Raw genomic sequence first — 139,614 nt, forward strand, 5'->3', positions numbered from 1 at the left:
GGCTAAATTTGGGCAGAGCAGCAGGAGAAAAGGAGCTACGCTTGTTCATGGTCAACCCAAATGGAGGGAAGAGGCACAGCTGTTTGCTGGAGTCATCCCAGCCTTGGGGGCAGGAGGGTAAGAGTATGGTGAGGTCAGGCCAGATGGGTCAGCAGGGATGGGACAAGAGCCAAATTCCCCTGAACAGCTGTCCGTACCACCGTCCAGCTCTGTGGTTTGTGCAAAAGCCCTTGATCCTCACATGGAGGCAGCTCTGCACTGGTTCATAAACCCACCCATTCAGACTGGTCCTGGAGCAAAACCATTTGCTGCCACGGTGTCATCCCAGCAGAGAACTTGGTCCAGTGATTTCAGCAGAGCAGCCAGGTGAGACCCAAAGACTGGCCTCCAGAACCACCTCCAGGGTATCACAGACCCTGTCTCTGTTTCCCATTCCCTTAAAAGACTCCGTTGCAGGAGATGACCTGGAGGCAGGCACAAGCACAAGGGGTGCTGTGTGTTTGGAGGGTCCATTCTGCTGGACCTACACAGTCAAGGTGCCCAGCTGCCTCTGCCCCTGACTGGGGTCCTCTTCTGCCATTCCTGCAGGCTGTACTCACGCAGGGTCCTCTCCCGTGCAAGAGGCTTTTCTGTACTGGGAAAGCAAGGTAGGGCTTTGAGGTGGCACAATGCATGCCCAGGTCTTGTTCCTACATGGACGATAGGATTTAGCTAGGACGTATTTCTGGTTCTGGGAACTAGGAAGACCTTGGCTTCCTCAACCCAGGCACCACCTCTGGTCCCATGAGCTGGTGATGGTGAAATAAGGTCTATGACTGGAAATGCATCAAGTATTTATCTGACACCCTGACTCTGCCCGGAGCATTTCCTCCACTCCCAGTCCCTCTGGGTAGCAGGCAGACAGAACAGCTCAGCAGCTACTCATTCTTGTCATGAAAATAGGTGTAATCTGCAGTCAACATGCCAAGCCAATTCAGTGCAAACCTGCACAATTGCCCTGAGCTGAATCAATAGCCCCCCAGCTTCATCGCTGGAACAGGTCACCCGCTTATCAAGGGAGAGCTGAAATCATTCATAGGACGCTTGTGGCTTCACCGTCCTTGTGATGGCTTTCCTGAACTCTGTCCAAAGCAGAGACATGTCATTTAGATTCTATTAAAACAAAAGTGCACGTCCACACACACGGGAGGAGAAGGAGGGAAGAGAAAAGAAAGAGGGAGCTGGGTGTCCTTGAGGTCATGTAATCTAACAAATCACGGAGAAGCCATTAGCACCATGAAATGACAGGAGGCAAAACAAGGCAGAACGTTAAGTGCCCGGCGCTACCAAATCCATCAGCTGCCCCTGTTATTCTGATGGTATGTCGGTGCAGCGTATAATCATCAAAATTGGTATTCTGCTGCAAACCATCCGTCTCGTGCTTTCACTCCAGGCTGAGTTTTGCTGGTCATTAGGGATCAAGGAGAAAGTACAGAGTCCACCTCGCATCAGTTCTTGCACAAAGTCTGCTCGGCCCTTCTTCATCGGCAGGGCAAGCAAGCAGGGTCCTAAATGCAATTAACTCCCGTTGTGTGCTTGTAAGGAGGGGAAATAACTGGGACAGAAGCTTAATCAGCCCTGGAGTCATGAAGACTTCGTGTGATGTTATTCTGGAGGTGGGTGGTGGCAAAGCTAGTAATGTGTTAGATTTTCAAGGCCTTGGGGCTGGGTCAGCGTTTGGCTGAGTCCTTGTGTTGTTTGCAGACCTGTGATGGTAAAAAAGTGAATCGCCACCATCGGAGCCAGAACAACCCGACCGTAGCAGACGGTGTAACCCACACACATGCACATATAGCTGTCGCTCAGGGGGCAGCGGCTGAAAGGGGCCCTGAGGAGTCTTACAAGGAGGGACTGGCTCTTACTCAGCATGGGACAAGGTTTTATAAGACTCCTTTGTTGAAGCTGGCAGGGATGTTAGAACTGACCAGACACTAATTGCCATCACCACCAGCCTTCTCCTGGAATGAAAAAGAGGAAAGGCTTTGAGCAGACACTCCAGACGTCTGACGGAGGTCCTTTCCAACTAGCACCTCTGCAATTCTTGGGAATGGATGAAATTCACATTCTGCAAACCGAGAGAGTGCCTTGTCTTATCCAGAGGGTCACAGAGCTTTGCAGCACCAGGACATCCCCGTAAGAGGCAGGATTTGCCCTGGGGTGGTTGCCAGCAACCCCATGGTCATTCCCTGGCTCTCAAGGAAAGACCAGCATTGCAAGCTCTACTGGAGAGATGTCCAAGGACCTCTGCTTTCTGCAGGTTAGCAAGGTCTGGGTAGCAGACTTCAAACCAGCTGTGAAGCTACCAAGGCCATTTCACAGAAAAAAGGGCCAGCAGGTCTCAAAGCTCTTTTTACACCAAGCTTTTGTCTTAATAGTGTTGGAGATCTAGCACATGGACATTCAAAAGGGCAGTCATGCCACTTTTACCTGTGCTCTTCCATCCTCCAGCCCTGCCACAGGACATTCCCAGTGTGCTGCAGGGCATCATCTGGATGTTTGGGATGGCCCACTCTCAGCTCTGCAAGTCCTGGAGAAGATCCTGACCTCCTGCTGAAAATACAGCAGAGCTCAATTTAAATATACTCCAGGGCCTGTTGTCTAACAAGACAGAGCAGGAAAGAAGAGCAGCCATTTCCCATCCCAGAAAACATTGTGGGTTTTGAAGTTCAATGGAGAAAGTTCTCCAGCCAGTTGTCTGGTGGGTTTTTTTTAAAGTATTGTGCATGTCACTCAGTGCCAAGGATTTCAAAGTGTGTCATTGTTGATTTTCTTTTGTCATTAACTGCCAGGTTTGGGGGGTGGTTCAGAGCTGAGCCGGAGGAAGATCGGAGGCAAAGCTGACTTGATTAAGGCTGTGTTTTGAAACCTTTCTGCATCTTGTTTAAATTGATTTTCTTCTGCTTCTGCTCTAAAAGGGGAAAAAAAAAAAAAAAAAACCAAAGAGATCCATCCAAGGGAACATCAAAGGGAACTGTGCTATTTTCACTGCTGATATAAAAACGAAAAACATGCAAAGACCAAACTGCACGACTGATGCTAATAAAGTGCCTGAGAACAGAGCCCTGTAGACACAAGGCACAGAAATGGACGATAATACCTTGACTCAGTCCCGAGATGCTTGCAACACAAGAGCTTCACACGTGCAAAACCCTCCTGGGAAAGACAGTGTTGCGGAGACTGTGTGGTGAAAAAATCATGCCAGGAATGATTTGAAACTCAGAGAATGACTAAACTTTGTCTTGCAGTCATGGTTTTTCTTTCTGGAAAGTGCAAGCAGGGGGAGAAAACCCAACAAAATTAAGCAGAAGAAAAAATAGTTGAAAAAGCCACCTATATTTTTATGCCCAGGAGAAAATTAGGTTGTTTCTCCAAACTGTGGCTCATTTTGGATTCACTAAGCAATGCCAGCAGGATGGCTTGGCAGGTGGGACTCTGGCCTTTGGTATCCTCAAGTCCAATGGAGACCAGGTACCTCTTGTCACATGTTCCCTGGGTGACACCTCTAACTCTGTCCTGCGTGTTTGACCTGATGTGTACACTGAACTCAGGTCCTGCCCCAACACATATATCTATGGCTGAAGACCTTTGCACAGCAAGTCTCGATGGGGCCACCAAGTGAGAGCAGGTCTCAGGCTCTGGAGACCCTCTGTTTCAGTCCTACCATGGTAGGTCCTGTCCTGCAGCTGTAAGCTCTGCCTTGCCCTTCCCCTTGTGCTTTCTGCCCTTCTTCAGGTTAGCAGAATCTTGCTGCGAATCCAAAAGGGTAAATTCACACTTTGCTAGAAAATTAGTCCAAAAGCTGTATCAAGCTGATCCAGCTGGGAATGGTGAGGTGACTGTTCATAAATGGAAGGGGCCTTGCAGGGGTGCTAACATTTTTTATTCCTCATATACATCACTGACCACAGGAATAACTGGCTTCTCATAATGACAGTGGATGTTGGCACCAGGGACTCCTCATCTAGACATTTAGAGGTACCTCTTAGATCAGTCTTTTGCACTAATATTGTCTAAGATGTCTCACAGACTCTTCTTTTGTCTTCACCCATTCTCTACCAACCACAGCCAGAAGCAGGTGGGCCAAAAATGGACCATCCTTGGTTGAGGAGAGCCACAGAGATGAAATATATTCCTTCTCAGCCTAGTCCCAAAAGCTGTGTCTGTACTCGTGAACTGAACAGTGCACTGAACTCAAGCTGCTGAATTGTTAGTCCTTCCTGACGCACGTTTGGCCTTAGCACAAAGCACTATATGATTCTTGCATGGGTCAGCCACTTAGGTGGCCCATGAATCATCCCAGCAGACAGTTTGCTGATGGCCACTTTGTTTTGAAGGTAGGAGAATTTAGTAACACAGATGAAGACTGCTCTGTGCCATTGGCCTCAGGACCCCCAAAACATTCCCAAGCACATTTTAATCTACATGACATGACTGAAGCTCCTTGTTCTACAAGCCTAGAGACCACAAAGTGCATGAAGTCCCTCAGTCACAGGAGGCTACGTTGGACTGAAACAGCTTCTTTATTTATTTTTATGCGAATCCAATGAAGATAAAATGATCTCTTTATGAAGGAAATTTCAGCCTATACCTATTTCTTTAAAGCACCTTTGGGTACCAAAGAAGTGGCAGTAGTAGCAGTAAACAGCCCTCTGTCCCTGGGCGAGCATCCCACCAGCTTTCCCTGCCTGTAAGAGACTGAATTGTTATCTTGAACCATTTGCCTCAAAGATTGTTAGGTGTGAGGGACTGGACTGTCATCTCAAGGAACTGTGAACTGCTTATCTCGAGCCCTTTGTCTCTAAGATGGCCTGTTTAAGCAGGACACTCCTCTGTCCATAAGGACGATTACCAGGCCATTGAGGCATCCAGGGGAGTAAACGGGCTGGAGCTGATAAGATACTGGTTTCTGGTGTCGATCACGCGAAGGTCGTGTGATAGACGAAACCTACAGCGCATGACATCATCGAAATATGCCCTATAAAAACCCGTAGAGACAAGCTGTGGGGGCCTTCTTCATCACCAAAGAATTGAAGATTGAGGACCGACGGGACGCCGCTGGATCCGTCCTTGCAACTCCCACCACTGACTCCTTGCCTGGGGATCAACAGGACGCCGCTGGATCCGTGGCGGTGACTGTCCTAGCAATCCTATCCCGACTGCTTGCTTGATTTCTACCTTTTCTTCCATTCTATCCTATCGCCACCATTTTCCACTTTTGATACTTTTGATAATAAAAGCTCTTTCGACTATACGGCATTTGACCTCGTTTGTGTCTTAATCTCGCTCTTGGGATCATATCGAAACCTTCCCCGACATTGGATCGGGACACTGCCCAAGTAGGAAGGCTGGTGAGCAACACCCTGACCTTCAGCACTTTGCTGTAGGTGTGGGCTGGGAAGGTGACAGCAAACTCAGCCGTTCTCCTGGGCACTGTCAGCCCCATTCCGTCCCTGGCTAGTCATGACTGTCCTCTGCAAACATCTCATAGTATATCACCAGTGGCCACTGTGTAAAGGAGGCCAGGAAAGAGGTTTGAGATGTGCTTCTCAAGGCAGTAATTCAGTTTGTCTTTGCTAATTAGGCCAGAACAGCTCCTCCTTCATTTACATATCTCATCCGCTGACAAGAGCTGGACACCTGGGTCTCATGCAGTGCGTTTGAAGCCACACTGTGGTGTTTCCACCCCCATTTCTACATTCTCCAACTTCCTAATTTTACTTCTTTGGAATGGTTTGGTTTGATTATCTCAGCTGAGCACCTGGGACCCAAGCAGGCATGTTGCACGTGCTCTCTGATATCCAGATACAGCCCTGCCTCCACTCACCGATGGTCTTCAAACCATGGTGGACGGCAGAAGCAGTGTCTTTGCATGAAGATGCCACATCACCATGAAGCCACAGGGGAGGCCTTCTCCTCAGCTCCAAACGTTGTCCAAATTTGCACTGTTTTCTTCATTTGTTTCTCCGAGCAAGGATTTAAAACAGAAAGGAAAGTTGGAGAGGGAGAGCTGCAGCGCATCTTGCTTTGTCACTGCTGACACAAAAGTGCTCCATCTCCAAGCTCACTTTGTACTTCATAGCACTGGGACTTGAAAGACGCTCACTTCTTTAAGAAATACTTGGAAATTAGAGAGATAAGACATCAGCTTTAGGCAACACTTCAGTGACAGCACTCAACAGGACCTCAGTCTTTAGCATGTGTGTGTATAATATTATAAATTTATTTCTCTCCTTCTCTCCATATATATAGAAATGTTGATGCAGTGAATTAAAATCAAGCTGTGCTTTATACTTTCATTTTTAATGGGACCATTCTTGGCTCCAAGGAGAGAGCTATCAGCCCCTGAACGGCAGGAATGGGTGGAGAGAGCAATCGTCTTCTGCCAAAGACAAATAAAGTAAAAGGAAAGAAAACGCACCGCAATATGATGAATTGTTCAACTTCCTTGGCTGCAGGAGCCTCTTCATTAACCGCTTCACTGCCTTTTTTTTTTTTTCCTTTTTTCTTTGGTTTTCTTTTTTTTTCCTTTGGCTCTGTGCATGCATCTGTCTGCCTGCAGCTCGGTGTATGGCCGTGAGCGTGTTGCCTGCCTGCGGCTGTGTTCTCCCAGTTCAGGTGTCCATCCCCCTCATCTCTCCCACCCCAGGATGCAGCATTAAATCAGAAACATAAAAAGAAGTTGGTTTTACATTTTACGCTAGCAATGCCACCTCGTGCTGCATCCCAGGGGACAGACCCTGCCTCATGCCAGGACACCCACAGCAAACTCAGTGCAAACTTGGTGCACCTCAAAATTCAGGCTCCGGGGAGCCAAGGAGGACACTTCTTGTCCCAAGGTGACTTCTCCAGTGTGCTCAAGAAAAGCTCCCCAATTTCTGAAGCTCACTGGAAGCCACTCAATTGCTGGGGACTCTCCCCTGTCCCCTCCATTTCTTGGCCCTTCCTCTACATCCCCCTTCATCCCTTGGAAACCCCTGCAGAGCCCAAGCAGGTCAGAAGCCCATGGACCTGCTGTGGGGCAGGATCTGGCCCCTCGCTCTGGCTCCAGCACCCCAGGGTGACTGGGCAGGACAGGGCATGGGTGGGACAGATGAAGGACTGATGGCTCCATTTCAGAAACTGAGGGCAACCGAGGCATGGAGACAGAGGCAACGACTTGCCCAAGGGCAAGAAGATCTTGCCAGCTTCATCACAAGTGTGGTGGGCGACGGTGAACCTCTGAAATGGCCAAGGAGGTACAGTCCTGAGTCCCTCTGCAAGCTGAGCTTGCTTCTGTTCCATAGGGAAAAGCAGCCAGTCCCAATGAGCCCATTAACGTGCTGGGGCAGCTATTCTGCGGCCGGACATCCAGAGAGCCATGGTGTCCTCCTCCCAGCAAGCTACATCAGTCCTGCATCAAATGCAGGACCTAACCCAGGCCCAGTGTCCTGGCCAGGTCTGCCTGTGACCAATAGCTCAGTCTCAGGGTGGAGTTGCCAGCATGGAGATGAAGATGGCTGTAGCCTCCCTTCCACTGTCACTCAGTGGTTTCCCTACAGTGTCACATCTCCTTGGCCACCTCCAGGACCAGAATGGGACCAAATGAGCCCTCAGCTCAGCAGGACCTTTCTCCTGGGTTCATGCTGTGCCTGTCATATCACCTGGCTGTTTAATTCAAAGGAGGCCACCATGTTAAAAGGAAGCCTAGGAGATGTTGAAACACACCCCCCCCCACGCACACTCCTACACCCCCTTATCAGCCCTGGTAAGAGTGAAAGCATCCAAAAAGCCCAGAGGCCCCTACTAATTTCATCCTAGGCTGGATCGCGAGCTCTCAGTTTTGCTGTTTGCAAAGTACCTGGTGTGCAGGGACCTCAGAAGTCTTGGCAAGAATGCTGATGGCGATGAGACACAATAAGAGAAGAGCAGCTGTGCAGAAAAAGAGACACCGATGGAGATGACTCACCCAAGTTACCCCAACTTAACTTCTCCCCTATTTCATTTGCACAGGACCTGGAACATATCAGTGCAGGAGGAAGACGGAGACTAGTAAATCAGACCAAAGCTGAAGAAAACGTTTGTACCATGGGGAGAAAGGCACAGGAGGATGCTCCCTGGAGGGGTGTGGGCTCTCCGTCACTGCAGGGTTGAAGAACATAAGGGCAATTATACCAGGACAGAGCAAAGAGCTGGCACCAGGCTCCATCAGGGATCAGGTTAAAATATGAAAGGAGCTGGGCTTTGCTCCACCCGTCTTCTGAAATGTCTGGATCTTGTTGCTGTTGGAAATTGGATATCGGACTAGATGGACCAAGGGGATGGGCCCATCCTGTCTTCCCAGATGTTACTGGGAATTAAGAAAACGGTTGCTCCCTCCAGCGGGTACAATCTAAAGCTATTTAATTTGATATAGATGCTTTCTCCTGAGCTAGCCAGGTTTTTTTCTTACTCATTTCAATCTTACAAACTCTGCCAAATGGTAAGTACAAGTACCACTGGATAAATGAGAAATGTGCATGCAAAGGGACTGCTCAAACCACCAGTGAAGCATGAGCTTGAGCCTCTCAGCTTCAGCCCTTGCTCAAGACCTCACTGGAGGTGGAGAGTTTCAGCACACGTCTCTGTAATCACGGTCCCAGGTTCTCCCTTACCTGACCGGAGGGGAAATGGTGATGCCCAACTTCCCAGCAGATGCAGCATTTTGTGGATAATTTTGTCGCAAGAGACATCCAGGCCAATGCCAAAAAATGCAGATGGGCTAAAGCAGGTTACAGCACTCTGTGTACTCGCTCTGGTGCTGGTCTCCACCTCAAAGCGCATACACAGACAGACGTGGTATATGAGTTGGCCTGTACAGCAGCAAAGCTGGGACAAGCACCCAGAAATGCCATTTTCAGCTCTCCTACTGTTGTTTTCCAAAGGTACCCAAACTGGCAGCAGACCCCTTTATAAAGTTGAAAGCTCCATTTGGACAGACTGCAAGCTCAACGAGTCATCAGAAGCACTCGGCAGCTTTCATGTCCAGCTCACGCTTTTAATGGATTTGCAGGTGATGGGGCAGGGGAGAAAGAGCAAGGAGAAAAGCTGCACTTGAGGAGCTGGTCCCTGCAAATCCCAGCAACAATTCAGAGATGAGGCTGAGCAGAGGATTTCATGGTCATCTGCTGCCATCTAGTGTCATCTGGACACCCAAAATCCCTGCGTGGCTCCATGAATTTCTCTAACCAGTCCTCAAGTCCTGCCCATCCCATGGACCACAGGCCACGTCTAACTTTTGTGGATGCATCAGGGTGGACATCACCCATCTGCACTCCCTGTGACCATCTCAGGTTAGACAAAGCCAGCAAACAGACCATCGTGCATCACCCCTAAATTACGATCTTCTCATACCTCCGCTCCAGCTTGCAGCTCAAGGGCAGAGGAGCTGGATTGGTCTGGGAATGTGGACCGGGAGGGCTGGTCTCAGCACTGCTGCTCTGCCTGGGGATGTGATGGGTCATTCTGCACCGCGGCACAGCCAATCTGCCTCAAGAAAAATCTGCTGGTGCATGCAAGGACATCTCCCAGGCAGAGAAAGGGTCTCTGAGAAGGGTGAGAATATCTTTTGAGTACTTACTGTGCTGCATGAGCAGAGCCCTAGACCAGTACGTCTTTGCAGAATCCCTGAAATCACAAAGGGGGGTTTCTATCAATTCCTTTCTAGCCTGAATATCTCAAATTTAGACCCCCAATGTGCATGTCCTCGCTCTGCAATGTTGGTGAAGTTTGGATAGCTGTAGAGGGTGAACTCCCCATCTCTCCCCACTGGCAACAGGAGGAGATGAAAGGGAGTGTGATGCCCAGACAGGTGACATTAATGGGCAAGAATCCAAGCCCAGGGACATTGCATCAGCTTGATGTGATCATTCAATTGCTGGTCCCACAGTAAGGTGGTTTTCTAAATGCAGCACTGCCGTCCCTCACTGTCATTAAGCTAAATCATCCGACTCATCGAGAAAAGTTTTTTCCAACCAACTCCATCATTGCAGCTACTTCTCCAAACCCCCTCCAACTGTTTAACCCTCTACTAACACCTATACCGGACAGTAGAAGGGAGGCCATTCACAGGCAGGGAGCAGGGTTTCCCCTCTCCAGGAGCTCCATAGGCTCCTCCTCAAATCTGACCATGTCAGAAGTTCTCAGGAGATCGCTAAAAACAATTGGACCTTGGGAAGGTTTAGGGACCAGTTCATTTATCCTGTCCTCAGAAGGTCATCCGAGGATGATCTCAAGAGATCCCTTTCAACATAAATGACTCTGTGATTTCATGACTTGTTATCAGGGTAAGAGGAGATGCTGGATCCTAGAAGCCACCTGGATATCCACCAACCAAGAAACATACAGAGGTACCAGAGATGCTTCAGGGAAGGCCCACGTGCATGACCAAAGACTACAAAACAAAGCCTGATCATAAGAGAGTAAGGACAGCTTAGGTTAAGGTGGCCTTGACCACAACCTGCAATTAGCAGCCCATTTTGTAACACTGGGGATAATGAAACACCAGAACAGTTTCCTGAGGGTTGTTCCTGAGCCTACATCATAGATAACCTTTACGTTGGTTGGACACAGCTCAAAAAGATTTGTCCTAGGTCAGGTGGGATCTACCCCAGGGTAGTTGACATGTCACACACAGTTGGACTGAATGATCCCAGGTTTAAGGGCTAACAGAAGGGGCTCCAGGGATCTGTTTGCACCACTGTGGTAGGAGACCTGGAGACCTTGGTGTCTAAAGGGTCAGGGAACTGCTGCGCAAGAAAAGAGCCGAAAGAGCCAGGGGACTGTACAAAGCCTTTGTTCTCATTTCAGACCCTGACAGAGCCGCATGTCAAGTCATAGGAAAGTGGCACGGTATAATACTGTGCAGGGCAACAGCACCTTTCATCTGAGGATTGTAAAGCCCTTTCAAGACATCAGTTTGTTAAACCTCACAACACCCCTGTGAGGTAGGTATTACCCCCCCCCCCCATTTTACAGGTGGGGGGAACTGAGGCACAGAGAAATGCAATGGCTTGGCCAAGGCCTTTGGGCAAGCCAATGACACGGGCAGGAGGTCTTCCTGCTCTTGTTCCTGGCTTGTGGCTCCTTCCCCCTTTGGACAGCAGAGTGTTAGCAGCTCACAGAGCCACTGCTGGGCTTGCCCCATGAGCAAGGAACATGCAATGTCTATGGAGGGCTCCTGAGCCCCTTGAAAGCACCCTGGTAACCAGCTGCCACCAGCACTTCAGACATTAAACCGTTTCCCAGACAGCTTCTCCTTCCAGGTACGACCCCAGAATTGTCACTGTTTTTTCTTGTGCAATCAGGCAGGAGGCCAGGAGGAGCCTGAGAACTTGGATCCTTCACGGAAATGTCCCAGCACCGTATGGCACAGTCCAAACTGGAAACCACTTTTCTCTCGTGGCAAATGTCTCCCCGGAGACAATGCCCAGCATTGAACTCTGGTGGCAATGGGTGGCGGGGGGCTCTCACCAGGCCTGGAGGAGAAGGAGGAGGTAGCTAGAAGGATATTACACGGCTTTCGCTGCCACTGTCGTCAGCATCTTAAGTCAGTGCTGGATGTTCTCTTGACCCCAAGTCACCCCAGCCCAGCCCATGTGCAATGTCAAGAAGAAACTAAAGCTGGGGGGATAAATTGGCAAGGAGGCAATGCCAGGAGCTGCGGTGGAGTCTCCATTGTGGTAACCCCACCACCAGCCCACCCCAACCCTTAGTTATGTCACGGTACCAATTTCCCCTCTCCTCCCCCCACCGCTACAGTTTTTGTGCTGAATACATATTCTGTCTTATAAAAATAGTCCTCTGGTATCAAAAGACAAATAAAACAAGAGAGGAATAAAGGACCCCTGTCGCCAGCAGCAGTGCAAATCAGGAGAGCCAGCTCAGGAAGGATGGACTTAAGGTGTCCTTGGTTTGTCACTTCTTCAAGGGGAAGGAGGTTGACTGGAATTTGATGGCTGGGACTGGCCTAAAGGGAGGAGAAAGAGAAAGGAGGTAACTCATTCAAGTGCAGAGACCAAGCATCCACCACCTCCACCACAACCAACCTTCCACAGCTCAGGGAAGACAGACCAGCTGCTGCCCCTGAGACCAGAGGGGACCTGGGACTGTCATGGTCACCCATGTCCTCTCTCAGAAATACAACCCCAAATTGTATCACTTTGGCATACCCTCAAAACCATGATGGGACGCAAAGTCCACCAAAGCATGTGGTGACACCGAGCAGCAACCAGCGGTGAGAACTGTGAGCCCACCAACTGTGGGAACCATGTCCCTGAAGGGTTACTGCTCTCAGCTTCCCAAAAACAGCCAAGGTAGATCGTGCACTATCAAGAGATGTCACCAAAACAACCAATCCGATATGGATCCTATAGTCCATCCCGGGAATTATGAAATTTCTTACCTCATCCATCTAGGAAAGAGAACAGTTCCCCGGTCCTCTCTTACCATGTTGGTTACGTCAAGTAATGAATCCAGACCAGGACATGGGCACGTCCTGCTCGCTGGCACAAGTCTGGCCCTGCCAGTCAACATTTTTTTACAGGGGCACCATTTCAAGAGAGGATGGCCAGGGACTGTTCCCGGTGGGCAGCAAGGACGAAACTACACCATCTGGGGAGGGACCCGAGTTTGGCTGCCAGGATGTGCCAAATCTTTCTCTTTCGGGACCACAGAACAGGTCTGTTTTATCTACTAGAAGAGATGACCCATAGGGATTGAGTTACACCGAGAAATTTGGGGGCATATTCAGCCTCCTTGTGGTGGCAGCTACAAAGACATAGGAACCTAAAATGGTCCAAGAGCGTCAAAGCAGTAATCATCAAAGCAGACCGTCTGGGGATGAGGGCCAACTTCAGTCCAGCATGGTGCCTTCTCTCCATGGCTGGATACGGCCCACAAGCCTGGCTAGCAGAAACGGATGGAAGTGCAATCCCCTGAGGCTCCACTGACCTATTTCCAGAGGATTTAGCAACATAGCAAGAGCTGAAAGTCATAGCGATGTCGTAAAGGACTTGGACTGAATCTCCCAGCTCCAAACTGGAAAGCCTGTGTCCTCCATTCCCTTAGACACAGGTGCCCAAGCCCTACTATTATTTGGATACCCAGAGGGGCTACATCCTGCTCACTTAAGAGCCTCTGGGAAGGGCGACGTTTAATCCCCAGTCTCTTGAGTGCCAGCCCAGTGCTTAACCAAAGGCCATCCCCCCACAAGCAGCAAAGACCATCCCCCATGGTCCTGCACAGTGTCTGTGACTCACCTTTGAGGTGGCATCGGTCTGTAGGGAGGAAAGATGAAAGAGAGCATCAGTGTCCATCCCTTCACTCCACTGTCCCCCAGCAGCTCACCAACAGCCCCCTCCATGCTCTGGGACAAGGGGCCATATGCACCCACCAAAGGATGGCATCTCCCTTAACCCATCAGGACCCTGTAAGACCCAAAGTCCCAACCTTGGTCACCACTGGCCAACTTTGGTCAAACTCTCTGGGTTCCTGACAGGTGAAGGCATGGCTGCAGACCCCAGACACCCACAGGTACCTTGCTCGGGTGGGCAGGCTCCCGCAGCATGCAAGAGGGAGCATGGGCACAAGGGGTTTTATGTACGTAGGGTCCCCACATGGACAAATGCTTTGGTTGTGGTTGCTCCCCAGGTAGCAGGATTTGGGACATCTTCTGATTTCCTTTCTGCCTGTTGCTGCTGCCCCCAGATGCCCCGTACCAAAGATCCCCAATGCCCTACAGGCCAGTTACTTCAAAGCTGGTGGGCTTCAAACTCCTCTGTAGCTACAGCAGCGGGTACAGACCCGCACAGCCCACAGCACAGAGCATTTCTCCTGCTCCTCAGCAGCCTGACCTGTACACGCCAGCCATATCGGGGAGGAGCAGGAGAAACCCAGGTCACGGTGAAGACACCACGAGGGGCAGACCAGAGCGCACCACAGTGACATTTGGAACGTCCCACCCAGATGTGACCCACAAGACCCCCCACTGTGTCCACCTGCAGGACCCCAGCAGTGGTGGGAGATAGCTCAACTCCTCTCTCAACTTACTTTAATGGCCTCGTGGGGTGGCTCATGGCACTTGTACCCGACACCTTGAAGTTGGTAGGAGGGACCATGACCAGCAGGGTCTGTCCATGTGCAGGAGGCAACTCTTTGGCCAGAAGAGGACTTCCAGGCAGCGGCCGACGAGGGGGCTGGTGCTTTGGGATGACCTGGGATCACAAAGTGTATGGGGAGAGACAACATCCTCAGAGGAGCATCCAACGACCTCCTACAAACCTCTCTCCCCTGCTGCAGAGCTAAGATGCTTCAAAGCATGTAACACCACCCAAACTACCTTAAAATATTCTCATTATCTAATGAGCTTTCTTCACCATTGCAACGGATTCGTCTCTTAGGGCGGTGTGACAGCTCCTTAATAGTGCCCAACCCAAAAGAGCCACAGGCAGCCAAAAACCAGGGAATTTCTATGAGTCTGGAAGAAAAGCACAGCCAACCAGCAAAGCTCACCAGTGGGGTCCTCACGGGGCTGCAGGGAAGAGGTTTCTTCGGAGGCGGCAGCTTAGCCTGGGAGACAACCGTCTTGGTGGGGACCATGGGGGATTTGCTGACTGGTGGAGGTGGCCTGGCAGGCTTGGGGTCTCTTGGACGCGAAGGGATGGAGTGGGGAGCTGGGCGAAGAGGGTGGACAACGTTGACAGGCTGGGAGCCAGGCTGGTGAGCGTTGGGTTTAGGGGGGAATGCAGCTCGCGTTGCCTGCAGGGATGAGAAAAGCAGAAGTATGGAGGAAAATCTTAGGTTTTCCTGGGTGCTGAAAAGCAGATGTCCCCTCAAGGTCTGGGTGCTAGAGAGTTGCAGGAGGAGCACTGGGTATTTATTCCACTTTCTGGGACCGCCACTTTTACCATCCTGCCCAAAAGCTGAACACGTTTGCTCCTTACTAACCATATGAGAGCACACAGGGATGAGAAAGGTGTTGGGGTGAGGAGATCTGGACCAGGGTCAGCTCTGGTGAATCCATACCAGATTTCCACCAGACTGAATTACGGAGATGGGAGACATCATCCATTCTGCCCTGCTCTCAGCCACTGTGGCTGTGCTCAAAAAACCTAAATTCTTCCTAAATTCAGTCCCGGGCTTACCCATCCCAAGGTCACCAGAGCTGACACAACCAGCAGCAGAAGCATCTGCCTCCTCAGAGACCCAGCACAAAGTCATCAGCAGGATTGCAGAGCCCCTGTAAAGCTTTGCCACGGTGATGGGCAATTTCCCAGCGGAGGCTCCTGGCAATCACCGGTGTCTTTTTGAGCAGGCAGAGCTCAACAGGCTCACTTTTAGGAGGCACGTGTACTACTGACCAAGGGCTCACAGCGTAGACACAATGCAAAACCAGCACGGAGTACCAGTTGCTTGCCCAGTTGCTAGAGGTAGATGTGATCACCCACAAGTACCAAGTCCCGGGGAGGGAAAGCAAACCTGGGAGGCGAGTTATTACTTACTTTATTAGTGTGGCTGGAGGTGGAAATGTTCCGCAAGGTGAAAGCAGCTTTGGGATGGCCACCATTTGACTTTCGACTGATGGTTTTGTTCCTGCCCAGGATCACAAACAAATCACAGATGGCAAAATAAAGCAACCATTTTTGCAACAGCTGCCTCCCAAAATGCTACACGTCAGCGAGATCCTGTCTCCGTTAACAGATTGTTAACAGACAGTCTTGCAGTGCTGGGTGAGCAGGGATGACAAGTCTGTCTTGAGATAATGAGGGTAATGAAGAAGGTTGTTTGGTTCTGGGCTTTTTTCTCAAATTATTGCAGCGGCTCTGAGGTATGTGTGTGTCTGTACCTGTACTGGGAGGGGAAATAATGAGAATATCTAAATTCAGCACCTCTTTAGAGCCCCTCCAGCTCTTGCAGCCTGCTAGGAGCAGATGGCAAGAAAGCTCCTCAGTACCAGGCCACCTTCGTCATCATGCTCTAGGGTTGTCCTGTCCAACTGATCATCCCTGTCCTCTGCTCAGGGGAGAGCTGAGAGCCTCCAATTGTCCCAGGAGAGAGCTCTTCATATCTCAACCAGGTCTCATAGCACTTTGAAACGGGCCCTGTGCACCACCAGCTCCCCAACAACTGTTCCTACCAGGCTGGACGCTGCCAGCAGCAAGAAAACAAGGTTTTGGGGTCTCACTGGGTCCTCAAGAGAGAAGGGATTTAGGACGCATCACCCACCTATATGTCTCCTGGGTCCTCCTCCTCATCTCCTTTATCCATTTATTCAGGAGCGAGTTCTCCCGTCGGTACCAAAAGTAGATGCTCATCATCAGGGCCGGGAGGAAGAGCAGGAAGATGAGCAGGAGGGTTATTAAGATGGCTTCATGATCTGGCAGGGAAAGCACAAAGATGAGCGGGGGGCTGGGAGAGCCAGCAGCCTCTGGCTCCACTCAATGCAAATGTCGGTCCCGTCTGCCCATTCCCAGCCACCCAAGCTAGAGACATCGCTGCTGATCACACCCCCAAAAATGGAGCAGTACCATCTGGTGGCCTCTGATAAAAATGGGTGGCCACCGAGCAACCAGAGCTGGGCACAGGCTGTGAGTCTGCCTGAACGGACCCAACCCAGCACGTTTGGGAGCAGAGCTGTCAGCAGCTTTATCGCCCCATTTCCCCCTCTCGTGGCATCGCGACATCACCACCAGCGTCACAAGATGCCAGACAAGAAGTTGGGACTCACTGTCGCGCTGGACAGGGCCACTGTCCACGCTGCCACCCAAGCCCGGCTTCTCACAGTAGGGGGGAGCCCAGCCAGCATCGCAGTGGCAGTTCTTGTTGCTGTTGCAGACCTGCAGAGAGAGAAGGAGGGTTGGAGACCACAAGGGATGTATGGAAATGATGGTCTGTATGGTGGAGATGACAGCAGACGGCCAATGGCAGGAGTCTGGGCTGAAGGAGCTTAACCCCTGCCAATATTCACCCCTTGAACATCACTTGGATCATGTCTGTGTTGCCCTCAAATCTGTGATTGCAATGTAGAGAGATACTTTTATTTCCCTGCTCTTTGCAGAAACCTTGAAGACAGGTATCTTACACCCTCAGTTTTCACACCAGTTGACTACACAAGCCTGATGCCCTTAATGCTTTGCATTAGGCTAGAAGTTTGTTAAACATCTTCCCCTTGGGATCTTCCCATTAAACCACAGCGTTGTTGTTGCCTTATCTGACAAAGCCGTGCGTTCTGCAGAGGTCAAATCTTTGTAGCCTTTAAGTTTTGGACAAAGGTGGCTCTTTCTATTCGCTGAACCACTGCCCTGCCTTTTTGCAGTCCCAGTTGTGTTTCTGACTCTTGCTTTGCTTTCAGAGGGAACAGGCACCTGCTCTGAGCTCTAAACACTCTCCAGTTCAAACTGGACCCTCATCCAAATTTTGCAGATGGTCCTTACATCACGAATGATCTTCTTCCTCTAACTTGGACACGGGTAAGCAAAGATCTCAGCTCAGTTGCACCCATAGCTGATGCATGAGAGAGTTATGAGAAGCAGATGCCCACTGCGTTGCAAGGCTCATCCCCGGGGGAGACACTTGGTTTTGCTTAAGAATCTGTGCTCTTCTCAGGAGCCTGCTGTAGGTCTCAGGCAATAACTCACCCCATGGCCGTTGCACCGGGAAACACACTTTTCCAGCTCAAAAAGGGAGGCATTCTGGCACCGGCGATCTTTGCAAACCTGAGAGAGAGCCAAGAAGCTGAGCTTAGAGAAAGACCTAGGAGAGGGGGGACAGTGATATTCTGGCTTCACACATGGGAGTCCTCTGGAAGGATGTTGTCTGTTGGAAAACACAGGTTCATTAAATCGTCTTGTTCCAGACCAACACATTTCACTCCAATTTTCAGCACAGCCCAGGAAACCTCTGCCATTCCCCTATCCAGGATGGCTCAACAGAGACCAGGGACCAACACTCCCACCCCCCTTCCCTGACAACCCACCTGGCAGCTCCTGGAGAAGGCATTTCCGATCTGGCTCTAAAACACAGGCTCCAGCCAAAAAAACTGACACTGGATTTCAAAACCAGCCATCCTTTCTCATGAAAATGTCAACATTTTGGCCTTCCATCCCAAACTGGGATGAAGATTTCACAATTAAAATGCCAAACAGCAAAGGCCATGTCTCCGCAGCCAACTCTGTCTGGCATGCATCCCTGCTACCGTGTTGTCTACCAGGCTTCTCTCCTTCCTCAGCTGAACTGACCCTCTGTAAAGTACTAGGAGATGCGGGGGCTTTAAAAGAGACTATTACTAGGTTAGCAGCATCTGTTTGGATCTGTTGTCTTGATTCCTAACACAGCTTTCCCTTGGGAAACAATGTATTCATAGGAGGAAGCCTCTTCCATCAAGTCCTGGGGCATGCAATTCTTGTTGGGGTTGCTCCACTACGCATTAAATCAGTAAAGAAGCATAGAGAGAAGAATTTGGTGGCCTACACGCAAGCATCTGGTGATGTCTAGAAGCACCCTGGGTGAAATGTCATCAAAGCAATGTCTGCAAGCATCGGGGGGAACCATGTCCCACGGCCCGGCTGTAACACAGAGAAGAGCCAACGTCCACATTGGAGCTGGGATAACAGCCAAGGAGATGATCTCCTGTAGGAGACCCCAGCCCTAGGAAGAGGTACTCACCATCCCATCTCCACATTTCGTCCCCGTCATCACCAGCCCGGGGTCGGAGAGGTCTTCCTCATCGTCCTTCGCAGTGTACATGTAGGTGCCTCGGCATTTCACCTCCCGCCCATTGAAGCGGATGGTGGTGTCGATGGAGACAGTGTTGGTCCCCTGGGGCTTCTTAGCTGAGCTCTGGCACTGGATCTTGCCACACATAGCATCCCTAGAAGTGGGGCACAGTGGAGGTGAGGGCCATATGTATGTGGCTACCGGCCACCTCACCCCCCCTGCCCCATCACCCCCTATCCCAGTGCCTGCTGGCTCATCTCCCTCTGAATTTACGGCCATGGTAGGTCATGATGGAAGAGGCTCAGTGGGTTCAGAAAGGACTTATCTAAGTCCTGGACAGCACAGAGAAATGCTGGAGGGAACAGGCAGGAGGGGTCTCTCTAACATCCCTGGTCTAACTGGGAATACTGGCGAGCACATGCTCCCTAAATGGCATCTCCTGCTGATGTTGTCTTTGATTTTCCCTTCAGGCTGGGCTGGGAGGTGACGTACGGTGGGACAACCTCCCAGCAGTGATGGGGACTGAGCCCAGGAAGGACCTGGTGTCTTCCTCAGGTCCAAAATGAAGCTGGCCCCAAGGGTGATGCCAGCAGGTTGGGGTAGGACCCCGCCAGTTCCTTCACAGGGGTGGGCGGCAGGGGGCTGTGGGTGCAGGAGGAGGAGATGTGGCACCCACGGGTGCCAGCGCTGCACCCACCTCTTGTCACATTTCACGTAGCGCCCTTGGCTGTCTTTGCCGCAATTGCCATAGGTGTTGCCGGCCATGTTCACGTCCTGGAAACAGGCGTCCGGGGCTGGCCAGGCACCTGCAGGGAAGGAAGAAAAGTCCCGCGTGGGATGGGGACATCAGCCAGCAGGGAGAAATACTGAAACTGGGAGCAGCAGCCGGATGCTTATGGAGAAAACACCATGGAAAAGTCTCCCGGAGAGCTGCTGCTGCAGGTGCCGGCCCAAGAACAGCACAAGAGGAGCGAAATTCCCTTTTCTCTGGGGTCTTGCAGAGGATTTCAGTCCTGGGGGAGGATTCCACGCTGTGCTTGCTGCAGCTTTCCTGGGAGCACCCAGAGGTGCTGGCTCTGCGTGCCCTGTACAGGGTGGGAGCAGCGGGGGTGTACCTAGGTGCGAGTGGGGTTTGGAGTGGGGGTATGGGGGCTGCAGCGTGCACAGGGGCAGGGTGCTGCACGTGGCTGCGCGTGGCCATATGTAGTGTGGGGACCCTATGCAAGATGGGGTCATACGCAGCAGATGATTGCCATATGGAGGATATGAGCTATGGGCCGTATGCACTTGCAGCATATGGAGTCACGTGCAGCATGGGGGCCATATGCAGCATGGGGGCTCTATGTAACGTATGGGCTGTATGCAGCGTGGGAGCCATAGGCGGCGGGTGGATGGGCACAGAAGAGGACCACGCACCTGTAAGTGTGCGTGCACAGCACCCTCAGCCCTCCACGCCAGCCCCACGGACGCAGACCCCCAACCCTGGATGGAGACAGCACAACCCCTCCATCCACTACCCTCCAGCCCCACGGGCAGGGACCACGGGGACCCCACGGGCAGACACAGCGCTGAGACCCGACGCGGCTCCTGCTCCGGAGAGGGGTGGCAAGAAGGCTGATGGGACTTACCTGGTCCCCAGAGCTGGACGCATTGCTGGTGGTGGGTCATGCACATGCCGTTGTTGCAGTAAGCCTCGCCGTAGGCGCAGGACGAGCCGTCCAGCAGGTACACGTTGGCCGGGCAGTAGGGTGAGGCACCCGTGCAATATTCGGGGAGGTCGCAGGATCCCGCTGCTTCCCTGCAGATCGTCCCAGCCACCTTTAGCTGCCGCAGGAGGAGAGAGAAACATCAGCACTGAGTGGCAGCGAAGGGGCCAAGCCGGGATTGCCGCCGTCTCCTGGCACAGCTTGGGGCCATAAACCATCTATAATGTCCCCCTGTGGGACTATATGGGGCTGTCAAGGTATAAAGCCAAATTCCTGAGCTGGACCCCAGCCACAAAGCAGCCAGCAAAGACTCTCCTGCAGACACAAGTTAACGCATAACCCTCCTCATTTGGCGCCGGTGGGGGGGTTGACCTTACGGACATGCAGCGCAAGTCCCAAGGGAATGGTGGGGGCCGTATCTCCCTGCTCAGGCAGTGGGTGGGTGGGTGGGTGGGCACGGTGGGGGGGCTTACCTTGCAGCTCTGGCAGCAGTCGCCGTGGGCACACTGGGCCCCCTCCTTCAGCGTGCAGTTGTGCGCGTTGCAGCACGGGTTGGTGCACTCCTGCGTGGGGAGAAGAAGAAGACACCATCACGGTCAGTGATTCCATCCCTTCCCCATTGCTGCCACCAGCCCCTTCTCCACCCATCACAGCGTTCCTCTTCTCATTTTGCTAATGGGGAAACTGAGGCACAGAGCGGGATGAGGAAGACCTGAGCACTCTAGGGTGAAGTCAAGAAGAAAGCCAGGACCAGGTTAAATGGATTTAGGAAGGTAGGACTGGGAAGAGCCCTCGGGATGGAGTCCCTGTGGTGACCAGCACACCTCTTTCCCTTGGAAATACCTCTCTCCACATGGTCCACGCTCTGCCACCCAGCAGCTGAGCTGAGCTGCAAAAGCCTCTGTGGGAAAGCGATGCAGCACCCAGCACCGTACCTCCACCTCCCCGCAGTCGCAGTCTTCTCCTTCCTCCAGAAAGCCGTTGCCACATTTCCGTCCCACTACCAGGTCCTTGGTGTCGGGCAGGTTGAAGAGACACATGCCACCTCCCTTCTGGAAGTAGTTCTCCAGCTGCCTCTTGCTGCAGGAGCTGAACACGCGAGGGAAGGGGTGTCTGCGCAGGGGACAGATGGGGAGGGATGGGAACCGGGGCGATCGGGACCAGGAGAAGGTGGAAAACCACAGTCAGAGCTGGGAAATAAGGACATGGGCAAACTGGCACAAACTCTTCCAAGAGCAGAAGCCACCATCGGTCAGATGCATCAAGACCGCTAACAACTCCCGCGCCAGCTCGCACGGCTGAGCACCAGACTAACAACCAGTGGACACTGCACCGAGCCCAAATATTTTCCAGAATGGGATGGGGTGGACAAGTAGAGTGGCTATACGCCATCCACAAGAGCATCAGCCCTCCAGCAAGAAACCTCTTGGAGATTGAAGACCCCCATGGTCTGAACCTCAAAGCTCAGCGAGCACCCACGCCTGCAGGCTCTGCCAGCTCGATGCTGGTGTAGGTGTCACCTCCGTGCTTCGGTCCTCTGCACCTGGGACACCGCAGACCCCCCCGTCCTAACCGCAAGGCGGGTCTTCATATCTGCAGTGACAATCTGCTCAGGATGTCTGCTAAATATGTGCCTGCTACCACTGAACCGCTGACGGGAAAAACCCGGTTGGGGCTATTTAAATACCTCTGAGGCTGAGATGGAGAAAAATCCTCTAAAAAATTAAAGAAAAATGGAAAAGAAACACAAAAAAACCCCATATTAAGTCATTCACAAGGCCTGAGCAGAAAAAAATAAAAATCAGAGCCTACAATGTATAAGGTCATTTCTTAATAGCTCAGCTGGCCTTTCCTGTAAGGAGCTGGAGAGAAACGGTGATCTTCTAGAGAAGTTCTGAGCATGGTTCTTCCGTAATTTTGCACAAGTTTGTGGGGTTTTTTGTGTGATGTACTAAGAAGAAGGAAGCAGATAATCAGAACTGTGCACCGTTCTCTGCTTCAGTGCTGGTTTCATTTCCTCCTATAGCTGAAAAAAGTTTTATATCATATTAGGACATCTCATTTCTGAGATGACACAGAGGGCTTTTTCTAAAAGTATTTTTGAAGTCTGGGCGAAATCTCTTGAGCTGCAGGGAAAGCTGTAAGTCCATGCAAGTTATGGGAGGGTGAGCAAGTAAATATAGCCATAAGATGGTACAAGAACGTGCAAATAGGGACAGGTTGCAGACAGTCAAAAATGTGTTTCTTCCTCATGTGGGGAAAAAAAATATTTCAGCAAAAATAAGAAGGAAGAAATGTCACAGCTTGGAGAGCTTTGCCTGCGGAGGTGAGCAGGGGCACAGCTGAGCTACAGCATCTGCTACTGCTTTGCACCACTGCATCCAGCTCCGGTGGGTGGGGGCAGGATAATTAATTAGTAAGATAACTAAACAAACAAGTTCACAACTGTCTCGTCCTGGAAAGCCAGTGCTTTTCCCCACCACAATCCAAATCCACCTAGGCAGAGACTAAACCCCATGGGCTCAATGCCGCAGTCTGACGGCCCTGAGAGCCACAGGAAAACAGCCTGGAAACACCCTGACACCACATTGTGGTTTTGGACTGTTTCTTATTAATTGGAAGAGTGGGTGGGTTCAAATAACAGGGAATAAACAGCTGCTTTTCTTCAGTGCAGGGAAATCTGGGATGACTGTATTGTCGGGAGCCGGAAAACCCAACGGGAGAAGGACTTTGGCAGAGAAAGTGGCACCAACCAGCTGAATTTCGTACAGCTTTGGGCCAAATTAAAGGGTAAATGCAAAGGAAAACAAACCCTGGAAGAATGCCAGAGAGCATGAAAGCTAATGACTGCCACTCCGGAGCATCCCACATCCAGATTTAGTGAGGGTGGGGTGAGCGATGTGAGCTCACCCCACCGCAGCCCTGCGATGCCATGAGTCCCCGCCGGTGGCATGACCGGAGACTGGGCAGCCCTTGGCCCTCTGGTCTTACAATAAAGAATTTCATCGTGCTGAAGTGTGGGTTAGCACAGGAAAATGCCTTCGATTCCTGTAACGCATCTACTGGATAATATCCATTTGCTTCCATCCCTGGCTCTTTTGGGATAGGGCTGCTACCCCTCTGCTACCCCTCAGAGACCACCAGCCCTGCCTGCTCCCGGGCTCCGGGATGTGCTCACTCCAGGGAATTGGGATGTGCGGGGCAAACTGGGAGGAGGACAACCAGCCGGGTCCCCCTTTGCAATGGGGCACTGCACCCACAATGGTGCCTTGCAGGACAGGACCCCCCTCCCCATTCCCCAGCCCACCCCACTGCAAACAGCATCCACAACCTGCTGGGGGGCTTAGGGGCTGTGTCCCGTCCCCACCGCCACTTACCCGGTGGCTGCTGCCATGACGCAGCCGCCTTGCTCTGGGGTGGCCTCCACACAGCAGCCCATGCTGTCGTGGCTCATGCCGAAATTGTGGCCGATTTCATGGGCCATAGTGGCGGCTGCTCCGATGGGCTGCTCCGAGTGGTCCTGGGTAGGGATGGGGGATGCGTCAGCACAGCAGCCAGGAGCGATGAAGAAGGGTGATGCCGCAGCAGGGAACGGGGTTGGGGGGGATGGAGGGACCACAACATCCCTGGGATTGCCACTGGGTCCCGTGGGAGGGACAGAAAGAGGGATGGAGGAAGATTCGTGGCAGAAGTGGGGTTTGGTGTCCTAAAAGTCCCGCATGGGACTGTTGGGAAGCTCTTTTGCTGGAGCCAACGGCTGAAAACCCAGGGTCTTGGAAGGAGCATCCCAAAAACGAGAAACCTCACTGCCCCCACTCCACCACCCTGCCTAGGAACCACAGGTCACCATCACCCCATCAGGAGGAAGATAAGAGTTGTCTGGGGCAGAGCTGACCCTACAAAACCAGAGAGCACAAGCAGGGGACAAGCAGGGGTTATTCAATATGAGGGGCAGAAGCAACACAGGAGATCCCAGCTGCAAGCTGGGGGTGTACATGGTGCAGGCAACATTTAAACCAGCCCTTTCCCACCCTCCTTAGTTCTTGGCCAACATCTGAGAGGGGCAAGGAGCTACCGGCATCATCGTTCGTTCTCAGGCTGCATCCCAGGACCAACCCCGGATGGCTGGTCCTCCAAGCCCGTGAAGAACCCCAGCAAGATGGGGTGGCGATGGGGTCCCCCAGCCTGGGAGAAGCAGCGGGGACCCCCACGCCCCTCTTACCATGCTGACGCCTCCGGAGTTATCCACGCTGCACATCCCCTCCAGAGGGGCCATGCCGATGGTTGTCCCCCTGAACGTCTTCCCCCTGCCCAGAAAGAAGAACGGAGGGGCAGTTAGCAGCCCAGGGGTGGTTCAGAGACCCCGGTCGGAGCTGGGACCCCCCTGCCCCAACGTCCCCGGGTCCGTAAGTGTGCTCACGTCAGCAGCTGGGCATTGTCGTGCTTCTTGCGTGACCTCAGCGCCTTCTTCCACTGCAGGAAGGACCACAGCGTGGCGTTGGCGTCGCTGGTCACAGCGCACTGGTCCCGCTCCGTCCACACCTCCAGGCCGATCAGGGCCACCTTGATATTCAACGACCTGTAAAACTGCAGGGAGGGGACAGGGATGGAGGAGACGGGGACATCCTCCATCCCTGCCACCGCATTTCAGCTGGTGGGTCTCTGTGCTTTCCCTCCAAGTGGGTGACTCAGGGACACACTTGTCCCAAATCCACCTGCAAGCATGAGCTCTACAGGCACAGGCGTGGGCACAGGAGCCAGGTTGCCACGATGCCATCCATCAGCTGACAACACCTAAATGCATCCCTCCTTGCGTCAAGGATGCCAGCATTGATCCCCATCACCACAGCAGGGCAAGAGCCAGAGCACGCTTCGCTGCTGCAGCTCAGCTGATGGGTGGCAAAGCATTTTCCACCGCCTGCTCACATCTGCCAGCTAAACTCCCAGCCCTAGTGACATGGGGACAGTCCCTGAGGGCCACCACCAAGCTGGCCGCAAGCTCAGGTGCTTTCACATGCACTGGGAACGATGGAGGTGGTCACGAGGGACCAGCAGGTCCCTCTCGCCAGCCGTTACCTTGTCCACGTAGTTTGCGATCTCCACGATGCGTTGCTTGGTGTGGCCCAGGTTGAGGTTCTGGTTCCTGTACTGCAGAGAGACGGGGATGGGGAAGGGTCACCAGAGGAAGAGCGAGGAGGGAGACAGAGAGGGGTCCCAGCTTTTTGGCAGGGGACCGGGTTTCTGCCCGCCCCTCCCAGCACTCACCAGTGTGTGATCCGCAACGATGAAGAGCTCCATGTATTTCATGGTCCTCCAGGCATCTCTCTTCGCCTGCAAGAGAGATAGCGAGGCTCAGAGGAGCGAAGGAGCGGCAGCCCATGGCTCTGGGCATCTCAGGCTTCCCAGACACCACAGAGCTGCTCAGGAAGGACAGCTGAGAGGGGAAACTGAGGCACGAGGCGACAAGGAAAATCCTGAGTGGCTACAGCGCAATTCCCAATGTCGCCTCATATCATGTCCCGCACTGTACGACGCAGCACCGGTCCCCAACCCACATGTCCTCCCTTTGAGATCTCCTGCCCAAACTCAAACCAGGTAAGCTGCCCACGCAGACCCCTCACATCCCATCCTCCTGCACAACCCTGCCCAGATGCCGGAGTGACGGGCACCCGGCCACAAGCTGCAGGTATTTAGCCGGGGGACAGCCAGCCCCGCTCCCAGCCCTCTGCCCCTCCATGAGCAAAGGACCCCAGGATGGATTTACCCGGTGGTGCATCGGCTGGAAGAGCCGGGCAACGTCAGCGATGCTGCTTCCGAAATCGTCGCCGTGGCCGCAGGTCCCACCTCGGATGGGCAAGTGTTCTGCTCGGTGGATGACGTGGTGGCCTGGCTCGGGGGTCCCCAGGGGTTTCAGGTAGTAGCTGGCATTGCTGCTTAGCACTATCAAGCCCCTGGAAAAGGAAAGCAGCCCCTGATGGCTCCTGTGGTGCTTTCACTCCTGCTCCCCCAGCCCCTGCTGAGGACCCACAAACTCACTGCACCTCAGCTTGGTCCATACCCAGGGTGGGGGCAGACACGAGAAATGGGTGTCTCTGTCAATACGGCCCTATCATCTAATACATCCTTAGCGTTAAAACCTCCGTGCTGGTCAGACCACGGGAACGCGGGATGGCGGTTTGTGGTTGCAACGGAGCGAAGCTCAGTTCTGGGGTACCTGCTGCGGGGCGCGGGATCTGGCCTCCTCCAGGGACAAATTTCCTTGAAGGCAGCTCGTGCTGCCAAAAAAACAGCCTTCCCCCCCCGCCGCTGCCTGCCCCTGGGGTCGGATGAAGGATGGGAGACGGGGAGCGATGGAAACATCAGCCCCGTGAAGCACCTAGAGCTGGGCTTGCAGGACCATCGGTGCTGCTCCGGGGGGTCCCAGAGGGGGTCCCTGCAGAGAGGAAGGGGGCAGCTGGATCCATCCCCCTCTTCATCAGCCCCACAAGCCCCCCCCGCCCTGCACGTCTCCATACCGTATTCCCGAGCAGGTGCTGAGGACGACCCAGGAGCTGCCGTAGCCCTGGACGTGCCCATGGTAGTGGCAGTGGTCCTGGAGAGAGGCGATGGAAACCTCCGTTAGAAACCACCACGCAGGGCTGGGCAGCAACAAACCCCATGTGCTCGTCCCAAAAAAACCACCCGTTTTGCATTTCCCGGCCAGGCGAGCGGTGTCCCTTCGCACCGGGGAAGGGATGGAGCCAGGAGGTTGTTGGCTCTGGCAGTTCAGCCCAGGACACAGACAGTCCCGCAACCCGGCTCGTTGGAAGGGTGACAAACGGCCGGTGGGGAGACGTCGGGAAGAGCGAGGGCTGCTTGAGTCCGGCGCTGCCTGTGTTTATTTCCCAAGGTGCTGTATCGCGGCCAAGAGATACAGGAGCCACGTGTTGCTGCATTCCTCCCGCGACAGGCGCCGGGGATGCTGCCAGCGAAAACACCGCGCCTCGTCCCGGTGGGGTTTTGGCTTCATCCCAAGTGCCAAGGCACCCCGAAAAAATGGTGATGAGCTACGTCCCGTCCCCCCGGCACCCACCGTGTGGTTGGGGGCCACCGTCACGGGCTGCCCATCCGCAGTGTAGTGCGTCTCGGTGTAGCCCGGTGCTAGCAGCCTGCGGAGAGAGGAGAGGGGAGAAGGGTGAAGACCCTCGAGCTGCGCTGGGTGTCCTGGCTCGGGGATGTGCCAAGCCTCCGTGGCCAGCCCTGGGTTGAGCCGTCTGCATGGTCCCTCTTCACAGCCCCCCTTTTGCAAAGCTTTGGGCTTTTTTGCGGTTCTCCTCCTGACCCGACGCCCCAGCAACAGGGCAAGGGGTGCCCAAAAAAAAAGATCTGATTGTGAGAAAGCTCAGGCTGCTTTTAGCAAAGCCTGCACCCCCCCATCTTCACCCGGCGTGCCTCGACTTCCCCCCAGCTGCTGGCCATCTCCCACCGAGGCCGGTGCCGGGGCCACTCGTGACGCAGCCCCGTCCCACACCGACAAATTGGTTCCTGCCGCGGGGAAGAGCCAGAGCTGAGCTTGCAACCAGCAAGCGCGTGGGGCTGGGGGTCCTGGGGAGCAGAGGGTGGGTGGATTTAGATTGAAACGACCCCACGGGTGGTGGGAGAGAAGAGAAAGGGATGAGGGTTTCCCACGCTGCCAAAGGTTGCGTGACCCTGCCCAGGTGCCAGGGTGATGGGTGCCCCACCACGAGCTTGCAGCCACCACGGGGACAGCACGTCCCCCGAGGGACAGCGTGCGTGCAGGGGTCTCGGCCACCCAAAGCAGGGCTGGGTTTACCCCTGCTAACAGTTTGGCCCTTGATTCGTGGGGTTTGGCCCCGTTCCAGGGGTTTTAATCTGCAGCAGAAGAAAATAAACCAAGCGGCCGGCCCCAGAATAGCCCTCCCGCCTCTTGGTTTCTATTTTGCAACCAGTTTAACCCCAAAAATGTCGCTGTGGGCATGTTCCCGCCTTCCTAGCCTGCCTGCAAGTGGGTGTCTGGCACTGGTAACTCCAGTTACAGCAGAAAAAGGAGACAGGAGCTCAGCCTGGGTCCTGGAAAGGGACCTGTGGGCAGCCTGGCAAGACAAGTGCCTGGCCAGCGTGGAGGCGGATGGGCAGCTGCCCGTGCAGGATGGGGACAGGGATGGGACAGGTCGGCTGAGGACAGCAGAGAGGCAAAAGCCTCCATGCCATGCCTGGGGAATAGGGGGAATTGGGAGGGTTGAGCCAATCCCCCAATGGGAGGACGGGCAAGTCCCAGCATGGCTTAGAGCACTGGGATGTCCTCTCCAGGGCAGGCCAAGAACCAGGAGCCCCGGAGAAAGAAGGGCAAGGAGATGTCTATTTTCCTCCAGCACAAGGAGGAAAACATCACAAAGGATGGTTTTGGCAGCCGGCCACGTCTCCCAGTGCCAGAAGAAAGAAGATTTGAGGTCTAGCATAGCCTGAGTGGCCCATGAACTAGCAGTGCCAAGGTAGCCCTGTTAGCTGGCACAAGACGGCAGTGTAGATGGCCAGGGCTGCACTGGTCTCCACAAGCCAGTCTTGGGTGCTGTGGACTCTCCTGGGTGCTATGGATGGTCCTCATTGCCATAGATGCTCTTGGGTGCTATGGACTGCCTTGGATGCCACGGATGGTCCTGGGTACCATGGAAGTTCTTGGGTGCCATGTCTTGAGTGCCATGGACTGTCCTGGGTGCCACGGATTCTGTTGGATGCCACGTACCATCCTGGGTGCCATGGGCGATCTTCAGCGCCATGGACTATCATGAATGCCATGAACTGTCTTGGGTGCCATGGATGGTCCTGTGTGCTATGGGTGCTCTCTGATGTCATGGAAAGTCCTGGGTACCACAGACGGTCCTGAGTGTCACAAATGCTTTTGGGTGCCATGAATGATCCCGGGTACCGTGAATGGTCCTGGGTGCTATGGACTGTCCTGGGTGCTCAGCTCCCTTTTGCTGCCACCACCCCCCTCATCTGTTCCACTGTGCCCTTATCCGGAGCACGGCATCTTGCAATGCCCCACGCTCCTCCAGTCCTGCCAGAGGCACCACTGCCACCAGGGATGCTCTTCACCCCTCCTGGCCACACTCATCCCTTCAGCACGGCAAAGCAATACAAAGTCAGGATTAGGGTCATGAGAAGACACACAAGCATCTCCAGGCGTGGTGCACCAGCTAGAAACAAGGCTAAGCTCTGCACATGAGCTTTGAACCCCACTGCCAACCCCCCCGTTGCCCACAGTCCTAAAACACAACGTGCATGGGAACCCCTCAATTCTCCTTCCCGCACACCAAAAGCTCCTCTGCAGGTCGCTGGGACCTGCTGCCCGGCAGGGTGGTTTGGGGGACACCGTGGTGGCTGCTTTTGTACCCAAACAGCAGCAGGAAAAGGGTTCTGCCAGGCACGAGCCTCCCATAGCTGCTGGTGAGAAGCAGAAGTGGAAGCAGAAGCTCGTCCTGCGGAGATCATCTTCCTGCCCTTCCCCACCACGGGGCCGTCTTGAACCAGGAGGCACCCGAACCCACAAAGGGACAAAAGCCACGAGGTCTCAGGGAGAGGGCCAAGGAGAGCAGGGCAGGAGATGGAGAGATTTGTCTCCTTGCTCCAGCCCCGGCACGAAGGGATGCCAGGCTGGGTGAGGGTCGCAGGGGACAGATGCTGCTGGCACCTGCATCCAAGCTGAACCGAAGAAGGAGCCCAGAAAGAGCAGAGAGAGACTACATGGCAAGGTCACCCAGGAACGGTACCAGGTTGCCAACCCCAAGAACGGACCAGCAGAAGAGCACCAGAGGTTTCCAAATCTCTGCCAGCAGTCAGCATTGCCCACCACGCGATACCTCCAAAGACCTCACAGCATCAGCCCTACCAGGCAGGATAGCAGCCCAAGAACTCCCCCCATCCCGCTGAGCCTTTACCTGGCACGTCTCCATCCCCTAAGCACCCCACACCGCCTTCACCTGTGCCGGGTCCTGCACTGCGGCATCGAGCCAAGGCTGTTTCTTGCCCAACACGGGTGCGGGCAGTGGAAAAAAAAGAGCATTTCAGCCCAAACTGCCACATCAGCTGCAGCTGGCAGGAAGCCACACCTGGTTGTCCCTTCCCTTGTGGGCAGCAAAGCCGGGACAGGGCAGCCAGGACACTACCGCTCCACCTGGGACCATGCCAGGGACACCCAGTGCCCCTTTCCCCACATCCAGCCCCGACACTTACTGGTTCCTCTCCAGCACCAGGATGAGCTCTCTGCCCTCGGCCATCACGGCCACCTTTGCCCGGGCAGGCACCGGCACCTACGGAGGAATCAAAGGAGGGACGGGGTTAGAAAAGACTCAGCCCAGGACGCTGCCAGCCTGTATTATCGTAGGACCTACTGCTCCGTTAGCAACACAGAGGGCAGCAGGTGCAATGGATTTTGAGCACCATTCCTGTTTGGGAAAGCAGGAGCTGCTTTTCCAGTTGCAAAATTGCAGCGGGAGTAGGGAGAGCACGTGTGCCCCAGGGCAGGGGCAGGCATGAGTGGGGACAGGAGGTCCCTGAGCAACCCCAGCCACTCTGCAAGGGACAACCCACACCGATCCACACCACCTCCCACCTCCCAAAACTTCAGTCCCTCGATTCAAGCTGGCAGTGGACCACCGGCCACCAGCTCCTCTGTCCATCCCTGTCCCCAGCACCTTCCTCTGCTCCCCAGCTCAGGGCACATCCCAGCCCTTCCTCTGTGGATCTGCTCCACCTATTCCATCCCCTGCTGCAAGCCCGTGGAAGGTGAGAAATAAACCCTCCTGCTTGATTTCCCATGAATTCCCAGCCTAGCAGGGTATAAAAGATTCACGCTGAGATTCACACCGCAAGGATGGGGGTGAGACAGCAAATCCCAACTCCGCTGGCAGCTTCCCCAGGGAAAAGCAGCAAGGGAGAACTGATATGAGATACGGGATGGGGAGCATCGCCACAAGCATCCTGAGCGGGGTCTCTGTGTGCTCCATCCCACCAGGGATCCTGAGCCAGGGTAAATGGTCTCATCCCCTGCAGAGGCTCGTCCCTGGGTGGGTCAGCACCTACGTGCACCCCTGCGGGGTAAGGAAATAAATAGCAACCGCCCGGGCACCGGATAACTGCACCGTTAAAAATACTGCAGGGCAGCAAGAGGAAACGATTGACTCAGCTTCCCCAGGATGCCGTCGGTTTTACTCACTCCCTCACTTCGGAGGGCGTTAAATGGGAACCCTACACAGGGATCCACACCAGCACGGCTCATCTCCACGTGACAGGATGGGCTGGAGCCCAAAATCGCTGCCCTCCTCCGATGTCCCCACATCCCTTCCCCGGCTCCAGCGCTGGGAACACTAAAAGCATCGCCCTATCTCTTGTTTATGGCCTGGCCAGCGTGGCTGGCTCCGTCTCCCTCGCTCGGTCCCTCCCCATCCATGACGGATGCAGGGAGCCCGGCGGGCTGCCAGCACTCGGCCCCACGCTCAGGGAACTGCCGCAGGGTCCCAGCACCCTGGCCGTGAGCTGGCGAGGTTTTCCCAGCTCTGGAGGGAAAGGGAAAAAGAAGGAGCCGTCCCTGCAACGCTCTGACTTGGGTCACTCTTAGCATCACGGGGTTTTGCAGCCGGTCACTGGGAATGCAGCGGGGTGGGGGTAAAGTTGGGTGATTCCTAGCTTGGGCTATAACAGAGGTCAAATCCTGCTGTCCCCTCTCATCCCGAGGGAGATGGCTGGCAAGGCTTTGCTCCTTGTGCAACCCAGTCCCCACCTCATAGGTACTGGGGAGATTGGGGGACCTCCAGCCCGGCAGCCCCAGGGCCACACTCCTGGGGTTCATCGTGTCTATAAGGGGCAGCATCAGGGGTCAAAGCGTTTTTGGGGTGCAGGACAGCCGTGTGCGACCGCTGCTGCACCTCGGGACACGGATTTTGTGCTCCCAGGATGGGTGTTCCTGCAGGTCCCCCCCAAATTGAGCTCTAGGGATGGAGGCACCCCATTAAGCTGCTCCAATTGGCCATGGGGATGCTTCTGGGCCCAAGGAGACCCACGGGTCTGAGTCCTTATGGCCCCATTTCCCAAGGACAGGGAGATGCCAGTCACCCCAGCCTGCGGCAGCGTGGGGACGCGGTGACGGAGTCAGGCTGGCCGAGCCCCCCCTCCGCCTCCAACACCGTCTTCCCAGCTCCAAAAAAGGAGACCAGACACAGTATTTTTTTTTTTTCTTAAAAAAAAAAAAAAAAACAAAACACCAAAAAAAACCCAAAAGCAAAGCAAACCGAGGCCGAGGCCCTGCTGCTTCCCGGCGAGCCCCTTCGGCACAGCCATGGTCCCCCGCTCCCGGCGAGGGGCCCTGGGTGATGCAGGGAGGAGGAAGCCGGGGCAGAGGGCTCCCCTCCTTCGGCAATGGTGGGAACAGGCTGTATTTTTAGAACATGATCTTATACAAACATCACTCCCTGGCCAAACATGGTCTGTACATTTTTCTTGCTGTTTCCCTTCTTTCCTCCCTCTCGCCCTCCCTTTTTTTCAAGCCTGGTTCTCCCCAGCTCTGATCTCCCTAACACCCACTCCCCACAGCCCATCTCCTCCTCCTCCTCCCCAAGTCCTTCCCGGCGTTGAATTCCCCAGCAATTACGCCCTGCCTCAACTTAAGGGCCTTTACTGGCAAAATGCTCGTTCCTAGCTGCCGTCTTAAAGGGACACGTGTTTGTACAGGGTTATCCCGGCAATCACAGCTCCCTGTGCAAGCACCATCCCATCTCCCAGGCTGCCAAAGGCTGGAAAAGAAACCGCTGCTAATGGGATCCATGTCCGACCCCTGTGAGGTGATACAGTGCAAGCTCTTGCCTTCCCCGTGCCTCAGTTTCCCCTGAGAGCACATGGAGAGGCAGTGGGAGCGGGAGACTGATCGTGGCTTCAGCTGGGATGGGCTGAAACCAGGTCAGCCCCTGGAGAAATAAATAGCAATAAAAAGAGGGAGAAGGAGGGTGTGAGCACCGCTCGTGCCAAGCAGGAGTCAAATAACCCAACTCTAAGGCCAGGAAAGGTTATTGCATTAATTACACACTCATAATTTTGCCTTGAGCCTAACTAGCAGGCAGTTGGGTCCCCAAGAGCTGCCTGCCAAGACATTGTGCACCAGGAATGAGCAGGGATCAGCATCATCTTGGCTCCAGCATCCTCCCAGGCTCCAGCATCATCCCAAAATCCAGCACCTTCCTCCCCCACCCAAAAGCTGCCACCTCCTTTCTCCAGCAGTCACAAAAAGGATGCACCGGTCCCCACCACAGGCTGCAGGAACCACCTTCTCTTGGCCCTGGCTGGATGTGGAGGTGGTGGCCCGTCTCCAGGACACCCCAGCAAAGCCAGTCCCAACCAGGGGCTGGGAGAGGCAAAGAGGAGCTGGGATGAATCTGACCTGGCCAGGACCCAGCCTGCGAGCAGCCCAGAAGACCCACTGGGCCAAGCTCGAGTCTATTTTTCTTTTTTAATCCGCTGATCAGAAAAACCACAGCTATGTTTGCGGAGGAGCTGATGCCAAGGGGTTTGCGTTGCTCTTCGAGGGGAAAGACGATCTTTGTTTCCCCACGGCTCCCGGCCATCCTCCTCGCCCAGGCTCCTTCCTCCACCCTTGCTGGAAAGCCGCTGCCCTGCAGGAGAGCGGCTCTCCCAGGAGTGGGCTCAGAGAGCACTGAGCTCCTTGGGAAATCACTAGTTAAGCCAAAATCCAAAAGCCACGTTCAAACCACAGCCCGGCCATCTGCTCGGGCAGGTCCCATAAGCCCTGATTTCCTATGTGAGCACAGGCAAGCCTGGATGTAAGAAGGAAGACGGGGATCGGAGTTACCGGGAGATGCTCCGTAGGGGATTTGGTGATGGGTTTTGCAGCTGGAGCATCACGGCTGAGCCAGGTCCTCCCCAGGCAGCTGGTTCCAAGCAGCAGGAGTTAGAGTTTGAAGAACACAGCTCGGGGACTTCATCCCCTTGTCCTAAATGCCCACTGGAATCGGGATCCGAGACCTCAAGGACAAGCCTCTCGCTCCAGCTGCTCACTGGAAAAGCATCCTGGGGCCAGCCAGCTCCGGGGGAGTCAGGGGGGAACCAGGGAAATCCAGACCCTGGAGGCAGAGGCAGGATTTTGGTTGTTTTGAAGCAAACTTGGCTCGGGGACCACATCAGGGTTTGCTCAGTCCTGCCACACCTCGCAAAGGGAAAAGGGCTTCCCTGCAGGAAACAGATTGCAGGAGCGCGTGTCCTCGGCACCTGCAGCCCACCCCAAACCACGGGCGGTCCTCTCCTCCCTTCCTTCTCCGGAGCAGGGCTGTGACCCCACGGGTACGTGATGCTCCCCGGAGAGGGGCCCGTGCCACAGGGCTGGAGGATGCACGGGGTATCACACCCCAACCACGACCGGAGGGGATGCTCCAAGCCTTCATCAGTGAGGATGAAGGGGACGGACATGTCCCATCCCCAGGACGGGGAGACACTGGCTGCTCCAGGGACCCAGCGGACAGCTGGCAGTGTGAGGGGAAGCGGCGGGTGGAAGGATGCTCCATCGGTGCCGAGGTGCGTTCCCATACAGGGATGGGGTACCAGGAGAGACCCGGCGGGAGGTTGAGGGGCTCTTCTGCCTGGGTGCTCCTCAGCCCTCGTGATTTATAGAATCACGGAATGGTTCGGGTTAGAGGGGACCTTCAAAGATCATCTAGTTCCAACCCCCCTGCACGGGCAGGGACACCTTCCACTAGTCCAGGTTGCTCAAAGCCCCATCCAACTTGGCCTTGAACACTTCCAGGGATGGGGCATCCACAACTTCTTGGGGCAACCTGGTCCAGCATCTCACCACCCTCATCGTAAAACATTTCTTCCTTACGTCCAGCCTAAACCTACCCTCTTTCAGTTTAAAACCATTGCAGCGAGAAACCATGCTTGGGAAAAAAGCAATTACAAAGGGAAAGAAACAAGACAGGGAACACCACAGGCAGCACGACAGGCTGGGTGAGTCCCCAGGGTGGGCACAGGGGACTCCCGTGCCTCGGGGCTCGATCCTGGTGGGATGAAGGGCTGGAAAAACCCATGGTCAGCTCTGGCAGCCTTCGCTCCGTGCCCTGAGCTGGGAGGAAGAAGCAGGAGGAGGAGGATGCCAGCAGCAGCGGGGCAGGATCCCACCCCAAGCCGGTGGTGACAAGGGAGCTGTTTGCAATCAGGGTCCCCACGACCTCCTCCCCAGCCTCTCCAAAATCATTTCCATGTGTGCCGGGAGCCGTCGAGCCCGCGGGGAGTTCAGCCCCGAACAATAGGAGAGAGGAGGGTGTAAAGGGGGGAAGGCAGGGTTCGGCCCACCCAGCGCCGTGCCAGCCCGCACACGATGGGACTGCGGGGCCACCACCATCTCCTCCTCCTCCTCCTTTTCCCGCTGGCTCGACCTCGCTCCCCTGGGAGGAGGGAAAGGAGATGTGGTCATGTCCCCCAGGACCGTGACACGGGCCACCCCGCAGCATCCCGCCTGCTGCGCAGAGGAGCAGCCCCCAGGGAAGGGATGGAGGAGCCTCGGAGCGGTCACCACGCTTGAACCCATCATTTCACACACTCGGATGTTGTCTCCTTGCAGACTCCCGCCCCGAAAGCCAGCCGTGCCCGGACAAACAGAGCAGGCTGGCGGCAATCACACGGTCACATTTATTTCCAGGATCTTTGCTGGAGGGCAGAAGGAGACGGGGTGGGGACGGGATGGACTAAATTGATCCTAAAAATACACACACCAGCAGTACCGGGGCTGGTACTGGGCTGGTTTGGGGCTCTGTCTGCAAGCGGGGAGCCCGCTCACCCGTACCCCATCCGTTGTTTGGTTGCCACCGTCCTTTCCCCACGAAGCCTCCCTGCTCCCGGCTGCGACCACCCTCCCTCTCCCCTCCTTCCCCCTGCTCCGAGGAACAGGAGCCTCCTTGTTTCGGGCTGGCTGGAGCCAGCGGAGGCAAAACAGATGCCAGGAAACATGCCGGGACCTGCACAGCTACCTTGGTCCTGACCACTGGCCGTCCCATCCCACCGACCCTGGAGTCCCCCATCAAATCCCAAAATCGCCCCATGTGCCTGTGATTTGCACCCACCCAGCACAATTTCGGGCAGCGGGGTGTTAGCAAGAGTATAAATAAACCTCCCGCTGCCGCGCATTCCCCATCTTGAGCGCCCTTCAACCTAAATATAGACCAGTCCGGGGCTGCTAGGAAGGGAGGGGACATTTCTACAGGCTGACCGCAGCATCCCCAACGCGATGGGCTATTTCAGCTACCGGAGAAGCACGATTCCCAGCGGCCAGCACCGATGGGAGCGACGCTCCCAATTCCCCCGGGAAAAGGCATCGTCCAGGCCCTCGGAGAAGGCAGGGCAGTGCAAAGCCCCTCTCCGGTTTCACTGCCGGGAAGCAGGGCTGACCCCTTCCCTTGCCTGGAGCAAGGACGTCTCACGCGGTGGCATCTCAGGTGGCTTCAAAGCTGCATCCTCAGCCCCTGCTCCAGGGAGATGCCACCAGAGAACGTCCCTTCCCAGCGCTGAGTCTTCTCAGCAGCGAATCTGCTCAGCCCCAAAACAAAACGGTTTTCCACAACCATCGTGCTGGGAAGCTCGTCGTGCTGGGAAGCGATTTGATCTGCCCCGAAGGAGACCACCAGCCCCCGAGACCCTCCCAGCTGCTGGGTACAAGGACCAGCTGCCACGGCCGATGGGCAGCTGCGGAGCTGGTTGACCCCAGAGCCGGGCAAGGCGCCAAACCCAGGCGAGGGTCACCGCAAGCATCTCATAAAGTGGATTTGGAGACGCTGGGGGCGGCGGGGAGGGTGCAAGAGCCAGCAGAGCAGTCCTGGGAAGAGATATCCTCTCCTCCCCACAGCCCGTGCCTGGCTTCTCCACAGTTTTCCCAAGGACATCGCTCTTAAATCCTGCAGCACTTTCCCTTTAGCTAATACTGCTAGTCTGTCTATCCCGGCCAAACCATCAGTCTGATGAATTACCTCCATCTCCTCTCTCCAAACTGCCCAGCTCCTTTCCGCTCACCCTATAGCTCTTGGCCATCCTTCCTAGTGCCCAATAGTTAAGACCACGTTTAATTAACTCGCTGTTGCATCCTCTGCTTTCCCTGTTCATCACCTGAACAGGGCGATGGGTCCTATAAACTCGACATCCCGCTCATAGGACCCGCAAACTCGACATCTCCATCCAAGTCCCACCACGAAGACCTCCGGGTGCAGGACCCGACCGCACAGTGCAGGGGAGAGGAACCATCTCTGCCCTTACCTTTTCGTCGAGGCTGACGGCTCGTCTGGTACGGCCCCTGAGGAGCCAGTGTGGGGTGACCCTCTCTCCATGGGACGGTGGCCCTGGGAAAGAAAAGACCTGGTGAGCACGCAAACAGACCTTGCGAGCCCCTGAGAGCAGGAGCTCCTCCGCAGCCACGTCAAGACAGAAATCGGGGGGGAAGGAACAGAGCTGAGGACTCTGGCCAACATCCAGGGCCACCTCTTAGGTGTTTCTGGGGGATGGACACCAGCATGAAGCCAAAGCTTCGCCCCCTCCCCAAGCCAGCACCTTCACCGCTGACCCAGCCTTGCTCCTGGAAGCCTCCAAGGAGCATTGCTGCCCACCCAGGTCCCAAACTGGTGGCCTAAATCCCCTGAAACCCACCCTGGACCCGCTCGCATCCCAGCCGTCACCAACCAGCCCAGGCAAACCCCACCGAGCACCCCCAGAGCACCCCAACCCCGGGCGAGGGCAGGGGCTGCGCGGGCAGCACGGCAGCAGGGCATCCTCCCGCTCGCTCCATCTCTGAATCACACAGCTTTTTGGTTTTTTGGCTTTACACTTTTACATCGTCATTTACAAGACGGGAAAGCATGGTTCAATCACCCAGAAATCGAGCCATCATCTTTCCAGCCAAAGCCAGGCTCGAGCAGGGAGCAGAAGGGCTAAAATAGCTGCAGCACATTACGGGTTTCTCTGAGCCATCCCAAATCCCCCAGGCAGAGCAGTACAAGCAATTCCTTGGCTCGATTAGAGACGGGCAGACTTTCTAAGATTTTTTTTTTTTTTTTTTTTTTTTGTTCCTAAACAATGTGGCTGTATTTGATTGCAGCAGAGCAAGCAGCTACTGATGACTTAAGCCTGGACAACAACAGAAAAAAAAAAAAAACAAAAAAACCCAAAAACTGAAGATGCTTCAGAGAGGGGATAAGGTCTAGCAAAAATGTCAAGGGCTGGACCACCTTGCCAAGCCAAATGTTGTCAGTGAAAGCTTGGATCTAATAACCTTCCCCAGCAAAGGGCAAAGTTATTTACTAAGGGAGTGGAATAACAGGGCTTATGGCTTTATAATTTTATATGCTTGTTTTGGTTCCCTATGCAACGATCTGGGGGGATTTGGCTTGAGCAAAGATGAAGTTACTGAAAAGTAAAAAGAAAAAGAGATGGAGTTATTGGTTGGGAATTGCAGACTGAGTGTTTAACGTGATCGAGCTACCCAGCCTGGCCACGTCTGTCCCACCAGGCCCCAGGACGCGCCCGGCGCTATCGCACAGTGGCATTTAATCAGCTTTCATTATATATAGCATATAATCAGATTCCAGGAATAACTGCAGATAAGGTAGTGGCATGATCCCAGTTTCCTTCTCCTCACCTCCTCCAAAAGAGTTAGCGAGGCCCTCCAATCCCCCAGCCATGTATAAGCCTCATTTTCTGATGGGGAAACCGAGGCACGGCCACGATGCGACTTGTGTTCAGCCACAAAGGGTGGGCAGCCCTGGCAGGGTTTGCTGCCTTCCCATTCCAGAGAAAAGGGGGAAAAAATCTTATTTTTTCTTCACTGGCTGCCGCAGAGGGAGAAGGGCAGGGAGACGCTGCCTCTCCCGGCTTGCTGCAAAGCCCGTCTTTCTCCCACGCTGTCTGGGGAGAGGACGGGACACGAGGGGCAGCCGTTCTGCAGGGATTACTGGGCTGGGCTTCGGGCCACATTGTAAAAACCTCTTGGTTAATATATTAAGCTTCTCGCTGTTTTGACTATAGCTTTTGCTGGGAATCTGAGAGACTCAGAGCATGAGATAGGGCCTTAAAAATCTAAGTCAAATAAACCCAAATGTAGTGCAGAGGGGGTTTCCCACCCCCTCCCCTTCTCTTTTTTTTTTTTCCTGGAAAACATGTTCATTCCCAACCCTTTCTGGGAATGCTGCATCAGGAAGAGCATTGCTTTGGCGTTTGGGATGTTTGCACCAGTTTGGCCAGGCAGCCCCCCATTTGGGGGATGCCCGAGCCCGAAAATGAGCCCCGCAGCACCCAGGCTCCAGCCGAAGCGAGCAGCTTTCCCATCTGCTTCTCCTCTCCTCTATAATCCAAACAGAGGTTTCTGGCTCCCACCACCCTCCCCGTTCCTCTCCCAGCTGCACAGCTCGCCCGGGTCTCTCTTGGAGTTGCTGGAAAACTTATTTTCAGCAGCAGCAGAGAACCCAGCAAAGCTCGAAAGTAAAAATATAACAGTAAAAAAACGTGCTTTGCTTGGAGAAGCATCAGCCCCAGCTTCTCAGTGGGGTTGTGGAAGGAATTAAGGGATGGAGAAGAGAGATTACAGAAGGCTGAACCCAACCTGGCAACCTCCTCCCTCCTATTTGAAAAGCGATAGGAACCTCTGGGGAAAATAATGTACTTCCTCAACAACAGAAAAAGCCAAGTTTCACCCCAAAACATGCATCAGCAGCACAAGCCATTGCCAGCTCCCTTTCAAGGTGCCACCACCCGGAGCTGGGATGGTTGCAGGGACCCAAGGGAGGAGCGGGATGGGGAGACGAGGGGTGTCTCTGCCGTTCAGGGGGTGCTGGGGGAGCTGGGGGGTGGGGGGGAGAAGCCGAATCCGTCCCCTCTTTTGGGGGGGGGGGGGGGGGGGGCTGGCTGGTCCCAGCCCTCCCATCCCAACCAGACCATATAGAGTCATAGCGCAGAGTCCAACCGCCCCAGCGCTGGGATGGGACATGGGGGACCCGCCGAGAGGGGAGATTTGGGGATGGGTGGGGGGGCACATCCCCAGCAAGGCGATGAAGCCAAAGGGAGAGCGAGCTGCCCCCCCACTCCCACCCCGATCCACAGCCATTTTTCCCCTGCAAACCCCAGGGTACCCCCACCCGCACCCCCCTCCCCACGGGCTGAACCTGGGGTTCGCCCCCCCCCCCCCCCCCCCCCCGCCCCTTCTTACCTCGCCATCCAGAAGCATCCCCCAGCCCGGGAAGCAGCAACAAGACCCCCAAGAAAAAAAGACGACACCCCTTAAAACCAACCGAGCCCCCAGGGCTGTAGGGTTTGCGGGGGGGCCGCCCGGCCATGCCGGCTCTCCCCGGGGCTTGTCACCGCCTCTGTTCGCCGTCACCGGTCCTGCCTTCCCTTTTTATGTTCTCGGGTCCCCTCCCCTCCCACCGGTTCCCCCCCCCCCAAAAAAAAAAAAAACAAACCCATTCACTCGCCCCGGCCGGCCCCCCGCTCGCCGGTGGCCGGAGCCCCCCGTTCCCAGGCACCCGGCTGGGCGCCGGGAGGAGGTGGGAGGGATTGGGGGGGGACTGGAGGGAGGGGGCCGGCATTGTTCGCTTTTATTTATTGCTGTGTTTCTTGGCCCAGCCCGGCCGTTTAATGAAAACCAGACCGGCGGTGGAGGCTGCTCCCAGGCTCCCTCCGCCGGGGCAGCCCGCTGCAGCCGCCGAACCCCCCCCGGTCCCGGTCCCGGTCCCGGTCCCGGTCCCGGTCCTCCCCGGGCTCCCCACCGCTCCTTCAGCCCCTTTCCCCGGGAGGAGAAGCGAGGGGGTACCGACAGGCTGCCTGCACCAGCAGAGGGGGGTGGGAAAAAAGGCAATTAAATAAGCCCATCCATCCCACCGAGGCGAGAGGGAGCAGAGACGCCTCTGCGACCCTCAATAAAATCCCTAGTTGTTATTATTATTAATGGTTTTTTTTTTTTTTCCTAACAGGAGATGGGTGCCGGCATCCAGCCCCATCAAAAGGGGGGGTGGCAGAGCTCACCGCCCCACATAACAAGCGTGGGGGACACGGTGCTGCTCGCTTTCCTTCTTACACATACCCAGAGCCTTCCCTGCTCTGCTTCAGCCCTTTTGGGTCCTTTCCTGGGGTCAGCCAACTCTCCTCATTCATCAGTCAGGATTCATCAATAGTTAGCAAAGCCCTAATAATAATACTGATTAACACTAGTAATTGTGAATGATTTTACTTTAAAAAAGGGGGACAGCTGCAAGACACCCTTACCCGAAATGCTCTGGGGACCTCTGCGCATGCCTGCCCAAGGTGACATTTTGGAAGAGGAAGGGACAGGGGACTGTTCTGGGGTTTCCCAGCACAAAAGGCAAATCTAAATAGCCCAGCCCTGGCAGCAGCACTCAAACGCGTGTCAAGGTCCTGTTAACGGGGCCGTCGGATGCAACGGGCAGATGCAAACATCTGGACAGTGTTAGCGAGTCTTCCCCAGCTTAGCAGCACCTTCAAGCCCCCATAAGCCTCGGTCGCAGTGTTTCTCAGGTGGCTTAATGCCATTTAGCAATACCTTGTTCTCACAAGCTCTCCCATGCATCTTCTGCCCTTTTGGGGTCAAGTTCTGCAGAGGACCAGGAAGGATTCCTGAAGCTTGAAGATGGTGACCTGCTACAGCTCACCACGGTGGGGCTGTGCAGGTCCCACCAATTCCACGAGAGGACAAATGCTGCAGAAAAATAAAGGCACTCCAAAGAATAAGCCTGTGGAATTGTGGCGAGAAACAGAGGGCACTGCCATCCCTTCTCACATCCAGGCAGCTGGGTGGAGAAGTTCAGCAGAGCAGCTGTAAATCAGCAGCCTGGCACACAACTAGGAGAGATTCAAATGCCTGACAGGGCTTTCAGCCATCAGGAAACCATCATCAGCAACATCCAGAGGGACGAGGCTCTGCAGAGCGCTGCGAACGTCTTTCCAGGAAAGGGCAGGTGGTGGCCAGGACTGCCGCAGAGGGGTGAGCCAGGCGCTGGGATGGAGTAGGGACCGTAAGCCAGAGGAAACCCCGGGCAGCCGACAGGCTCCGGTCTTCCCCCAGCAGCCCATCAATCCCAGCATATCTTCACCATTACTACACGTTACATGACACGTTTCCTCATTCCTCCACTTTCTCAGCCAGTGCAAACTACTCAAAGTAGCGCAGTCTCGGCGCGAGGTGAAGGCAGAAGTCTCTCTGCTTCCCACCGGCACAGGGACCCTGAGCGTAGCCGTTGGCCACAGAGAAAGATACGGGGATAGCAACGGCTGGTGGTTATCCAGAGCAGCTTATAAAAGGCCTTTTTGTGCAAAGGAACAGGCGTCCTTCCTCCTGCCTACAGCCTTGATCACTTGATATCTCTGCTGACAAAAGCCCACAGAAGCTGTGGCACCCGACCACGGTCTGCAGCTGGGTCACGCAGCCTGACAGCTGAGCCCGAGATCGGGGATTTCTGCATCCCGGCGTAAGCCAAGAGCAGCACGTGTGAAGCAGGGGCGGGGGATCACTCACAACCATGGAATGAAGGACAGGGAGAGACCCTTGGTATCTATTTTAAGGGTGCTCCTGTCCTCCCAGTCATTCGTTCTTCATAGTCATGAAGGAGGCAACCAGCACATCCAGTACGCAAGTATAGGAGGTGTGCGCAGGAAGATCCTGGGCACCCGCACTTCAGATCTTCCACCACTGCTTCATCAGCACAAACGCCACGGTTCTTAGCCTGATACGGGTCCTTCTGCAAAGGACAAGGACAGTTGTAATGTAGTAAAACAGCTCTATGCCGTTCATAAAAACTTGTGCTCTGATAGGCCAAAATAAATGTCTCCTTCGGCCAAATTTCGCATCATCTCCTATTAAAATGACTATTCAATCTGCACACAATGCCACAGGAACTCAACTCCTCATGCACAGGCGTTCAGGAGGTCACGGCACGTAGCTGGCGTGCTACCTCCTCCAGATCCAACCGGAGAGTCCAAGAGGCTTACTTACCCCTCTCTGGAGGAAGGCCAGGGCCAGCTACTCAGCAGATGACTCAACGAGACTTGGCAGAGGCCAGCAGCAAGCCCCCTACGGCAGAGTGATTCATGGGATGTACCGAATCGAACTCGGGTAGAGGAGCCAACACAGCTTTGGGAAAATGAGCTGGAGTCTCTCCTTTCTTTTGCATCATGAAGACAAGTTTGAAGTAGCTTCTGATAAAGCTAGAAAGCGACAGGGCTGCAGCACAGGGGTACATGAATAAAATTAGATTGTATTAAAAAAAACCCTTTCTCTATCAAGACCTCTTACAACTGTCCTCATCACCGTGGAATTTGAGTGCCTTCCAGTGTGTTAATCAACATGGCTTTCATTTGTCATGCGGAGGTCATTCACCCTCCCGCAGGGTCTAATTTGGCCTGGAGAATTCAGTTTATCTGCTGATGTAGGGAGACAAATATTAATAAAACTTTGACTTTCAAACCTTGCTTGTGTGAAAGAATCGTGCCTTTTCCATTTACAGCAGTTCAGCTGAATTCCTTCCCCAAGCCTACAACGAGCATGTCCAATGACTTCATGTTACACTTTTAAGCTTTACAGAAGTACAGCCGCCCAGCTGGCCAACTAATAAATGCAACATAAAGGAAGCAATATATTAAGATCTACATTACTGGATTAAAGTTTGATCTGGACTAATAAACAGCCAGCCAGGAAGTAATTTCTTCATTAGGGTATCGTTTCAGGAAAATTGAATTATAAACCAGGATGCTCTCATGGATAAGTAGAAGTGATTAGCTTACCTGCTTTTGCATGGGGCAAATCTCTTTCTTCAGTCTCCTCCTCTTCAAAGTCATTCAGTTGTGCTCTTCTACAGGCATAACCATGAACAAATTTACCACGACAGAGGCAGACAGCAGAAGTCCTTCTGAGCAGCAGTCCTCCAGGAGTCAACCACTCTGGACCAGGCCTTGTCTAGACAGATGTACGGTAACACGACTATTTTTACATCATCCTTGCTGTTCATTTCCATGGCGATCTTTCCAGTTACCAGCAATGAGAGAACGTGTCCCAAACATCCACTCAAGCTCCATCACTGCCTGATGTGGCAGACCTCCAACTTGAGAATGGTTCTCCATAGAAAGGACTCCAAAAACATCCACCAAGAACCAGAGCACTTACCACGTTTTTATAAAAAGTCCATCCGGATGGAATTTACAGCACAAAAGGTAGAACTAGTGGAAACGGTCAGGAAAGAGGAAATGGAAGGTGCTTCTGGAGGGCAAACAAGCCTCTTATTTTAAAATAAGGAACCTTTCAAAACATAAGGTGGCTTTTTTACACCCCTTTTCTCTGCCCTTTCCTTGCCTTGTCCACCTCACCCACACATCCATCACGCTTCCCACCTCAAGTTCAGTTTGTAGACGGCACATCTACAGGCAAACCAAAGCCAAAGACCAGTCATTATATTTACTTGATGATGAACAAGGTACAAATGGGCAATGATCAAAGCTGCTTTCAGTTTTGAGAGACAACAGACAACCGTACTGCCCTTTCCATTTTTGAGGTAGCAGCTACAATAGCTGGCTTTTTGGTGAGACTCAAACATGCATTTGGCATCTACACAATCGTCATTGTGCAGGGTGGGCACGGCAAATGCTGATCAAGGAACATTTCTGGTTAACTGATAACAAAAGCCTGCTCCTGTAGGGTTATCTTAAAAAAAAAAAAAAAAAATTGCCCTCTTTAAACTTCCAAAGATTTGCAGAACTTACCCTAAAAGTCTTTGTGTAGCAGTGGATTAAGAAGAGATGACTCCACTCTGGAAGGAACACAAGACAAGCATAATTTCCTGAGTTTTTGAAAAGAATTTTTGCATGTTGGAACCAACAACTCCAAATGTCAACAGCCTCCTTCCATAGAACTATAAACTCTGGATGCTTTTCACCCAGCACAAGCTTTATCTGACCTGATGACAACAAGGAATGGTAGTGGAGTGGCTGTGAGTCAGCTTCACTAGCATCCCTCACAAAGAAATCAAGAGAAGGATGGATGATAACACTGTTGGGAGTACTGAGGAGGAGACCTGCCTCCTTTAAACCTGGCCACATGGGACCTCCTTTTCAGAGGTTCTGAGAAGTTGCAGCTCCTCCTGATTTCATCTGGAATTGTGGATGCTCCCTCCTCTGGGGAGAAAAGTTAAACAATCTCATACTGTTCCTCTACAAAACTTCCTTTCTGCCCCCTCTGTGTGCAAAGAGAACATTTTTCTTTACAGTATTCCAGAAAGCAGAGTGTAAACTTTGTGCAGCCCGAGACCAGCGTAAAACATCCAAGCACAATCTTCAGATCACATTTTCTGATATATTAAAGCATACCCAAACAGAAAATTTGTAACAGAAGCAAACACTTCTCCCTTCACAAAGGAAAAACGCTACAATATTATTACCAAATGAGGAATTAGAGCTACTTGCTGCTAAATCTCTCAAGCTGCAACTCTAGCAACTCACATTAGACTGTTAGATTACTTTGGTAGTTAGTGAACATTTTTAAGCGAGGTAAACCATAAAAAAAAAAAATTGCAGCAGTTCTTCGTTTTGAAAGGTTTTACAATGTGTAGTTCTCTACTTAGACGAGGATGGGTACTTCAACCAGTTGAAATGGACTGACTCTACCTTTCTTTGATTCACAAGGTGCTTGATTATTGACCTCTATGCTTTTGTTAGGGAGCAACACACAGGCACACTATGGACATTTAAATAAAAACAACCCTGGGCTGTGTTATCTCACTGTAAGAAAACTTCCAAGCATCCCCTGAGGCATCAGCAGGGCCCTTACGCTCTCTCATTTTTTCATCAGTTGAAAGCTTAAAAGCATATTTAAAAAGCTAACTGGCTTTAAATGAGCACTCAGTGAGGCAAGATCTTGTCATGACTCCAATACAACTGACTTTCTTGTCAAAAGGAGAGTGTCTATTCATATGTGTATCAGAATCGCATGAGAAATCTCAGTACCAGCAAGTTTTAGCACCTTCTGCTTCTACAACATACAAAGCTGCTTTCTAGCCCCAAAGAGCACTTCGAAAGGCAAAGCAGCAACTTGCATCCAAACTGATCCCAAGGACAAGATACTGGAAGGAGCAAATAGGTAAAAAACAGATTTTGAAAAGTGGAAAGGTCTAAAGAGATAAGCCATTTTCTGAGCTGATTTATCACAGCCATGTGATACTGTATTATTTTTAATCTGCACTTTTAACTTCAGATTTCTGAGGCCAGATATGGCCTTCTGACATATTAGATCACGGTTTTGTGGTGGTTGGTTTTTTTTGCATGCTCCAGATAAAGTATAAATCTTACACCTGGATGTATTCTCACACTTGACTCTGGGGTAGGCTATAACAGCTGCTTTAACAGCATGTGGTACCACCAGCACAGGACACAGTTTGAAAAATAGTACGCCAAATCTTTGTCTAGTGTAATTTAGTGTAGTTCTACTGACCTTCAATTATTTCCCATAATTTGAAGATCTGATTCATTACATCTCAACATGAATTCCAGGGGTAACTGGCAGAGCTGTACCGTAGCCACCGCTGGATGGCTTAGCCAAGGGGTGAAACAAAAAGTTCCATGAAATTCTTAGTGAACACGAGAGGTCAAAATCTCCGAGTTGTGCCTCACCCTCTGCAGAAATGGGTGTACCGTTACAGCTGTTCCTTGAACTAAGTTGCTATGAACATCTTATGCACGGAAAATATGAAACCACTGTTCACACCCACTTAGTTTTCCTCAGATATCTTTTCCTGTTTATTCATTATATGAACTTAATTGTGATAAGAAAATGAAACTGAGACTTCAGGCTTCTATCATCAAAAACCACAATCTTTGTATTTCATCTTTTGTCACTGTGGTGCTGGTTAAGCGTACAACCAAGTATCCTGTCAGAGTGCATCTAACGAAGTGAAGGGAACTCTCTCCCAGGCAAGGCTTAAAAATTCCCAACATCATAAAAAGTTTCGCTAATTAGACTCTCCTGGTCATACGGAAAGATAGCAAACCAAGTGAAAGGTCAGTGAAGTCACAACCCCTCCGCTCTTTCGGTGCTAATAATGTCCAGTTTAAACAGCCATTACAGTTACCTTGTAAGTTCTTAAGTTCTGTGCAGGGTAGAGTAAGAGGCAATTATGGCCCAGTTTCTTTAGATATTGCCCATGCAGAGAGCGAAGATGCATTTCATGATTGCTGCAATAGTTACTACAAACTGATCTGATGTTATTTATTTAAGGGTTTTTTGCAGCACAATACATACATTACAAGTAAGTTTTCTACATCGAGATAGGAAATAAAAAAATCATTGTTAAAAACAATTTAAAATAAATATATAAAACAATCAGGTAATTACAAATGTATTATGAACCAAGTACTTCCAAAGCGTGTTTACTTCGGAAGTACCTTAACACCACTACAAAAAACAGCCATTTATTTATATATCAAATGATCGATTCTCAAATATGGCAAGATTATGTTAGTACAAAAGTGACAAAACTGAATACCCCAAAACATACACTGCACAAGTATTTACTGCATTATCTTCTTTGCATCACAATCTCCTTTATGCTGCAAGTTTACTAGGTACGGTACACCTTCGTTTGAACAGGAGATCTTTATCAGTTCCAAGGCACCTTCCTCCCTAAGACACGGTTGGTGATTTTCTGAGAGAAAAACAAAGCGACAGAGATGAGTATTATTCCTCTAAAAATCAAAAACCCTAAGCATGAAGACAGTGGAAGACACAGAAAGTGTTTTCTACAATAAACAGCTGAATAAATTAGGACTCTTCACAGCCTTCACTAGCCATGACTGAACGGGAAGAGATGAAAGTCTATACAATCCTGAGTAGCCTGAAGTAGGTGAAAAGGGAATGTTATTTGCAGACTGCTCTGGAAAAAAAACAAACCAAACCAAACCAAAAAAAAAAAACCCCAACCAACCCCCCCCCCCCCCCAAAAAAAAACCACCCCACATCGGGGGAGGCAGCATAGAAAATAACTGGTAATAGATTAAAACAAAACAAAACACTGTGTGTAGAGCCAGTCTTGTGCAGTTAAACTGCAGAACTCTGCCCTGCAGTGCTGTGAACACCAGATGTTTACACTTCACAAAGCAGGTGGAAAAAGTATGAAAGAAAAAAAAAAAGCCACCACCAATCAGAAGATGGATTCAAAGCCCCTTGGATGCAAATCACACCAGACTGTTAGAGCATCTTTGAGAAGTACTGCTAATGTTGGCTCTGTTATGGCATTCTTCCCCAGGCACCTGCTAGTGTGACCCGTTCTTATGGCAACAGGCAATCCAGATAATGAAACACCACATCATTCTGCTAGCTGAGCTGGCAGATCACTGACGTTTTGAAGTATGGAATACATATTACGTGGCTTTAGAGAAGTGTAGGATAAAGTAAGAGCTTTGGGTAACTCGTGTATTACTAACAGCAGTGGCAATGATACAGCCATTACCTGACGAGACCTTTTGCATCACACAGATGAACGCAATGCACAGCTCAGCTCTTTATACACCCACACAGAGTATGCAGTATATACTATATACACATAACTATATATAGTGTATATACCAATACAGAATGTACTCTGCTTACATACATACATATAAAAAGCAGCAACGCTGCTGACGTGAATCTCAGTGTGGAATCCGTCCCCAGTACTTCACGAAGCCTCAGAAGGGCTCAAAACGCCTCACACCACAAAAACCTCTGACCAGTCCTTACAGCTCACAAGCCCTTCTGCAATCTAATAAGCAAAGCCAGACAGCAATTAGATGCTATCTCCCCTCTTTGCTCCACTTCCAGGAATTGACTATAAACCAAAAACCCCTAACGTGTTGCTGACATGAGGGAAAATGTAGCCAAGGGGATGGAAAATAAACGTTAAAAAAAAAAAAAGCTTACTGTAAAGCAGCAAGCAAAGTGCAATTCAGTTTAACACCTCTAGAAGCATGTGCTTTTTCCTTTGGGGTAGTGACACCTTGTGGCCCCTATCTATCTTGCATAGGCTCTAAAGGACACATCCCATCCATAAACAAAAGTGTTTAGTGTTCCTGAACGCTAATATCTTTTTTCTTTTTTAAGGGGTAGAGGGAAGTACATAAATTAACAACTTTGCTATCTCCTTATAGATGTTTCTCCCATGCTCCCTATTTACAAAAATTACAAACTTACTACATCTAATGGAAAAGCCTCAGTAATGGAACAAATTTATGTCTGATAAAACTCATAAAATTCGTTTTCACTTCACTGGGCTTGAAAGTTCTGATTTATGCTGCCATCAGATCAGAAATCTGTCTCAACTGTACAGTTTTCAGAATTAAGGGGCGTGCACCATTCCCTTATCTGACTAGTGTAATTTAATGCTCTATTTGAAATTAGAAGTACAAAAGCAAAGGGATACTGGGACAGAACATCAGTCCAGACCCATGTGCATCCTGTGATAAAAATAACTTCGCTATCTTAATAAAGGTAACTATTTAACAATTTGAAAAATTAAGAATACCTTTGCAACTCTCAGTCGCTTTCTAACACAGGAATTTTGATAAGTTTCCAGTTACATATGAGCCCATACTGTTTCCTCCCGAGGATCTCATCCTCACTCAGTGCTAACAAAACTGTTATTTCATTCTGTCTTCAATTCCCACTGCATTGCCCCACAGTCCCACTGTAGCACATAAATGCCTTAAAGAACCACTGACAGCCCTTACTTCTCAGGTGTCCCGTGTGAGTATTTTTACTTGTACTTTACAAAAGGTAAGTGAACTTTGTTCATACATACTCACTAATTTGGGGCCCTATTTTGAGCAAAATAAACTCGGTTTCATCTCATCCCTCAACCTGGACACTAATTTTAGATCATTATCCTTGGTTCCCTACAGCTAACAAAGAATCACACACTGCCTCCAGAGAGCAGCATGTCCCACATAGTAGCAGTTATTGCTCACACTGGAAACATACAATTTTGTTTGGTTGGTTACTCCTCAGGATACATTTTTAGAAGCTGGTGTTCATTTTTTTTCTGAAGCATTGACCCATAAATTATATCAACATACAGTTATACCTAACATACCTTTAAATTCTGGTGTGAGGATTTCACTTGTAAGTGATACTTCAGCAAACACTTGTCCGTGTTGATATACATACAGGTATGAGTGTATGTACATGTTTAATTCATTGTTTCCTTTCCTTCCCAAACATGAATCACCCCTAACCTGTGAGCCCTCAACACCCTATAGAAATGGCATGCACACCATACTGCTAGCTAATCCCATCCTCAGAGCCAGCTGTACTGCTATTAGTGAGGCTGACGCCTAGTTTTACTTTTACATGTCCACTCTTTTGATATCAGTGACAGAAACAGAAGCAACCAGCATCCCAGCGCTATATTACATCATGGCTGATATGTAATAAACTTAGGATATAAGCACACTTCACTATTACAACAAAGTGTTCAGTTACAGGTGCTGGGAGAGAAGAATAAGTGCCAACTGGTCTGGCAGTTTAAGACATCCTCACCTGCCCAGCTGTTTCATTAATGCTCCTCTACCAGGTATTAACGTTTGCACGGCAGAAAGTCAGCCAAGAAAAGACATGCGTAAGCCTCAGACACTGCAGAACAGGATGCCTCAGCACACACTTTCACCAGCAGTTTAAGCTACGAGGCTGCACTCTGGAGTGGCTGGGGCATGAGTACATCCCTTCCCCACTAAGATGACCAGTGCTAGCCTGTCAAAATCCAAAGTGTGAAGGACAAAGAAGTTTCATTACGGACAGGTCATGCCACTAAGCACTGACCTGGGAGTCAGAGAATATGAGTACTATGCCCAGCTCCACCATTGACCCCACAGAAACTTGAGCAGGGCACTCGACTCTCTCTGCCTGCCTCTCTTTTCCCAAGGATATGTCTGGATACATGCGAAATGATCTTGGAAGGAACTGTCCCCTACTAGGTTTGTGTAAGGCACAACAGGACTCCTCCAGGTGACTGCAATTAAAATAAGAGTCAGATCTATTCCAGAGTGCTGCTCTGCTGTTCTACATCAGCAGTTCACAAACTTGCCACTATGAGAGATACTCAGACCACAGTTTGGGTACAGTGCTACAGATCATTTAAATGATACAACCCTAGATTACATACATTTTCAGTCTAGCTTTTGTACCAGCCATTTTCTTCTCCTAATACCCTGTGTCATCTTTGGAGTCATTCCACAAAATCTGTGTTTCTTTTTTTCATGCATAATCAGATCCGCTTAGAAACTGATGCTCTCAGCAACACATTAGCCAAATTCTAAACAAACCATTCACTGTATTTACAGCTACTTACTGCAGCTATTCTGCATCATCAAGGAAGACAAAAAGATTACAATATTTACTGCAATGAATCATCATCCCTCTTCCAATCAAAACCACACTTGTATAGAAAACTTCTGATCCGATTCCCTCTCTGCTTCCAGCTGACAACTGCCAGCATTCATTAACTCTTAAGACCTTACTGTACCAGCATCTGAGATTCTCAGACGAGTGAAAAAAAAAAATGTGTCCTGAATATACCCTGCAAAAGTATAGCATCAAATTCAAGTAATTCTCGTGGTAAATACCCACAATCAGATTAGGAAGGTATTCTGGATAATACATTGCATTACAAGCCCTGACTTTTAAAATCCAATTATTGCTGTTACCAACAAATAACTAACCCTATTATTCCAGCTCTGGTAGGACAACTCAGCCAGGAAAGAGTTGCAATGCTAAAACTGAAGTGCAAGTTTAAGATCCAGATGAAAAAAAAAAATCAGTTTAAATTTTTAATGCATGTCCTTAAGCCACTGAGGCTTATAATACAGTTTATTGCCTGCTGCCAGAGTTCTCCTGAAGGCTACGTTTTATGGTATATGGGTTAGTTAAAGAGTGAGAAGGTAAGAACCTCACTGTTTGTTGCAAACTGTTGTTTCTCATCTTTTAGTTCTTATTAAGTCTTAAGAGAAAGCTTAAGCATATGGATGCCTACAACAGCTCAAAAAGTGATACACTGGTCAGTTTTGGAGATGCACTTCTCAGAGGGGACAAATGGGCCTCCTCTGTTTTATGAGGACATTTATCAAATTACTGTGTATAAACTGATACCGCTTGTTACACAGAAATACTAGATAATTAGATGTGTGCTCATGGGAGGGCATAGGGACAGAAGACTCTCTTCCTTGTTACTTATTGTGCTTAAACACAGGCGAGTCTCTAGCACAGGGTTCTTCAATCTTTCTATCATTAATTAAACCTCTGTTTAACAGACAGACGCAAAGCACATGTTGCACAACTTGGACAGCCATGGAGAAAGAGTAGCAGTTGTTAGCTGGGACAGAAGCAGCTCCCTGCAGGGATCTCACTGCTTCATGGCAGAATGAGGCAGGATTCAGCAGTCTTAGAATAACCCAGCAAAATGGGTCCCGCTGTTTCCTTCTCCTGCTGACCAAAATCCTGGAGTCCTCACCCCACCTTTGCTCTGCTGCTGGTTGTGTGGTGAGGCCCCAGCATAGAAACTGTTCTTGAACTGCTGGATAAGTGTGGTTCAAAGTTAGTAATACCCACACTTAGGGATACTGGTTTGTCCTACAGCTTGCCAGACAGAGGAGATCCTTGGCTGATCAGTGCCAGTGCGGTAAGACCACACTATCAGCTGAACAAACACTTAATGGTGAAATCCACAGCCCCCAAAGTTAACAAATTACCAGCAGGACTGTCAATTCTCCACTGGAGCAAAATTAAGAATGATGACTCCATGCTTTGTTAACCATGGTTGCAAAGTGAGCTGTGAACTGTGTAAGCTAAATCCATTTACAGCAAGGGTACACGAGAGCAAAACCAGCAGCCTTCAAGTCAAAGAGCCTGTCCATGAAATATCTTCTTTAAATACGCTCCACAATCCCTCCGTTCTGCCCTCAAGACTGCGCAAGACTTTTTTTGTATGCTTTAATCAGGACCATGCTTCCTTGTCTTTTTTCCATACAGCATGTGTAGGCACTGGAAGGATTTCAGGTTAGGTAGGGGGATTTTTTTGTTCCACATTTTGCTAGGCTTGACTGCTTTGACCCTAATTAAATGTTAATATATCCTAACCACCTAGAAGTTGCAAAAGAATACCACAGAATGAACATTTAGCAAATATTACTATAATGCTTGTGACCTCAAGAAAAAAAAAAATTCTAAAATGTTCCAGTATAAATATTTGACCAGAAGACCTACCGCTTTGTAAAGCTGTGCTTTCAGACGGTACGAGTTGTATTCCATTTTTCTCTTCTCTTCCTCTCGCTTCTTCTGCACCTCTGGCAGCTGCTCATAGATCCTTAAGTGTAAATACAAAAAGTCAAAAACAGTGACTTTGAAGGAAGGAACTTACTGACATTAAAAAAACCCCATCCTCTGCTTTATCTTCACATTCTGTTAAAGGCTACTGGCCAACCACATCATAGAAACATTTATTTGGGGGTTTACTAGTGTCACACAGGGAAAACGTGGAATACATAGCAGTTGTGATACCAGAAATTCCCACATCCCATAATGCCTTTCTCTTACAAGCAGCACCTCCTAAAAGCAATATTTATAACATTAAAATGACCATACAGCTGATATGATTACCGAGCTGCAAAAGGTAGAGCTTCAGTATCTTCAGTACAGAATAGCCCCATTGCTTTGAGAGTATGCTGATTCTGAGTAACATGTTTATCCACCAACAGCAATATTTTTATCCCAAGAATAACCTGAGTTAAGCTATTTAGGCATCTTTTCAATATTTCAATATTTTCGACATTCAAGATTGTTGCCCTGTTTAGGTGAATGCTTTGTCTTCTCCAGTGCTGAACTTCTCCCATACCAGAGCCAAACAGCAAGGGATGCTTTGAAGTGAACAGAAGGTGACTGGTGCTCAGTACAGTCAGTGCGCTATTCTAATCTGTTTTACATGCTACCATCTCAAGGAGGGACCTGAGAGCTAGGATGACAGTGTATTGCTCACACTGACATCCCCAAGTCTTCCTTTAAGATCATAAAGCTTTACTAATTTCATGACAGTGGTTGCCAAGAAATATGCAGCTTCAAAAACATTGTCGTTTATGGGAGGTGGAAATGAATGATGTCCAAAAATTTCAGTCCTGTAATACTTAAAGCAAGACAGAACTTTTAGAGACTGTTTTATTCTTACGTCAGTATAGTATCTTTGCATAATTACTGTTGGCACTTCAAATATTTTTAAACACATCTATGCCTTCAACTTGTATTATCTGAAATGACTTCAGCACACTCCATTTTGAACATTGCAAATCAATACTGCCCACCAGCCAGGACGGGCATCTTTGACAGTTGTCTTGGTACTAATTCCAGCAGGAAAATAAGTAAGACTTCAGACTGGCAAGAGAAGCAAGGGAGGCAAATGTGTATCAGTTTGCACCCATTTGCTATTTAGTCAGTACAAGTTAGGTGTCACTTGTATGTTTCAAAGGACAAAAGGACAAGAAGTTAGCTGGAAAACAAAGTAATAGGAAGCTGTATGATAACACATAACTAAGAAGGCAAAATCAAGAAAGCAAGGAATCAAATCCAAATCTCAATTAGTCCTGAATTTTACCTCCTGTCTACTTCACCAGCATCAGCTAGGGAAAGCCATACACATTTGTAGCTTCTACAGTCCCCCACACAAATGTGTTTACCAGTCCATCAGACTTCACAGTGGAATTGATAAGCAAGCAAATACACATCCAACACCAAAAAAACCAAGAAAACACAAAAAAGCAACTGCACTCCTTCCAGTAACCTACCTTCCTGTGTATCCCTATTTTCCTACTCTGTCTGCAGCTGTTCTTAGGAGGTCATCTTTTCTAAAAATGTCACTACCCACATTACCACTATAGAAAACAAGAAATAAATCACATTTTTATGTTTATTTTACTCCTCTTATGCTTTGCTGGAAGGCAGCAGAGGGTGCTAGGTCTCTGCATGTGTTACTGGATGGTAGGGAGGGATACCTCCAAGATTTGGGGTTTTGTTTTACTACCATCTCACCATTGTCTAAAGGCTTTTGCCATTCTAGGGTTCCACTCAAGGAAAGATCAAGATTTACACCTGACAAATCATCCCACCATAAAGATGTTTAGAGCAAGAAGTGGGCAATGCAGAATTATAGGTAAATTAATTGAAAATTGTTTTCATTACCTCTAGCTAATTTGCCATGAGAAATTCCATTTATACCCTCACAGAGAAAAAGAAAAAGCTTCTGCACTCATTAGAGGTGTGGATTTCAAAAGAATGGTACAGAATAAATTACTTCGCAGCTCCAGCTGAGAGCTGGAGTATGACAGCAGCAAGAACAAAAAAAAGAAAATCACCAAGCGTGACTGCCTGAATCAGTCTCCATAGAAGTCCTGCTGACTTTGGTTATTATGAAATCAGAGTTTCTGAAAGTATATGAGTTCAGATACATCGATGGCCAAGTCCAAGTGACCTGAACCCAAATCCTTCTACTTCGGCTCAAACATGTGGACATGCATTCCTTGGGGAACTGGTGTATTTACTGTATTTACCACTTCTGCCACCTCTCTATTAACGCCCTAAAAACACTTTTAAATGCCAAAGGCTACTGAAATAAAACATTATTTTTTGACTCTCCCAGCATATATATCAAGGGTTTTATTTTATATATTGTGTATTCCAGTAGATATTTTGTAGAATCAGTGTAACTGAGGTTGGAAGAGACCTCTGGAGGTCACCTAGTCCAACCTCCTGCTCAAAGCAGGGCTAACTTCAAGGCTGGAACGGGCTACTCAGCCCCCATCCTCTCAACTTGTGACTATTTCCAAGGATGCAGGCTCTGCCACCTCTGCGCAGCCCTGCTCCACCACTTCACCACCCTCCTCGTGAAAAACTGATTTCCTGGTCTCCAGTTAGAATTTCTCCTTACCGTAACACATCGCCACTGCTGCTTGTCCTTTCACCATACGCCTCCAAGAAGACTCTTCCTCTGCCTTCTCTAAACCCTCCTTCTGGCAGGGAAACGCTACTGCCAGTTCCTCACCTTCAGCCTCCTCCTCCCCAGGCCAAACAATCCCAGCCTCCACAGCTTCTCCTCATGCACCAAGTGCTCCAGCCCCCTGACTGTCCTGGTGGCCTCCACCAGACTCAGGACACTTCGCTGACCTCTCTCTTGTGCTGGCAGCCCAGAACAGGAGACAGGATCCAGCTGTGGCCCCATGAGCGCCAAGCAGAGGGAATATCCACTTCCCTCCACCTGCATGAAACGCAGTGTGTAGCTGGCCTTCATCCCTGCAAGAGCATGCTGCCGACTCGTGTTCAATTTGCTGTCCACCAGCTGTCAGGCCCCCAAGACCCCTTCCAGAAGGGCCACTCCACAGGCAGTCTGTCCTCAGACACTGCCAAGGGGGGTGTCCGTGGTTGGCAGGGGGCGGTTCTGTCCCAAGGAGAGACTTGGTATTTGTTGTTGTTGAACTTCATGAGATTCCTCTTGGCCCCTTCCTCCAGCCTGCAGAGATCTCTAGAAACTGCAGACCTACTCTCTGGCATACAGACTGGTCCTCCCAGTTCAGCATCACCTGCAAACCTGCTGAGGCGCGCTCCATCCTATTGCAACTACCAACAAAGATGCTGTGGAACAGTCCTGGCCCACAGCACTGTCCCTTTCACATTGCACAAACCCTCCCAGCACGTAGCATGGACGTTCCAAGACTTCAATGCAACAAAGCACTTGCATATACGCTGAAAACCCAAATACTTAGAAGTATCCCTTGCCTCAAGGTACACTCTTGACCTTTGTTTTGTTTTGATTCTAAATAACTTACAGTATTATTATATCTTTATGTAACTTTACAAGTTAGAGACGACTTCATAAGTCTCTAATTTACTCTTAAGTATTTATGCTGTTTCTCAACTGGTACTCTTCCAAACCACCTCCTCTTGACTCAGCTACCATTTCAGAATCTAGCTGCAATAAACTCCATTTTTTATTATACCTTCACCTCACCTGGTCTCTCTGTAGCATAGATATTCCAAGTGTTTAATACATTGTTAGAGTGCTGTGCACTTTATATATAAATCTCTTGAGTCAAAAATAAGGCAAAATCTATCATAAGGTCCTTTTTTTCAAAGGGTAAAAGCCTCTGTATTCCTTCGAGGGTAGTTATTTCTTATCTAAAGCTACTTTCATTTGGTGAAATGATACGTCACTTTCTGTGCCAATTACCTAGTTTGTTAATGTTTAAAACTATACAGACGCTCTAGCAGCCCACACCCTACGTTTCCTCTCCTTTCGGGATCCAGCACTTGCACAGTTTGCTGTAGTACTTGGATTGCAGATACTGCAGTAGAATACTCAGGTTTAGTTACAGAAATAATTTTTCCAAAATTATCTCATTTCTCGGATTTTCTAGATAGATGCTTTGTCCCTCTGATAAGGTGCCTACACCTTGCCCTGAAAAAGCTGAGTTACCCCCAACGCCCAATTCTTTGACTGCAGATACAATTCATCCACCTTTCCAACCCATTTACTCGGGTCACCCATCTACCTGAAACAGTTTTCTTAACCTTACCGTTTAGATCTTTGAACCATTTCACTCTTTGGAATTGTTCTTCTCTTTTCTCTGATCAGAAAACCTAAATGGAAAATTTTGAGATAAGAGAACAGTGAACAAGTCTACTTTTCACAAAGAATACTATTGCAACAATCTGACTCCTTTATAAGTTATGGATTCTTATAGACAATACCCACACCCCTAAGCATAATGTGGAAATTCATTAATTCCTACAGAACATAAAGAGCAGAACCATAAAGGTACCTCTGTCAGACAGCATGTGACTTGCATTCCTGTAGCCCTTTCTTTTCTCTGGAGGATTAAACAGCTCTTCTCGTTCAGACTGCAGTACACTCTGTATCCTCCTTTCCTCCATTACAAGCTTCAGATGCTTCACACGCTCTCCAGAGCGGGAGATGAAATCAGGGCGATGCACTGCAAGAGCCTCCTAAGATGGGATGACACAAAACAAAGTTTAAAGTGGCCAGACTGTCTCCCTACAGCTGGATGGGAATAATCCAAATATCTAACACCATTACCAAAGCATGGAAAAAATCCCATCAAAGTAGTATGTGGTATAACATACAAAATCTTGTATCCTTAATGCTGGGTAGATCCTCAGAGACCTTGTTTAACAAATTACTTGTCAACAACCAGAAAATTAACTGGCCAGAAAGAAATAACATGGCTAAAATAATTAGCAAAAGGGACATAAAATTCTTCTCAAAAAAGTTAACAAAAAGTTGAGCCCATAGAATAGAAGATTCTGTAACTTTTTACAGTCTTCCTTTTTATAAATCAGCAGGCACATCAACATTAGCAATTTATTTAGGATCAGTAGAGGAATTTTGAAAGTGATCTCCTGATATCTCTGTTTGCCACACTTCAATTTCCATCACAGGGCAGTCTCTGAGCACATGAACAGATGCAACTGAACTCAAGGAAACTTCAGAAGTGCACCTTAGTTAGCACTTCTTAATTTACATTTCACTTGCTGTGGACAATCTCTTTTAAAAATATTTCTGTACACTAACTCTGTATTTTTCCACAGATACTTAGAGCAATCACACCTATCTGAAGTGTACGCCATATATGCATGTGTGTGTATGTACACACACATACACTGTTTGCACTGTATGAATTAAAAGTTCATTTTAATCACGTACTATGTACATCACACAGTATTATCGCTGCATGGAGGCAAGTATGACTTGACATTATGTCAGCTACATTCCCTCTAGTTCCTGAAGCCAAAATTTAAGCCCTGAAATATTAGATCAATTCAAATAGTCTGTTGTGGAAAGCCAGATTACCATAAGAAAATGGACTAGTGAATTTGTTGGTTTTCCTGGGTTTTGTTACATTTGTTTTGTGTTTGTTTTTTGTTTTTAAGCAGAAGCAGTCTGTAACGTGGTTGACTTCCAATGATTATAAAGGTGAAATAATAAAAAGAAGGAACAAAAAGTGTTTCCACAAGATTCAGCATAACTCTTGAAATCCTACCGAGATCTCAGCAGCCTTATAGTGCAGCATGCCTTTACCTGTAGTGTAAGCTTCACAAACGGCCGCAAGGACCTGTTCTCAGCATCTCTTTCTGGAACTGCTGGCTGAATCATGTTGCTGTGCTGATGCTCTTCTTGCCAGTTCTTCTCTCGGAGAGGCTCTCTCCAAGGCTTTGTGCTGGTCAATGGTTCAAACCAAGATGGACCAGGACCAGAAAAGGAATTGGAATGGTTTTCTTTCCTAGATTCAGATTTCAAGTCTTCTGCTTGGACAAACCATGAAATCCCTATTAAAAGGCCACAGAAGAGAATAAAGATTTGTAGACAATACATGTGCCTATTTTCCATCCCCACCTATGGCCCTTTATGCCTGTGCTGGTTTTGGCTGGGATACAGTTAATTTTCCTCAGAGTAGCTAGTATGGGGCTATGTTTTGGATTTGTGCTGAAAGCAGTATTGATAATACAGGGATGTTTTTGCTATTGCTAAGCACTGCTTACACAGAGTCAAGGACTTTTCTGCTCCTCGCACCACCTCACCAGCAAGTAGGCTAGAGGTGTACAAGAAGTTGGGAGGGGACACAGCCATGACCAAAGGGATATTCCAGACCATATGACGTCATGCTCAGCAATAAAAAGCTGGGGGAAGGAGGAGGAAGGGGGGAGGTGTTCGCAGTTATGGCATTTTGTCTTCCCAAGTCACCGTTACGTGTGATGGAGCCCTGCTTTCCTGGAGATGGCTGAACACCTGCCTGCCCATGGGAAGTGGTGAATGAATTATTTGTTTTGCTTTGCTTGGGTGAGCAGCTTTTGCTTTACCTATTAAACTGTCTTTACCTCAACCCACGAGTTTTCTCGCTTTTACCCTTCCAATTCTCTCCCCCATCCCACCCAGGGGGAGTGAGTGAGCAGCTGTGTGGGGCTTAGTTGCTGGCTGGGTTTAAACCATGACAATGCCCAAGGTCTTAGCTAAATCAAATCAGTGGCCTAACACTGCAATAAATACTCACTTCAGTTTAATAACAGTGCGACTCTGTAGCACACATCTGTGGCACTTTCAAAGGAATTCCTTTGCCAAGTGTCAGAAAACCAGCAAGTCTTTATCAAACAACACTTTTGAAAAAGCACAAAATGGCTTAGTTTGCAAGTTTCTCTCTATAGAAAGAACAGTTATTTATCAGCAATTGCACATTTTTAAGGCGCCTCTCTGCTGTCCTAAGCCCTATGGCTTTTTATAGATATTTTTGAAGATCAAATGCATCACATCTTCCAAATGTTAAACATGTATACAAGAATTAGATTACTCACAGTTTACATACATAATGGGATTTAAATACATCAGCTAGTACTCTGAGCAGATATTCTAAATTTTCTAAATTAAACCGGTATGAGAGAGAATGATTTGTCCCTACAGCAACAACAATGATGACTAAGGAAAACATTTTTAAACATTTAATTATCACATTGTGAAGACTGACAGGGAATTGGGGGGGGGGGGGGTGGTAAGGAGGCTACACCATCAGCCCAAAAATGCAACTCTAGCTAAAAGAGGGAGAGGAGTCTAGTTCTTCTGGTACCTACTCCTGAAAGAATGTGTGTTCTTCGAAGCCTCAGTACCTGAAACAGTAAGTACAACTTACAGTGACCAGTTACTCAGAGCTTAACAAAACCTTTTATCCCGTGCAAATGAAAATTAAGTATCTGTACGATTCCCATCTCATTCATCTTTCCTTGCCTTATTCTTTGCTTCCTGTTTACTACCTTTACTGGCTAGGTTGCATCTAACAGCTTGATTGAAAATGCCATCATAATAGAGCACTAGAGAGTTCACTTGACATAGTGGTTTTGTTTAAAATTCATTGATTAAAAACAGAGTAAGAACTGACTGTACTAGTGACAGACTACTCTATGTCCTAGCTAATCCTCCTCACATATTATGCCAGTTGCTGTCAAGATGTACAGCTTTTCTGGTCTGCGGAGAAAGTGTATTTTGGACTGACCTTGTGGTAAATGCAGCTTGCTCCTTTTCGTCCTTTTCTCCATGAAAAAATTGCCTGGCTGTCCCTTCTGCTTACTCTTGCTTCCTGCTGCCTGATGATCTGTGACCATACCATCTGACTCTCCAAAATTACCATCAACACAATGCCAAGGTTCCTGTGGCCATTGATTTGGCTGGCTAGATCTTGGGGTAGGAAAAGTCACACCAACATCTCGAGTATTTTTCTTAGTTCCACTGTTCACAATCTCCAAGTCTCCTGTAGTTGAAAACGAAGCAGTAACATCTTATTCCAGAGCAGCTGGAAGTACTTCAACATCAGCACGAGTGACATGCATAGTTCAGGGGATGACCCTCATTTTTTACTTTGAAGCTGAAGGAGCACTTTCTTTACCCCTCCTTCAAAAGGCAAAATCTTTTATATTCCCACTTCCAATTCAAGGAGAGCTTGCAGGATTGTTACTACATGATAATCTGAGTAAAATTAAAGCGGTGTAAACCAAGTACCCCAAGCAAAACAAGCGTGTGCGTATATATATACGCACACTGGGGGGAGGTGGGGGTGGTGGAATTAAATTTGAACCAACTATGCCCCTGGCTGGGGACTTGAATTGACTTTTGGAAGAGTCAACTTCAAATCTGCTGCTGAAAGACACAATGGCAGGTCAACATGCAGCTTTACATTTTGGACAAGGGAACTGCAGGTTTTTCTGGACCTGTTAGTTTACCCAGTGTGTCCCATCCAAAACTGTGTTTTAGGTGTAAAAGATGGGTTTGCCCACAGCACTACAAATATTTAACAGAAACATATGAAGCATAAGGTGTCAACTAACATTCAAAAAGTCATAACACAATCTTGAAACCCAAGCCATGAAAATACTCTTCTGATTCAATCCACTTGCACATGAAAACAAAGCAGTAATAAATAAGTGGTATGTCTGATGAATGAAACAAAGCCATTACTCAATGTGATGATGCTAAGCTGGCCTGTAAATGAAAGCAATGAAGAAACTGATAACTGCCACCAGAAAAACCCAAATGCAGAACTGCACCAGTCCAGGATCAGCCCATGTTTTAAATAGAATATAACATCCAAAATATTACCAAGGTGAATATGAAACACTGCAATTGCCTTCTGAAATAGCATATGCCTACAAAATACATTCTGTGAGTAACAGATGTCTTGCAGAGAAAACAATATATAAAAAAATACAGTTAGTCCACCTTTGCTATTGAAATGGATCAGAAGCTTAGGTCAATAAACTTATAAGTGAGTGAGAACACTGGTTACTAAAGCAGACCAAGAAAGGAAAGGAAATGGCTTACTTCAATTAGAACATAACATCTTTCTCTTCAAATGCTTTTAATGAATTTGAAGAATGCTGCTTGTACATACCCATCACCAGAAACATGCACCAGACTCTGGAGAAAGGTTTCCAAACAGATGAAAGGCAGAAGCAAATACAGAAAAGACAAGTCTGGAATTCAACAACTCACCTGCTTGGATACCTTTGTTTAGCATCCGTGTCCGTCGCTTGTTAGTAAGAGCAGAGCTTGGCCCCCAAGAACTGCTGCTTGCAGAAGTTGATCCCGATGAGATTGCATTCTAGAAAAAAAAAACACACAAGAGAATAGAAATTCCTGAAATACTAACAGAAATAAACAGAAAGCGGGTTTTAAACAGCAAAAAAGTTATAGTTGTCACTCTTTTACTTGTTGTGCCTTGACTCTATTATTATTTAGATGTTTATCACAGGCTGATCAGCGTCTCTTATTGCTACGCCACACAACAGCCAGCCTTGACTTTATCCTCATGCACCAATGCGCTTTCAGCATCCCATTATAGTAAGAAAAGCACATTATTTCCGTAGGCAAGAGCTTGCCTGTGATCAGATTCTGTACGGTGCTGAGCATCCTCCAATTCATTTGTCCAAAGTTCATGGGACAATGCGGCCTGTCAATACAAACTTACAAAGAACCTTTGCTATGGCAAGATCATTTGTTGGCTGTACTTTCATGAGAAACTGCAAAGTGTGAAATATTTCTGCTTTGGAAAGAGGGAGAATAAACATCTAGACTGAATCCTATATTCCCACCCTCTCAAACCAAAAGCCTTTAAAGGCTTTTGCTGGAGGGACAAACTGTCTTGAAAGATTAACATGTTGCTTTGTAAATTCATAACGAACTCCAATTCTGTACCATTGGCATGAAAGAGCAGAGTCATTTCAAAACACAGGAAGTTCTATCACCCTGTGATCCTCGTTACACAGAATTCTCCAGGTGGAGAAAGTTAACAAAAACAAGAAATAGAAGACAAATGCTAAGAGCATGGTTTAGGCAAAACACTAGTTTCACATCACCACCACTCACACAAACAGAAGTTCCAGCTGCAAGGATGTAAGCAGCACAACTTTGTTATAGTAAATTAATTTAAATTTTATGACATGTTATAACTTTACCACCATTTAAAAAGGAGTATACTCTGTAAGTGTAAGGCATCCAGTCCACAAGCTTTTTGGTTATATAAAATACAGAGAAGGTTAGTGCTTTATTAACAGCAATTAACCGACAGTGCTTCCCCAGGCTTCAAATCCAACAGTGCGGCACAGACCAATCTCTGCAACTCCATTGAATTTAATTTTTAATTATGAAACAGATTTTTTTTTCCTTGATCATAGCAATTAGTATCCTGTTAGTAACTCATAATGCTAGCCACGATGGAAATGAACAGAGGCTTTTTTTATTACCTTTTTATTGAACCTCTGCTATCACCACTTCAATGCTAAACAATTTCATTTCAACATTAAAAGGTGGCAATTTTTACTCATGCATACTGGCAAGAACTCTTTTTTTAGTTTCATAAAACTATTACAGCTCTAGTAGAGTGCACTAGACAGATGTAGCAGATATGCATCTTCTTTCAGAGAACAGAAGCAAATTTGAATATGTGCTCAGCAATAGGGAAGAGTATAAAGCAAGGAAAAAAACCAAGATAACCCATTTACACACACGAGCATATCAGCCCACAGAAATAAATATAAGCAGCTATTCAATACTGAATATTGACATGCATATTCCTATTTGGACTAGAATATTCAGTGCAGTGCTTTCAAAGCCCTTCAGCAGCTGAATAGCGTAACCTTTAGCTTTGTACCTGCTACCAGATGGCAGCTTGAAGAGTGCTTTAGAAATAACAGAAACTGGAATAGATAAAAACCTTCTGGGATGGGTTCAGCATCTATAAATAAAAAAAAAGCTGTAACCAAGTTTTCTGGAAGCAGAGCTGACAATAGGCTGTCATAAAAAAAAAAAAAAAAAAGAGCTACAAAATGCAGCACTTGCCTGAAAGATTCATACAGTAGCCTCTCGAGGAGTAGAGCTCCTCCTATAAACAAATATCTGTCTCTGAACCGCTGATATTTGCAACAAACAAACAAACAATCTTGATTTCTGTTCAGCCAAGCACCACAGACAGTACCAAAATTTGGATTTTAAATTTAGCTTGCCATTTTGCCATCAATTTTCTCTCACTCCTTATCTGAGGTGGGTCATGTGTCCCTTTATATGTATTTTTAAAAGGAACACTACACCAGCAGATAAAAGATACTACTTTCTAAAGCCATATGGGCTCAATCCAACATCAAGCACTGGGAACAGTGAGCCTTTACTCCCATATAAGTATCACTGCAATCAGTTACCTCATGGGTGATTTTAACAGGCAAAAGACTACATGTTGTTTTTAAGGTCCAAACAGACCTTGAAAGATTAGTCTTATGAATGGAATATGGAATAAAATCATCTCTGAAATACTACAACCATGCAAGACATGTTGGATCTTTTCATTGTTAGATGGTCAGTGTTCTGATTAATGCTCCTAATGTTGCAAAGTTTATGACAATTTTATTTTACCTTTAAATAAATATTATGAATAAAAATATTAATAAAAATATTTTTAAACCATTCTTAGTCTTGAAAAAGACTGTTTCTCCCCCAGACATGCATTCATTAGCTTATGTGACACACAGACTGAGTTTGAGTTCTTTCTATTAAAAAAAACTAACTCATTTTAATGAAATCTATTAGTAATGATTACAATACCACTTTCTTCCAGTAATATGAAAAACAAATTATTTCTCACTTGTTCCTATACTTTTCAGCATTAATTAATATTACAGAACACCAAAATTCTGTAATTTCTTACGATAATCACCAAACTCATGCCAAGGCCCCCTTTCAGGAAATTAATTTTCATTTCTCCTCCAAAGGGCAATGGCCAAATTCAACTGAAGTAATCCGCTTAACTCCAGACTTTTCAGCTAGAATCCTTAGGGACGAGACTTGGTATTTTAACATGCCTAAACTACCAAATACAAAAATTGAAGAAGCTTACAACCAACACTCAAGCAAGACAAAATTCCAACATTTAAAATAGACAAACAGTAAGAAAATTCAAATAATAATTCCAATTTTTATGAAATTGTATTTATCGTTGCCTAGATATATTCAGGTAGCAATAGGCAGTCAAAATCTACAGCCTCAACTTACCACCACTGTCTTCAGGATTGCTAAAGCACAGAACCTGCAGGTAACTAGAAATCAGATACAGCAGGATCTTGCTTCCCAAGACAAATAAAGGAAGAGAAAAAAGACAAATAAGAACAAAGGGAAAGAAAGCACAATTGATGTTTTAAGAGATTTTGAGCTCGTCCTTATTCCTGGAAAAGCAGAGAGAGTTGTTTGAGCTACTTAGATCAAAGACAGAAGCCTATGATATAAACAACACTCTCCGGGAAATTTTAAATTATTCTCCAAATAACAAACTCTGCTACTGTACAGCAGTTTAAGAGTTTCTGTAACAATTAGTTAAAATTGTCTTTTGGTCTAACTGACTACATACCTGGATCTCTTTCCTTTTCCTGTGTCTCTCAGAAGTAACCTTTGGATATTCTACACCCACTGCTTTGCCACTTCCCTTGTCCCACTTTTCAGAGCGACTTTTCTGGTGGTTGATGGTACAATAAAGCTGGGAGAGTCTTGGTGACACCCGCACTCTTTCATGCCCAAAAGCCCTGATCAGCCTGGCAGTATCAATGGTGGAAATGGAACTGCTCACCTCAGTCTGAGTAGCAGTTTCCACCTCTGTTTGGGTCACCACATCAGATTCTGAGGTGGTAGAACTGATCGTGGTGCCATGATCTGTACTGAGCCTTGCCTCTGAGGAAGTGTCACTAGGAGTTTCCCAGTACTGCTGATGCTCCGAAATTTTATTCATGTGGCAGATAATTTTTTCTCCTGACCTATTTTTCCCAAGCTCAACAAGGTTATTTTTATCATGGGTGATACGTGGTCTTTCTTCAACATGGGTTGCATTAGGCTTTAAGGTACTTTCAGACCTGCTCTTCTCTGGCAGTCTTATTCTCTTCTGTTCTCTTCCCTTTATTTTCTTTTCAGATTTTGTTGGTATTAGTGTATGCCTAATGGGATTCTGAAGGACCCTGGCCAATCGATCAAGGCGTTCAACAAGTGACAGCTCACCGTTACTCCTAAAATCATGGTGCTGGTGTCTCTTCTGGCGCTCCAAAAACTTAATCCAGAGTTCATCTAAGCTACTACTGGACTGGGTTCTCTGTCTCGGTGGTAGGTCTTTCTCCACATTCTCATTTGGGCGAGTTGTTTGGCTACATGGCAAAGGATAATTTCTAGCTGCCTTTTGTTCTTGTTCTCTTCTGCCACGTTGAAGTAGCTCCTTCCCTGATGTTTCATTCCCCAGAGACGCGCTAACATTTAGATCCTCATTCTTGCTGTAATCTTCTTCTGCAGTGAGTGGAAAGAATTCATTTTCACCATCTTTTTTATGACGAACAGAGAAAATACATTGATGATGATGTGCTTTTTTCCGATTCTGCAAGACAACACTTGAGGAAGGTCTAGCATGTCCAATACCAGAACCGTCTTCTGACAGCTCGCTGTTAGACAGGAAGTAGCTCTCACACACGGGCATTGGATGATGAAGGTAGAACCGTGCAGATTTGAAGACTGAATGAGTGGTTTTTACGGACTTCGAATGATCTGGGTGTTCTAGAAGAGAAGAAAACACTTTAATTTTTTGTTTCTTTACAGGGAAGCAAGTAGCAAACAGCAAATCTTGAACAGGATAATTTTCATCCTAACACTTTCCAATCATTTCAAAGGATTAAAAGCAGGGATCAGTGTACCCATTCCCAAAATGCAACAAACTTAGAAATGAAGTTTCAGCATTATTAAAAGTACATAAATAATATTTTCTATCATTTGCAACACGGAATCCAAGAGAATATTACATCCAACGGAATCTGAAGGAGGAATCTAGTTACACCACAGGTAACTACTCTGACCAAAATTTGGACTGAGTCTTTATTTATATTTATGAAAACTCATGGCAGGCAGCTGCAATTCATTTTGCCTCTTTTCAGACAAATGCCCAGGGAGTACAAGTGTTGCCTAAGGCTATGCCTGAACATTATCTCTCAACTAACTCAGAACAGCACTATATAAGACAACCAATACCACTTCCTGTACAGCTCCTAGAACCATCTCTGATAGCATACGAAGATCTAGTCCTGCTTTGCTTTCAAGCTCAGATGACACATTTTAGTTCAAAGCAGTAGTGAAATCCCCCCAGAATATGCTACTATCTGAAATTACAAAGGACTATATGCAGAAACCCAATTATAAACTCATTTGCAAGAGACATACATTAAGTATGCATGCGCTAGCAGGAATATATTCCAAAATAATTTTAAAGCCATTTGTAATATACTGCGGGAAAAAAAAAATCAAATTTAAAAAAGTAAAAATGTGTTTCATGCTATGTTCTTTGTACAATGGACTGAATTATATAATGATCCATGACGGCAGAAAGTAGGAATTATAGATGCTAGAGCCAGAAGGATTTCCCAAGTCCCTATGCTTACTGCAAGATATTTCATGACATTTTAGCCAAGTATGTCATTTAAAGATGCCTTATAGAATAGTAATAGCTTTAACATAAATAAAAAAGTCAATACAAAAAAAGAACAGTCCATTTACTAATGCTAACACCAGTGACTAGGTAATGGGGAGCTGTCAGCAAATGCATATCAAGCGCCATTAATGACAGGAATCTCACTCCTACTGGTTTTTCTCTAGCTCTCTGACATTCCTCCCAAGTTCGTTTTTTTGTTTGTATTTTTGTTGTTTTGTTTTAAGCAGTCTTGTTTCCGTGATTGTGACCTACTGATGAAAACAGAACTGGAAACCAGCTCTTCCTTTCTTCGTCTGAGCAAGCTTTGCTGCCGTTTCAGCAAAAGGATGGCAAGTCCCACAATCAAGCCTCTCCCTACCCCAGGAGGAAAATACCTACCTACCTCATCAAGAATCACAAGCTATGTAAAACCCCAATTCCACATAGGAAAAAGTGATGCAAGATAAGCTCAGGAAGGGTTACGATTGCATGAATTCGTACTGTTAACACTGCCTCATAAACCTTACTTTTATTTAGTCACTTGTTTTCCTTACATTTCATACACCTTTTCCCAATACAGAGACACTTCAGTGTAATGTCATGGTCATGAATAGCATAACCAGACCCAGTCCCACTAACTCTGAAATTGGACGAATTTGTCCTTCCATACAAGGTCAATGTTTATATACTCATGTAAGAGGATTCCTCCACATACTCCTGACAAATGAGATCAGGCTTGGGAATACTATGCAGAATTTGTGCTATTTCTGTATTTTTAAAAAGTTACCAACAAAATGGAAGGAATGCAAACAGGCAAATAATAAAAATAAGTTTACATAGAGAAACTTTTTAAAAAAAAATACATAACTTGCATAATTTTAAGCTCTAGACAAGCTCTGTGGGTAGAGGTAATCTTTTATTAGACCATCTAAAAATACAGTTGAAGAAGTCAGAGAAGATTTTAGACATGCATGTCTCTTCAGAAGGCTTGCTTAAATTTCCAACTGTACTGGCTGGTTTAACAAAAGATTATTTCTATTTACAGTTCTTTTCTTGCCTGTGTCTTTAGGCCAACACAGCTAGACAAAAATATTATTAGATAATTTTATATTAACACTTGTGTTCCCCTTTCATTTTTATCCAGGCTATTCAGAGAGGTATCCATCACTCTCTGCTCCAACATGGTATTTTGTTTGTTACTGCAGATTCTTGTTCAGAGAGCTCACTTCTATACCCGCACTCTTTCTTCAGTTCTACTGCCATGACCCAGCATTCCTCTTCTGAGTTACCGGCAGTGAATGAAGAAAAGCATTTTTCTATCTCACTCCACTTGTATCCATATCCTTGCATTTTATAAATGCTCACAGAGAATTACTTCTTCCATTAGAAAAACTAGGTTGAGACAACATTGTCTTTACTGTTGCACTAGTTCAACTACTGGTCCTACGTACACTTACCAAAAAAAAGTAAAATGAACATAAAATAATGAAGTTCAGTGTGTCTTATGCAATCATTTTAAATTATCTTCTGGAATTAAAACTTATATTCTGGAAATACCAAAATGTCTCCATTCTGATGAGAAAACCTTCCAAGAAAACGCCCTCTAAAGTGAAGAATTAAAATCATCAGAAGGAATCCCTATCAATATGTCAGCACTGCTCTGTGCGGTGACCTTACCCCAGGCATACTGAACTGCCTGCTTAAAAAGGACAACAATAATCACACTCAGGTACTCCATAAAAATCTGTTTCATTAAATGTCTTCAAATAACAAGTTTATATGATACTAAGAAAAATAAATGAGCTCCCAAAACCCCTATATATGTGACTGCCTAGAAGGGAGCAGGAAGTCTCTAACGCAGAATCCATTATGCTGTTCATGTGTTTCAGGTCCCATCCCTCATTAACAGCCACAATTATATCCCTTGCAATTTGCTCGCTCTTTGTTTAATATAGCATATGTTGCAAAATACTGTACTTTGCAATCAACAGCTTCCCTGACGAATTAATAGCTGCATTTAGGAGAGATGGCAACCACTAAGCAATTTTGTTTACAGTTACTTCTGTCCAGGAACACAATGCAATTCTCAAACACAACAAAAATCCTCATCCCTGCTCAGACTCAAGGAAGTTTATCAGCCACTCAAAATCACAGAATGAGGTTTTGTACAAAAGGAGTGTCCATCAGGACTAATTTTAGCTAGTGTCATGAGATACAGTGTCAAAATCATCAGTTAGCACAGCATAATTTCATTTTGTCAGCATTCTTAACAAATAAAGCCTTAAAGTAGGCTACTATAGTAGTAAACCCTGCCCTTCATCCCTCAGGAGTACCATCCAACAAGGTTAATGGAGGGGAGGAAGAAAGAGACATCAGTCAAATCAAATTAAAATTCAGTTAAACACCAACATTACAGAGATACTTAAAATGACATCACAAGACATAAGTGTATTTGTGAGCAGGAACACAACCCCAAGCCAACATACAGAGCCATCCCACCTGCTTTTATTTACCAGGGAATTTCTGTCATTTTCTACACAGCATCCTTTCTACACATAAAGAAGACTTTGCACTTCAAAAACTTAAGAGTGCCTTAAAAAAAAAAAAAACAAACAAACCACACAGAAAACAACACACAAACACCAAAATCCAACCCCCACCCCCACAAACCCCCCCAAAAATCTTACAAAGGCTCCAATAAGCACTGGGGCCACTGGAATGCTAGGAAATACTAACATCCAAGTATTTGGTCATTCAGGAGAAGCAGAAAGATGGGGAAGAGAAAAATGAGACAAATTCAGCATCTTCAGGCAGACTATCAGCAATATCATGAGACCAGAAATCATGGATCCTGAAACATAATTCTTTTGCTCTACTTTCTTTCATGTGTATGAAAACAACATGTAAAATTAAAACACACACTTTAACTACCTGGGGAAGCTTCCAGTGGCATCATTTGCTCCTCAGCCCAGGCTAGCTTGGGCTTGGCCCTCTTACTGTAGATTCCTTCTTTATGCTTGATAGCCGTACTGTCTGGAGGATTATCATCCCTTAAACCAAGCACGTTTGCTGGAAACCTTGGAGGAAGGGCATCATTTGACCCTGCAGAGAAAGAGAGCAATGAGTAAAAAGAAGAAGCAGGAAAAATAGATACAGAAATTTCACAACAAAGACAATGTCTGAAAGAAAGCGAATTATCCAAGCATTACTACCAATATATTCACCAACAGCCGTGATCCCTAGTGAGCAGTTCTAGTGACTAATACAGCAGCAGTAGGTATTGTGCCACATTGTCTTCCATAATCTTTCTTGACAAGGTTCTTCCCTGAGAGGTAGATAAATTTTACCTATCTACTAATAAGTGGAGAAGAATACAAGAAAATGAGCATTAGACAAGTCTACCATGAAGCCAGACACAGGACTTGGAATGTCCAGACTCCCTCCTGCTCACATTAAAATTCCAGACATTTTCACTGACTGATGTAAATAGCTATTTTCTGAACAGCAACGGAGAAAAACTGGAAGACTAGAGTAGGTCTGTATAACCTCTAAACAAGAATTCAAGACAACAGGAGCAGAGCACTCTTACTATCATATCGCTGTCTCCTAATGTTAGGAACCTAAATGGCCGCTAACTGATTTATCATCCTTGTCAACACCACCTGGTTATATTCAGTGGACTTACTCAACTCAATTTCCTTCAGCTACTACTTGTGAACTAAGAAGCAGCAGGGAGTTTAAAAAACAAAATTTATTTTTTAATTCTGCTGTACGTTTTCTACAATCTTGCACTGCCTCATATGCATATTGAATTTTTATATCTAGCATCATAGTTTCTGCAAAACAACAGACTCTCATCACATTTGTTTTTCTCATTTTGACCATATTACAACAGACTGGAAAAAGGTAATGAGCAGAGACGCATAAACAATTACAAGCACAATTTGTGGCTATAATAACTAACCTGTGCACTTACTGTGACTGTTGTATCAACCTACTCCCCTAGGACACATCTGTCAGGAGCTGGACATCTCTGTAATATTAGTTCTGTCTACAAATAACTTTGGATATCAAAAAGCTCTGACTGAAAAAAACCTGCGGATAAGACCTATAATGCTTAAGTGATGCACTCTTTATGTATAGGAGAGAACTGAAAAATAACAGCAGGCAAAGCAAAAGAAATTGATGAATCGCAGAGCATCCTTTCCCCTGGTAAATGAGAAGTGGTTTTTACTGGGAGACAGGAGGATGCGCAGAAGAGATGAATATATATTTTAAGCCACAGTTATGAATTACATTGTTTATAGAAAGGCTTTCTACACTGGAATCTCCTAACATGGAGGAAAAAAATACAGTACTAAGAAAGCTACTACCTGAAATGCATGTTGTATTATGCAGATATTTCAGAATGCACACATACCAAATTAAAAAAAATGGGGAGAACGTACATAAATAAGGGAACTAAAAAGAAGGAGAACTGGTAGAGATATGAAAGAATGCAAACAGAATAGTAATTCCCAGAGGAAAGTAAAGAATTATCAAGCTGTAAAACATTGAGCCTTGTTTCTTTTCACCGCCAGAATGGAGTACTAACATCCCTTTCATCAAAGAAATTGAAACCACAGCCTTCAGTCGGGGCTCATTCATCTTTGTGTTACAAAGTAGTGTGAACATGAACAGACATTTTTCTATTACAATCAATGCACTTACTCTAAACTGCTAGGACAGAAGAGTTCTGAGCTCAACTGAGACAATTCTGCATATGAAATAGATATATTTTGATCCATGAACCCCAACCATCATTTTGCATTTGGAAGACCTAAGATAAATAAGTACCTGAGTGAGAGCTCTCAACACTGGTTTCTGACCCAACTGGAGAAATTTTAGATCCTGCCTTTAGATAAGGAACATAATACATCCCAGTACTTCCAGAAGGTTTATATGGCAGCAATAAGGGCTGATCTGTGGGGGGTGGAAGGCAAAACAATTAACAGAAGTCAGGCTTTAATTCTTTAATGCAACTGAAGATAAAAGCAACAAATCAGGACCCAAGAAGACTGCTGAAGATGTTCACTGTAATAAATCTGGAGAAATACCCTATTCTTTAGGAAAATAAATTGCAATTATTAATTATTTAATTAATTTAATTCTTTAATACTCACCCAGTGGTTAGAAGGTTGACTGTCACTTAGCTAGAAAAAATAGCTTGCTTACCTATTCAATATTAAATTTGTGACTAGGGTGACAAACACTGACTTAAAAAAAAAAAAAACCACCTCACATACCCACATAGCTCCCAGTTGATCCATGTTTAATGAAATAATTTTAAATGAGCATGGATATCTGTCCCTCAGGTCAATAAAAGCAGCGTGCTGTCATAACAGAATTCCAGCAAATGTTTGGACCAGAACATTCACTGACTTCTAATAGCAAAGAGAAGAGGTGATCAGATAGCTGAAATATTTTTTGTACTCTGATATAATGAAAGAATCTGCTCTCTCAACTCACACTATTTTAAACACCTTGAGAATAGAGATACAAAGCCTGGAGCCCAGGAAAAATCATGAAAACTACACAAGTCTACACACATCAGTAGTGTAACACACCACTGTGGGAAACCACTGTGCAACATCCACATTCTTCTGTCAACAGATTTTTAAAAGCCCTGCACATTTTTCTATTTTATTCTATTGAAAATAACAATGTGCATATTTTCCTCCTAGTTTTTGTGCTACCTTGACTAGAGAGTAAATCAGTAATCAGATATATCTCTTGATAAACTAAGCAGTAAACTAAATCAAATTATCTAGAAACAAATGTCAGAAAATTTTCTTGAACCAGACTTGTACACAGCAAATTCAGTTCTAGATAAACCTGAACTGAATCACAACTGTATTGATACAACTCCCGACTGCAAAGCCCAAGTTTAAGGGTTGGGTTTTTTCCCATATGAGCAACTTTAAATATCAAAATTATCTCAAGAATGTTACTTCCACAGAAAAGCTGGGGTTTTGTTTTTTAATACCTATAAATATCTTGAACTTGAATAGATGAAAGTTTACATATACATACAAGACACTAATTTGCTCACCACCCTGCCTTGGGAAAGAGGAAATGTTGTTAAGAGATGAAGTTGTATTGTTGGGAAGTTCATGTGCTTTCTGGAGAGACGACTGGTAGACAGCATTTTCACTGTCTCGTGAATTAACATAAATTTCTGCTGAAAAGGTTGTTTTTTCAGGACTTTCTGTTGTTATCTGAGTGGTAGCATCAGAAGTACTTTTCCCAGTTTTTGCAGGAACTACAGAGTTGAAGATATTCTTCAGACTACATCCCCCTGAACCCAGAACAGTGACTTGTGGTCTCTCACTGCTTTGCAGAGGCAGCTCTTGCCCTGCTGCGCTTGTAACAGAGGAAACCACTAGGCAGGGATCTGCTGAAGACACTGGCATTGGGAAAGATGAAGATCTTTGATCTTCTGGAATAGGGTCAGCAGCTGATAATTTAGAAACAGCTTCTATTAAAGTTTCTGGAGTTTTTAAAGACACTGGTTGAGTATTAACTTCAAGTTTATCCCACGATTTCATCTCTTTTTCAGTATTCACATCACTATGCAGCTCTGAGTTATTACACTTTGAGGAAAGAGTTACGTGGACGCAAGACAGTACTTTCTTAACTGGTGATGAAGGAGATACAGAAGTGGTGGTTAAAATCTCATCCATAGATGAATGGCGAGACGTACCGATTTGCTCTCTTGCAACCTCTTTCTGAATGAGAGGTACTTCATCAGAACTTTTCTTCTCTTCTTCCAATAACTTAATATGGCCCTTCAGCAAATCAGCTTGTACAGCTGGATCTGAACCTTCTAAGCTCTCACACAACTGGATGTGTCCAGGTGGGCTGTTTTTCTCCTGCTGGTAAGCACTTATAGAATGGGGTTCATTAAACCTATTCATTTCTTGACTGAATCTTGTATCATAATCAAGCTCCACGAGTCTGGCACTATGCCTGCCCAATTCAGTCACATGTTCAGGCAGAACATCAGAATTTTTTGTGCTAAGGGTCTGTCTTTTATCAGCATGGATGCTTACAGAATCCTGATCTGACAAACAGTCTGTTTCTTGATAAGCTCCAACTCTCTTACTGTCAGCAGAGACATGATGAAACCTGTCTTTCTCAGCAGTAAAAGCAATCTCATTAGACACTGAGCCAGCAAGCATTGGACTTGAAGGAGGACAAGTCTTAGATCCTTCGCAGTGTTGTTTGCCATGGCTCTGTTCCTCAGTGCTAGCAGAGTCAACCTCCAAAGGCATTATCCCATCAAGACCATCTCTAGTAAGACTACTGCTGAGTGCCATGGAAGTCAATGGTAACTGCAAACGTTTTCGGGATGAAAAGGTGATAGAAGTAATTTGCTTAGCCATTTCTTCAGAACACTTTTCCACAGACAGCTTCTTCTGAGCTGGTAAATGGACTTCTCTTTGCATATTGGAAGCAGCTGCAGACCTCACTGCATACTTGTCCCATTCCTTCTGCAATGGTGGATGAAGTTCAACAGCAGCATCAGAATGACTAGTTGCAACTGTTTGATATTGCTTGCAGGTAGGTGTTTGAACAGTACTCAAAGATTTAAACTGCATATCCTTCAGCAGGCAACAATCGGAAGGATCAGCTCTATATAACGGCACAGCTTGTCGTAAGCTCGACTCTAAAAGGTCCTTAGTCCTGATGGCTTGTGTTTGTTTGTCAGTTTGAAATCTTTTGTCACTTGGAGCTTTTAAACGCTCTATGTCCTGTTCCTGATTATGGCTATACTCAGAAGCAGCTTCCAAAACACATACCCGTGGATCCTGAAAAATACAGAAGAATTCACATAGGTTATGTGGACAACTTCCTGCCCTCGCCAAAATCTGGATTGGCGAATTCAAAGAATAACTAGTGCTGTCAATAATCAAGAGTCTGTCATCATGAATGAGCACACACTTTCTCTTGAACAATTCTGTTAATGGAACCAATTAAAAGTTGGTCATATTTTAAGCACCAGCAAATTAGCTAACATTGTTTTGATGCTATAACAAACAGCAGCAGTGACATCTCAAATAGAACCCTTTAGTTTTGTGAACTATGAAGTTGTACTCTGTTACTTAGGCTAAGTTGTAAATACTTCTCAACATCACTCCACTCACAGGAAAACAAGAATAAAACTTTCTTCCTTTCTATCAGTTGGCTTCATACACAGTTGCACATTTATCATAAACCTTGTTCATAATGTACTGGGAAAAATTACTATCTTTGAATGAATATTTATTCACTATCTAAGTTCAAAGGGATTTAGGGAGAGACAAACACACCCTGCTAAAGCTTTGTGATTTCAGTGATAATTAATTAAAAAGATAGCCAATTAGCCACACAAAATCACAGAAACACTGAGGTTGGAAGAGACCTCTGGAAGTCTCTAGTCTGACCTCTCGCTCAAAGTAGGGCTGTCAACTTCAACATTGCAACTGGTTACTCAGGGCCTTGTCCCCATCAAGTTTCAAAAATCTCCAAGGATGGAGATCTTGTATACAACTTAAGTACTTGTGATCTGTAAATTACTGATGAAAGGCATTCCTTCATAGCTCCATGGAAAAACAAAACAATGCAGAAACCCACATTTACTTCCAGTTATAAGTACTCAAACCCTAACCAAGTATGTAACATTAAGTTCTGGCGACCCCCAAGAAATCAGGTAGCAGACACGCACTAAAACTCTTTGGGTTTGGACCAGAGTCCAAACAAACTCCACACTATCAAAGTGTTGCATTATGTGACATTTTAGGGCTACGGGGATACTTCTGCATCTAACATTTTGCTATGCCATAACTATCACTATATGAAACAGAACTCAATATAAAAGGTTTCCCCTCCACTTGAGTTGTTTGACTCTAGCGTTTATGAAGCAGAACTAAAATGAAAGGAACTCAGTTACATGGGAATAAGTGCAAAGAAAAGAAAGCTGTTCTTTACAAAGCATGAGAAAATACTTAATTAGAAAAGCTTCAGTTTTCCATAATTGATATTTCTCTTTTCCCCTAAAACAAGTATGCCAATTTCCCTCTCAGACAAGAGCTGTAATAAATCTTTTTATTTTTATCATCACTGCCCACTGCTGACAATAATTAAAAAATGACTGAAAATAATCAGAGCTTTGATTTGCTCTTTAAGGTAAAAGATAACTTGTAAAAACTTTCCAATTCTCAGGTAAAGATCATTTTTGTTCTCCCATCGAAACAGGTATGTTCGCCACAAATACTATTTTTTTGTTTGGAAAGCTGGTGACAACGCTGCAAAAAAGAAAAGGCATTCCTACCAACAGATAAGACACTAATCCTCCCCAAAACAAGGAATTTCACTGTCAGTTGTCTTTGCTCATAAAATCTTTTTTAAAATAAGTTACACTTACACCTTTGTCTGACCACACAAATTGTCTCACATCTTTATCACCCCCCAGTATCAGAGCCACTATATTTAGGACTCCGCTATTTGACTACACATATTCAGGCATCCCTGGCATGTATTTTACACAACAGTATAAAATGCTGTGTCTTAAATTACCTGCCTGTGGGCATTTAGGAAGCTGAAACTAATAATTTACTTCAGTATTAACTTCTGTCCTGGTTTCTTTGCCTGATTTTACTAACCATTCCCATTTTCAGCATGCTCTCCAGCCCTCATTGCTTCATCTTCTGTACCTCAAGCCCCATTCCACCATCAAAAAAAAGTTTTAACAGCAACAATCAACAACAATTTATTATACCAGGTAAACAAAATTAAAGCAACATATGCTATAGCCCCTCAGCAGAATCAGACAAAAAAAATCCATACCCTACTCTCTGAGCATACTCATCAGATGGTGTTGCCTTTCAGCTGCCTATTAATAAGGCAGATTACTGACACTGCAGTTAACTGGAAAATTCCCAGGGCTACAGCACCTGCTCGCTAAGGAACCTACACCTGATTTCTCAACACACATTTTGCAGACAAAGCACTAAGTATGCCATACAGAGATAAAAGGTACAGGGTTCAGCAAATGGCTCTCATTACTTGCCAAGCAAAGTAGAAATAAATGTGTCTAAATACTCGATGAAGTTTGGATATTCCAAACTCTTCTTTCAACTCATTACAAACAGCAGATACTAACAAGGCACATTCATTGTCTGCAGAGACTTAGCAAGATCAACAAGACACACAAAACATGATCCTCTCTCTCTGACTGGCTCACCACCCTCGTTTCCCTACTTTCTGCAACTCCTTGTGCATGTGGAGGGATCAGGAGGTAGGGATGGATAGGACCTTTGCTTCCAAGCCTTTTTCTCATTGCAGCAGAAGCTCCCGAATGCTGACAGTTGATCTTTACAGCAACTTACCTGACTGGTGTAAGGAGAAGGTAGTTTGAAAGAAAAGAAATGCAAATACTTCTAGATTAAAGATCACGCTACAAACAAGGGAATAAAACATCACACTCCCAGATACATGCAGAAAATCTGTTATTCTAAGAGTACAAAGAGAAAGCCTGGCAAGTACAACTGGGAAAACCTTAAGTTACCACTCACAGTAATTTATTACTGTCAGCATTGATCAAAAAACTGCAACAGATTTTGCCCTGAAGCAAATTAAGGCAACTATTCACCTGATCTGTTAACACTGCAGCTCCAATGAGGGGCAATCAACAAAACAACTGAAATGCTAACCTTTGGAAGCAGCTGTATCAATTCTAGAGAAATGAACATTTATCTACACACAGAGATTCCCCTCACATAGATACGCACTAAAACAAGTATCATAGTTAGTCCCATTCCTGACAAAATACCACACCACATGTCACACAACATGCTAGAAAGCAGCTCCCTCTTACATTATTTCACCCCGATTCTTTTTGACAGAGCAGTTTAGCGTCAGAGGCAGTATCATGGTTAGTGAACACTGGAAATGGACAAAAGACAAATAATTTCATCAGCATCCAAACCTTACAAACAAATCATTAGAGCTCATGTTAATGTATGTTAAACTATAGGCCACCAGGCATCTTTAGAGAGAATTTCTTAAGTGTGGACATTATTTTATTAATTTACCAGTATGCGCACATCCTTAATTTAAGTGTCATTAAAAATTACAATACTTCCATTGAGGTGCAGAGTGCAAATCTGAGATAAATGTACTGCCATGGAGATGGGCCAGATAAGCTTATTTAAAAAAAAAATTTAAAAAAAAAAATCTAGGCTACATTTATTTTTCCCTACTGATTGGGACAACTGTGAAAACAGCAGAGTATATTTCATTAACAAAGTGCAACACAGGTCCCTGGATGATTACAGCCTCAGCAACTAGTTGGAATTTGGAAATAAGAATCAGTCAAAAACATTTTTGGTGTAAGTCACAAAGTATAAACAGGTATTCCACAACAGATTTTCCATCCTTTCTACATCCCAGATGTCATTAGCAGCAAACTATTTCAGCAAGGTCTGGATTATTATTCCAAAGCAGTACTTTTCTGTGGCCTTATCTATTCTAAGCAAGTAAACTAGTTTATTTGGCTTCCTGTATTTCCTATAGCCAAGAGGGACAACAAGGGACTGTAGAAGAATGCAAGGACGCAGAGCAGTCCTGTGCAAGGATAGGGGTGCTCCCGAGACAATCTCTTCCCTAAACCACATACCAGTTCAACGGCCTGAAGCAATACACAGCAACTCCTACTACTGAAAGCAAGCACAGAAGTTGCTATAAACTCATCTTCCCAAGCCTTTCACATGTTTTATTGTGCTTGTTATGTGTCATCTTTCCAAAAAAGATCTGCATGGCATATGATCCACAAGAGATTGCAGTGCAAATTTATAGCTACAACTCAGTGAACTTCCTGAAAAAGTGAGAAAGTACAAGGAGTAGAAAAATACAGCATATAGTGGAAGAATACAGTATACAAAGGGGGAATGCTCTTAGGTAAGTCTAGAGATAGCTGTTTGGCACCCATAAAAATACAGGTGGGGTAACAAGGTCCTCAATTTAGAAGGAAAATTCATAGGTTTAATATGCTGAAACTGTATTTACATCTAACAGCAACTCAAAACTCCTCAATCTCAACTGGAGGAGCAAAACAAATGTACATGTACGAACAGCACAAGAAGGTAGTTAAATCTGAAAGACAATGTTCCTGGAACAGATGACCACCTACAAGTCTTTGGCTTTTCCCCGTTATTCTTGAAATTCTTCTTATCTGGAAAGACCCTAATGATTTCAGTGGAAGAACAGTAACAGGGCTGATTTCTGGAGCCTAGGATTGACTTTTCATATGTTTTTCCTAAAAATCCCAACAAACATCATGTTGTTCATGGCTTTTTGTAACTGAAGAGTATCACCCATCCCAGGGTTAAACTCCTCAAGCCTACCTAAAGAGTAAGTACTCCATTGCCAACTTACCTGCTCAGGCAAAAAACAGATCTCTACAGCCACACCAGCATGGCCACAGATGTAGGAATTATTCATCAAACAGTAACCTATCTATAGGAATGTCTTGGCAACTCCCTGCCTCCCTTCATCACAAACAAGTTTATAGGAGAGTGCCATCAGTTTATCCTAAATTTCACAAGACCCATCTCTGGACAATCTCAAACGTCACATTTTTTAGGCCCCTTTACCAAGCATTTGCAGTTAATAAATCTGCAGCCTTTGTCTCCTTTTCCTCCTGAACAATCCCAAGGCACTGTACTTTCTCTTTCCATAAATGGCAAATTAAGACCTTTAGGAAGAGTCGGTATCAAATGAAGTTAGTATGAAATTTAGAAAAAACCCCTCCATGTCAGAAGTTCCATGTTTGCCATCTATTCCTAAGCATTTCTGCCGAGCTTTAGTGTTTATTAGAAAAGCGTAACAGCATGAATATTTCTCTCCTTGTGTAATGGAAGAGCTATAAAATCAACAGGAAGACTCCACAAATGAAGTGTAGAGAAAACAGATTCACTACACAAGGTTTGTCAATTTTACAGAAGAAAAAGCAAAGAAAATACAATTCTGAGTTACATTCATGAGCGTTGCTTGCTATTAGAGATATACCTTCAAAATTAACTTTTCATATTGAATGTTCCCTTTTTGGGGCCACTATTCAGCTGAGCACTTGAGTACATGTTTGGAGCCCATTTATGTGCATATGTCCCAATCACCACCTCAAACACTCTACTCAGCTAGAACTTGAGAAATCATTATGATGCTTCTTTTTTAGAGCGTCTGTTAACACATCACCAGTGACAAACAGCTATCAAACAGATACTTGACTATCTCAAAAGATGGAACGAACTTTAGAATTAAAAGATCACTGAGAAAAACTCTCCCAAGCTGTCTTGCTCCTTCATTGCATTTTCTTTTTTTTTTTTATATCTAGACAAGCTTCACATGCTTCCTGTGGGAAACAATAATATATCACAGTGGTACATTTTATTTCTTGAGTTGTCACCTACAAAAACGAGAGGCAGAGTCTAAACTTCCAAAAAGAACACTCATCGTAAGCCTGCATCAGAAGCACTAAATAAAGATGACGGTCTGACGAAAGAATTATTTGCTTGAGTGCTAGGAACAGTTTGTCTTTCTCAGCCTTTCAAGTTTAGTAGAAGGAAAATATCTTTTCATAATCTTTGATCTGTTCTTTTTAAGTCAGCGCATTGCCATCTTTCCTCTATAAATTCAACAGGTATTTTACAGAACAGTTTCCATTAAATTTATAGTAGATTATTTTGTCAGCAACAAAACTGACTACATTTTTTTCAGGTAAATAGTTTTCAACAATCTGTATTTTTCAGTGACATATTGTTTTGCTTGGAGAGAAAAATACATTTATCTTAAGTGTAACAAAAAACCCCAGCCACCTTCATTCTGCAAATTCAAAACCATTTTTTATCTCAAATTAAAGCCACTGTAGAGCAAAAATATTTTCAAGATTAAAGCAGAAAGTATGGTTGACCTAAAGCAATTTCTTGGAATCTTGGTTTGCAAAACTATGATTAATTTTTTCTTACTCTAAATTGGGATAAAACAATTCAAAGCTGATGCTGAATCACATAAAGGTAAAATACTTGGTTCCAGTCTGTAACAAGTTAATGTTAGGGACAAAGCTGTGATCTAACTAAATCTAAAAGTTGAGGAAAAAAGCTTCAGGGCCTCTAGTTTTTGATGAGTAGATTGAAGCAAAAATGTATTTGTGTTTTGTTTTTCTTCTTTAAGAACTGTCTGAATATCTAAAAATAAATAAAACTGTTAAAATACTTTTTTTTTCTCTGGCTCCCCAGTCAAAGATTAATTAATTACTTTAATACATGAATAACTGAGAAGTTTGGTCTGATGGTTTTTGGAAGGTGATGTCTATATTACCAACACTGTTTATTCCCAAGAAACTATAAACACAACACAGACTACTCTTATAACACTATTTTTCATTCTTGCTGATGCAAGGCTTTTAATTAAAACAAACAAACAAAACCCTATTGCTTTTCCTGGGAGGCAGGCAGTCTACTGACGGGGGGGGGGGAATATTGCTAAAGCTAAGGGCATTTGCTGAAACACCAGGTTAAGAACAGATTATGAGTGTATTTTCAAATGCAAGTTTTACTACATTCTCCTCAGAAACTGTCCCAACATTTAGCTCTGCCTAATTATCCAGTCTCTCTTCCACCAGCTCAGGGTTCTCTTATCTGCACGCATGGATACATCATCCATCCACTACTCATGTTATACAAGCATCTCCGCATTTTTCCAGTCTGTTCTTTTAATCAAAATACTCTCTAAGAATAGTACCCTACCTTGGGACACACAGACAGCCCCTAGAAATCATGACATAATTAGACTGGACACCAGATGAATGCTGAAAATGGATATTTAAAGTCAAACCAAAGGTAATATACTCCTGCTTAGACAAATTCCAATCCAGATATACTATACATTAACATCTGAACTAGAAATGTTCCAAAGGAGATATGCAAAACATGACAACAATTCAATGTCGAGTTTTCACAGAAAAATAGAGCTGTAAGAGACTGAAAGCTCATCTAGTCTATATCCCTGCCCCAAATCAGCATTAACTACACTTAGATTATTCTTTGCCAATACATGGCCAAGCTCTTCTTAAAACATACTATGATTAACACTCAATAATCTTCCTCTCATCATCCTTACTGTTAACGAGTTTCTTTTCCAATAGAACTCTTCATTGCACTTGAAGTCCATTACCTTAGATACAGTCAACACAAAGGAGGAACAATTTACACTCTTCTTCCCTGAAGCATCCTTTTAAAAATAAGTATCACACTCCTTTGTAAACATTTCAGAACACATGGGAAGTAACACAACAAATACTGCTATTATCTCGACAATGCTGCATTGTACAGTAAACTCCTTCGACAGAAGGACAAGTTTACAAGGCACAATCAGCACACGTGTAAATATTTTGTGAAAAGCAGAACTCATTAAGAATCATGAGCTGCGTGCACTTTCTCACCACAATAACACCAATTCTCCCATCACATCATCACTGACCACATCTCTGTCCTTCATACCTTTCTTCAGAACATCTTCAGTTGTGCATCACCACCCACACACCCCCCAAACCACCCCCCCCTCACCCAAAATATTTAACTACTGTCTGGGGAAAAACAAAAAACCAAAAACCCACCACAGCATGTGCCGTGGCTGGTCCTAAAACATACATAGGAACTGACTAAGCTGAAACGAGCATCTCCACTAAACAGAGCTCTCATTAGTTTGCAGCCACCTCTCCCTGTCTAGCCACCAATCTCCAAAAATATTGCAGGAATTTAATTCATCATTTTAAGATCACAAGCAAGACAGTAGCATTTATCCCCCACTTCAAGTATCTTCTCCAGAGCAGCTGGTTTGTCTGTTTTATACCTTGACTAGTGCAGATTTCTTGGCACTCAGAAGCAGCTCTGCCTTTATTTCCTCGATTCTTCGTTGGTTCTTTTCATTCGAGTCTGACACAGAATCCTGAGACTGGCTGGCCAGTTTTAGCTTCACCCATGCTACACAAAGAACATAAAACAGAAAGCAGTTTCCTTTCCATTTTCTCATATCATATACGATAACAGTTTTATAACTTAAAATCAAAACTTTGCTATGCACTTCTAGCTACCACAACTGAGGGAACAAAGACCACTATCAAATACCAGATCTCATGGACTGACCTGGAACAGAATTTAAAATGGTTCTTTTGAACATTTCTTTGGAAAGATGGATCCAGGACCCATTGCCCGGTTCTGTCATCTTTACAGTCCCAGACTCAGGTAGACACTCTTTCACACAATCCCTTCCCAAATTCTTAACCTAGCACATGCCTAATAGCCATGTGGACAAAACACTTTCTCGAGTCATTGTTAGGCAAAAGAAGGTATTCAAACTGGAAAAATCCAATTCTAACTCATTCTATCATACTACATAAGATGACTAAAAACATTGATCATTTAAGCCCTGTCCCATTAAGGCTTATTGTTAATAATATAACATAAACACCTTTAAAATCAGGGGACAGACTCAGCTGACTCCAGATGTCCTCTTACATCCATACTCCTTCATGTCAAAGTCATTTCAAAGCAACCCCTTAAACATATACCTAAATAAAGATTTGCCATTCTAACATAACACTTGATAAAACACAACTGAGACATTTTACTACCTCGTGCTTTCTTCTCCTCTTCATCTGCACTCTTCAGAATTTGTGTTGTATGTATCACAGGTGATCCATTTCTCAGAAGGTTTTTGACACAGGCAGCTAGTGAATCTCCACTGCTACTGTCATTGCTCTCTTGCATGCCTCCTGCTTTGCTTCCAGCTACACTAGCTGTAGACAACATGCCCTGGAAGCCTCCTGCAACATCGGTGACACTGCGCAGAGGCTCTGAGGAAGGATTCCCCAACTCCGAAGTTCTTCCAGAGCTGACTTCTCTACTTCCGCTGCTTTGAGTAAGACCCACAAAACCAGGTTGATTTCTGTCTGTAGTTACACTACTACAGCCTTCTGGCTCAGACCTTCCTACAGATTTTCCTGTCCTCACCTCTTTGGTCATTTCCTTCATCATCTCTTCAATATTGCACAAGTTGACTTCAAAAGAATTTTCCCACCTTAAATTGCCTGTGTTAGAATTCAGAGACTTTATTACTGACCCTTCTTCCTGCATACTTCTTTGGGTCATAGTCTCATCCCATGACAGTATCTTCTGACACTGAGGGATGCTGTCTTTCACTAACCTGCAATCTTCAGGGCCATCCTCCTTTCTAATCAGAACTGGGGAAGACTCGCCAGCTTCCCTAGAAGAGGCAGTGGAAGAGATAGGATCACACCACCTGTCAGCTATACCCTCTACCTCTGCCAAAAGCTTATGTATTTCTTGCAATGCATCAGATCCAATTGAAGAATCGCTTTCTTGACCCTTACTTCTCTTACTACCTACGCTTGAAGTCTGTGATCCTCTATCACCTTCCATTTCATTTTTAACTCCAGCCAAAGAACTGTCAGTCCATCTCTGCAGGCTGCTATTCACATCTTTTGACTCATTTTTAGCTAGCAGGTCCTGAACACTTTTTGCAACAGGCATGGGACTCTCTCTGTCAGAAGGGCAGTCAGGTGAAACAGTCTGCAGCTGCCAGTTTGGTTCAGTTAGTTTGGAGACAGCTGAACACTCTGCCTCCTGTTGTGTAGAGAGCAGAGCAGTTATCTCCAGTTGGTGGCATGACATACTGCACTGACTCACTGGTTTGTCTCCAAAAGATCTTGAGAAGCGGGGAGAGAGTTCACAGGGTGACAGAATATCAGAGCCAACTTCTGAATTCATTGGTATAGCCATACTGAGAGTGGAAGTGCTGGAGTTAAAACTTGTTTGCATAATTTCAACTGCTGACAGCAATTCACCTACAAAGAAACCAAAGAATCATTAAGTTTGGGGCTCCAGAAAACAGCTGCATCATTGAAGACTACTTTTTCTTGTACTAGAGGGCCTGTAAAGGGAGGGAAGAATTCAAATATTGGAAAACATTTAGGAAACTGTTTTTAGAATAAGACTTGAACGAAGACTTCCATGAGAATTGTCTACTGAAAGAAATATCTTAGACCATTTTGGATAAACATCAAACAAACCACAGAACTTGACTTAAATAACTTGCTTTTAAATAAATGCTTAGACTAGATTTTAAATAAATGTTCTTAGATAAATGACATAGTGGTGCTTAAATGTCCAAATGAACACTTGGATTATAAAAGTATTCCTGCAAGAAACAGGAGAGCTGCAGGGCAGTATTTCCAAAATAGCCTTTTGGAAAAAGGCAAAGGACACACTATGGATAAGCTTGTTGCCCACTACTGGTTAGAAAGGTCCAAAAGCAGACAAGATGCACTTTTAGTATTTGGATATATAACACCTAATTGCCTTTTTTTTTTTTTTTTTTTAAAAAAAAGCCAAACTTAAGTGAAAATGCTGTTCTTAAATCCATGCTGGCAGGTACACACAACAGTGAAGAGCCAGCTCCCAAATATGCCTGCCAACAGCTATTTTGTTTGTTTCAAACACAATTTTATTTCATGGCCCAACCCTGTTATTTTCAAGTACAGTAAGTGGTTCAGAGGCCAGCTGAATAATATCTCTGTTGAGGACAACTCTACCCCTGTAGCGATTGCCAAGTCATTTCAGTTGCCAAGTCTCCCACAATGCTTAAAGAAGGAAAAAATAATAAAAGAAAATAAGCAAGCCCAACAGGCATAAGAGATGCATTTAATCACTTCTGGTCAGAAAAACAGGTCAGTGCAAGATTCCTGAAGTCACAGATATTCAAAGGGTTAAACAAGTACTTGTTGTGAAGAGCCTTCAGATCTGTTCTTCCCCACTGGGTACAAGATGTGAATGCCAAAACAGAATATGCTAAGGAAAATACACATTTGAAGTAGTTGCAATGCACATTTTCACATTTTAATGGACATACTACATGGGCATGCCACTGAAGAACATCTTAACCCTAACTGAGCACACTCTGTTCTTCATATAGAAATGACTCAGTATTTGTTAAAGTCATATTGGGGTTTTTTGTTTGGCTTTTTTTTTTTTTGATGGATTTATGAACAGATATGGTCAGTTATAAAATGCATATAAATTTTTGTCACACTGAACACACCAAGAAGCCTCAGAAAGAAAGAAAAAACAAGACTTATTTCTCTCACAGGAAGAAAAAGTCTGGTAACGTTTCTTTAATCTTCAGATACAAAACATTTCCTTCTTAAGAACTCTTGTAAAAAGAGAAATAAAACCATATATTGAGTTTGTGTGGCAAGGTTTTGGTAGCGGGTGGGGTTACAGGGGTGGCTTCTGCAAGAAGCTGCTAGAAGCTTCCCCCATGTGCAACAGAGGCAATACCAGCCGGCTCATCAGCGATAGTGGTAGTGCCTCTGGTAACATATTTAAGAAGGAAAAAAAGTTGCAGTGGACACACTGAAACAGCAGCCAGAGAGAGGAGCGAGAACATGTAAGAGAACCAACCCTGCAGCCCCCCAGGTCAGTGCAGAAGGAGGGGAGGAGATGCTCCAGGCGCCGGAGCAGAGATTTCCCCTGCAGCCCATGGGGAAGACCATGGTGAGGCAGGCTGTCCCCCTGCAGCCCAGGGAGGTCCACGGGGGAGCAGATCTCCACCTGCAGCCCGGGGAGGACCCCACGCCGGAGCAGGGGGATGCCCGAAGGAGGCTGTGACCCCGTGGGAAGCCCGTGCTGGAGCAGGCTCCTGGCAGGACCTGTGGCCCCGTGGAGAGAGGAGCCCGTGCTGGAGCAGGTTTGCTGGCAGGACTTGTGACCCCATGGGGGACCCACGCTGGAGCAGGCTGTGCCTGAAGGACTGCAGCCCAGGGAAGGGACCCACGCTGGAGGAGTTCATGAAGAACTGCAGCCTGTGGGAAGGTCCTACATTGGAGAAGTTTGTGGAGGACTGTCTCCCGTGGGAGGGACCCCACGCTGGAGCAGGGGAAGAGTGTGATGAGTCCTGACCCTGAAGAGGATGAAGCGGCAGAGACAGCGTGTGATGAACTGACCATAACCCTCACTCCCCGTCCCCCTGCGCTGCTAGGGGGGTTAGGTAGAGAATCCGGGGGTGAAGCTGTGCCCAGGAAGAAGGGAGGGATGGAGGAAAGGTGTTTAGAGATTTGGTTTTATTTCTCATTACCCTACTCTGGTTGATTGGCAATAAATTAAGTTAATTTTCCCCAAGTTGAGTCTGTTTTGCCCATGACAGTAATTGGTTGAGTGATCTCTCCCTGTCCTTATCTCAACCCACAAGCCCTTTGTCATATTTTCTCTCCCCTGTCCATCTGAGGCAGGGAGTGATAGAACAGCTTTGGTGGCCAACTGGCATCCAGCCAGGGTCAACACACCACAAACTAAAAAAAAAAAAAAAAAGATAAAATGTCATTGCACTGGCTAGAAGATGCCATGTAGCCACGATTCCTTAGTGAGAAAGCATGTTTTCAAAGGTTTTAATGCTTACTTTTCCAATGCCAAATATCTCACATCGAGATGGGAGAAGATCAACTCATATGAATGAAACAAAGCATCACAAGAAGAAACACACTTGATACTACCAGGCCAAGAGCAACCTCACAGGTGAGTCTGAAGTTCTGTGTTCTCTAAGGCTTGCACAGCACAAGGTCTTCCTTCCCCATACCTTGTGGCTGCGGAGCAGCCCTTGTCAGCGTGTCAGTGGAGTCCTTCAGCGTTCTAAGCTCTGAAGGGGAAAATTCAACTTCCCTGATAGGTCCTCGGGGTACAAATGGCTTCAGTATAGTTCCAGGTGACTGATCAATGCCAAGGTTGCGAAGATATATCTGGCAAAAGAAGAAATAAGTAACACATACGGCACTATTGCAGAATGTCAATGGATTCTGAAGCTGCACATTTTCCACATCATCTTAAACACAACTTGCTTCAACACACATTGAGCCTCAGTCATGTTCAATTCACACTAACAGTTCACCCAAAACACTAAAGCAATCACATATGAGAAAACATCACCAGCTTATTCTAATCTGTGGACCATGAGTGACAAGCCTTTTTTCTAACTAGTATGACTAGACCTACATAATGGGTACCCCACAAGCAGAACAACTGACAAATCCTGCAATCTATTTCTCATTAATTTATGTTTGGCAGCAATTCAGAAGTAAGTTGTAAGAACAGTTCTGGTGGTGATAGCTTGCACTTGCACTCACCAACAGTTTTTTCCTGGTGCTTTCCTGACCTTTCCTTCATCACGCACCAAAGATGGCAACTGGCAGTAGCCTCCTACCACCAAACCAGTGTCCAGCCCTTTCCACAGGATCCAGAAACGATGGAAAAGGTCAGCAAAGAAGAGGCCACATATCTTGTTCTTGTGACAACAGCTGACTGCTTATAGTCTTTTTACACAAATCCACGCTCTGTACACTGCATGAGCAAGAAGTCTGATACTTCAGAAGAGTTTGGTAAGCTTCAGCCTCACCTGTTTAAAATGACATTTACCAGCTGGAAGGAGAACACAAAGGTTTGGTTTAAAACTGTTTTCTCCCCAAATGATTGCTGCACAGAAAACATTATCAGACTTTGAAATTCAAGCTAGGCAGCAGGCAAGTTCCTCACTCTTAAGGACAAGTTCATTGTGGGCTAGTCTTCAAGGCAAATAGTTGTGAACCCTTTTGCCAGAGCTGGTTAAAAAACATCATGAAACAGCTTTTATGATGTTGCTGTAGGGAATGTACTGGCCAAGGGTTAGAATCACTTTCTGCTGTTGATAGTTTTATGAAGAAACACAGGTAGTCTAATATATAATTCCCCATCTACTCAGTGGCCCAGCTTGCAATGAACAAATTTCAGTAGTACTTCAAAAACTCCCTGGCTATGAAACCATTACTGGATACAACCTACTGCACTGCTTTAAGTCTATAAAACGTAGAATACTCAAGCATACAAAGTCTATATACAACCAAGACTTAGTTTTACTAGCGCAGCTAAAGCAGTAAACCCCTTCTCAGTAAAGACGGCATAAAATGCATGCCTTTGTCCCTTTTCCATAAGTACAGAACAAATACACACAAGTACTATTTGCATTTGTATACCAGATATATATATAAATTGCTATCTAAGTATAACTTCATTAACATTAAACAAAGCAGTTAGTTTAGAGAAGCCGAACAAAAATCGTACTCAAAACCTAAAACTTTGCGATATACTAGAGAAAAAACGTAATGAGGATGAGGCCAACTCTCTCTTTGCAACATCCAGGAGATTGTCAGTTCAGACACACACAGCATCATTCCCTGCATTAATATATCATAGAATCATAGAATGGTTTGGGTTGGAAGGGACCTTGAAGATCATCTAGTTCCAATCCCCCGATATCAAAAGGATATTTTGAAAGCTGGAGGAGTCTCATGAAGTTAAGAGCCTACCAAAGGCCATCTAGGATCTCCTGAGAAAGTAATTTCTTCCCTTTTAACAGAGCATCTAAGTTTACGTACAGACATTATATGCAGAAAAGAAACCAAAAAACAAAGTTTGCCTTGATTTAATCACCTGTAGGGCAAAGTTAATTTCAACTCATCTACACTATGTCCTAAACTAGCCAACAAAATGAAATAAATTACCTTATAGGTCTTAACCAACTTTATTTCCTATGATCTTATTATAAACCCACATATTAATAGCCATATATGTGACCTAATCTCCTTTACCTAGTCAGTGATTTATGAAGGCAGAATTCCTCAAAACTAGGGCTGGAGAATGTGCCTAATTATAGTCATAAAAAAAAAGGAGGTAAACAGACAACCTTTACATCTCATGAATTTCATTTAAAATATCCTCCCTACAATATTTATATTTGTTTCAACACGTATTTGCAAAGACAACTGAGAGAAGAGTGCTTCTAAAACACAGTTCCAAAGACCTAATGATTATAGGAGTCATCTTGTGCGAGGAACAGCCACTTACTCAGAAGATAATTACATGTTTATCATTAACATAAATCTGCATTTAATTTTCTCTGACACTCAACAGCTATTAGTATAGTTAACATGGCTGCCACAATCTGCCCTCCATTCTCACCAACCACCCTAAAACAGGGAAGGGAGGAAAGAAATCTGCATTAGCCAAATAAGATATAAAGGAGGAAAGGTATGCAGAGGCTTCAAACATCCTTTATGAGCAATATACAAGAATCAAGAACTTATGCCTTAGATACTGGAACAAAGTGAACAAGCAAAACGAGTACTTATAGAAAAAAAAGCAATTTGATTTGCCAAGGAGTTCTGTGTTGGTTTTGCTATTATTGCAGAACTGTGGGTGTGTGAAGTTCATCTCTCTCTTCTGCAGCCTAGCATTTCCTTAGTCAGCAGTTGAGTCTGAACCTCATGTTTGGATAATTATAACCTGATCTTTTGAAAGAATCTGGAAGATCAGAAATGGCTTATCAATGCTCTGCTAAAAGAGCTATAACCAATTTATTTACAAGTCTGTCAAACAGATTTCACTTTTTAGCACTAACACTATGTCCTGTTCTTGTGTCCTATATGTTCCACCACCATCAGCCACCAATCTTTATATTTCTCTTGCATTCCTGGAAAAAACAAAAAAAATCTTTCCCATATCCACCCCATGTTAATTTCTTTGCCCATGTTAAACATTACCTAAAAGTTATTTTTTCCACCTCTGTATTTAAGATAAGCTGAACCAGTATCATGGATGAAATTCACCAGTAGCACAGACCAGCGTAAAACCATGACATTTAGTCTGTAGTGATGTAGACCCTACAAGAATCTCCTAAAAGAACGGTGGAAAAAAAAAAGGGGGGGGGAATAACTCTGAAACCTGAGTTTAAATTAGAATCAGTTTTAAAGGGTCCTTTAAGATTTTTTTAGGCTTACATAAAACACGTTTGCTAGTAATTCTAGAAGATGAACATGACAGGTTCCCAACATGACTGGATATCAGAAACTAACTATAAGCATGCTAGTGTCTCATTCCTGTGATACCTTCTACAATACTGTCCCACTCACTCTATGACAGCCAAGTGTACTCTCATCTCTTCATAATCAAAAGGTACAGAAGAGTTACAAATTTTTGTTAGAAACTAACTTACTGGGATTCTTTCTTCAATATTAAGCTCTTCTTTCTCTGGAGTTTCCAAAGTAGTTGCTCCAGTGGGGATGAAGTTATCTTTTGCACTGGTGAAGCAGCGCCTGGAAACCACTGAAGGGCACCCTGCAGAGCCCAAGCTCCCCTGGCTACTTTCTGCAGAACTAACAGGAAGATTCAAACTATCTGGGGAAATATCACCAAAATTGTCCATGCTGACATGGCCAGTAGGAATATTTAGGTTGCAAGGCTGATTTTCAAGAGCATCACAATTCTTCTGGTCATCAGTTGGAGAGTTTCCATCCTCTTTAAGGAGCTGAGCAACTCCTTCAGCAGAAATGAAAACATTTGGGTGTGAACTTTGTCCTGTACTATTACTTTCTGCATCTTCACCACTAAATCCAGAAACAATCTCAGCTGTAAACTTTTGTATCATGGAGCCTCCTAAACTATTTTCAGGCACTCCTAAAACATTACTTTTTTCTTCTAGAGGCTGCGCTGCCTCTGTTGAGTTTGCAGGCAGAATAACTTCAACCAAGGACACATTCCTACTGGAAACATTTACCACATTGTCAGACTGAGATCTAGTAAGAGGGTGGACAAGCAGTAAGTTTTTATTATGAAAACGCAAACTTCCCAGGGAACCCGTCTCTCTAAAGGAAGCAGCAACATTATCTTTGGGGTCTCTACCGCTTTTTTGTATTGACAAAATATTGTTTGAAGAACTGGCAATTGCACTGTAGGCTTTCCTTCTAGGAGAAACTCCACCTGGGTCACATGAAGTCACTGCATCAGATACCTCCTCTGGCTGGCTCACGTTCCAAGCCCCTACCTTCTCCATGAAACTAAGCGATGGGAGAGACTGAATTCTTCCAGTGTAGGGATATTTCAATTTTAAGAACTCAAAACGTTCATTGTTTTCTTTCTCAGCATATTGGAGGGAACGCTGCTTCTCAACAGATGTAGGTGTAGTGGTAGACAAGTTCCCTGAAGTTTCTTCATTTAAGCATGAAGGAGAGGCCTGAATATCTGATTTAATCACAGTGACACCAAGTTCTTCTGCCTTAACATTTTTCTTTAGAAGTAACCCTGGAGTAGACTGATAGCTTGGATGAGCAATATGTACAGAGAATGAGCCATCACTTACAAGATTAAAGGAAGGGGAAATGCCTGTAACTTTGTGTCCCCTTTCTATGGAAAAATCTGAAATAGTTAATTCACTCCTGCTTACTCCAGATTCTACTTCCACTGGGGCATCCTCACTGCATGAAGAAGGAGCTTCCATGACAGTCACAACTAGCCGTTTAGGTGCACAATCACTGGTACTTGTCACGGTAGGGATAAACGCCTCTTTCTCAAATCTCACTGCAGGAGACGGTAGTTTCCGCTGGTGATCTAGGGAAGCTCCCTGGAGTGCCTCAGTAACAGCCACGAACTTCAAGCTTTCAGAGCCATTTAAATGCACTCCATGTTCCTTCGACGCTCCTTTGCCTGTTTCAGAAGTCTTTGCAGAAAAAACATCTTGAGCATCTGAATTTTTACAACTGTCTTTCCTCAAATCATCAGATAAATTATTAGACAAATCAAGCTCAGGAACCTTCTTTTCTTTTTCCAGCTTCTCTAGCTGCCTCATGCACCCTTCTGACTCACTCTCAGCCATTTTTACCTTTTCCTTTTGCATCTCTCTTTCACTTTTTTCTGAATTCTTAGTCAGTGCTGTTTTACAAGAGGAGTTTTCTGAAGATGAGAACTCATCATGCCTCAGTAACCCTTTTTCCTTCTCCAAAAGCTCAAAGACAGTGGCTGGTACATTGCTGTCACGGGAGAAATGTTCATCTTTTACAGATATGCTGCAGGTCTGCTTTGCAAGAGAAGAAGTTTTCATTTGGTTCAGTCTATTTGCCTTGGTTAGCATCACCTTTGAAGTAGAGTTTGCTAAATTGCCACTTGTTTGGGGAATCAATGCCTCCTCATTAGTACCATTTTTACAGTCTTCATTTGCCTCCTTGCTCACAAGTAGTTGTCCAGAAAAAGAGGTTTGCTGAGACAAACAACCACTACAACTGGCATCACAAGGTTCCACGTGTCTGAATGGAAGAGGATGCTGGGACAAAGCAAAGCAGTCACTGGGTGCAGAGTCTGTGTCTGCCAGTAACACAGCCTCACGGATGTGCGAAGGCTTTGAATGCTCCTCAGATGCACCAGAAACATCAGGAACTCCTCTATAAGAGACAAGAAAAGTAAGTGAATTTCTGATCATATTTTTTATTTCAACATCCATATTCTCTGCTTTAATATAAGAGGCAGAAGTAGAATGTCACTCAAACAAATAACTGGGGTTTAGCAACATACACATAAATACATCCCCTGAACAGGCCAAAATATTAAGAAATGTAAAGAAAGTCCAAACAATATCAAAAAGCCCTACTGCCCTATAAAATAAAGGTTTGAAAATAATATTAGTTTCTACTTAGTAATACTGTCAATATTTTTCAACCTATTTAGGACTAAGGTGTTTTTTTACTAACAGGATGTTTATTAGTTAAAATATAGGAGTTGCTTACACACACACATAAATTTGCATGTGATTTTGTTTGGTTTTTTAACTAGAAATCACCTTCTTCAGTTTCATTATATCAATTATTTCTTTAAAGGATATAAAATAAGCCACATCTCAGATGAACACAAGCAACAAATTCCTATAAGCTTCTAAAATTTTTATTGTGGATTTTGAATTAATAGTTATTTTATATGAAAGTGATCATCAAACCACAATCAATATTACTCCATGCAAGTAAATCACCAGCTCTGATGGAACCAAGTTCTGATCCACAAAGTGAAGTCACAGTGTATCATCACAGTGCAGAAAAGACCTTGACTCTATGTAAGCACTGCTCAGCGATAACGAAAACATCCCTGTATTATCAACACTGTTTTCAGCACAAATCCAAAACATAGCCCCATACTAGCTACTATGAAGAAAATTAACTCTATCCCAGCAAAACCGAGCACAGACTTTTACTGAAATACCTATCTTTGTATATTCATACTTCATATAAAAATATGTATTTTAAATTAACACATAACATATATTACTCCAGTATATACAAAACACAATATTATTACATGTACAAGTCTGCATGTATTTACTACTGTAAATGCAAGCTGTATTTGATTTTTGTCCCCAAAATTTCATGAAGTTTGAAATATTTCAGAGTCTAGGAAAGCTAAAAAGATGTCTGAGAGGGTGGAGTTCCTCATTTTCCCATTTTCTTCAGGTACATTAAGATGACAAGTTCAGAAGAGGCTTCTTCTGGTTTTCCCTTGTTCAAACTCTTTTGAAGGCAAAATAAAAAGATGAGTACAACTCTGACAATGCCTTCTCTCTATACAAAACAAAGAGTAAACCACACCTTTGTCTTATTTCTGTGACCATAAAACTGTAATTATTTAATTACCAGATGTAGGACAATTCATGGCCACTTGGGAAAAAAGGTCTGCATTCTGTCGTGACACCAGGTAACTTTATCCTACCTTAAGGGAATAAAATTCATTTCTGATTGCTGGAGAAGCGTCTCATCTGAAAATCTTTGGCCTTGTGTTGAATACATCAGCAGTGGAAGACAAGGAGAGAAGTGACTGTCCCGAATATCTGTTAAAAATAACAGTAACACAGTAATAAAAGCTTGCCAGGCAATGCCTCTTTAAACTGCTCTGCCAACAAATACAGCCTTCAAAATTCAATAACATGCCAACTGCAGTGAAAATTATGTAATCCCATCATTTAAATCCTCTGCTGAAGCATGTTCCCTCATGTATTAAATTCAGCTTTCTTATCACGTATCAAATTCAGGTTTCTTCTCATCAATCTCAAAATGCTACACGACACTGACATCTCTAACTTACCCTCTTATCCTTAAACTTCTTTTTGTGCACAGCCCTATCCTTTTCCACTCGCTAGTCAGTACCTCCCCTGATGATTTCCATGCAGTCTGTACATGTCGGAGAGTGTCCACAGGGCTTCCACAGATCTTTAAGAACCAAGAATCCCCACTGATGCCTCTCCCAGTCTCCGTTTTTCCATAAGTTTTGATTATAGAAAAAGCTGCATAGGTTTTTTTCTTTAGGGTTTCAAGATACAAGTAATAAACTTAGTCATCACAATTATACCAGTACCACTATCTACTACTGTAGCAATACATTTAAGTGTCCATCATATATTTCTTTGTTCTTTGAGGTAGTTGGCACTTCTTTTTTCAGTTTGCTGCTTACAAAAACAAACAGAAATGTTTTATACCACAAGAATAAAAACAACTAAGCTGGTATCTGGTGAGTGTAAATGACTACATACATGTTTGCCAGATGCAAAAAAAACCCCTTCCAATAATTTGATAAGGAAGCTTTTTTTTTTTTAAAGCAAAAAGCTATTTGTCATCAAGAGTATGACTTCAGAACCAGAATTCACATTCATTTAATTTAGGTTCATTAGTTTTCAACCATCTCAGACAAGCTATACTCTGTATCACTTACAGAAGCATAATCACATCAGATAAGATGACCATTACATACAAAAAAAATCAAGTTTACATTACGTCAGCTTTATCCTGAGGCTTTCTACAGCCTGTATTACATCACCTGATGAGTGGTATCCAACCAGAAGACAACTTTTCTGATTAATCTTTAATTCAATACTTCCAATTAACATTTTTTTAATTACTTTAGAATACTATGTAGTGTAGTACATCATACAGCAAAGCTGGCTCAAAATTTGGATGCCCTCTAGTTCCACCTCCTCAGCAGCTACAAAAATAATAATATGATTGCTATACAGTTTCAAAGATTCCCTTCTATCAGCAGCTGCCTCCACCACATGGCCAGCCTAATGTCTCCTAGAGAAAGCCAAACTTATACTTTAGCATCTGTAGTACAGATGGCACAAACATGCTATAGCAACTTCAGTGGGGAGTCTTTGTTTTTCTAGCACCCAGTACCTCTTTAAAGCTAAACTCTCCCCCTTACTTTATTAGATAAATACATTGCACTAGTCACCACTCCATTTCACTTTCATCTTAACTATTTGCAATATCAAACATGAATGAAAAGTAAGAAAAGCCAACTGCTTTTTTAGAAGTTTATAGGAAAGGATATGTATCTTAATAGTTATTAATAGCTACTCCTGAGCAACCTGACACGAGGAGACATTCAGAAGAGGCTCCAATGTAGACTGGTGAGCACCTGCACAAAGCTGGATGAAAAAATAATTATAACATACATGGAAGTGTAAAAAAAGTCGAGGAGAAAATGGCAGCATCAGCATAGAGGGAGCAGGAGCCAAGGAAATCAGGAACAAGGTCAGGGATGTCTCATTTATAATATAACAGAGCCCAGAGGCACCGTTATATTATAGGGCACAACCAAGGTTGTGGTCTAATGTACCAGACTGATTGGTATTTACGTGATTTTAATCACAATTTGAATCATGATTTAAAATCATGGAACAGGAAACTGATCTAATTCACTGTAATCTCCTTAGCATTTATTTAAAATGTACTTTACAGAAAACAAAGAGGTTTGGTTTCAGTGGCTGATACTGACTTAGAACCAAACAGAACTTGCACATTTGATTTGTTATTCCCAACCACTAACTGGGAGCAGACAATATGTACAATGCATTTATTCTGTTTATAGTGTACATTTATTCAAACAATTTTTTGTTGTTATACTTGAAAATACTGAGAGATTAACCATAGTTAATGCAATTCTGTATCCAAGCTAAAGATGCAAAAACACATATTTTGAGAAACATTAAGCAAGCTGGAATCTAAACTATCTTAGCTGTGTTAGATGTACTTTTTTTTCCTCCCAAATCTTGTTTTACATTTAAAATGATACTATTACCTTTGTTCACTAATAATCACAGTTATTGAATTAGACTTGTCATCTCACATCATGATACACTTCATGTTTTCAGAAGTGGCATCTCATTTTTATTCATACAATAGAAAATAAGCTTTCCTGATTTTCAGCTTAACTTCTTCACTTTGAATGAAAATGTGTTTTCAAGCTAAACTGAAAGTTAGGAGCAATTAAATAAAAAAGTTTTCTGCACAAAAAGACTGGGTGTGCTGTCTTTGTAAATGAAGAAATGAAAAAGACTGAGGGAGGGAACCAAAAATAATTGAAAAAAAGCTGCCAAATGCCGTCAAAAATAGATCTTGCCAAACAATTTTTTTTTCAGTGCAACTACACATGTATTGATAAAATAAATGTGCATATACACATATACACACACACACACCCCCGTAAGTCACAACATTTGGCTGATAAATCAATGTTTTAAAGATATATCAACAAAAATTTAAGTACCACTCAACATTTGTATTAAGAAAGTCAACCCAGCACTCAAACAGATACAAAATTATTTAGCATTCTCCAAGCAGAATTATAAACAGGAAATCCTCACTGCATGGATATGCATCTAGTCAGCCCCTTCAAGAGCTGTTCTTGTCCCTGCCCTATTTGAAACTTCAGAAATCCCTAAGTTCTTACAGAGAAGGCACACAGATGAGGCAGATTGCCAAGCAATAAATATCTCGCTGCACAGACCATTGATAACAGGGCAGTCTGGGTCACCTGGCATCACAGCATGGCAAAGCATAGAAGTTTTAGTATAACTGAAGTCCAGCCATACGTTGGTGGGAACAAAGTGCCCCAGCAAATCTAACAGAGTCAAGGACTACCTCAGAAAGAAACAACTCGGATGAGGACTTGGGGGTCATGACAAACAAACCACCAATAGGAGGCCAGTGCAATACTTTATCCAAAATGGCACGCAATTTTTCCATACATCGAAAAAGAAGAATAGTGAATAAGTAGTAACAAGGACTATTCTTTCCAACCTCCTACTGAAACTACTATTGAAATGGTATTTGCAGGTTCTGATGACCATAACTCTGTTTTTGTAAATATCACAGGAAGATCAGAGAAAACAGCTAAAAGATTAAAGAAACATGCCTCATCACAAGAGCCTCCTGGAACTAAATCTGTTTAGTATAATCAAAGAGAAGATTAAGGATGACTTGATTACATTTGTATGTACATATGCAAGAACAGAAATTTGGTCATTAAAAGCATTTCGGTTTGGATAATATATAACAAGAATCCAATGTAAAACACTGAAGCTATGCAAATCTAGGTGACAAATAAGACACTTCTGAGTGCATCAACACGATACAAGATAGCTGGCTCTCTACAAAATGTGCAAGGCAGTTTAGATAGATCATTAATAGCTTCAACAGTTATTCAAACAGCACAAATGAGCCTTGCTCCAATTCTCTCTTCCCTCCGTCCTCAGCCTTTTGCATGTATTCCTGAACAAGAGCCCCTGAGTTCTCCATCTCCACTTGAAGCAGTAAGACTATACCTCAGCAAGAAAGGAGAGCCCCAATCTCTCCACCCCAGCCCAGAGATGTGTCCCACCCCCCCACCCCCCCCCCCCAGGCAAGAGAACTCTGATCCAACTGAAATGTAACCATCTCCACTTCCAATCCTACCATTACATTTCAGCCTGAACAGCAAGCTGATCTGATTGCACTGATTCATATAGTGGGTTTAGCAGAGGGGATGCAGGAGGAACAAGTATGCAGGACAAGGAAAAGCCAGACTCTTCCTTTTCAGCAGCAGACTTTAGCTGACTAAATATACTGCAAAACTGTACCCTCACACTAGCCTCCATTTCAGGCAGCCTTGCTCCCCTGGCTTCTCCAAAGAGTGTTCTGGTTTTGTCGTGTAGCAGAGATCTGCCTTAGGCTGACACTACCTTACCTTCCCCAGAGGTTTCCAGTCAGAGGAACTGTGGTGGTGATCACTGACTTGCAGCAGCAGATGACTGACATGGCCAGGAAAGAAGAGCGAGGAAGAAAGGGAAACCACCTCCCCCAGGAAAAAAAAAAAAAAAAAAAAAAAAAAGAGAAGGAAAGAGAATAGTCAAGATTCACTGCAGCCCCATCCTCCATAGAAAGCCTCTCTTCCAGCTTGCCCCCTGCAGCAACCTGCAGAGATGACCTGTAAAAGCACCCTTATGAAGTTCAATAGATGACATTTAACCAGGGCTACAAAACTATTTTTTTTATATACATAAAATATAACTCCAGCCGTGTCACATGTTCTACCTCCTCTGGCTTTTTTTGAACGTTTTCTAATCTTACAGCACATGAACTCTAATGTTTTCGGTAACTTACTTTCTTCAGGAGGCACAATGATCATCGCTATCATATTCTAAATGCTTACGATGATTTAGGGGCTCATTACACTCAGACATAACCTAGGTTTTGCAGGCAGAGAAGCAGGTGCTCGATGCTTAAAGCAGCAAGTGACGTCAGTACAACACTCTTCGAGCATCTTGTGTCAAAACAGTAATTCTTCCCGCTGTCGCTCTGAAGGTCAAAAGCTTCCTCACAGTTGAATTCACTGAACAAGCAAAGCTGGGCATGCTACTTTATCTTACAGCCTGCTGACAATTCTGAATGCCAGAGTCAAATTGCCATTTGTGGAAGATAAAAAAGGAAGGCAAAACAAAAACAAAACCTTCTTGGCTTTGTCAATCTGTTCCACAATGTAGCAGGAGCAATTTCAATACAACTGTCATTGTGATTTCCCCCCCTCCCTAAATGAGATTCAAAACACTTTTTGAAGAGAAGAAGGAATAAATTAGTATTATAGCTTATGTTTCTCCCTCCCCTCTCACCTCTCCTCCCATATCTGGAAATTTAAGTGCATATACAAAAAAGCCTGCAGCTACTGGCACACTCTCTAGAGAGCAACAAATAAAATAGCAGCAGTATAGAGAATTCTTACATCTTTGTATCACATTAAAAAGCCTTATGCTTTCCCTTTAATTCCAATTGTATTTAAAAGGCAAACCTTGACAAATATCAGGAAGTTTTTCTTGATGAAATGGTTTCCAGTTCTGCAAACGACAATAACGTGGACAAAATGCTATAAAATATACTAAATACAACAAACCTACACAGAGGATGTAGGTGAAGACAAAGCATACCTAACCTACCATGTCCTTTCACTTTCTAGTATGTATCTTAAACCTCAGTTTACTACATAACAAAACAAAAAAGGGGATTTTATTCAATATTAACCAACTCTAGCCAGACAGCAACTCACTGTGATGCACACATGGCTTCTAATTACAAAGCTGTCTGTAGGCCCAAACATGAGATAGCCAAGGGTGCTTTTTATTTCATAAAGGAGAAAATCTCTTCAAAAACATCTCAGAACAGAAGCAATTCCAAATCCACAGCAGCCAGCAATTAATTCAGCCATACCAAGCTTGTCTGCCTGTGTTGTTATGCTAGAATAGAACCTCACTTCATTTTCCTAACACAGTCTTTAAAAAAAAAAAAAGGGGGGGGGGGGAACAGCCTTAAGGGCAGCAAGGGACAGGGCTTAGTGTTCAGTGTAGACTAAAAGCAACATATTAACTCTGTATTACTGTAAAAAGTGCTGGTCTTTCCTTTAATGCTTTTGTATGACACACAGGATTTTTAAAGTTCCTTCAGCAGATGTATTACCTCTACCAAAGCTAACCTCATCCCAGATTCTGCCTTAACAGATAGAAGTCATCTTCTGCCTTGTTCTTCTTCATGGAAATCCATGTATATTCACCACCATAAAGTTAACAGAGAACCATATACGAGAAAATCCCTGAACAAGTAAAACAAGAAGTTCAAGCAGAGAAACAGCAATTTTTTGAACCAGATAATCCAAGTTAGCAAAACCAAATTCAATCTTTGAAGAAAGCGTAACAGGAGACACAAGGGAGAGTTGCAGCCATCAGTGCAAGACCTACAGTGGAAGGCATTGAGCCTTGGGCCTCAGAGGGGTTCAGTATGAACCAGAACCTCTGGATCCAGATGCACCAGAGATGTTCTCTCTCCCCTTAGAGGCTCCTTCACAAAGGACAGATCAAAGCATTATCAAAATAACCACAAAAACTGATGAAAATGAGCAAGAGTTGCACATTGTAATAACAGCCGAACTCACCAAACCCTCAGGAGTTGTCATGAGTGTCTACCAGGCTATTCCTAAGGCAATTTCAACTCCATCCCCTTAAGCAGTTAACTTCAGAACAAACAAAAACCCAAAAAGCAACCTACATACAAGTAAGATTACACAGGCAGGAATGGCAAGGAATTGCCAAGGAACGGCAAACTCCAAGTTGAACTTGCAGTTAACTAGAAGCAACACAGGTTTATTTTGAAATATCACAAGCAATCATGTTATTTGCCTGTAATAATTTTGTTTGTTTGTGAAAAAAACCTAGCACAATGGTGCAGTGAAAGCAGCTTTAGAAGCACCTTCATTCAGGAATTTCAGTTGCATCCTGGAAAAGCAAGTCACGAATACAATAACCTAATGGGCAGCATAACACTTGATTTTGCAGTGATCCTCTGAGGGATATCAACACAAAAAGAAACACTTTAGGCTTAGTAACAGCATTTTTAAATTATGCATTTCCAAGGAAGTGTATGCTAGTATATGCACAAAAGGAGTCTAGATGGGACGTCATAAAAGTGAAGAAAAAAGAAAAACAAGAGTTATCAGCAGGTAAGAAGTTAACAGATAACAGTAAGTTACAGTATACTTACACAATGGTCTGCACAGGAAAATTAATAATTCAACTGGAATTGAGACAGAGCTAACTTTGAAAGCCAGAAGTTAACATACAGTGCATGATCAAATTTAATGTCAGAACTAGCATTTAAGAGTTGAAAATAAAATAGAAATCTATGCCTAAATGCAACAACTGCTAATTTCAGAGTGGAACAAATGGATAAGAATCATGTCTTTGGGTCTGGTGAACAGTTGTTTAGCATAGTAACTTGGATGTGTAAGGAAGCAGAAATGCAATAAACAGAAATAATGCAACTAAGGCAAGCAAGGAAAGTGTTCTAGCTTGGGTAACTAAAACAGCTGTTGATAACAGTCTTGGCTAGTTTTGTCTTCTATAGATAGCACAGAAGAGCTAGTAAACCACTGCAGCCATATGAGTATTATTAATTATACATTGCTTAGTTCTGCTTTTGCTGGTTTTGGTTTCAATAAATGCACACATACAAAAAGGGAAAGATGTAATTCTTTACAGATTAATTGCCATAGCTGAACCTTTAAGTTAAAAAGCAAGAGGAAAATGAGCAAATAAAGGTAATAGAGAAAAATGGATCTGATAAAAGTTGTCTTTATTTCCAAGAGAAACAAGTTTATCTTACGGGGGACAGATGTGTTTCCTATGATTAACAGCAACGACTGAAAAAAGTAAGCATCTCCGTTTCCACCATTGTGAGGATTATTAGAAATTTTTACAATGAATCAGCAATATGGTTTGTGTCTTAAGATGCAGAGAATAATGCTGCATTATAAAGAGAAGTTTTCTTTTTCAAAGATGTACTACTACCAGTGGACTAAAAATTATACAACCAGAATTGACCAGAATACTCTGACTCCACATGGATGAAAAATTAATGTAACCAAGAACAGATAAAAGGTGAAATATTAAATCTTGGAACTTCTCAAACCAATCTTGAACTAAACTGTGATGATTAGATGTGAAAGGAAGCAATAGAAACGCTTAGCTTTTCTAAAGTAGAGGTGTTAAAACTGGAAAATATTACTGGCAGTAATATAAATTGCACCCAAATGCAATTGGTAGCAATAAGGACTACTAATAGAATATTAAACACTATAAGTAGTGGTTTATTGCCACAAAAATATAAATAATCACAAAAATAATCTGAACAGTCATGGGTGGGGCAGGGGGAAGGCAGGGCAGAGAGAACACCAAAAACTGAGTGTCTAGATTGGTGTAAATTCCAGGCATGGAACAGAATACAACCGTGTCATTAGAAGAAATAAAAACCAGGATCTTTTACATCAAAAAATAAAGATGACTGCCAAATAATAGATGCACAATTCCCACTAGCATTACCGAAAATAATCCATCAGTCACTTTGGATACCTAAAGTGAGAGCTTGATGTATCACTAATGGTGTATTAATAGAGCTAAAAACATGTTATGAAAAATGGAGTTATAGCAAATTCATCTGTCCTAGATGAATACAGCCTGAAGAACGCTGTACTTGAATGCAGCAACAACTACTTGCATGCAAGTACCAATTAGCAGTTAATGTTTCTCTCACCTATGATACTAGAAACAGCTGCATGCGTGTTCTTTCCCTGTATTCAGGCTGGTGGGGATGACATCAGAAGACTGAATCCCATGTGGAAAAAACAGTAATGTCCTTCCTGTATATATCCAGAATGAAACATATATAGCGTCCAGCCATATCATGCATTAGCTAATCAGAATTATATAATGTGGAAGAATGCTACACTAGGGTTAATATGGCTGGAACAAATTTATTGGTGAATCACGATAAATAGAACAAGAAGCTAAAGTACGAGGAAACACCAAGTCAGAAAACTCCGTGTTATGTTAGAAAACCAACAGCTATTATGATTAAGTGATGCAGAAACCCTATTCACCACCTGTGTATTGCTCTTAAAGGATACTCACAGCTGTATTACAATTAGGTTTTTAACACCCAAGAGGTTTTTTTTATTTCAAATTGCATTGTTAATGATAACACTTATAAATACATCAACACATTGCACACAGGTTTTCACATCTTAGCACTATGATTAACAATACTGAAGATACCACACCAATTGAAAAAGCATTGAGGCCCAGATAACCAATATATTGGAAAGAATAGATATCCATATTAATGTGGTACATTCCAATATGGGTATTGTCCAAACCCAGAGAGAAACGTAAGGACTTATCACAAAGATATTAATATTGATATGAATGAAGAAAGAAAGTGTGTATAAACTTGTGTTTAAGCACCAGAACAGAGGGCTCATTAGCAGAAGGTCCTGTGCTCTGACAATGGGAGGATAAGGTTGCTGCATTTCATAGGCACACCTCCTTTTTCTGTTAGCCCAACAGGGCAGCAGACTACAGCAAAGCACCACCCCAGGTCTTGATAGCTAGTATGCACAGGCCACAGTGTTACAGCAGGCTAAACCACTTGGGGGGCGGGGGGAAGAGTTGGTGCTTGTGAGTGCAACAGTGAAAGTGGGTAAACATCAAATTAGACATTTTGTAAATAATTACCACCTTCCCCTTCCATGTAGTCTTTGTTATGCTAAACTTCCTACATAAGCAAATCCCTTTATCTAGATAGTTTGGGTTAAGTCTAGCAGCAGTACAGTACTTCTGCCTATAATTCCCCAGTTTTTCCTCTTATCTGAAAACAAATACATATAGTGATTAATTAAAGAGCAGTAACACAACATACCTTTGTAAAGGGATATTGAAAAATTTTTAAAACTGTATTTGGAGATTACTTTGTCTATAAAGAAATCCTATAAGAAGCAGTGAAACACAGATGCAGTACACTGTAGTTTGAATATATAAGGAAGGGGCACAAGTATGCACACACTCCCACCAAACAGTTTTTCATGTTATCAATACAATTATATCTACTTTACTATTTTGAAATTAACAAAGATTTTTGACTAACAAATTAATACAGATTTTAAGGACACAGAGAACTATCACCTCACCTAGAGAGAACCCCAAAAATTTCTAATTTTACTCAGGTTTACTATTAATTCTAATTAATTCACTATTAAGAAGACAAGACTATAGCTTTACCCGAGACCAAAGATAATCAGTTCACCTGTTAAAAGATCCAGGGAAGGTATACAAGCCCTCTATCTCATTTTGAAGACAGGCTTTGATGATAAAATTACACAGAATGTATTTTGTAAACACCAGTTCTCACTAAAAGAAGTCAAATCCAGGTTAGGGACTGATTTAAAAGGAAAAGTGAAATCCTAATTGTTTAGCAGTTAAACAAAAGGCATCTTTGAACATACCCAGCAGTAAGCCATGTGCTGTATCTCTAGGAGACTGCCTTCTAGATGCTTCTGCTGAAGGCAACACTCCTTCCTCCAGCGTAGGGAACTCCGTCAGGTCATTTCTATTGCAAGTCAGGCCAAGCTTTGTCTCTGAGGCAGCAGTTAAATGGCTGGCATCCACTTCTGCTGGAAGTTGATACCATGACTCGATTTCCTAAGAACAGGTGGGAAGAAAAAAGTGCTCAAGCATCAAGAAAGTTTTAAGACATATATCCAAAGGAAATAAAGACTAAGTTGTGAAACAATGGAATTATTGCTTCTAAATTGCATTTCCTATACAAATATTCAGTTTTTAATGTAAAAGAATTATGACGCACTATGAACTGCTCAAGTCCACAGTCAGTTCTCACTACTGCCTAAGCTGTCATCTCTCTCTGATCACCAGCCTTCCATCACTTGTCTGAAACTGAGCTCCATCTCCAAATCCTGCCACTGCAGAAGACTTTTTCCAAACCAGAATGAAGTCTCTCACTTGGAAAGAAAAATCTTGATAAGGACAAATGCTTCAGTAGGATGCTGGGCCAATACAGTTCCCAACACTGCGTAGTAAAGATGGTTTGCAGTGTACAACTGGGGATTAACAAGCAGAAGAGTTTCTAATTTGTCTTTAACGAAAGTTTCTAGTCACAGAAATTCTGAGTTCACACAGACAATGCCTGACAACCCTAGCCAATTCTTTGGCATGCTTTAAGAAAAAGACTTTCAGTTAATGTTCAAATGGAAAGAAGCATCTTTAGTTCACATAATTCATTGAAGAATTTGCATTGGGATTACTGGGGAAGTAATTAAACAGATAAATTTTAATTACAGAAAAGGCACAGACCAGTCTTCAGTGCAGAGAATTAAGAATATCAATCATTTATAAGGCAAACCATTATCATCGGCATATATAACTTTCTTGCTTATATTAACATATACGTAATTGAAAGTGTCCCACTGAATTGGTAGAAGTACAGCACTATCCCTACTCAACAGCTGCAAGCTCCTCTAGCTTTTGAAACACTACTAAGGTATTAAAGGCTACTGCCCACATCAGAATTTTGCTATATGAACTATAATTTTTGCACAAGATTCTTATAATCATTTGGAAATAAAATTTTTGATCAACTCAGTCTTTTCAAAACACCTGTGATCTTATGCAGTTCTCAGAGTAATTAAATATTTGGCAGCATATCCATCAGATAGAACTACTATGACTGTATCTCAATGTGAATACAGTTTTCCTTAATCACATATGGAACATGTCATTAAAACTAAGGTCTAAAAGTAGTCAGATTTCACATGAACTGAAGCATGGCTCTGTACTAACATGTAAATCAGTTATTTTGAGGTAGACAGATGTGACATTTTAAGAGGCAGTAGCAGGACCACGATTATAGCAAATTACAAACTGAATACAGATCAAAGATACTGTTGCAAAGAAGAAAACATTATACTGGAAAATATACTAGGTTTATAACCAGAAAACAGAAAGGAGGGGAAGGGGGAGGAAAAAAAAAACATAAAAAATTAAAAAAAAACCACAAAAATTAAAAATCATTGAACTACTGAGGATTCTGCTTTGAATGACAGATGTCAGAAAGCTTTGTAGCACTTGGATCAGGACTAAATGACTTGTCAGAGCTCACAACAGTCCTGTTTTTTTGCTGTTTGAAGCTAGAGAAACACAGACCTTTACAGGGCAAGGACAGTGGCGATCTAAATTACACAGATAGAGCACTTGGTATTATTTTCAATCACATAATTAACCTGCAACCACAAGCAAAACAAAGCATAGTACAAATACCCAATTAGTGGCAGTTTTCTGACGTATTGCTTCTCCTAGGGAGATCCCACTGGTAACTGATGCCTGGGTTTCACTACTGCTGCGGCTTAATGATTCTTCGTTCCAGCCACGATGTGGTGGAGTTGTTGCAATAGGCTAAAAGAAACAATATGTGCTTTTAAAACAGAAAATAATTTCTTGGCATTTCAACGTATGTATATATTTATTTAAGTAATGAACAATGAAATATATAAAACACTCAAGCCATCCCCAATGCCGAGAGTTGGGTGTCTACCTCAACGTACTTAGGCAGTGACCTAAATTCCATCCACAGCCCCAAAACTTAACTAAAAGGGGCAGGTTCATTTGCCACTTCAGATCCCAAACACCAGTAAGCATGCTTGGCTAATGTGCAGAAAATAATTTCCAAGGGCCAGAAATTTATTTCTTATTTCCAACCCACGTAGATGCAGCTCTGAGGAAATCACAGAATACCAAAAAACTCATCACCTTGATCAAAGTCAGGTTCTGGCATTTGTCCTGTCTGGTTGGGTTTTTTTAATAGTTATTTATTTATTATTTTATTAAAAACAGAAGGCTTTTAATTATATCAATACTGTAAACTAAATTTTAAAGGGCATCTTATGTAAATATATTAAAGCAACTCTAGGTTGTTTTCTATATTATAATTTAGCAATACCTGACATACATGGAGGGGATGAATTGAAGTTAAATTGGACTTCTGCCTGGAAAAGCAGCTGTAACATTTTTTTTTCCCACGAGATAACAGAGGAAGCTGTTCTGCAGTCAGAATGAAGTTCCTCTTCTGTAATATCCCACGCCTGAGGTCACAGCGACTGTAACAGCTTTCTCCAGACAAGACAGACAGCCAGGTTCAAACACAATGGTATATAATTGTGAAAATAGACATTTCTGGAACACCAAGGTTCAGCCCAAACAAAAATGTTCCAGGAAAGTAGTTAAAAAAGACCTGGAGACTAGCACTGGAAAATATCAGGTAATATTATTAATGCAGCAATTTAACATGAAGCCTCAACCAGAAGGACTTGTAGCTCCCCCGCCTCTTTAATACCCCTCCCTGTCCTCATCCTCTTCCTCATATCAACTCTAGTTTCAGTTTAACTCACTAATAATTTTTCAAAAAGCCAAGCTACCCTCAGAGGTATTTTTTAGTGACCAAGCCAGGAAATGGCAGGATCTGAATAACACTGCAGTGCGCCAAGCAGGGGCAGGAGGAAGCGCCCCACAACCTACTCCTGTACTGTGAATTGTGTATCTGTCTGGCAGTATCTGGCTGCCGTGAGAATTACAACGGCCCATAATATGGGCAAGTGACATGTGAAGGGCAGAAGTAAAAGGTCACAGACTGAGAAAAGGAGAGGGTCAGTGAAAAAGAACCAAGTGATTTCCCAGAAGCCTACCTTCTACATGAATAATTATAATACTTTTGGATATGTGCCTTCAGTTATGAAGTCCTCCAGTGACAACTGGCTTTTTTTTCTTCTTTCTTCTTTAAATAGATTTCCTGATAAATTGGTCTAATACTTATTTGGAAATTTCCATTCAGTAGCACAAATCTACCTTAATAGACCAAGCATACCATTTCCAACCTTTACCACAAAAAAAGCAAGCCATGAGAGTTTTCACGAAGACATTAATTACATCCTAAGAGATCAGACACAAGCTTAAAGTCCAGAACACAGACCTGTTTCAATGTAAAAGAAACATGTAAAATTCAGCATTTGAGATAGTTTTCTTTAAATGTAATATTATTACCTACTAGTTTAGCTAGTAGGCTAAACTGGCACCTGAATTCTGTTTCATTCTTCTTATGCACTAAAAAGCTGGAAAGGATGTGAATAAGAGCTTAAATTTTTTTTTAAGTTATTACAAGACTGCTAGTCCATATTGGAACTTAAGAAAGGCGAGTTCACTCTTGACTATTTATGGCACCTCAGTTGTATGTGATTCTTATACAAAACATAACATCTTCAATCCATCTACAAAAAATAAATTACAGCCATCACAAATGAATCTTTATCCATCTCATGTTCCTAAGAAGCCATTAATTCTGCCACAGAGACAGTGGATCTACAAATTTCAGAGATAAGCTGAAGAAAGCCCCTTCAATTCTGACTCACCTGTTCAAGGGACACCTGAAATAATCACCCAGTGGCTGGGCTGTCACCTACAGAGAGAGAGTTTGGGCCTTCCCTCTAATCCTGAATTATCAGGCGTTCAACCTTCCAGTGAATAGCTTATTTTCACCCATACTAACTCTGAGAACATGCGGAGCTGAAAGGTAGGCTGAACTTCTCTTGCCTTTAAACATTTGGTCAGGGGACTGCCAAGACCCACTGGCAAAGCACCACACAGACTCCCATTAGCTTCAGCCCCAATTCTGCCCATCAGCAACAGGTAACCCTTAAATTCTTCCTCCCTGGAAACTGCAGCCCACTTCACTTGTAAGATGGGATTCTAATTCAAGATTTTTCCTTTTACCTCTTAAACACCCAGTTTTTCCTTTAAAATAAGCCACTTGCTCAAATGTCCGACTGCAGACTAAAGAACATCATTGGGGCAACACCTCTACACTTTTCAGGCAGTTACAAAAACCTCAACTCTACATAGTAATCTCACAAATTTTAGCTTCTGGAAGGACAACAATTTCTGGAATTTCAGTACCATATGCCATCTTAAAACCTTCCACGAAACAGCATCACTGAAATAAAAACATGATGTAGCTTTCTATACAGGTCAGCGCTGTCAAGTAAATTACTTGGAATGGCAAGAATATTTTTGTCCAAGTTTAAAAAAGCTATAGCACTCAAAAGGAAGATGTTTATTACTGATCATGTGCAAATCACACCTATGAAACTAGGACTCAACCAGGCAGAAACTACTCTTCTAAATTAATTCCCTGCACAAAATAAGTTTGTTTGGGCTTTGTATTGGGACTAAAGGTAATAATTGTAGCCTGTATGCATATATTCAATCCCTATTGCATTTCCCTACTTCCTATTGTTCATTCTAATTAAGTCATTAAAAGAAGCAGCACTGAAGTAGACTTGACAATAACTCTGAATGCAAAGCATTCAAATAGCTATTTGGTAATTTAATTAAGGCCTATTATTGAAAATTTGGGTTTACAATATGCATCTTCAGAAAAGGGCAATTTTATTAATCCAACTGGAAATTAATAGCATTAGGTACCGGAAATCAATAGCATTAGGTAAGGGACCCATACTGTGATTAGAAAACTAATTCCAAAAAAAAAAAAGTACTGATTTTATTTAGATAGGCTGAGCATAGCTAATTTAAGTGGGTGTGCTTCCACTTTGTGGAAATTTCTCTCTCAGAAATACTTCCTCCTTCCAAACACTCCCTTAGCACTTACAGTTTTCAAAACCCATTCACTTCACATTAGAATTTGGAATAGGTTCAACCAGTCTTATTTTGGGAAAACAGAGCCAAACATGTATCATATGCAGATTTCTCAAGAAGAAATGCTAATGAGTTATGATGCAATTACTACAAATAGCAATATTCTAGAAGATTCAGAGTACAATTATATCCAGAGCTACCAAAGGCTCAAATACTCAGTCACCCAGAAGAGCAGGAAGGAATCAAATTAGTATTACTATTACTAAGAGCACTTACATAGCGCCTTGCATGTAAAGGCCCAAAAACATTTCATAAACACTGATTCACAGCACTACTTTAGAATGTGCATGATAAATATTTATCCTCCTTTTACTAGGCACAGAGAACTTAGTGTACAACAATATGGCAAATCAGCAGCAGAGCTGATTCCCTGAGTAGTCTGATCGGACCATAATGCACATCTATTACTTGATGCTCTAAAATTTCATCTGTCTTTGCCTGTAGGTTATGAGAGAAAGTCAAAAAGAAGAACACCTACAGCATCACAAGCCAAGGATATAAAAGCATGAATAAGAACGTGAAATGAGATATGAAAGAAATATTTGTATCACAATTAGGTAACATGATACCCTTTACATGAAATATTAAAATAGGTAAGTAGCTGCTGTCATGGTCACAGTGATGCTATAGCATCATGAACATGAAAAGTGGCCTGCACAGTGGCATACTGTAGGAGAAGGTGGCAAAACTGTAGAGAAAACATATTTAGAGTCAATTCCTGTTAAAACATAATTCAAATGATTTTGCAGTGTGCACCTCTGATCTAAACAAGAAGCATACTTCTTTTGTGTTTAAACAAGCAGAAAAAAATATGGCAGAAAGGCAAGAAACACTCATTGTTAGTCTCCCAACTCCATCCAGGTTTACCAGTTCTGATTTCCAGCTGCTGTTTGTCAACGTTTCTTATCAAAATGCCCATAAACTACTGATCTGTCTGCAATGCTATTGGGGGGTGGGAGGGGAAGGGGATTTGAATTGGGGCGGGTGGAAGGGAGATGAAGCAGGACCCCCCCCGAGAAAGGAATAGACTTAAAATTAGTCAGGAATTCTCCACTGAAACATGCTCCTCAGAAAACATCAGTAGCGTTCAACCGAAGAAATCTCATGTGAAAAAAAATTACCATCAATGACCGATTCTCCCAGGAAGGCAACGATCCTGAAAAACCAGCCACCCAATAAGCCAAAAGCTCTACAAATCCAGAAGCAATCCTACTGCCCCACCTTCAGAGCTGCCCACCTAGCAAATGCTCAGTGAAACCAATACATTTACCCATTCCAATGCCACTATTTAAATCATTCAACTCTTGCACATCAAACTGTATTATTTATACCAATGCATTTCATAAAATCCTCCCAGAAAAACCTAAGACTTCTTTGGAGTTTGCTCTTTCAAAATTTCCTCCAAAGCAAACAAAAAAATGCAAGTGTTACAAAACTGCATATACCCACAACTGCATACATCCAAGTTTTATGCTCCGAAATCAAAGAGAATTAAAAGCCAACCATGCCTGAGATACTGAAGTAATAGGAGGACCTTAAGGAAAGATGATCACTTCCTGAAGTCAAATACTTCCCACACAAGTAGGATTCTCCTGCTAGCACCAGAGCTTGATTTGTGTTTTCACACAGCAAATGCCCCAGCTCAAAGTGGCAGGGCTTAAGGCCCACACACTCATCAGCTGTAGTTTCTAATGCTTGCGTACATAAGGCTGTGCCCTGCCTTTAGCAGTGCTCTTCAAAGGAACCTGACACAGCATTGACAAAACACTGTAAAGGAAATAATCTCTCCTTTTCAAAGACAGCCGAGTCACTAGGACCTCATGGGTTAGCAGCTGGAAGGCAGCAAACAGGCAACAGCACATTCTGTTTCATTATTTCATTTTAATCCTCATACCAAAAAGCAATATTAAAGAAACAGCACAATGGAAGAAATCTGCTACATATTAGCACTCTGTGTACCACGGTACAGGGTACATAACAAAGCAGCTGCAAGCAAGAAGTTAGGATTTAGTAAATTAGTATAATCATCTCTGAGGGCTTCCATGTAATTAAACTCAAATGACAGAAATTTAACAAGGTTTTTCTTCCTGAAATCCAATACATCAAAAGTTAGCTTTTGCTGCTAAATACATAATGAGAGGAAAAGACAAAAATAAAGCTAAATAACTACAACCACCCCCACATAACACAGTGCCATTAACTTAAATGGTAGGAACAGCAGCTCCTGTTTGGCATCCTTAACTGATGCTACATTTCGTAGAAAGAAATATGAATGTTTCTCAGTTTTGAACTGCTGAAAATTTGAGTATCCAGGCTTAGCTCTCCATACTTTATTCTGACCCACAGACCACTGAAAATATCCCAGTAAAAAATATCATACAATAGAACACAGCACAACACAGAAGAAGATGTAGATAGATATGGGAAAGAAAATTCCCTAGATGAGTAACTCTAACAATCTGATCTTCCCAAAACATCAGAAATACACTATAATTTCTTCCAAACATGTCATTTCATCTCATTTCTCCCTCCTAAAAATCAGAGGTACGTGGCCAGGTTAATTCAGTGTAAATCTGGGTTTCAGTTTCCTTACCCATCTGAACATGCAGCTGCAAAATCATCAACCCTTCAAAAACAGGCAGTGGAGTTCAGGACCAACTCTTCCAACATCAGCAAGCATTTACACCAAATTAAGGTGATCACGTAACAGCACTAGAGGTAGATCCCGCTCTGAACTTGCCTTTGCTGGATTTCATCTTGCTAACTTCAGGACTTATTTTCCCCCATTTTATCAAGAACATTTCCAATTCCAATACCATTTTCCAAAGCATTTATCACTTTCCCCCGCACAGCCTTATCTACTTATTTTCTAGGTCTCACCACCTACTAATCATGCAATTCATCAATGAAAATACTTAACAGGAATGAGCCAGGGAAAAACATCAAAAACTGTACCTGAAATGCCTTCCAAACTTGCTGCATATTTTCTTAGTTCATCCCAAGATCAAAAACTCTTCTGAGGTCACGATACAATCATACTCTGCCACCCCTTTAGCTACTAGATCACTTACCCTCTCAAAGATTAAACAAATTAAACAGGTTTGAAATCAATTGTCCTTAACAGTCACACTGTGTATTTTCTTAACAATTTATTTCAAGTGGTTCTAAATAGTTTGTTCTAAATTCTTGCATTTCTGTGCTTTTATCACCTACTCCTAGTGGATAAACAAGCGTACAATATAAAAACCACAATTAATGAATAATTAAATAAACATTTTATATTTCAGACAAGCATGAATTTGACTGTCTGTATACACAATTAGTTTTGAATACAGATGCAGAAAAGTCCCCCTCCTACAAACCCCAGGCACATTTGCTGAATAACTGGACCCAAAGGATGCATGACTGAAAACCCTTCACTGGAGGTTTCTTCATAGCTACACAACTTGTACTACATACTAAAAGGTTCTAGTTTTTGTTTGTCCATTACTTTATGTTCAAATTGCGTGGGCTAATAACTTTTAAAAAATATAAAAAGTTGCCACAAATAATACTTAAAATCAAGCTTTCCAGCCTGTAGCATGGCTTTCTCCCTGGTCTGACATGCCTTACGAAGCAGAAGCAAGCTAAGGTGTGAGCTCCCTCCCATCACCTGTACCGACAGTGCAGTGCAAGCCTCATGCCACTTGGAGTCAGCAACCCACTGCTGCAGGGCAAGGTCTTCCCCAGCTGTGGGGAAGGAACAAACGAACATGGAGAAAGAGGGACATATTTACCTGTTACAACATGGAATTGAGCACTGTCCCCCTGAAGATTAAAGAAACAATTTGGCCAGAACACAAAGAATGTAGGTCCCACTGTCTTAACCTACCTGCTCATTTCGTGGCACAATTATCAGCTTGTAATGAATGGTCAAGGAAAAGCAAAGCAACTGTTGTGCAAAAGCACTTCAGAGGCTACATGCAAACTCAGAATTCCCTTACAGCTAAATAATGCGACTGCACTTCACAATAAACCAATAATTTCATTTATTGTGGCTTTATAGTCTGTATCAACCCTACTTTGTGTGTCAGAACACAAAGTTAAAAAAAAAAGTCTCATTCAAATGCAGAATAAGTTTTTACATCAGAGATATTTTTTTGGTCAGAAGCCCAGTGCCACAAGTTGTATGAAAATTGTTAGCATTTAAGTCCAGCTACTGAAACGAATAACAAAATTCCCATTGTCTGCAAATAGTTCAGCACTAGAAGTTCATGTATGAACATACCAGTAAATAATAGAGACTTCAAAAATATTATTCAGAAAAACGTAACAATGATTTGGTGCTGTCAGGTATGAGAAACATGAATTATTTAATCTGTACCTTGTTTTTTTCAATAAGGACTGGTGTTCTAGCAGTACTTTTCAGACCCACACCATTCCCTCCTGGCATGAAGGCACCACCAACCAGTACATCAGGCGCTGTGTAAATTCTGAACTGTTTTATTACTTTCGTGAAACAAACATTGGGCTTTAAAATGGCCACGAGAGATCAGAACCAGCGCAGCAGATCTCAAATACAAGATTCATGACACAGTAAACTGTCGGGGATGTGCTGAAAGCATTCCAGAAAGGTAACCCATATATTTACACAATATACACTGACACTGCAAAGATTGCTAGCACATCATTTTGAATCTCTTAAAAATAGTAGTTTCCACTGTCAAGTTTATAACATCAATAGCTTTATGGAGTATCCTAAAATGACAAGTGGAAAATTAATCATTGCTGATCTGCAACAAGTCTGCCTATTTTTTTGCTCAGTTTCCTAGGAAAGTCAGGCTTCCAAGGCTGACAGCACTCTGTTCCCAGTCACACCTCAGCCGTGGGCATTGTAAGGCAATCTGAAAGCTGATTACTGTAATACATCTTAATGCCTGAAGCAGAAGTTTATTCATGTAATCGCAGTGTAACTGAGGTTGGAAGAGACCTCTGGAGGCCACCTAGTCCAACCTCCTGCTCAAAGCAGGGCTAACTTCAAGGCTGGAATGGGCTACTCAGCCCCCATCCTCTCAACTTGTGACTATTTCCAAGGATGCAGGCTCTGCCACCTCTGCGCAGCCCTGCTCCACCACCCTCCTCGTGAAAAACTGATTTCCTGGTCTCCAGTTAGAATTTCTCCTTACTGTAACACATCACCACTGCTGCTTGTCCTTTCACCATACGCCTCCAAGAAGACTCTTCCTCTGCCTTCTCTAAACCCTCCTTCTGGCAGGGAAACGCTACTGCCAGTTCCTCACCTTCAGCCTCCTCCTCCCCAGGCCAAACAATCCCAGCCTCCGCAGCTTCTCCTCATGCACCAAGTGCTCCAGCCCCGACTGTCCTGGTGGCCTCCACCAGACTCAGGACACTTTGCTGACCTCTCTCTTGTGCTGGCAGCCCAGAACAGGAGACAGGATCCAGCTGTGGCCAAGAGGAGAGAATATTCAGTTCCCTCCATCTGCCAGTTATGCTTTTATTAATGCAGCCCAATGAGTGGCTAGCTTTCATTGCTGCAAAGAGTGCACTGTCAACTCGCATTCAACTTGCTGTTCACCAGGTCCTCAGGCTCTTCTCTGAAGGGCCACCAGTCAGAACTGAGGTACGGGGATTTTCTCAGTGAGAAAGACTCCACTTTCTTCATAGCTAAAGCTCACGAGCTTCCTCTTGGGCCATTAATCCAGCTTGCCAAGGTCCCTCTGAATGGCAGCCCTGTCCTCCAGCATATCAACCACTCCCTCCAACTTGCCATCATCCACAAACTCAATGCAAGTGCATTCACCCCATCCACCTGGGTCACCAGTGATAACATCACACAGCATTAGCCCAGGGACTGATCCCAGAGGAACACCACCAGTCAGATTTTGAACAGCTGACTAGCCTAACTGGGTAGTAGTTCTTCAGGTCCTCTTTCCTGCCCTTCTTGAAAAAGGGCATAACATCAGCCTTTTTGCAGTTATTACAAATATCTCCCAGTCCTCACAACCTTTCAAAGATGATAGAAAGGGTCCTTTCGTGACATCAGCCAGTTCCACCACCCCCTCAGATACCCAAGTCCATAGGGCTGGACTGGGTCTATGTCCAGTTTACCTAAGCAGTCACTTTCTTGAGCCTCCACCACCCCAGGCACTACCTCTCACACACATGCTCTTCTACTAGGCACACGGAGCAAGAAGGAAGATCTAAATGAAACTATGGGTTTATCCCCTTTTGTTGCAACTGATGCTAGATTCCTCTATTAATTCAGAACTAATTATTTTGGGTTTCATAGAAACATGAAATAGCTCAGTTGGAAGGGACCTTGAAAGATCATCTGGTCAAACCTCTTGTGGGAAAGGAAGCCTAGATGAGAGCCTAATTTCCAGTTACAAGAACATACTAAATTCCTAACATGTTAACACTGTTACAGCCACTTCAGCAATCTAACAGCTAATAATCAAAACTATTAACTTTCCTCCAAGCATCAAACTCTTCTCTACTTATTGCAACTAAAGACAAAATTTAGTTTCACACAACATAGCTTAGCCATCTTATTTTCATTCCTGTGCAAAAATCCCTTAACTGCTTGCTGTCCAAATCTTAACTCCAATATGAACACTTAACAGTGCTCCTGAATGCTTCTATGTAATAAGAACGTCAACTACTTCTTTACATTCTCAGCTTTGGACCACTGAAAAAGAAGCAAGTATCCCCTGATTTTTAATTATTTCTTTTGTTTGTTTAGATCATACTTACAAGGGCTGTAATTTGTATTGTACTGTCCCCCGAGTTTTAAGAAAATGCTCATTCCTTTACCTTTTCCACACTAAATTACCATTGAAATAAAAGGTACCTCTGTCAGTAGGTACCTTAGTCTGATGTTTATAATTAGCTTTAAAATAGGAAAAAGAAAAATTGCTATTAATGATGGACTTTCTGGAATGTAGCCATCAATTTGCAGCATTTAAGAATGAGAACCAAAAGCTTGATCCTCCTGGATTTTATTTGTAATACTTACACTTCGCTAAATGTAGAATAAAAAAGTTTGCAGGCCAGGGCTTAAATTATCCTCATAATCGAAAATAAACGAAGAGAGGAAACAGACAAAGTATTTTCAGCAATAAAACAAGAAATAGCATAAACAGTAAAAAGCATCACTACGTTGGTTACAGAATTTCTTCTAACTCTTACAGTCTGATGCCAAAAGTTCCATAATGTCTTTAAATTATCATAAACTGGCACTTTGGCTGGAAGATACGGTCCCAGTCTCTCTTCAGTAAGCAAAAGCTTGAGGTAAGAGTTGAGTAGATGTTTCTTAAGCCAATTTTAACCACAATGAACAGTCCACTGCCTAGCTGCGCTGGTTTGCTGTCTGTTGGAATAGGTGACAAAACAACACAGAAGCAACAAGTAACCAGGGCACAGCAGCACAGGTCACTTCTTTTGACAGGCAAGCTGGGACTTGCTGATTTATATGGCAGTCGTGAAACTACAGCCTTGCATGTTACAAGTTACAAACACAGGTTTTCAGTGTTATTCTCTCTTTGTCAATTGAAATTACAGCTAAAATAGTCTCTTGCAACAGAAATATACAATAAAGGTGTAAAGCAGCCATACTACAACAGACAGAAGATCTGCCTGGCCTACTATCTATCTGCACCTGCATCCCTTGACCCAGAAGGGCAGCAGTACACTAGCAACAAGCTTGGCTCAGCTCCACCTGGTATTCCCAGAGCTGAGCTCTGGTTGTCAGAGCAGCAATTAAACCACAGTGCAAAACAAACACAGAGAAGGAAGCAACGGCCACCGTAAAACAACAAAACTTAACAACCAAAAAGGATCAAAATAAACTGACCTGTGATGAATACCATGAAGGCAAAAGAAGAAGCAGGAGACAAGTTCACTTGTCTATAATGTCACATACAAGTTAGAATCATAAAGTTCACTGTGAAATTTGTCTGTAAATGAGCATTCAAATGAACTTCCTTTCTACTTAAATATATACAAGAATACACAGTAGTGCAAGAACCATCCCTTCTATCCTGCCTTCCTGAATACATACAGTGAAGGTCCTTCAGCAGAAGGTTTCTGGAAACTGAATTCAGACTACACTATCTTGAGTTCCCATATTCACATCTTCGTTAAGGCCGGACTTGCCTTTAACATGTCAGTTTTATTTACATGGCTGTTTCCAGTCTTTGTTTTAGTTTCTATTATTTTTCCTGATAAGATTGAAACCTGTACCGAGACGTGGTTCTTCGCAGGGAATGTTTGTAAAAATTGATATGGCATCTACCACTGGTTGTCATTTGGCTGTTGCACCTCCAAGTTCCTTCAGAGCTCTGGGATGAAGCTCTGGAGTGATCGCCATCTTGTAACTTTTCATTTTGTGTCGTTCTCTTACACCTTTCTTATACAGAACTGTGGATGTGACATCCATAAACATCTCCAGACCCAAGTGTCCAACATCAGCTGTTCACGTACCCTGCACAAAGATGCCTCCCAACAATTTGCAAGAGTCAGAACTTGTGCAGGTGCTATAAACCCTTTACACTTCTGGAAACCACCATGAGAACAGTGAGACACTTAAGACCAGATGCCAGAACAGTGCAACACCACAGGAAGGAAGCTTCCCCATGCTCTCACAAAGGGCAAGTTCAGGAAGATGTTGATTCCAGAACGTGGGGGTGGCAGGATGTGATGGGACACCCACAACCTCCAGAGATCTCTTCCCCATCTCCAGCATTGACATGAACACAGCAAAGTGCACAGAGCCATGTATGAGCCCTTCTAGGGCACGAATGGCTCCATGGAGCCACTCCAGCCACACTGGCCCTGACTTCCCAGGAGGGTTAGTGACCAAGCCAGCTGCACCCACACCTCTCCAGGACAGAATAAGGCACAAAGGAAAGAGGACAATTACACACACACACACACACTCTCCTCCCAGGAGAGGAGGAGGAATCAGGCCAGTTACAGCCAGCCTCCTCCCAGGGGAGAATGCAGGGGATGGAGAGGGATCAGACTGGTCACAGCCCCCCTTTTCTCCGGGGTTGGAGAAGGGGGGGGGGGGGCTTAGGTCAGTTGCATCCCCCCTTTTTTCTGGGGCAGAAAAATCAGCCAGCGATAGCCCCTTCCCGGGGCAGAAGGCGAGATTAGGCCAGTTTCCCCGGCGGAAAAGAAGCAACATGAGTGAACCAGCTTGTCACACACAACCCCCCACACAAGGCCGGAGGCAGGATGAGGGGCTGCTCGGAGCTGCTACCGCCTCCCTGCCACGTTGCCCCCAAAGGTCGCCTGCCCGAACCCCACCGCAGACCCTCACACTCACAGGAACCCGCTCCTCCTCCTCCTTCTCCTCCTCTTCTCCCGACTCCATAGCAGCAGACAGACCGGCAGCCCCGTTTCTCCTCACAGCGGCCGCCCCGGGCTGGCGGGCCGGCGCGACCCCGCCCCCGCCATGCTGCGCATGCGCCGCCGCCCTGCCAACCCGCCCCGTCGTTAGGGACTCGCTCCCTCCCCGCGCATGCGCCGGCGCGCGCGCCGCCGGCGGCCGTTGGAGGGCGGGGCGGGGCGGGCGCCGCCGAGCGGCGGCTGAGGGAGCGCGCGCCGGCGTTTTGGCGCGCAGAGGGGCGGCGAGTGCCCGGATGGGAACGCTGCGGGGTGGGTCTCCACACACACAAACCAGCCTTCAGCCCCCAACCCCTCTTCCCTCCCGGCTCTCAGAGCTGCCCGCTGGGTCCGAGCGATCTGGAAGTAGGCGCACACTGAGGGAAAGTTTCTGTAAGCCGGAGGTTTTTCGAATGAGCGTGGTGGCTGCGTGCTTTTCCTGTGACAGGGAACGGTTTCCCTTGCTCTTCTGTGCCAGTCCACTTGTTGAGAGGTGATAGCTGACCACAGCGAGCTTTGGGGCTTGGTGATGAGCATACCTGAAAATCTGGCGGCTGACATTTTGAGAGAGTGTTGGTGTTACCAGGGAACGAGATGTGATTTTCCTAGGTGGGAAGTCCGTTCAGCTTACTCAAAACTCTCCACCTGGAGAGGTGGTTTGTCTGTGGCGGTATGTCAGGGACCGTTTTCCCAGTCAGGTTGGCAAAAGGGCAGGCCTCGAGTTTGGGGGAGACACTGCTGCCTGGGCAGGCAGGGACATTGAGATGAACCTCTGCAAGGACCCCTTTAGGCCTGGGTGTCAGTGGGCTCCCTGCAATCATTCACTGCTTCCCTTCAGGTGCCATGAAGGAAGGAGGAGCTCCACTTTTCCCCTGACACAGCCTTAATCCCCTCCCTGAGGCATTCAGTACAAGTACTAACATTTTATGTTTCAGCTGGTTGTCAGCAAGAGCAAGGAAGGAATTTCCCCCTAAAATCACGATCGTCCAGCTGTATTCTATTTACTTATCTGTCCTCTAAAGCACCAAGAACAGATGACAGTTGAAGCCAGAGCAGCAGAAGATGCAGATCATTGATCTGGTGTGCTACTGACAGTCCTTCCCCCACGGCTCGAGAGGTATGGAGGAGTGAGAGGAGTCTCCAGGGTCATTGACTGCCACTTCACAATCTGTGTTTCACAGACAGAACATCATTTAATCTTTCATAAGGTTATTGAGCTCTTTCTCAAAAGCAATTAAGCTTTTCTGGTGTTGGTATAAGCAATATATCCAGCTGTCCTTATGAATATAGCTCCAGACTGTCCACCTCTCTGCATATGAGACAATAACTGCACCAGTTTTCATTCTCTAGTAAGCAGAGGGAAGCTGAAGTAGACTGAAAAATAAAGGCGCTTCCATAATATTTTCTGTCTCCTGAGTTATTTATTCTCCTCATAGCAGTTATCTGCCGTGTAACCAGCGTAACATCTCCCAAAAGGCAGCGTATGTTCATTTTCGTCTGCGTTGATTCTGCAGTGAATTGGGTGTTATTTTTCAGCACTAGATAAATCAGAACGCTAAAGTACGTCAAGGCAAACATTCCTTAAAATAATTAAAATGCTGACAAGAAAATGCAGCTTTATATCTGAACCCATCTCCTATAACAAATGCAATTAAATTTGCTGGTCTCAGCCTATCCTCGTCCTTGTTTATGCACATCCCCCAAAATCATCACCTAATAATTTACAAATGAGGCTTAAGAAAATAACACATATCGGGCTGCGTGCCTGGGGTGACTGGGTGAGGAAGAGAAGAGGCAGCAATAAAAAAGTAAATACTGCTGCAAGAAGCAGCAATTCCACGCTTTCTTTCCCTGGGAGGTACAAGGAATAGCCTGCTTGATTTCAGTGCCATTTTCCCCTAATTACAGCGGTGCAAGGGAGAACAGAATTTAGCCCGTATGTTGTAGCGCTAATAACAGTTCCAAATGTCATCTGTGAGAAAGCTTGCCATTTGCTTTTCTCTGCTGCAAGTGACTGAAGGGCTCCTCTTGTCATACAATACAGAAATTCTGTCATTCCCTTTATTTTTAGAAGAGCAATTCACAGGCAGAGAGGGGAGGAGGAAGGGTTTTTCTGAATGTTTATCGCTTACACATCATACAGGAAGCTGTTCACATTCTTTATTAATTTTCTAACAATATCTAGAGACTTACTCAGTCTGAGATGTAATATGCTAAAATCCTTTCCAATAAAATGTCACTTGAAATGAAAATCAGAGAGGAATTTTAAAAAAGCCCATCACTGTGGAAGATATTTAGAGAGCGCCAGGCCTGACCAGCCCTGCCTGGTTCAGCTTCCCCCAAAACTCAGTAAAGCCCAAGGGTTTTTAAAGGTGAAATATAATGTATTAAAATACAGTGATTGATTAATGTGCTAATTCCAGAGGAGACTATAAAATACAGGTGTCCCTCATGACTGCAAATATCTTGGAAAAAGGAATATTTAAACAAATCAGGTCCTGGCTTGTGCCAATGACACATTAATAGCAAAGCTTTTGACATGGGGATTCTTTCTATCCAGAGCCAAAGCACCCAGGCGACAGAGGACTCTGGATGTGACCTCAGTGGAAGTGTTTAATAAAAGCAGATATACAGTACTGTGAATATTACGACCTCTTAGTTAAGAGTCTCTGTCCCTTACCACAACTGATAGTACCAGGCAGCCTGAGAGGATAAAAAGTGAGCTATGAATGGTTGTGATACCCTCAGCTACTGCACTTTTTAACCGACCTCTTGGCACACCAGCAAAATACTAAACAGTTTTTCAAGTATTTTGCTGAAGATCTAATTGAGTTTCCAGGCTGTCGGATTTGGATGCACTGAGGTAGTTGGAAACTCATAATTATTGGGATCTGGTCAACAGGATTCTCCAGCTGTTCTGGAAAATCTCAGCTATTTCAGTGTTTGTGTATTTCAGTATCAGGTATCTCAAGAACACTTACAGCTGACGGAGCCGGCTCCGCTCTGTCTTTTCCTGGTTTGTGATCAAAAAAATTTATGTGGTTCAGTGGGAGAGACCCAGGTAGTCTCTTCATCTAGTCTTGGTTAAAAAAAAGTGAGGGAAAAAGAAAGGGAGTGAAGATAAAGTGTGTCAGTGGGCAGAAGGGTGGGCAGCAAGGAGAAAGAAAGTGCTCATACACGAGACTGTTTAGGTAGGTGATTCAATTAGTGAAAGGGCAGTGGGAGTGCTCCGTTAAAAGAAGAGCTGAAATGTGTATGTATTAGTGCAAATCAAGGAGTTCAAATTGCGGATGCAGGACATGAAACCAGGTATTAGGAATAACGATGATAATAATGAGTTAGAGCTCATGACTAGAGCACAGGCACCAAAGAGTCAGTGCTGCTCGGGGAAGAAGGAAATAAATGTATGAATGGGGAGGCTGCGCTACCTGCCGTCGTTTACTAGGCTGGAGAAATAGGAGCTGGAACGGGTGGAACAGAACCAGTGTAGGTCAACATGACTTTGAGGAAAGCTGGAAAAAGATTTTTCTCCTTGCTGTCTGCGGTAGCGCTAACAATCTGCCATGATTACTGAAATACTGTCGGAGAAAGCAGGAGGGTTTATTAGCTGATTCTGTCTAAATCAGATTGAGGGATAAACAGAATCTGGGCTTAACTGCTGTTTCTGATCTCAAAAGAGCAAATCAGGATTAAACAGAGAAAACTGTTTAACGAGGTAAAATGATCTGAAGGACTTGGGCTCAGCACTACTCCGCCAAACCTCAGGCACCTAACTGGGGTATTTAAGTTGGGACAACAGTTGCCTCGCAGTCCCTAATGAGGTGTAGGATCACAGAATGGTTTGGGTTGGAAGGGACCTTCAAAGATCATCTAGTCCAACCCCCCTGCCATGGGCAGGGACACCTTCCACTAGACCAGGTTGCTCAAAGCCCCATCCAACCTGGCCTCGAACACTTCCAGGGATGGGGCATCCACAACTTCTCTGGGCAACCTGGTCCCGTGTCCCACCACCCTCATCGTAAAAAACTGATGCAGCATGCCTAAGATTCACTCTCTGAGGGTACGTGGTTCCTTCCAGTGACCCCAGAAGGTGCCTGGGATAACTAAACACCTAAGTTAGGTACTCTGGTAAGATGCCCAAAATTAGGTTAAATAGACCCAAGTTTTGGGGACCTGAACATGGAGAAAGCTTGAAATTTCTTTCTGTCAAAGGTGCGCGAGTTGCTTAAAATTTTTTTCCATAAACAGGGAGGGAAACCCTGCGTCAAAAGGCTCCGGACCTGGGCGAAAAACAACCTCAGCGAGAGTCCTGGGAATAAACAGGGAAGCTAAGAGAGTGATCAAGAGGATTCATCACCAAAGAAAGCTTCATCTTAGGGGTCAGAAAGCTTAGGATGCAGGTAGGAGTGTGAAAGGGTAAGCTGGGGTGAGAAAAAGAACCCCAATGCCTTCCTCCCGAAGAGTGGGTAATGCTGAGCCCCCAATTTCAAGCAAAAGGAGAACATTTTAGTCAGCCTTTCTTCAGTGACCCAAAGTAGGCTGATACCGCTGCTGCAAAGTGTGCTGTTTATTGCCATCCCAACCGACAAGCAGACAGTGCAGCTCCTGCAAGTATTGCAGTCACAGATTCAGGACTGGTGTCTTGACTCACATCTTATGCAATCCTTCTCCTCACCAGGAAGAGAGAAAGAACCTATTAAATCTGCCCACACAGCGTCTCTAATGCCTGAGCTGAAAGTGGTAGGAAATTATGATAGATGTATGGAGCCCTTCCCCAGGTTTCAGGCAAATCAGGGGAAAGTTCCTTCGGAAAAATGTACAGCTAATGGATATTCCAGCTGCGATAATGTTTGGAGGTCTAAGTCTCTCTTTAATTAAATCAGAGGTTTACGACTGAACGCTTACATTTCTGGTAGGAGTCTGTAGGGAGTAGCCTTTGAATTGGTAAATCAGCTGCCTGAATAAACCACTTGTCAAGCTAAAACGTTACGTTCTTGGAGTTATGTGCTAGGTTTAAACAAGAAAATAAGTAAGTGAATTTAGTGGGGATGAAAAATGACAAACTGGCAGTGCTGGAAACTGGAGTCTTTCTTTTACCCACAGGTTCAGGACAGTTCCTGCAGTACACTTTCTGTCTGTGCCATCCCATCAGCGTGCCTCTGCTCTCACAACAGAATCGTTTGCACTCCATCACCCATTCAGACCTTGCTTTCTCTGCTGCATGGGGCTGCCAGGAATACATTCATCTCTGCTAATTGTACTGGTGGCTTTGGACACAGGCTTCAGACCTGGTTGTGCCAGGGCTACCTAGTTCTTCAGACTGATCTCCCTGATAAAATCTCTAGTAGCATCAGGGCTCTGAGGCTGTGCCTGTGGAAGCCGAGACATCTGTTTTATGCTTGAAATGTGGGGGAGTCTATCAAAGTTTTCAATCTGTCTTCTTCAGTAGCAGACTCCTGAATCTGTCCACCAAACCAATGCCCTCACGCCTTGGCATTCAGGTATCTGAATCACAGACCAAGGGTGAAGTTCAGCTGACAAATGACTTAAACCTGAGTTTAAGTCTCTACACAGAGGTTTCTACATGTGGCTTGTGTGTTTAAACCCCTCTACAATTGGTGGCAGTGCAGGATGGAATGCAGTTGCCTAAAAATAGCATCTAGTTCAGTCCAAGGTACTTCCACATCTGCCTGGAGCTGGTGGGGAGGGAAGTCCCTCACCCTTCTGCAATAGCAGCTTTCAGTGATTCCTGAGGCATTCAACTGCCAAAACATGGGTATCTCCTCTAGGGTCAGTTGAATCACTCCTACACTTCACTGTGCTCAACTCTTGTTACCTACCCACCGGCATGTAGTGCCACCTGAGATGTAGCAGAGTGCCCAAGGCGTACATACAGAGCTGGTACATCCGACACCAGACCTATGGGAGACCTGTGCCCTTGTGGAAATGGAGATGTGATACCACTGGGCATCTCAAGTAGCACTCAATGCCCGTGTTTGGGCAACAGACTTGATCCTCAGATTTTAATGGACCGTAAAGGGAGCTTAGACACCTCATTCAAATGCAGGTGTTCACATGTTCCCATGCTCCTGTTTCAGGAGCCCCAGTCTTGTACTTGCAACTCGTAGTCAACTTTCACACTCTTGAGAGAAGCCACACACTCAGTACTCTCAAGACATATTTTCTCTGATGGCAATTTCTGAAGCAACCTGCTTTCTTTCAGCATTGACCATAAACCCACAGTCAGTTTTTCCATGACGTCCAGATGACCAGTGTTAATGAATTGTCTTCTGTGCTCAGCCATCTCACCTCTATCTTGTCTCCACTCTTCAGTCTCTTCTACCTTTGGCTCTTCTGTCCTTCTTTCCCACTGCAAAGTTGTCCACTCTTAGCTCATCCCTGATACCAGTTCTCTGCTCCCATGTTCAGACTGCAGAGTGTTTGGGGTGGATAAGCAGCATGGCAGTTATCTAAAGTTATACTCCTACAGTACAGACTTCTGATCTGAACTCAGGTGTGTAAACTCCCTTCCTAATCTGTGGGGAAAAATCATACTCTTCTAGGGCATGAGTCAGCTGATCTGTTTTAGACCTCTATTTTAGGATGAGATGAAGCATGCCCTTAAAGTTTCTGTTCTTCTGTGTTGACTTTAAAGCGAACCCAGGGTGACTTGCTCAAATGGAGGTATCTGCTATGAAAGTCTATCTTTGGTCTGATGAATCGCAACAACGAAGAGCAAGGGTGACTTCATCTGTGATATAGTCATCCTTTTGAATGGATTCACTCAACCTCAAGTTCTGCTACCTGGCTAATACACTGTTAGACTCTTGCACTGTTCAGTCCTTGAGGTTCCCTTTCTTCTTTGCTTGCTTCTCTCCCAGGACAGCATCTTGCCTAATACTCCAAGAGTTTATGGACAACATATGTTGTGACCCTTCCCTACCTCTGTGCTTCCCTGCCCTCCTTCTGCCTTTCATTCTTCTGCCCCATGGTCACCAGTGTAGGAGTTTCTTGATCATCCCCACACTTGCCTCAAATATCTCACGCTGTCTCGTTTGCACTCACTTTTATCCCATCACCTACTCTGTCCTTACACCCTCATTCTTGGCTGCTAATTTCTCCTCACAGTACACTCATGCTTTAGGTTCTGTCATCTCCAAAAACCTCCACTCTGACACCTGCTTGCCACTTCCATTCCTGCCCCACCTTGCCTTCTCTCTCTCTACCTCTAAGCTGTACACACTGAACAATTGCTGCCACAGACTCACAGAGTAGTTCAGGGCTGGAAGGGACTTAGCAGATCCGACTAGACCAGGTTGCTCAGGACTTTGTCCAGTGAAGTTCTGAATATCTCCAAGGATGGACATACCAAACTTATCTTGGATTCTTCCAGAGTCCATCCCTTTCAATACCTAAGAAATGCTCATTCCAGAGTCCCTCGTGACTTCTTTAAAGTTAAATCGCAAAACCAATACTTCATCCTCACCTTCCCTGACCCGTCAATCAATTCCAGAAGTTACACTGACCTTCTTGAAGTCTTGTCCTTCTCTGGCATCTTTCTATTTCTCCAGTGGATCTTTCAGTATGGACTTTGGAGAATATTTCTCTTCTCACTCCCGGGCTCTCTGTGTAGGTCTCTCGGAGCTCTATATGCTGTGTGCTATACAGTCTCCTTGTCACATCTCCTCTGGGAGAATCTCATAGACACAGACCCAGGTACTGCCTCTGTGATAGCGACTTGCAGGTCCAGCCCTTTTACTCCACCTGCCCTCCTCAGTCTGGAGCAGAAGCCCAGCCTGGGTTTGGTATCCTCGTATTATGGATGTCAATTCAAGCTCTGAATGGCTTCTGCCAGCCCTCCTCTACTTTTCTTAGCAGGCTATCACTCAGACCTTGCATTTGGGCCCCATCTTTGGCTTGGGTCTTCCTCTTGGTCCCTTCACTCAAGCTGTCTAAATGTCTCTGACTCTTTCCACCTGAAGGCTCTGAGATACAGCCACCCACATGCAGCCATCTCCCATCCCAAATGCCGTGATATCCCTTTCTCTGGACTTCACAGCCTAACCCCACCTGTACTTACCCAAGCAGTGGCTGCAAAACCTAAAATTTTGCTGCTGGTGCCCTGCGTCCTCTGCCTCTCTCCTCTCCATTGCCTCTAACTCGAAGGCTTGCTCTTCATTTTCAAGGCCTTTTTTACTTACTCTCACCTTTCATCAGCATCAGGAAGCCAGCTCGCTCTGCCAGCGGTGCCAGCCTTCATCACCTCTGGGCTAGCGTGCAGACAAGCACCTTCATGCTCTTTCCCGTGGCACAACCCGCGTTTTGCTGCGATTCCTGCAAAAAGCTGCCTAAACAGACCACTGGGGTGCTGAGCTGACTTCCCGTCATGCTGGCTGACATTGTATCATTGTTTTCTTGCTTTCCTCCATCTGTCTGTTTCCATCTGTTATATCTTGCCTTATCCTTAGACCGTAGCCTTTGCGAGACAGGGACTGTCCTTTTTATTTCTGTGTCTGTGCAGCATGGTACAGCATGGCCCTTGCCTGTGAGTCGGGCTAAAAGACACTTTAATGATAAGTGTTCCATAAAATAATAGTTTATTTTATTGAACCCACAGCAATGGCTGCCTAGCCTTCGACTCTCACGAGAAAGAAGAGAGGCCTTGAATTTGTACAAGACTTGACCACCCCAAATCCTCTTCAGGGGTAACAGGAGACTACCTCAGTTTTAACCGTCTCATTGTCCTTAAATTACTTCTGTTATAATTATAAACCTCCGAAGGAAGACTAATAACATGCAACTGTAGTTCATTTTCAGACTTGGCTAAGAAAAGGCTGTAACCAGACTGAGCAATTTTAATTTAAGCAAATTAAGGATTTAAATTTAGCATGGTAACTAAAATCCTACGAATCATAAACCATCACCCCATGTTAACTGCATGATCATCTTCTTCTCATAGTTTGATATTATAGAGCATTCTTATTTCTTAGTTCCTGACCGGTCAAAAATCATTGTTACACTATTAGTCATGCAATAAATGTCTGGGAACTTACAATACTTAACATTCTGCTTCTTTCTTACTTCATGGAAGGGTGGTTTTTTTATTACTTTACTATTAAAGTACAGTACAGTACTATTTTTGGATAGAAACCTTTAAAATTAACTGAGTTTTTATACTTTGTAAAAATAAGAGACCTACATAGAAACTGTCTATTTAAATGCTCATTCTTCAATTTAATATGGAGTACCAGAAGCAGTAAAAGATTTTGCTCTTAATCATATTAATGAACTTGATTATTTTAGGAATACATGCTGCCAAGCAAGTTATCTATTTTAGAATGTAACAGCATCAGAAATTAAATGTAGCAATTAAAAGAAAACGTGTGGCAAATAACAGATATAGAAAAGTTTTCACAGGTGGGATGGCTGGGCGGGGGAAGAATAGTATGAAAGCAACACAGTCCTGGGTATGTGTTTTGTAGGATCCAGTTGTCCCAGTTGGTCATTCCCAGTACAAGCAAGAAGGAAACAGGATTTCCTTGAACAGAAACTAGGATTACGTTATCAGTAGATGTTTTCTACGTGGGCCCCCTTTTTTTTTTAGTTTTGATACATACCCCAGAAACTTTTCAGATTCTGGATACAGATTCACTCTGGGGAAATGTAATAATAAAAAGAAATATTTATGTCTTGTCATTGTAAAAGCCTCAGCCCGAAACAAAGTGCTAGGCACTGTCCAAGTGGAGGAAGGAGATCTTTGCTATACAGAGTTACCCACCAAAGACTGAGACAAGAAATAATTACCAAAACTGCACCATGGTGGGGACAGTCATCTCTTTGGGGGCTTTAGCTGTTGAAAAATCCCGTCAACCTTTGCTTCACCACCGACGGACTGTAAGTACCTTCCTCTGCAGTTCCCATCGCGAGAGCAGTTGTGAACTCTTCCTAATCATCCTCACAAATTCCGCCTCCGGCTCCTCTTTGCGACAGGTCACCCATGCGTTGGAGATGACAGGTTCTCGTGGAGGACGGAGCAGAGCACAAGGACTTGGAGCCTCATCTGTGCTGCTTCTCATTGTACATAAGCCTGCCTCGAAGGCACGCACCGATCGGTAGCCGTCTGGAAGGAGAGTTTATGTGCTAGTGCCATTAACTTCCCAACATCTCGAGAAGATAAGAGAGAAGATTAGCCTTCGCCGTCACAGCAGTTTGCTAGTTCTAATGAAGAACAATTACTGCTGGGGAATAGTAAATGTTTCCCGTTGGCAGGTTTCCTTCTCACAACCCACAGCTCCCCGTGAGGGTGGCAGCCACTTGCTTTGCCTAAGCTGAGAGCCAGCCTTGGTGAGGGAAATGATATTCAGGTCTCAACTATCGTCAGTTCTAAATCATTTGTGCCCGTTTCAACCCACAGATGGATTCTGGTTAGTTTTACAACATGGTCTCTTTGCTGCCTGGGAAGAGCTCGCTTACTCATCCGTGCCACTGAGAGCCATCCGGTGATGCAACGTTCAATACGCTGTCCGTTTAGACAGTGTTAGGACTGCCAGCCTAGAGCTGAAGGGTGATAAAAGAAAGGTGAGATGAAACAAAATGAAAGATGATTGATAAAAACATAATTCCACTGATAATTCCATCTGTCAGTCTAATAACTTGCTCGTAATGTTTTTGTAATAATAATAACTTGTGCTTACATAACAGCTCCTATATGAGGCTTTTTAAGCAGTCTGTAAGTATTATTTAAAGCCCAAAACAGCCGTGTGAGGCAGGTGGGAATTCACATTGAATATCGCCATCATCACTCCCTCATTCCACAGGCAGAGAAGTTGGCAAAGCTGGCTACAGGCTTCGCAGCGCTGCAGGCAAAATTCAGTTTGCTCTGAACAAACTGGTTCCCCTCCGTGGTCTGCAGAGATGCAGGTGTGGAGCAAGGTCAGATGAGTGGGCAGGAGGGTTTGGGCCACCTCTTGCCAGCCCTGCTTCGTTCAGATTTCAGATCCAGCAGTCCCTGGGGGGAGTCTCTGCTGTCTCGAGCCAGCGTAAGCTGGGCAGAGCTGTGGTCACTGCGGTGACATTCAGAATTGTCCCTCGTCTTGCTCGAAGCTCAGCTTCTGCTGCTCTAGGTAACCACTTACTTTGTCTGTGTGTGAAGACAGTGCTGGCAACTGGGAAGAAGTGCTGGGTAATAAATCTGTAATCAACCCAGAAAAAGAATGGGGTCTTTTCATACACATCCCTGAGTTATAGATAACCTTCCTCCCCACTGCTGTCCTCTGGAGTGGGCAAGAAAAATTCAGCTGGCCCTGAGGTGGGTGCTTAGACAATCAGTTCCCTGTACCTGCCATGCATTTGAAGCCAAATCCTGTAAATTCTCACTTTCAGTCCCTGGACTCCCTGTCATGAATTAAAAATCACAATATGTGGTGTTATCTGGATCAGTCCTCTATTATTCTTTTTTTTTAGTTATTATCATTGATATTGTTATTTGGGTCCTGGCTGTAGTCCAACAAAGAAATGGTTGCCTTGGTCTTCAAGCTACAGAAACACAACTCCAAGTCATTTGGTCTAAACTGAAAGAAAACAGGCACACAAGATGACGTCCTTTTACTTGTCTACACATGTGTGCCCGCTTGTACGACAGGCACCCAAGCTCCCATGTAGTCAGTGGAGATCAGGCAATGGAGCCTAGGGAGTAATTCACATGCCCTAAGACGGGTGCTTATATTCCCTGTGCTCTTCTTTATACCGTCTGAGCAGATCAGGTGTATGTGGGACCACAGACATAGAGCCTGTTTATGCCAGCATAGAACATTTAAAAAAAAAAAAAAAACAAATTTGTAATTGCCCTCTGCAGATTCTGTTTGCTGAACCAAGTATCTACAGTGCATTCTTTCTCAGGTTTTAAGCTGTAAGTAACTTTTAGTTGCAAGGACAAAATGCAAACCCATAGTGCAGCCTTAGGAGGGGTCACACATCCACTTACGTTGCTGAGGGTCATCAGCTCCTCATTTATATCCCTGAAAACCCAGCACAGAGATTAAAGGTATAGCCCATCCCCACCTATTGACCCTCACTTTCCTGGTGAATCACTTTGTCTATGCTACCTCAACCTTTTCATGTTCTCCCCCGCTCCTTTCAATATAGAAACAAATCTAAAATGCTGATTGATTTTAAAAGTGCATTTTATTCCCTTTTGTGCCTGTTCGGATGTTGCCAGGCTGGTATTTCACACACACGCGCATTGTCAGAGCCTGTTAGCAAGAAAGCATGATGTTGACTTTTGTCTGGCAGGTCAATCCTAGCGTGGGGGTTTATGAATCAACACTTGAGAGGTGTAAGATGTCCATCCTAATTCCTTGAGCTATCTCAGACATCTATGAGCCTGGCTTCCTTGGAAACAAGGCTTAGGTGACTATGTATGCATCCATCTGTCTGTTCATCTTCCTAATTTTAAAAGAATAAAGTAATAACTGGCTGATAGCCATTGGGCAGCTTCAACCAAATGTTGTGAATGTCCCAAGCATGGAAGGATTTTTATAAAGTCTGTTAATTAGAGCCTTAGGACACACCAGGGGACCCAATTAAGAGCTACAGCTCTGTAGGACATCAGGCTTCACTGGTTCTATGTATCACTGCCCGCCTTGTTCACTTACATGGTTGATCACACTTTGTGGGCAAAGCTCACCACGTGTGGAGGCCTCGCTTTCCCGGTATTATACTCAAGTTGAACCTGAGTTAACTCGAGTTACCTGTCAGGCAAAGAAGCCAAGCAATACTCTGTGCCCCACTGTAGCTCGCTCTCTCCCATCTGCAGCCAGCACGTGTTTGTCTATGCTTAGTGTTAGGCATTGGGCAAACCCCTCTCCAGAAAGAGAGCCTCTGCACCTTTGGGAAGGACCGTGCTCCAGTTCATGCTCTCCAAGCAGAGTATGAGGCCGAATAGCCAGCTGCCTCCTCAGCAGATTCCCCAAGCAGGGCTCATCCCAAGCTGGAACAGGTATTCAGCCCAAGCTGCAGCCCGCAGTGGGAAAGAAGAGGTGGGCGATCTTGGCATGCATAAGGCTAGTTTTGAGTCTGCTTCAGCATCTGGTGCAGAGGGTTTGGTGACCTAAAATTGCCTATCGGATCTAAGAGGGCAGTGCCTGCTCATGGATTTAGATTCAGAAATGCTGGGCTAAGGTTGCAGGGTAACCCATCTGAGGGCACTGATGTGTTGAGTGTCTTGCATTCCTCTTTGCCAGCTTGCCTTTTTTAGAGATACTTTATCTCTGAGCTCAAACACAGGCTACCACTGTGTCCCATCCGTGACCTGCCTGTACTGGCACTACTCTCATCTTCCAGAGTATTCTTTATTTGAGAAGTTACCCTTTCCACCTCCATCTCCTTCTCGGCTTCTCTTCCATTACATTACCCTTTTCCCTATTTGGTTTTCATTTCTCCTTGACATGCCCACGATATGCCAACACTAACTTCTTGATCTTTCACAGTGACTAACGCTTCCGTTTTGCCAACCGTTCTGAATCATTCTGGCTGGTTCAGCACATATCCACAGAACTGACACACATCATTATTCTTGGACGCAAAGTTGTATGAAGGAATTGTGTCCCCTCAGGTTGCTTTTCTAGTTACCATTTTTGGCTACAGGATCACCCGGAATCTGCATGCAAAAAAAAAAAAATTGGTAGCCTATGTGTTGTGGGTGTGTTACAGTTTTCAGTAATTTTATCAGCATGATTTCTCTATCTTTCCATCTGTGAAGCAAGATGCCCTTGGCTTATACATTTGCCATCCACTCTACTAAGATTTTAGAAGCTCCTTTGAAAATCTGTGCAACCCAAGTTCAAGATTTTCTATTGCAAAAGAAAGCCTGCTGTGGCTAACCACAGATCTCTAGAAGACCCTGGAATCCCACTCCTCAGAAAGAGAAGACACCTTCTTTTGGGGTTCATTCGCTGCTGAAACAGAGTTTGATCATAAAGGCCACAATATCCATGTTTTTGACCTTGGGGCAGGGCAAGAGGCAAGACTCCGCACAGTGTAGACAAGTAGTAAGTACGCTTGTGTTACAACATTTTGCCAAGGACAATCTTGCCTGTATGGAAGCCAAATGTTTAAAATGAAGTTTGTTTCGTGGATGCAAAGCTAAAGAAACTGTTGCTGTAGATAGCATATACAGTCCGTTGCTGGTTCCTCTTTGCTCTAGCTGTTCTGTTCATTAAGGCAGCCCGGGTTTTCCCATTTCCAACGCCTGCTTTCAGTTGCTCAGAACTTTTGCCAAACTGTAATTGTTTGGACAAGAATTTTCTGGGACAAATGTCTCTCTCCAGCTGAGATTTTGTGTAAAGTTTCAGATAAAACATTTCTGTGGTTTTCAGGAATGAGGGGAGGAGAAAAAGGTGTTGTTTTGCCAGATTAGAAAATGTTCTGGAGTGTTATAAAATGTGTTGTTATAAAATGATCAAGGAGATACCTATCCCAGGAAAACCCACCTGAACATGCTTAGGTAAAGACCTTTGCAAAATCTGGCTTTTTTCCTTGTGTTCGATGAGATTTATGGCAAATTTGCAGGCATGTTCTGCGAACATGGATGAGTCTGTCTCAGCCCTCCACAGCTCCTAAATGTGAACAGCATGTGCTCTGCTGCCTGCTCCTACAGCCCGTGGGACATATGTTAGGAATATAGGAGCTCGAGACAACTTTCTTGGCCAGTGCCAAGTATGATACGGGCAAGAGCTGACAAGAGTAGCAGGAGTCTGCCTGCCTTTCCCAAGGCACCACGGAGGGGTGAGGCACGTGTCTTTCATGTAGGAGGACCAAAGGGGCAGGGAGATTGGGAGAAAGGGAAGAAAGAGGGAAGATGAGCTGGGCAGGAATGGAGTAGGTAATAGAAGAGACTGGAGCAGGAATCAGGGGCTTAAACCTTGACATTTGGTGTCATGAGAAGGTGTCCTGCTTGAGCTCCACCTGCCACTGCAGGAGGGCACAGGTCTTCTGCAGACCATCCGTCATTTCTGGAAATGTCAGGGGACACCTCCAATGACTCCAGATGCTGACATTTGGGCAGCTCAGTCCTTCTCTAGGAGCAAACAGCTCAGGTGGATGAGGTAGAAAGGAGATACACCTCACAGTAGCCTCACCCTTGACGTAGATCATTTTGGGACCGGGACCTCAAGGCGTGCTGTACCAGTTTTGACATAGTCTGGTGTCATCCTGCAAAGGACCACACAGGGAAACTTGCTTCTGGCGTTCCCAGTTTGGGACAATCTGTTCTCCCAGGTCGTGTGCTGTGCATGCTGTAGGCAGATAGTGTTTGTATTGCTGGAGGAAATATCTCTGCAAATGGTGGAATAACAGGATTGGAAGCAGTTAATGTACATATTGCCTAATTTTCGTTCCAATTTATCCTAATATAACAAGTGCTGGGGGTAATAATGAAAAGTGAATACAGACGTTTTGGCATGAGCACAACAGGATTTTGAACATCGCTGGGGAGTTGAAGCCTCAGCTTTCAGTCTTCTCTGGAAGAGTAATTCAACAGCAGCCAATTTCATGAGTCAGCTCCTTGGTTAGTGTCAATTGGTTGGCTCCAGTGACTGGCTTGGCCCTGTGATTCAATGAAAATTGAAATATAATGCCTGTTTTTCATGAACTTAAACATGACAAAGGGGAAGTGAAACCTGACAGTCGGAAACAAACATTCCAGGCTCAGTTCAGGTAAGAGCCTGACATTTGCAAAACAGCGCGGTATTTTATTTAACACATCAGAGAAGTATCAAATATTATTAATCACCTTATTCCATGACTGCAGAGGAAGCTGGAGCAATGAGGGGTTATAATCACCAAAGAGAACGAGGAGAAAGTGCCGAACCACTGTCTCTGATGAAATACACCTTCAAAGTGTTTCACCGCGGGAAAGGCACAGCAGTGCCAACGAAACGTGGCCTCATTTCATCTCCTGGGAACAACAGACATGTGTCTTTCTCCGAAACCTTGAGCTTCCAGTGCTTTGTGGTTTTTAGAACTTTTACTATCGCTATTTGAATCTGAAGTCTAAAAAGAGGGGGGCGGGGAAGAAGAAAATGCCATGCGGAAGTTAAAATAGAAAATATAAGCACATTCTGCACCAAAACGGGTTGCATTTCAGAGCTAAGAGTAAATACTTGTGATCATATTCAGACCCTGAGGACAGCTGGATTATGCCTAGGACAAATCAGGAAATGGATATTTCCAGAGAAATCAGCTTTATTTATTTCATCAGGAGAGGAGGAAAGGAGAACTCAGACCAAACAGTCATGAAACAAACAAAACAGTACAGAGCACCAAACATCTCTGTGTGTGTAAAGTCCAAGGTAGGGCGAAAACCTACCAGAAATGTTGGTCCCCTTGAAGTCAACAGCAAAATTCCCACCAGCAGGTTCCTACAGAAGCCAGGTCTTGCTCCTCGAGTCCTCTTAGTTACAGCTCTGCAGGTGACTGACGGCGTACGTGACCTTGGGCAGAGGATTTTCACCTCGTAGTCCCTTCTAAAACACTTCTCGAGCATTAAAGAATTAAATCTCACAACATTCCTGTGCATGAGGTCATTATTCTTATGATGGCAAATCCACCCCCAGCCTCCGGGGCCACCTGGCAATTGCTTCATCTTCTCTACGTTACAGTAAACAGTAATGTTTCCCAGCCTGGTCTCAAAAGGATTGCAGGGCTGTAGCTCTGCTCTTCCCTTCTGCTCGGTTTTATTAACACAGGAAACAACAGTCAAATAAATCGTCCCGGTTTTGGCTCCTCTCTGAGTTAGCACAGGTTGGGAGCTGGGCCAGGGACCGTTCCCAGGAAGCCCCCCCTGTTTTGAAGGCTAAGGAGTTCATTAGCCAGCTGGCCTCGGTGCCCCAGTTCCCAGGCTTGTTTAATTCACTAACGAGCGTCATGCGAGTCGTCTCTGGAGTCCCCGAGCCTCAGCCAGTGGGACTGGGTAACCTGGCTGTGGAGCACCTACGGGCTTTTCCTCTCTATAGGGGACCAGGGCATGGAGGGATGATGTATAACCAGGTCTTTTCCCATCAGGGAGCCGAGGTGTGATCAAGGCACAAAATAAACCTAGTCTAATTAGCAGAGACTGAAAGGTTGCGGAGGGAGTGGGGTCCTGACCTGCTGGGGGAGGGATGCACCCCAGCTAAATTGGGGCAATTAAATGTTTGATTGGGAGCTCAAATCTCACTATTCAGCTGGTAGGAAAAGCTGCTAATTCCAGGTGCAATTAAAAGTGCCCAAATATTGAACTGAACTCGCTGAATTTTTTTTTTTTTATCATGGGATCCTGATCTCCCCCCTCCAAACACCTAAACTGAGTAGTCAGAGCTCACCGCAGCTCAGTATCCTTTCTGGTGTACCCAGGCTCAGGGGCTGGAGAGAAGAGGATTAGGTCAGTGCATGCCCAAGGTTCGCCTTGGTACCGAGCTGGGATGGACCCAGCGGGTGGGAGAGACCAGACTCAGGACTTCCAGAGGATTTCCCAGTTAAAATATAACCTCGGTTAGGCGTGTAGGTGCTGTCTAACCTAGATTCTTGCAATCACAGCGGTCAGACACAAGTGCGAGCACTGCCTCGAGACCTGAAAGTGGTAAGCATATTTAAAAAAAAGAAGAAATCAGAATTTTTTCTCTATACACCGATCTAGCAATCTGGGGAGTCGCCTTTGTGTTTCCTGAACACATTGGGTCCACAGTTCTGACTGCATCCTCATCTCTGGGTATTTTTCCTGGCAGTATGGGAAGGGAATGTTTATTTTTCACAGGAACACATTGATTTGGTGATTTTTCCTAGGCAGAAGTTTAAAGGGCCAGCACTGAAGGAGGTGATCTAGCTTTAGAAATGTCTCCACTCAGGAACATTGCTTTTTATTTTTATTTATCTATTGCCCCACAATTCCTTGAAGCAGACTCAGCTCCTTCTACTTATTTTTAGTTGTGAACTGGAGCAGTGAAGGAGAAATCAGTGCGAGCTGAGCATGCATCTGTCATCACTAGCTATCACAACACCAGAGATGCCGTGTCCGTCCCTTGCTTTGCATCTGGCGTCGTCTCCAGCGATTACATCCCAATTTCCTTTAAAAAAAAAAGAGAGAGCTCAAACAAGGAAGTTTACAACAGCAACAGGCTACAGCATTATTCCTGCCATCGTTAAATTAGCATCAGGTTCTCTTGTCAGGGGTTTCTATGGAGACATTGCA

At 45.0% G+C, this 139,614-nt stretch overlaps 2 protein-coding genes across 6 annotated transcripts; both read right to left on the reverse strand.

The window, feature by feature from the left end:
- Positions 1-10,833: 10,833 nt before the first annotated feature.
- On the reverse strand, positions 10,834-40,915 carry ADAM33 (ADAM metallopeptidase domain 33). Its single transcript, XM_052780842.1, has 24 exons — positions 40,717-40,915; positions 37,779-37,861; positions 30,708-30,784; positions 27,547-27,622; positions 26,990-27,066; positions 26,239-26,425; positions 25,740-25,805; positions 25,551-25,622; positions 24,895-25,061; positions 24,697-24,781; positions 23,852-23,994; positions 21,410-21,587; positions 20,948-21,037; positions 20,397-20,592; positions 19,466-19,574; positions 18,718-18,922; positions 17,691-17,768; positions 16,781-16,889; positions 16,279-16,429; positions 15,555-15,645; positions 14,566-14,811; positions 14,104-14,267; positions 13,314-13,331; positions 10,834-12,022 (listed from the first exon to the last, which is right to left on the reverse strand). The coding sequence occupies exons 1-24, from the start codon at positions 40,841-40,843 to the stop codon at positions 11,971-11,973; spliced, it is 2,847 nt and encodes a 948-aa protein (XP_052636802.1). The 5' UTR covers positions 40,844-40,915; the 3' UTR covers positions 10,834-11,970.
- A 6,832-nt stretch (positions 40,916-47,747) lies between these two features.
- Positions 47,748-121,447, reverse strand: ALMS1 (ALMS1 centrosome and basal body associated protein). Of its 5 annotated transcripts, none has more exons than XM_052780847.1 (19): positions 121,330-121,447; positions 108,558-108,692; positions 106,730-106,925; positions 96,308-96,425; positions 92,778-94,995; positions 89,334-89,493; positions 85,315-86,547; positions 84,534-84,664; positions 75,346-76,453; positions 73,440-73,565; positions 71,535-71,705; positions 66,519-67,699; positions 63,119-63,227; positions 61,626-61,880; positions 59,666-59,913; positions 58,389-58,572; positions 58,143-58,206; positions 53,794-53,893; positions 47,748-48,208 (listed from the first exon to the last, which is right to left on the reverse strand). In XM_052780847.1, exons 1-19 carry the CDS (start codon positions 121,375-121,377, stop codon positions 48,164-48,166), a joined length of 7,830 nt encoding a protein of 2,609 aa, XP_052636807.1. In that variant the 5' UTR covers positions 121,378-121,447; the 3' UTR covers positions 47,748-48,163. The 5 variants fall into 5 exon arrangements, with proteins under 5 accessions (XP_052636807.1, XP_052636804.1, XP_052636806.1 ...); XM_052780844.1 differs by having other exon boundaries at positions 66,519-67,690; positions 74,695-76,453; XM_052780846.1 differs by having other exon boundaries at positions 66,735-67,699; positions 74,695-76,453.
- Positions 121,448-139,614: the final 18,167 nt, after the last annotated feature.

Source organism: Harpia harpyja, chromosome 2 (assembly GCF_026419915.1).
Source record: "Harpia harpyja isolate bHarHar1 chromosome 2, bHarHar1 primary haplotype, whole genome shotgun sequence".
Classification (NCBI taxonomy): Eukaryota; Metazoa; Chordata; class Aves; order Accipitriformes; family Accipitridae; genus Harpia; species Harpia harpyja.

Coding starts and splice junctions, on each gene's coding strand:
- ADAM33 (XM_052780842.1), bottom strand. CDS start 40,843: ATGGCCGGGCGGCCCCCCCGCAAACCCTACAGCCCTGGGGGCTCGGTT. Junction 25,806..26,238: donor TCCAGCCGATGCACCACCGG/GTAAATCCATCC, acceptor TCTCTCTTGCAG/GCGAAGAGAGATGCCTGGAG. Junction 21,588..23,851: donor GTCATGGCAGCAGCCACCGG/GTAAGTGGCGGT, acceptor TCCCCTGCGCAG/ACACCCCTTCCCTCGCGTGT.
- ALMS1 (XM_052780843.1), bottom strand. CDS start 121,377: ATGGAGTCGGGAGAAGAGGAGGAGAAGGAGGAGGAGGAGCGGGTTCCT. Junction 67,700..71,534: donor GCCACTGGAAGCTTCCCCAG/GTAGTTAAAGTG, acceptor CTTCTCTTCTAG/AACACCCAGATCATTCGAAG. Junction 63,228..66,518: donor GGAAAAGGAAAGAGATCCAG/GTATGTAGTCAG, acceptor TTTTTTTTCTAG/AATGCAATCTCATCGGGATC.